This window comes from Arachis ipaensis, chromosome B4 (genome assembly GCF_059453495.1).
Source record: "Arachis ipaensis isolate K30076 ecotype BB chromosome B4, ASM5945349v1, whole genome shotgun sequence".
In the NCBI taxonomy this organism is placed as follows: domain Eukaryota; kingdom Viridiplantae; phylum Streptophyta; class Magnoliopsida; order Fabales; family Fabaceae; genus Arachis; species Arachis ipaensis.
The window spans coordinates 4,270,492-4,381,475 of NC_142439.1; the positions used below are offsets into that span (position 1 = coordinate 4,270,492).

The window sequence follows — 110,984 nt, forward strand, 5'->3', positions numbered from 1 at the left end:
TGTAACAACATCTGACTGTATTATAGTAGCATTACATTGATTTCATTTCGTTGGAGGGAAACATACACTTGGTAATATTTTTATCTAAATGACTCATACTGTATCAGGAATATGGACTTAGAGAGTTAGAGTTCTTTTTTTGCAAACTCTTCTGAAAAATTGCATTGCATGTGGGAAATAAAGTGATTTTTAATTGAATATCTGGTTGGCCCTGAAAGCCTGAGCGGTATATCTGAGCTGAGAATTTAGGTTATTGAAGTGTTTACCTTAAGTGAACTTCTGATAATTAATTTTCATTGCAGGAATGTACTCATCAAAGGTGGTGATCTTCATGCATCATTAGATGCTATTGATGTTTTCTTTGATGGTAATATTAAGTCTTTGATTCTATTTACATAACAGCCAAATAAAAACTAAACTATACAAGACTCAACAACTTGTTTCCTTTACATCTTCCTAATGTATGTTCCATCCACTTTAAAAATGAGCTCCATCTAGGTTTTGAGTTTTGCAGGTGAGGAATTTTATGAGCTGTGTTCATCGCGTGTAAAAACCTGCAATACACACGGTACTGGTTGTACTTTGGCGTCATGCATAGCAGCAGAGCTGGCTAAAGGATCGTCAATGTTGTCAGCAGTTAAGGTTTGTCCAGCTGTCTGAGTTCACATTAATAGTACCTCATTTGACAATATCCATCTATCCCTTTCTCCATTTTAGTTTCCTTTGTAGATAAAATTAAGAAGCAGAAACTGAAAATATATAAAAGAACATATAGATGACATATGCTAATATGATAAGATATCTACATATATGGATGTTGACAGGTAGCTAAACGTTTTGTTGAGACTGCCTTGGATTACAGCAAAGACTTGGTCATTGGAAATGGACCCCAAGGACCTTTTGACCCTCTTTTGGCACTTAAGAATATCAATCGAAGTTCTTATAGGCAGGAGAGATTGTTTAATCCAAATGACTTGTTAGTATATGCTGTAACGGATTCAAACATGAATAAGAAGTGGGGTCGTTCCATTGCTGAAGCCGTTAAAGCTGCTGTAGAAGGAGGTGCTACCATCATTCAATTAAGGTTTGTTTTTTCAAAATCTCCTTTGCTTGCCTTTGTATTATGATGATATGCTAAGCCAACCATACTAAAGAAATGCAAATATAATTTTTTTTTTTAATTATGAAAGTTCTTTTTGCAGTATGTTTCTTGTAATTTTTATATATTTGTTCCTTGTAATTCCTACCCATGTCTCACAATTCAATCAACATGAGGCCATCCTCTAAAGGGGAGCATTAAATATTTGCATAAGGCTATCCTCTGTGTTATTATTTATTTCCCAGTCTCCATAGTAATTCTGTCGTGGCTTCATTATATATGTGTGTAAGGTGAAATTCCAGGTCAACGATTGCTTGCCCCAATTTTTTTTTTTGGTGGTCGCTCGTGCTTGTAAATTTAGACATTTTTGTTGTGGCCTCTTCCTCTCTTTAATTAAGTGTCTTTTGATGCATAGTTGTTAGGACTTGATCATGGCCACTAATCACCTAAACCTGCCTTTACGTTTGTAATTCAGGGAAAAGGATGCTGAGACAAGGGAGTTTATTGAGTCAGCCAAAGCATGTCTTAAAATATGTCATTCCTATGGAGTACCTCTACTTATAAATGATCGCGTAGATGTGGCCCTTGCTTGTGATGCTGATGGTGTTCATGTTGGTCAATCTGATATGCCTGCACGTCTTGCTAGAAGGCTCCTAGGCCCTGAAAAGATTATCGGAGTATCATGCAAGACACCGGAGCAGGCCGAACAAGCATGGATCAATGGTGCTGATTACATTGGTTGTGGTGGTGTATATCCCACCAGCACAAAGGCAAACAACCGCACCATAGGCTTGGATGGATTGGGGGAGGTATGTAAGGCCTCTAAACTTCCTGTGGTGGCAATTGGTGGCATTGGTCTTTCAAATGCTCATGATGTCATGGAACTTGGTCTACCAAATCTTAAAGGTGTTGCTGTTGTTTCGGCTTTATTCGATAGAGAATGCATTTTAACCGAGACAAGGAACTTGCACTCAGTGGTAAGTGGGGCAGCATTGTTGGTAAAATGAAGACATACGGCATTCTATATAAAAGGATTGGTTAGAATAGGGCCCAGTTGCTTTTCACCTATAATGGAACTAAATAGCTGCAGAATCTTTATGGCTCAGCCTAAATTTGTAAATGCAGATTTCAAAAGTAATGAAATGCATTATGAAAGCATAGTGGGCCAACACAATATATATATTTGCAGGTACATTAATTGTCCTTGTTACTTGTTAGATGTCCATGCCATTATAGGTTGAATAATATTGCAGTTTTTTTGCATCGGATAATACATTTTGAAGGTATAGGGAGTAAAACAAATTTGTGGCATAAATTGCATTCTTTACTGAAAATAATTAGACAACTACTGAGAAGTAATTAGCTGCCTAACCAAATAGAAAACTATTGTTCTTTCAACAAAATAAAGAGTCATTCCGTTGCTATCTTGTCATTCCCACTTCTCCAAAGGCAGAAAGGTTAGTTGGCTTTTCCATGCTAACATTCTCATTCTATTCTTGTTATCCCCACTCTTGCCATCACTTTCACAACTCACACACACATTTTTAAAGATAAAGTAGATGCAAACACCATTGATTAGATGACTATGGGAAGCAACCTGCATGAATTGATGTGAGGAGAGCATGTTGTGTCTGAGGGGAAAATTAAGTTTAATTTTTTCACAAACCAATCGTACAACTAAAGCAGTATTTTTAAGCTAGGAGACACTTCATAACAAACAAAAAAATCTAAACACAACTTCATAGATATAACACGGTCATAATTAACAACCTTGTACAAATATTAAAAGGGGGAGGGGGAAAAGAAAGAAAGAAAGAGAAAAAGGGGGGGGGGGGGATTCTACAGCCATTATTCAACTGTGTCCTATGGTGAAAACTGAATTTTATACATATGGGCAAAAACACTTTTGTACTTAGTTGACTTAACCAAGAGCAAAGGGAACCAAGAAACTATTCTACTATCCAAGAATCAAACTGTTTACTTTTAACTAACATGAAACTCTCCACTAGCTTGTGCCTCCTTGACCCTTTTTTCATATTCGTCTTCTTCTACCTCGGCTTCTTCTTCTTCTTTTGCTTCATCTTCCTCCTCTTCTCCCCCCCATCCAAATCCTCCAACTGACCTGGAAGCTGGCGGAGGAGTTTTGGCCTCCTCGACAATTTTCATGATGTCCTCTATACTCTGAAGAGAAAAGGTCGGGTTCTCTTTTCTATAGTAGACAGCTTGAGCCATTTCTGTCAATTCCCTAGGCAAGTTCTTTAAGAACCATGGGTGTGACTTGATCTCCTTAATGGTGATTCTCTGCAGTAAATCACAATAGAATGATAACTCATTTCCCACAATCCACGAATGACGGGAGTTGGCCTAGCAGCCTTACACTCCTCAAATTGGTGCATGACTCTTATTAGTCCATGTTTGAAATTACAACAAAAAATACAACATAAAACTATGATTAAGAATCTTGTGGATTTAACAAGGCATAGCTTTAAATTCGACAAAATTAATTAAAAACATCTCGGTCAATAGATACATAAAAGAGCAAATTCGGCCTCAGATGATATTTAGCAGCAAAGTATGTACATACCCTAGCTGGATTAGCCACAAAAATGCGAGATAGAAGATGCCTACAGTCTTGAGATACGTGAACATAGTCTGGGATCATATATTGGACAGCCATAATTCGCTGCATAAGATTAAGAATATAATGAGTAAGAAGAGTCAACATTAAATCTATCAACTGGCGCCATTAAAACGAATATTACATTTATGGTTTTCCTGAAATTTTTGGGATCCTCTTGGTCCTCAAATGGGTATGCTCCAACTAGCATTACATAAAGAGTCACTCCACATGACCATACATCTGCCAACTGAACAAACACAAAATAGAATAGAATAATAAAAAAATGAACACCATTGGCATATAATGCACATAAAATTCATCAAGCAAGATTTATTCTTTATAGGGTTAAATCCTGGTGAAGTGTGGGTATATAAGGTATAGGACTTTCCAATCACAATAAATAGCTTTTGTGGTGTGACACTCTCGGTCCAATCACAATAAATAGCTTTTGTGGTGTGGCTCTCTCAAAGTTCTTTCAGTGTCGAGTGTTTTTTTCTGACTCTGACATTTGTAAAAGAGGTTACAGAGTCATTGAAGCATCCACAATAAAAATCAACAGAAGTTATACAACACTTGCTAAATATTTTATATAAACACAGCTCCAGATTTTGCCATGTAAAAGTGGGTATAGTAGGTGGCAATGTGAAATGTGTAAGCCAAAATGCAGAACAAACACAATCATGGCCCTTTCCTTGGATGGCTAAATTTTGAACAACCATTTGAAAATTAAAAGAATTCATCATAAGGCACTTGGGCTTCATAAAATTAGGACCTCGCATTCCAAACTACCCAATTCACACATTAAATTTATCCATATTATTCCACAACTGAAATATTGAAGCATCATGCCATCAAACCTGATGCACATCAAGAATTACTTGTGACTCAATTGCGAGAACCATGTTGCTTGATGGCCTTGCGCCAAGAGAACTAATTAACAACCATTTTATTTCTTATCTTTCATCTAACAAAGAGAGGCACATGTGTATTGAACCATTCCATCACAATCTGGATCTTAATCAACCAGATTACCTTTCCATCATACTCTCTTCGTTGAAGAACCTCTGGTGCAATGTAGGCAGGAGTTCCCACTGTTGATTTAGGCCTTGAATGAAGCAGAGATGACTAGAAAAAGAAAGGTTATCATAAGCAAAATTTATGCTTTTAATAATTTATCTAAAACATTTGGGTATGATATCACTGCATAATTGAACCTTGGAATAACCAAAGTCACAAATCTTCAGACGAGGGGCAGGGCTGCCATCCAGTAAGGTATTCTCCAGCTTCAAGTCTCGATGGCAAATTTGCTGCAAAAGTAATGAAGTTAAATATATAGACCCCAAAGAGGTGTCAACAAAACATTATAACACATACCAAATCAAACAACCAATTAGAATAATTATTTCATTTACCATGGAATGGCAGTAGCTAACTCCAGAGATGAGCTGCTGGAAGAAATACCGAGCCTAAAAATTTGAAAGATGCAACAAGTCAACAACAACGAGAAACAGTTCGTAGATTCTTCCCATACTTAGTGGGATTTAAAGTTGGCCAAACACCTTGATGCTCTTATCCTACACTCACTAAACAATGGTTAAAGATCAAGATTTATGACAATTGAAATATTACACTCACTAAACAATGGTTAAAGATCAAGATTTATGACAATTGAAATATGGAGCTCTGAATTTTAGAAGAGTGCAAACCTCATCTTCACTAAATCTTCCAGCATTGCAAATTCGCTCGAAGAGCTCTCCTCCAGCTGCATACTCCATCACTATTCCAAGATGTGTAGGAGTCAAAACCACCTGCAAAGTTAAAATCCACTATTAAACAACCTGAACTATGAATATTATACAATTTATGAACACTACACAATTCAATCTCACAGACCTCCTTGAACCGAATGATATTCGGGTGGCGAAGGCTTCTGTGGTTTATGATTTCCCTTGCAACATTTTCATCAATCTGCAAAAGCATCAATTTTTTTATAGTGATCTCCACAGGCACAGCAAACACACCTGACAGAATAAATCAAAGCCCAAGATACACATGCTGACATGTTTTTTCTCTCCTAGAGTAAATTTAGCTTCTTAAAATGTGAAGTACCGCTTCAAAATAATGCTAGTGGCTATTTCATGTTAAGATTTTATAATTTTTAAATAAAGAGAAGATTTTTGAGGACAAACCTTGTGACCCCTTTCAATGTATTTCATAGCAACAAGCTCCTTGGTCTCTTTGTGGCGCATAAGCCTTGCCACCCCGAAATTCCCAGATCCTATATCCTTCACCAGCTCGTACTTTTCCATACTCCTTCTCCTTCTCTCGAATCAACCAACACGCGGAGAAAGTTCACAGCTTCCGGTTCCACCGAGATAACCCCAAACGCCGAAACAAGATCTCAGAGAAGAGAGAGAAAAATCCGAAATTGGAGAAAAGAGAATGAAGCAGAGAAGAAAGAGAGTGAAGGTAGTGGGGATTTGGGAGAGTTTCCAAGGGAAGCAAAGAATCGTGTGCGCAATTCGAAGCTAAATTAGGATTTGATTTATTTAATTAATCAAATATTAGTTATTTATTACTGCTGATTATTGTTGATTTGGTTCATGGAAGAGGTGTTAAAAAGTGATGATTAAAAAATTGAACAGAACGGAGAGTGGGAACAGAAGAACGCATGTGGAAGGGAAGGGAAGAGAGAGAAAGGAATACCGTATCGAATACGTATGTATGTACGTCTATGTATCTGTGAGTGCACTCATTCTCTTCTTACAATCTTACTTGTTGTTACTTCCCTTTCAAAAAGGATAAATTAATGTAACAAGAATCTTATCAATACCATCAATCTCTGTTATTATATTATATTTTAGGAGCAAACTCTATCAGTATTACTCATCTTTTTAATTATGATTTTTTTTTTCCAATACTTTTATTCATATACTAAACATTTTTAATATTTGTATAAAAATATAGTTATTATTGATTAGTTTTATACTTAAATTTTTTAATTAATAAAACAAATAATATATATTAATTATTAATAAAATAATAATACAAAATAATATTTATTATAAAAAAGTACATGTAACGAGGTTTTTGTTTTTAAGGGATAAGATCTTTGAAAACCAGTCAACTTACCGAGTATTTTACCCTTTTTTTTGGTTAACCGCTATGATTGTATTTTAATAATATGTTGTTGCCCTTTAATTTATGGAGACTATTTGAATAAAGACATTTAAAAATATTTTTTTTTAAAGATGTTTATATATTTTATGATATTATTAGATATTTTTATTAAATCGATTAATAATTTAATTTTAATAAATCTATAATAAATTCAATTGTTCATACTATAATTATTATATCCGATTTGATTCGATCAATTTACACAATCTAAACCGAATTATGTTTAAATTTTTTGATAAAAAGATAAATATATCCTTAATTTTTTAAGAAAAAAACAAAAAAAATTATAATCTAATGAGTTATGTAAATTAGTCGGTTCGATCAGATCAGATAATAATTAAATTTATTATTACTGTTATAAAAAATCGATTTTATTCTAATTTGTTAAAAAATTAAAAAATAATCAATTTATTAATACGTTTAATAATAATACGACACATAAATATTTTTATAAATATAATAGTATCCTCCTTAATTTATAGTAGACAACTAAGGGAGTGGATTTGCATGAGCGCAAAGCACAATGTTTGATTAGTCATGACACATGAAGTCGGCAATAAATTTTTTTAATTATTAAAAAAATTAAAAGTATAAAATATAATTTTTATTTTTTATTATTTATTTATATTTATTTTTTATTTTATTTATAAAATTAATAATAAAAAAATTATACTTTATTCTCTCCATTATTAAAATAAATTGAAAAGATCTATTTCCCATGAGATGTTGACAATAGGAGGTGAAGGAAATCCAAGTATCCAACAAAGGCAATAAATAATTAATAATAATAATCATGCAATTTGATTTTTGTTTTCTTCCACATCTGCTTCTGGAATTCGCTTTTCCAATTTTATAAGCTATTTATATGATATGACATGATATTATGATTAGAGGATAGAGAATGACATTTTGAAGCGTGCTTCTTTTTCTCACCTTTCGCATTTGACTAACCCGTTTATGGCTGCCTAATCAAATTGGTCTACTACCACTTAGAAAAGGATTATTTAAAGTACAAAATTTGTAAAATAAAAAATTAATTATTATTAAATTTATAATTTTATCGTATATAAATTTCATAATTTTAATTTAAGGATAATTATTTTTTTTATTTTATTAACTCTTATAATTTTAAAAAAGTTGATCTATTAACTCATTTGAATATGACAAATAATTTAAATTTGTCTTTCCATTAATAAGTATTAGATATTCGAATTTCATTTTATACACATAATAATTTATTGACCAACTACAAAAAATTAATCTTTAACTTATTAAATTAAAAGATATTATAAAAAAAATAATTTGAATATGATGTAATTTTAGTATTTTACTTTCTGCTACCATTATTAACCGTGGTTTCATTATAATTCACTTTATCTAAAATATTGATTTGAATGAAAACAAATATATAAAAAATAAAATATTTTTATTAAATTTTAAATACGTTTGTATATATCTTTTAAAAAAAGTATTTTATTAAATAAATAATTTATTTTTTAAAAAATTAACAATACCTTAGTTTTAGAAAAAGAAAAAGCAAAAAAATATTTTTAATATTTAAAAATTTATTAAAAAATTTATCTAAATAAAAAATATTTTTTATGTATTAAAAATTATTTTTTTAAAATTATAAAAATATTAATTTTTTTAAAAGTAAATTCAGACCTAAAATCTCATTTGAAATATTATTTTTAACTAAATGTGTATAATATGGTTAGCCATCTTTATTACTGACAATAGTGAATGAGAAAATCACAAAAATACAAGTAAACCACGTTTTCTATATATATTATTAGTGTGTTAAGGATACTAGTTAAATATATTTAAAAAAAATAGTTTTTATAAAAAAATAAAATAAAAACCAATATCTTTATTTTTCTATATATTCAATCTATTGAAAAAAACTAATTTTTATAACCAATGCTTTTGTTGCGATCTTTAGCCAAATTCTATCTGTTGTAAAATAAATAAGGAAGAGATAATAAAATAAAATATAAATAGAAAAATACTACTATCAGTATTTATTAATACTATTATACTACTATAAAGATAATATTATATTAATAGTATAAGAAGAAAAAAAAGTAAAGAAGTGCTTTATTGTATAAAAAAGAGAGAGAGCGAATATTTGTTGTTAATATTGTTGTGTGTATTGTCTGGTACCATACCTCCTATTTATACATGTATAGGGTTCATATTTTCAACCTTTATTAAATGTGAATTCTTTCTTGGTAACATGAATACTGAGTCACCCATGATATTAATGGGCATCCATATCCCTTGTGTTTATCACAACACTCTCATTTGGATGACCATTTAGGATTATTGCCTCGTTAAAATTTTACTAAAGAAAAACCCAATGAAAAAAAAAAAACCTTAGTGAAGGAAAAAGAGTACAATATCCTTTGTGATGGGGACTGCCTCATTAAAAACCTTGTCAAGAAAAATTCAATGGGAAAAGAACCTGACCAAAGAAAAAAAGAGTATAGTCTTCCCCTCTTGTCGACATCATTTAATGTCTCGAAATCGGCGCATCCCAATCTCATGTACCAATCTTATTTCAGTCCCATTTCTTTTCTGTAAAGACATAATTTATCGAGATCTCGTCATTTTCACAATTTTAAGGTACCTGAACGTCTTCTGGCGTTAAAACTATATCAGAATTTTGGACAACTGCAGGTGTCTTTACTATGTCTTTTTCAACAGGAATAGTATTTACCTCTTTTCTTTTTCGAGGATTTTTGTCTTTGGAACCGACAGGCCTGCCACGCTTCTGGTGTGTATTTGCTTTGGTGGCAATTTGTCCAACTGGGACATCAATTTGAATTGGGGCATTTTTCACTGGTATATAAGATTTGGTTATCCTCTTTGTATCGAAAAATACATCAGACAATTTATTTGCTATTCTTTGAAATGTATAATCTTTTGAACTTCTAGTTCACATTGCCCTAATCGAGGATCTAAATGCATCAAGGATGATGCATTCCAATTAAGTTCCTTTTCAGGAAGCTTATTCTCTCCCTCTAATGTTGGAAATTTTGATTCATCAAAATGATAATCCGCAAACCGGGATTTAAATACATCTCCAGTTTGTATCTCAAGATACCTCACTATAGAGGGAGAATCATATCCAACATATATTCCCAATTTTCTTTGGGGTCCCATTTTGGTGCGATTAGGTGGTGCAATAGGAACATATAACGCACATCCAAATATTATTAAATGGGAAACATTTGACTGCTGGCTAAAAGCTAATTGCATAGGAGAGAACTGATGGTAACTCGTTGGCTTCAAACGAATAAGTGCTGCGGCATGTAAAATAGCATGCCCCAAACCGAGGTTGGGAGATTTGTTCTCATAAGTAAGGGTCTAGCAATTAATTGGAGGCGTTTAATAAGTGATTCTGCTAACCCATTTTGTGTGTGAACATGAGCTACTGGATGTTCAATCACTATGTTCAACACTTATTCTATTAGCCATACAATAAGCATCAAATGCTTGGGAAGTAAATTCACCAGCATTATCAAGACGAATTACTTTGATTGGATTTTCTGGAAATTGTGCTTTTAATCGAATAATTTGAGCCAGTAATCTCGCAAACGCCAGGTTGTGAGAAGACAATAAGCACACATGTGACCATCTCGAAGATGCGTCTATTAGGACAATAAAATATCTAAAAGATCCACATGGTGGATGACAATGTCCACATATATCGCCTTGAATCCTTTCTAGGAATTCAGGGGACTCAAATCCAATATTTACTAGTGATGGCCTTAAAATTAACTTTCACTGAGAACATGCAGCACAACAAAATTCAATAAATTTAAGAATCTTTTGGTTCTTTAGTGAATGTCCATGGGAGTTTTCAATAATTCTTCGCATGAGAACATGCAGCACAACAAAATTCAATAAATTTAAGAATCTTTTGGTTCTTTAGTGAATGTCCATGGGAGTTTTCAATAATTCTTCGCATCATGGTTATTTCCGGATGACCCAGTCGGTCGTGCCAAGTTATGAATTCATTTGGGTTACTAAACTTCTGGTTTACAATGACATGTGATTCAATTGCTCTAATCTTGATATAATATAACCACATGAAAGTGAGGGTAATTTTTCTAATATAACCTTTTTATTTGAATCATGAGTTGTGATACATAAATACTCATGACCTCCCTCATTCATAGTCTCAATATGATATCCATTTCGGCGAATATCTTTAAAACTCAATAAGTTCCTTAGAGACTTGGTTGACAATAGTGCATTATTTATTATGAATTTTGTTCCACCGGGAAACAAAATTATAGCTCTTCCGGAACCTTCAATCACATTGCCTGAGTCAATAATAGTATTAACATATTCTTCTTTTGGCACAAGATGGGTAAAATATATATCACTTTTGAGAATGGTGTACGAACTTGCACTATCTGCAAGGCATACATTTTCATTATATATCCTTGCCATTTTCTTCAAAGACAAATAATAATAAAATGAGTAGCATACACAGTCAAATTGAATTCTTGATTGAAATTATTTTTCTAAAAAACACTGCACATAATGTCATATACTAAAATTTTATTTTAAAATTTGGCATATTCAAAGCATAAACATTAACATTTCATTGTTTTATATACATCACATTTGAAACTTAAATACATAGAAAATAAAACTTAACAATAAGTTCTTTACATTATTTATTTACATGGATACTTAACAATCCCACATATTAAACTATTCTATCATTGATCAAATGACCAATATTTCCTTTAGGATTCTCAAAGAAGTCAGATACATCATAATGAGTGGTGAAATTTTCAGCATCATTTGAAACAAAATTTGATTCCTTTCCTTTGTCATCCTTTTTCAAAGATGCTTGGTAAAGATTGACTAGGTGCCTTGGGGTATGACACGTACGTGACCAATGGCCCTTTCTACCACAATGGAAACACTTATCTTCTGTTGATTTATTTTGCCCAATATTTCTTTCTTTATCCCACTTCTGGTGAAAGCCTCTCTTCTGAACATAATTCATTTTCCTTCCATAATTTTTCTTATTATTAAAACCTTGCCATTTATCTCTTCTGGGGTAATTTGCCGCATTTACTTTAGGAAATGGGGCGGCGCCAGCTGGGCACGTTTCATGATTTTTTAAGAGCAACTCATTGTTGCGTTCAGCAACAAGAAAGCAAGAAATTAACTCAGAATATTTTTAAAATCCTTTTTCTTAATACTGCTGCTGTAGGAACACATTCGAGACATGGAAGGTCGAGAAAGTTTTCTCTAGCATATCATTGTCAATTATCTTTTCCCTACATAATTTCATTCGTAAGGTAATTCGAAACATTGTAGAATTATATTCATTTATTGATTTAAAATCCTGCAGACGCAAGTGCGTCCATTCATATCGGACTTGAGGAAGTATCACCGTTTTTTTATGATTATACCTTTCTTCAAGGTCTTTCCAAAGATCTGCAAGATCTTTTAATGTGAGATATTCATTTTTCAATCTTTCGTCAAGATGACGACGGCAAAAAATCATGGCTTTGGCTTTATCCTTCTGGGATGCATTATTTTCAGCCTTAATGGTATCTCCAAGATCCATTGAATCAAGATGGATTTCAACATCTAATATCCATGATAAATAATTATTTCCAGATATATCAAGAACATTGAATTCAAGATGAGAGAGTTTCGACATAATGAAAATTTGTTACCTGAGTCTTCCTAAAAATTTGATTAGAGTCTCGTGCTGATAACGTGTTATAAAATAAATAAGGAAGAGGTAATAAAATAAAGTATAAATAGAAAAATACTACTATCAGTATTTACCAATATTATTATACTACTATAAAGATAATATATTAATATTATATAGTAGTATACGAAGAGAGAAAGTGAAGAAGTGTTTTATTGTATAAGAAAGAGATAAAGAGAATATTTGTTGTTAATATTGCTTTGTGTATTGTCTCGTACCATATCCCCTATTTATACATGTATAGAGTTCATATTTTCAACCGTCTTTAAATGTAAATTTTTTTTTAGTAACATAAATACTGAATCACCCATAATATTAATGGACATCCATATTCTTTGTCTTTATCACAACGCTATCATTATTTTTTTTCCCTCTGTTTTCCGGTTTTCCCACATAATTTACCTTGATTTTTGATGGGAGCTAAAAGAGGCATTCTCATCGTTACTTTTCTTTTCAGGCCCTAAGGTCGAAACAAAATAGGAAACTAAACTAAATTAGCATTCAAGTTCAAGCAGTACAAGCTTTTTGTTTGGGTTTTGGTACCTTTGTTTTTGGTCGGATTCGCTTTTGTTAGTTCTTTTTTTTTTGTCTTGGGTTTTTTTTGGATGGGGACTACTAATGTGTATGTGGTGCTGGGCTGCTATTTCTAATATTAATATTAATAATTAAGGATTAGCTTTCTCATTGAGAAATGATTAAATGTTGGTACTTTATCCGTGGCTCTCCATTGCCAGTTTGCCACGGCTTCAAATCCTTCTGAGCTAAAGCTAATAATAATAAGCTCATAAAAAATGTGTTACTACTTTGCGTAAAGAAAGGGAAATTAATGACTTTAAATTGCATTATATTACAGCATGTCATGTTAATAATATAAATTCTAAGTACTAAATGGCGAGTTTGTAATCAATTACACCAATTGAAAAAAGAGATTAAAGGAGTGTTTGGTTAGTGTTGTTTTAACATAATGATACATATATTAATATACAAAAAAAAAAAAAAACATAAAAATATACAAAATCTGTAACATGTTCGATTATGATGTAGAAGGCATAATAATTTAATTCAAAAATTATTTTTTTCTCTAAATTATTACCACCATTTTTCTATTAGAGTTACTACTATCATCATACTTTCTACAACCATCACTATTTTATTTTTAAATTTGCTGAAAATTATAAAATTTGGTTGAATGATTTATTTGTCAAACTAAAGATATTCTTTTTTTGAGACAAAATCGTATGACATGAAAATCTCATGTACAGTTTCTTTTAGAAGGGTGTGATATTACTATCTATCAGGTATGAATAGATCAACCATTTTGAATTGTTACTGATTTCACACCAAGAACTAATTTGGACAACTTAAATATCTTAATATAACAACAACAAAGTCTTATCCCATTAGGTGGGGTCGGCTACATGAATCAAACCACGTTATTGAATTTTATCATATATCATGTCTATAGAGAGACTATTTACATATAGATCTCGTTTGACCATTTCGATAATGGTCTTCTTAGGTCTTCCTCTGCCTTTCGTCCCTAGTCCATCTTCCATCTCATCCACCCTCATAACTGGGTGTTCTGTCGATCTTCTTCTCACATGTTCGAACCACTTGAAACGCGATTCTACCATTTTTTCACAATAGATGCTACTCCAACTTTCTCTCTTATATCTTCTTTCCTTATTCTATTCAATCGTGTATGACTACTCATCCATCTTAACATCTTCATCTCTGCCACACTTAGTTTATGTTCGTGCTCCCCTTTGACCGTCCAACACTCTGTACCATAAAGTATAGCCGGTCTGATAGCAGTGCGATATAATTTACCTTTAAGTTTTAAAGACACTTTTTTGTCACATATAAAATCAAACGCACTCTGCCATTTTGCCCAATCTGCTTGGATTCTATGATTTATATCATGTTCAATCTCTCCATTATCATGTATGATGCACTCAAGATACTTAAAATTATTAACTTTTGGTAGGATGTTGTCTCCAATCTTCACCTCTATATTAGGGTTTTTCCTTCGCAGACCAAACTTACATTCTATATATTCCATCTTACTACGACTTATGCGCAGACCATACACTTCTAGAGTTTCTCTCCGTAACTCCAACTTATTATTTAGGTCTTCCCTTGACTCTCCCACAAAGATGATATCATCGGCAAAAAGCATGCACCATGGTTCATACTCTTGGATATGCTCTGTGAGTACTTTCAAGACTAATGTGAAAATGTATGGACTTAAAAATGATCCCTGGTGTAATCCTATACCAATAGAGAATTTCTCTGTCACTACTCACACCACCTTGAGTCTTCACACTAGTTGTAGCCCCATCATACATGTCTTTAATTGCACGAATATATGTGATCCTTACTCTCTTTTTTTCTAAAACCTTCCATAAGACCTCCCTTGGCACCCTATTGTATGCTTTTTTCCAAATTAATAAACACCATATGTAGATCTTTTTTATTACTACGATACCTCTCTATTATCCTTCTTAACATGTATATCACTTCAGTAGTGATCTGACTGGCATAAAACCAAATTGGTTTTCTGTTACTTGTGTCTTTTGTCTCAGCCTCCGTTCTATCACCCTTTCCCATAACTTCATGGTATGGTTCATGAGCTTGATCCCTCTATAGTTTTCGCAACTTTGTATATCCCCTTTATTCTTGTAGATAAGTATCAATGAGCTCTTTCTCCACTCATCTGTCATCTTCTTAAACCTTAAAATCTCATTAAAAAACTTGGTTAACCAACTGACGCCTTTCTCTCTAAGATCCTTCCAAACTTCAATCGGGATATTATCGGGTCCTACTGCTTTGCCATTTTTCATCTGCTTTAGAGCCTTTTCTACTTTGAAGTCTCGAATCCTTCGATAGTAGTCGAAGTTTTGAAGTTCTTCCCTCGTGCATAACTGATCAAGGTTCGAAAGAGTCTTCTGTCCTTCATTAAATAACTCGTAGAAGTAACTCTTTCACCTTTTATTGATCTTCTCCTATTGAGCCAACACCTTCCCGTCTTTATCCTTTTTGCACTTAACATGATCCAAGTCTCTCGTTCTTCTTTCACGGCTCTTGACAATTCTATATATACCTTTTTCTATTTCTTTCGTGCCTAAGAACTGGTAGAGACCCTCATATGCTCTTGTTCTTATTTTGCTTACAGCCACTTTTGTGTTTTTCTTAGCCGCCTTATATTTTTTCCAATTATCTGCATTGCGATACAAAAACCGCTCTTTAAAGCACACCCTTTTAGTCTTTATCTTTTCTTGTACACTCGCATTCCAGCACCAGGACTCCTTATCTCTTGGTCCTATCCCTCTAGATTCACTAAAACTTTCTTTTGCTGTTCTTCTAATAACTTCTGCCATCTCTCTCCACATTTCTTCTGCGCTTACGTTCCCATTCCACTTTGCCTCTTCTTCTACCTGTCTTAGGAAGCTTCTTTGTTCCTCATCTTTCATCCGCCACGACCTCGCATTGGGTTCTTCGTATGATGTTTTTTTGTCAACTTTTGTTCAACTCGAAAATCCATGACAAGCATCTTATGTTGTGTTAAACTTTCTTCCGGAATAATTTTACAATTAGTGCAAAATTTTCGGTCAACTCTCTTCAACAAGAAAAAGTCGATTTGAGAGTTTGTCATGCCACTCTTGTAAGTTATAAGATGTTTATTTCTCTTTTTAAAATATATATTTGCGATGAGGAGATCAAAAGTTAAAGAAAAGTTCAAAATAATTTTACCCTTGATATTGACCATCCCAAAATTATGGTCTCTATGAATATTTTTATATCCAGTAGTAGCTGCAAATAAAATAAAAGCCATCTAAACCGTAAAAGAATAAGAGGGTCAAAGAGAGAAAGAGATGACAGAAAAAAAAGATAGACATAAAAATGATGTTGATGTAAAAAATGAGTTAATGACTATGATAATTTACAAATAAAAAATAAAAAAAGGAATAGTGTTTTGATTTAAATATTATTTCAAGGCATTTATGTAATTATATAACACATCTTTTGTAATTCATCATAGTTTATAGTTTGCATAATTTAAATTTGACAAAGTATATATTTCATAAAAAAAATCTTTATTAAAATTTAAGCAAATGCACAAATAAGATAAGTCTTACAGTTCAGGAACATACGCCAAATTTATAACTTTTTCTTTAGATCTTTGTATTATTTGTACATTAAAAAAATCTACATTGAAGAGTTCCCTTAACTGAAAATGCCCAACTTCCATGCACATTTGTGTGTGTCTACTTTCATGCATATATAATTTTTATATATTAAGTTATTAACCACCAAATACATCACTTCAATATGCTAAATAAAGTAATTTGGTTCTCTAATTCAAATATATAACTAATTCTATATCGCCATATTCAAAAACGAAGAAATCATTTACATTTTCGTTAAAAAATATTCTATTTATTTTTTGTTCTCAATGTTGGGATAAGTTTTAAAATTGTCCTTAACATTTCAATCATCCTATTTAAGTCCCTAACGTTTTAAAATTGGCTCAATATTATCCTACCGTTAGAGATCTGTTAACAGAATTGACGGTAGGACAAAATTGAGACGATTTTAAAACGTTAGAGACTTAAATAGGACAAAAACGTTGGGATAAAAACGATACATAAAAATAAATTTTAATTTTATCCTTCAATAATATCAATTTTTTAATGTATATAATATTCAATTATTTTTTAATCACATCTAAGTAAATTATATTTAATCAAACTATTTTCATTCTAAATAAATTTTTTTATATTTTTATATTAACTTATAAAAAAATAAATTTATTTAGAATGAAAATAATGTGATTAAGTGTAATTTACTTATATATGATTAAAAAATAATTGAATACTATGTACAGTAAAAAATTGATATTATTGAAGGATAAAACTAAAATTTATTTATATGTATCGTTTTTATCCCAACGTTTTCGTCCTATTTAAGTCTCTAACGTTTCAAAATCGTTTCAATTTTGTCTCGCCGTCAATTCTGTTAACAGATTCCGTTGGCAGGACAACATTGAGTCAATTTTAAAACGTTAGGAACTTAAATAGAATGATTGAAACCATTAGGAACAACTTTAAAATTTATCCCAAACGTTAAGACAAAAACAATACTTTACTCGAAAAATCAATTTCAATGGACAGACTTAAAATGCAAGCTTTTATTTTGTTTATATATATATATATATATATTATTTTTTTTTTGTAAAAATAAGAATTAAAAATAAAAAATTGGAATACAAGTAAAGGAAACATGCATTTCACTGTTTAGTTCGATTAACTGATTAAGCTTCGAGAGAGAGTTATAGTCTGAAATATTGGACGGTGTTGTGGTCTGCTTCTCTCTCTCTCTCTCTCTGCTCTTCAAGGTTCGAGATCCTGCCGTCGCCGGTGACCGCCATGTCCTTCAAATTCTCGCTCCTCTTCGTCCTCTTTCTCTTCCTCTCTGCCGTCTTCGCTTCCGAGTCAGATCACAAGGTAAGCCCTCCCTCATTTCCTGACTCTACTGTCCGATCTTTTATTTTTTTGGCTCAAATTTCGTAATAAGATCTGTTTCCTTGCTGTGGATCTATGACTCTCCATTTTGCATAGGGTTCTCTTAGTTTATGCTTTAGATTGTTGGAATTTTTGTGGCCTTAGATCTCATGCGCTTTGCTCCCTCGTCTTCGTTAGGCGCTTTTAATCGTTCAGGACTATGTGCAATGTAGATGCTTATGTGGCTATGAACTTCTGTTTCAATTTCATCCTGATGTATCATGATATTAGCTTAGGCTAGTTTTGTTTGAAAGGATTATGATCTTTAGATTGGACTTCTTCGGATAAGCTAAAATGGAGAACCTTGAGTTAACTACATATGAAACAGTGTGATTCAGTTGTAAGTTATGATGCAGCTATTCCAAACTAGGGGGTTGGCATTCACTTATGATTTACTCTCGCTTTCATTAATGTGACATGTCTATACTCTATAGTGTGATTATCTGGTTTGTTTACTTTAAGTATGGCAATTGTTTTGTTCTTTTTATGCGTCAATTGTCATTCTTACGATTTTGAAATAGGAATCCATGGATGGATGTAGATACCAGGATGTATAACTTGGCACTCGCTATAGAACGTAATACCTATTTTTAGCTCTCAGAGATAATTTCAACCTACCAATTTATTAGTAGTCATTCCTCTGTTTAGGCTGCCTATTGGCGAATCATTTTAGTTTTGTGAACAGTAAGATTTTTTATCTACTCCCTAAACTGCAGTTTGAGGGGGAAAAATAATAAAATGAAAATAAATAAGAGTTTCTGCTCTTCTCTGATATTTGAAGGGCTGGCGTGAGAGTCTACCTTTTCATTGAAACTTGCTGATTTTGGACTAAACATTAAATGGAAAGGGCTTGTGCTTGTATTGGGCTAATATCATAATTCAATCAATGTTACACATAAGTGGTATTTGTTACATGGATGTTCTTATTTAATTTCCTCAATTTACTTTTGAATACCCTTAGGCAGTTGTAAATGATTTTCTGACATCTTTATCAAAGAATCAGTCTGCCTGAGCCAGTGCTAAAGATCTAATGCATATCTTTCATTTATATCTTTTTGTCACCCATGGTTTCTGATTTAAATTGTGTATTTTCATTTAATTGCAGTATAACCAAGATGACCCAGTTACCCTTTGGGTGAACAAAGTTGGTCCTTATAATAATCCACAAGAAACATACAACTATTACAGCCTCCCATTTTGCCGACCACCTGGTCAACCTGCCCATAAATGGGGTGGTCTTGGTGAGGTCCTTGGTGGCAATGAACTTATTGATAGCCAAATTGAGATAAAGTTCCGAAGTATGCTGTCTTCTCTTGTCCTAGATGTTTCATGGAAGACCTATCAGTGGACAAAACTGATGTTATTTTGTTTTTCACCAGGAAATTTGGAGAAAACCACCTTTTGTCGTCTGGATCTCGATGAGGGGAAAGTTAAACAGTTTAAGGATGCAATAGAGAACAGTTACTGGTTTGAATTCTTCATGGGTATGTTGTGCAGTATTGATACAATGCCTATACTTTATGAGCTTTTGCTTGACATTGAATAATAATAGTGGCATAGCAATAATAGAAAACAGTTGCATGACTGAAACAATCAGAAAACACCGATTTTTTGCTTTATTTTATCTTGATTGTTTGGTGTATAACTTACATTTGACGCTGTTTCTTTCCTTGGTTTCTATAATGGTTGATCTTCAATGGGCAAAACACGAGTTCAGATGACCTACCATTATGGGGTATGCCTACAGCTGCTTCTGCTTCTTTATATTTATTTGATGACTTTGCGTTTCATTTGTGATCATTATCAAAGGTATTTTGTTCATGTTTAAGGATATGTTGGTGAGCTACATCCTGATAAGAACAGTGATAATGGCAAGCATGTCCTGTACACACACAAGAACATCATTGTTAAATTCAACAATGATCAGGTCAGAAGTGATTTAAAGATCTTCTCTATCTCATATATATATATTGGGGTACATGAAATGCCATGCTTAGGTCCATTATTTACATTCTCTTGCAGATCATTCATGTGAATCTCACTCAGGACAACCCAAAACCTTTGGAAGTAGGAAGACCTTTGGACATGACATATGCTGTCACATGGATTCCTACGAATGTCACTTTTGCACGCCGATTTGATGTCTACTTGGACTATCCATTCTTTGAGCATCAGGTTAATAAATGGTGCCAGTTTCGTTTTTTATTTTTTTTTTAGAATTTAAATTGAAAGTGGTGTATATCGTTGGTTACTTGCTACGTGCAAACTCATGTGGATCTTATCCTGGACACATAACTGAGAGAATTATCCTCTTGGACATTTTTGTAGATCCATTGGTTCTCCATTTTTAACTCTTTTATGATGGTCATCTTTCTTACTGGATTGGTCTCAATGATATTAATGCGAACTTTGAGAAATGACTATGCAAAATATGCCCGGGAAGATGATGATTTGGAAACTCTGGTAAGGCTTTCTTTAAGTTATTTTGTAGTAATTTACGGAATATATGTCCTTTCTTACGAGATAAAGCCATTATGGTTCTGATTCAATCTTTGGTGACGCTCAAATACCAGGAAAGAGATGTTAGTGAAGAATCTGGCTGGAAACTTGTGCATGGTGATGTTTTTCGGCCTCCTCGCAATTTGGTGATTCTGTCAGCTGTTGTTGGTACAGGTGCTCAGTTAGCATTACTGGTTCTTCTTGTCATCTTGTTGGCTATTGTTGGAATGTTGTATGTCGGGTAAGCACATAATGTTAAACCTGACTGGAATGTTGTTATGGATATTAAGACATTACTGTTAGTATCATTGTATAAACTATACAATTAATGCAATATTCGCATGGCAATTTCTCTTACAAGTCTCAATTTCAGCTATGATTAAGTAATTTATTCTAGTTTTTCTATTGGTTGTTCCTTTTTTTCCCTGGTCTTTTTCTCTCCCCTTTATTATGTTTAAATTTATCTAATTTGCAGGCGAGGAGCAATTGTCACAACCTTTATTGTGTGTTATGCTCTCACATCATTCATCTCTGGTTATGTGAGTGGAGGGATGTACTCACGCAATGGGGGTAAACATTTGCATTGGATGTTGCTTTATCTTGTATTTGTTTAGATTACTCTATACCAGCCATCCCCTCTCTCTCTCTCTCTCTCTCTCTCTCTCTCAATGATTACAATTAAATTTACGATTTCAGGTAAAAATTGGATTAAATCCATGATCCTTACTGCATCGCTGTTCCCGTTTATGTGCTTTGGAATCGGATTTATCTTAAACACAATTGCTATTTTCTATGGATCTCTAGCAGCAATCCCCTTTGGAACAATCGTGGTTGTCTTTGTTATTTGGGCTTTCATCTCTTTCCCTCTGGCACTTCTTGGCACAGTTGTTGGAAGAAACTGGAGCGGTGCTCCAAATAATCCCTGTCGTGTAAAGACCATTCCTCGCCCGATTCCTGAGAAAAAGTGGTACCTTACACCGTCGGTAGTTTCTATCATGGGAGGACTGCTTCCCTTTGGCAGCATATTCATTGAGATGTATTTTGTATTTACTTCCTTCTGGAATTACAAGGTGAGCTACTATGCAATTGCATGTTAGGGGAGTAAATTAACCCCCCCCCCCCCTCCCCCTCCCCCTTTTTCCTTCTTTGGTATTAGTTTGATAGAATGATCTGCGAACGATGATTAAATTGTCTCTATATGACCTCAAGGTCACAGATTAAAGAAGTAGAATCAGCCACAGTTGCACTGGGTTGCCCTTATTAGTTTGATAGTGTTTTCCTATTCTGTCAGAATAGAACCAACACTTTTCTTGAGGAAAACACTTCTGTTAACTTTTAATTCCTGTGAAAGCTGAATCAACTCATGCAGTCTTATCTTACAATCTCTTTTGTTTCTTACATTTTGTGAAAAACAGGTGTACTATGTCTATGGCTTCATGCTACTAGTTTTTCTGATTCTCCTCATTGTGACCGTATGTGTGACAATTGTGGGGACATACTTTCTGTTAAATGCCGAGAACTACCACTGGCAATGGACTTCTTTCTTTTCAGCTGCCTCAACAGCTGTTTATGTGTATTTGTACTCAGTATACTACTACTATGTGAAGACAAAGATGTCAGGGTTCTTCCAAACGAGCTTCTATTTTGGATACACTTTGATGTTTTGTCTTGGACTGGGAATTCTCTGTGGTAAGTTCTTGAATTTAATTTTAGTGTTCATTTAGAATCCATGACTATTGGCTGCACAGTTTAAATGTGATACCTTGACAATGTGCTGAATGTTTCTATTTTCTGAAATAAATGAAATGGAAGTGCTCTTATCTTCTAAAAATGGATACCTCAGTTCACAATAAATAATTATTTTCATTCAATTGGGCAGGAGCTGTGGGTTATCTTGGTTCAAATTTGTTTGTGAGGAGGATCTATAGAAACATCAAGTGTGACTAAGGATTTTCTGAAAGTTCAGACCAGAGCAGTTTCCACATATTTGCAGGAGACAATAAATTCGCAGCAGAAACCTCTGGTTGTATGTATGGACCAAACAACATTTACAGGTAGTATCACAATCACAGGGATTTTGTGAATGAGGATGTATTCTTTCTCTATATTAGGGAAGGCCCGAAAATTTTTTCCCCATGTCAGTAATTGGAAGCCTTGATTTTAGAATGTAGAGATTTGTTTTTATAATTTAGATAGCTAGCAAAATATGAGACTCTTGTGGTTACTTTTCCATCCCTTTATAAATAGGTGCCCGATTGGTATACTGATGTCTAAATTCCCCACGCGGTTTAGCTACGGAAACAATGTATGTAGAGGGGGTTAAGTCATTGGAAATGAATTTTGTGCTCCTGAATTTTGTACCAAAGATATGATTATCCTTCCTATCTGCTTCTGCCACATTGCTTGTTTAAATTTTTAAATGCTGACATGCATTTCTTCATCTCATTCCATTTTTTATGGACTTTAAATATTTATTTGTGGATGTAACTCGAGACACGGTTTTAACGAAAAGGAATATATACGTATGTGCTTCTGCATGCCTGGCCTTCTTGACCGAGCTCTGTTTTTGTCATTCTCTGCTCCTATTTTTGAATACTTAGGTACCTTAACATGCAGCATTATAAGGATAAACATTCAGCGGTTGTACTTGTGTAAAGGGATCAAATGAAAATTGAACAATTTTTCCCACAATTACTTGTGTCATTGTGTGTGTTAGCCTGTATGCTTGGAGGTATTATTTTAAAAGGCAAACTGTATTTGTGGCATTACTCGATCCTGAGTGCATTGAAAACGATTTTAGTAGAAGGACCCTCGGTATTGTATGGTCATAGCGAATTACCAAAAAATAGAGCCACGCAATGCAGGAATAGGATAGTGCCAACTAGAATAGCCAACCAATAATCTCTGGTGATAACTGGGATAGATAGATTGAGAAATAAAATGCTGCCACGTGGCAGATAGGATTGCATGCACGTTCCTGCATGTTTTATCGACACTATTTCCACAAGTTCACCTCTGTTGTCAACAACAAAAGCCACCTTCTCTGTTTCTATTCCCTACCATCTTCAACTTTCACCAAAAATACAATGGCCACCACCCCAGCTCTCTCCGGCACCATGGTGAGCACCTCCTTCATCCGGAGGCAACCGGTCACCACCAGCCTAAAGGCATTCCCCAACGTGGGCCAGGCTGTTTTTGGTGTGAAAGGTGGACGTGGTGGCCGTATAACTGCCATGGCTGCATACAAGGTGAAGCTCATCACCCCAGAGGGACCACAAGAATTTGAATGCCCCGATGACGTCTACATTCTCGACCAGGCCGAGGAGCTCGGCTTTGAGCTTCCCTACTCGTGCAGGGCTGGTTCCTGCTCTTCTTGTGCTGGCAAAGTTGTGAGTGGCACTGTGGATCAGACTGATCAAAGCTTCCTTGATGATGAACAAATAGACGGTGGATTCGTTCTCACCTGCGTTGCTTACCCTCAGTCAGATATTGTCATTGAGACCCACAAGGAGGAAGAACTCGTTGGTTAAATGTTGTAACCACAATTATTATTTATTATTATCATATTAATAGTTTTCTTGCCATTTTATATCATGTTTTTCTACTCATGTCTTTTGTGTTTAGGTTTTATTATGCCTTTTCGGGGGCATGATGATTGTTTTGTGTTTTCAGGACAATGAGTAAGTAACTTACCCTTCTTCTGTAGTAACAAACAAGTGAACTTGTCGTTTATAAGAATCCTTATTCGATATACATTTATATTATACCAAAGTAGCAAACTCTTAATGCTATAGTGCATGTCATTTGTCAACGATTCCAAATTGGCTATTAGGTGATGATTCGAGTGGAAAGAATTAGATTCACAAACCACGAGAATTAGGGATGCCAAGTTTGTGATAAAAAATATGCTACTAAACAACTTGGTGTACTTTCTTAAACTAGACTCGGTAAAAAAGTAGTAAAACATAAGAGTTTATTGGGTTCAACCTGTTTACTTATTTCTGTTTTTAAGATCTTCTATTAAATATTTAAACTATGTTTTATGTCCAAAAATTTCAACGCTACGTTGAGACTAACCCTATATATATATAACTTGATAGGCTTACAACTTAGATAAGATATTTAGTTGCATCTGTTGTACAAGCCTCTTCACACTGGACTAGCTAGTTACTATATCCATCCTTCAGAGCCTTTATGCCTGACTTTGTACATCTATATTCCCTTGTTTCAACTGGTTATGCAATGAAACTAAGAACATTAACCATAAGTTTGTCATGTTTTCTGAAACAAATCAGAAAGAGTCTCAGCTTTTGCTACGTCTTCACTGCCACCAACATGGTCCTCGCCATTATCGGGCAGTTGTGTCGAGTCAATATGTACAGAGTTGGACAAATACTCGGCCACCTTCATTGAATCTTGGTCTTTGGAGCTGTTGGAAGCTTCAAATTTGAGTTGGTCTACTGAAGTTACTGTTATCTGATTCAAAGACTCTAAGTCTAAGGAAGAGCTTCTAGTTAGAGTACCAGATACTACTGTTATCTCATCCCTCTCATCAATTGTTGATTCAAGGGAACAGACTGATCTTGCAGTATGATGCGAGTGATCATGTTTCGATTTCTGTTTTACTCTTTTACACCAACTGTGCAATGAATCTCTAACACTCTCTGTTACTAGCGCCTTCTTACACCGCGATCCCATCTATAGTGATCCATCAATTTTGAACATGTTAGGAAATATGGATAGAAGAAACATTATTTCAGTTACAGGAGAGAAGAGAGTGGGGCGGGAGACAGAATGGATGATGTTGAAATGTTTAGAAATCACTGCTAATGTTAAGCCGACCTGTGAAACTATCACATTCAGGGGCACTGTCATGTAGCTACACCAGAACTGAACAAGAACACTGCAAAGTTTGAAATAAGAAAACTGTGAGACCCCGAAGATTGAGTATTTTAGAATCTTGAGAGTGGAGAACTAAATAGCACTTTTGGAAGAGTGATGAAGCTCACCCCGATGCCAAACGAATGATGATCATGTAATGGTTCTTCATAAAGCATGATTTTTGCTCTAGTCCCCACTAAACATACAGGGGGAAAAATTTTTCAACTTAGCAAAAGTTTTGAGTAGACAGACTCATATAATAGAACACATATATACACTTGCTGGCATAGCAGCACGCATATTCTTCAAGAACTAAGAATCTTACCAATGACCAAATAAATGTTGCCATTTCAAAGGCATTCTGCATGAATAATAGAGAAAATTAAGATAAGAATTGAAAACAACCAAGCAGAATGACAGGACTACAAATTCTGGTGGTAGAAGTAGTTACCTGAAATATCACAAATTGAATCAGCCATAGGAGTATTTCTGGCTTTTTAAACCAGAAGAGATCATCACGTGGCTTTACTTGTGTCCTAGCAAGTGGACCTTGTTGTTCCATAATTTCAAGTGCTAAAGTGGATACTACATGTTGAAGTTTTGTGCCTATCAACATCACAAGCTTTTACAAGTACAGAAATTAGACATTGAAAGAACAAAGAATAACTTTTTCAAAGGACAGTTTCATTTTTATGAAGATAGTATACATACCATTGCAGGGATAAATGACAACCAGAAGTATATATTCAGACCTGCAAATTCAGGAAATTAAACTTGTGAGGAAATTAATAAGAGACACTAACAATGTACACACCCCCAACGCTGAAGAAGGAAAACTTACCATGGATGTTCACAAAGATGCAGATTATAGCATAAATCCAAAGTGGCCAGCTGAAGTTAAGGGAAAAAATTATTGAAAATTATTGCATTAGTTTACGAGCAACACTTTAATTATCTAAATGGAGAAAATCCATTTCAGACCTTATGCCTAGAATGCCATGAAATTCATCTTCCATGCTTCGAACCATATATTGATGAAAATTATATGACAGTGGCAATCTGTGCTCCTGCAAATTTATAAAACAGGTTAGGATCACATGGAATCAGCTAGTGAGGAAGGTGAAGAGTATGTTAATGATGTTAAAAATGATAGTGATTGCAAGAGAGCAGCTTAATCCACTTTGAATAACATATTTGAAAAAACAGAATTGACAGATCAAGGAACAACAATGGATGAAAGAATCTCCTATTATGAATGATTATCTCAATAAATAGAAAACTTACAGTGATGAAACCCAGACGGAGTGCAAGGTAGTCTGATTTTTTTATAGAACTCCTAAACTGGCGCAGGAAACAAAGCTGCAAATTGACACCACAAATTATCAGCCACGAGGATGAAAAAGTAAGCTTGCAAATAAAAATTAAGAATATGAAGCTATAAAGTGTTGATGATATATCACCATCCAGATGAGTATTGGATTCCTGCTCCATGGATGTGAAGCATGATGAAAAACAAAGGTTATCTGCCGCCTCATCACCTTGTTTCTTTTTCCTGTACAACAATTAACATGTAAATGTGATTGGGTAGTGTCTGACAGTTAGATTATTACAACAGAAATTTTCATTTGTTACTACATTGACAAATTAAAATTCCTGTCTTGGTTTGTGAAACCATTCTATGCTATATAGTATGCTATGCACCTTGCAGATTTCCGTCCGCTGCAACCGTGGTCTGATTTTCCCATCTGCGCCAACTATAAATCTAAAGAAGCATGGAACAAATGGAAAACAAACAATAGTACACGAAAGGCAACAATGTCAGCCCCACATAACCAGAAACATATGGACCAGACAACCAAACATGAGCCAAAGCAAAGAAGACAACAACATGTGCTTGAAACAAGCAAGTGATCCCATAATAAGCTGGAAAAGTCTATTGCCGACCAACCTTGCTCATTGCCAAACCGACTGCCAGACAACTGTATAGAACATGAGTGATCCCAAGAACAAACAAGAACCGGTGCAGCTGCTCAAGACCCTCGTATGAAACAAATGGCTCGTGCCCCTGCATTCATTCATTTATTAGTATCTTTTACTAATAAATGTAATTTCTAACTCATAACTGAAAACTTCTTACCGCAGGGCATTGATTGAATGGACCACTAATTAGTCCCTTTGGAATATCAGTTTCATCAGGGGAAAAGGATGAACCTTCGGGCATGACATTCTGGTTCGTGTCAAGGTCTTTTTCAGAACAAATATAAAACTCGCTATTGAACAGTGATGAATTTACACATATTTCAGAGATCCATCTTGCACTTTGTGCCAACAACAAAGAGATAAGACCAAGTAGCATCAACTCTAGCAGAAAGGAACAATCCAAGTCAAGTACCACGTAAAAAATCAGTAGTATCATATCATTGATTATTATTAAAGTGCTTGTTTTACCTTCCTTAATCTTTTCCAGTGATGCAAAGAGAGCCTTCCTTCTTGTCTTCTTCAACCACTGCACAGCCAAGAAAAAGAAGCTTCATACGTTCACAAGATTCAACAAATTACTTGTTAAGCACCCTTCCATTTATACACTTCACCAAGAACAGATAAATAGCAACCGTTACACCAACCCTAAGATCTGAAACCGCCTATCATCTATTTCGCAGCACATTATGCAATATGAAGTAACATTTATTACTGTAACTGAATCACTTATATCATACACGTAATCTGCAACTAAAGTTGTAGTACCTTTCCAAAGCGGTAGATGGAGCGCTCAACGACGAAGCAGACGAAGACCATAACGGTAATAACGGAAGCAACTGAATATGTTGGCGTCTCAGCCAGAGAGCGACCTCGTCGAAGCACCTCCGCCATTATTACAAACTCTAACTACTCAAATCAACACAACATGGATTGAATATAGTAGTGAGCGAGTGCCGAGTGAAGGAAGAAGGATCCAGGAAAATTCAAAATGGAAAGTGGAGAAGCATCTAATAATCCCTCGGGTTTAGCAGCTTAATTATTATTTAATTAATTATTATGAGTAGGGGGTGCATGTGGACAGTGCCTAATTGCTACTGTGCACATCATACTGAGCTTTCAATTCATTTGTTTATTGTTAATCAAATCAGACCTTCCCTCAACCATCATGCATTGGGAAATGTTTCCAAACCATGCACATGGGAGGGTCTTCCTCTGCCTCTCTCGCGGGTTAGTTGTTAACAAATTTTTAGTGGGTCCCATTGCACCTTATTTGATATATGTCTGTAAAAGGCCATCAAGATCAAAATACGTGTACTTTTATAACCTTTATTGCCAAAATCACTGTGAAGGAAAAGTAAGCAGGGTTTACAAAATTATTCCTTCTGATTCTGCTTCTAGAGTTCTAGGCTTCTAGTTCTAGCCATGAGAGTCGTGTAAGAAGTAAGAACTAAGAAGCACCATTACTCCAAAAGTACGTATCTTTATTGTATTGTATACGTATATGTAGGGGATACTCATTTAAACTTTAAATTATATTTCTAAGTTTGAACTTAAAATACTATTTTTCAACAAATTTTATATGGGGCATTTCATTTTTTCTATGATGCACGGACACTGACACGGACACGGACACTGACACGGACACGGGACACGACACGACACGACACGGAACACGGCGACACGCGAATTTTAAAATCTTACATGACACAGGACACGCATATATATAAAATATAAAGTATTTTTTAGATAAATTGTAATGATATTTTGATATTTTATTGATATTAAAATATAAATTAAATTTTTTAATTATTTTTAAAGTCTTATTTTAATTATATAAAGTATTTAAAATATCTTTTGTTTTAATAAATAATAATATATACTATATCTAAATTTATTTTAAGAATATATGTTAAGAATAAGACTGGACACGTGGACACATGATGGTATTTAGGTGTGTCCAGGCGTGTCCGGAGAAGAATTTTTTATTTTTTATTAAGACACGGTTGGACACAGCAGACACGCGTGTCGGACGAGTGTCGGTGAGTGTCGTGTCCGAAATGTGTCCGACACGCGGACACGATAATTCAGCGAAGTGTCCGTGCTTCATAGCATTTTTTTAACTAAATTTTAGGGTCTGTTTTGGAAAGCTTTAAAAATAATTTTTTTGATTTTTTTATTTTAATAATATTAATGTCTAATGTAATTTTTAAAATCAAATTGCAACTTTTTAAAAAACTATTTAAAAATTTATAGAGAAGTTAGAACTAAAAATTCGAATATAAAATAATTTATTTATAAGCTATTTTTAATATAATTATTTATTATTTAAATTATTTTTTTTTAAAAAAATTAATTAAACTGTTTATTCAAATGGGACTTTATTTAAATTCCTTAAATTATTTATATGAAATAGATTAGTTTCTCTGTCATTCAAAAAGAAAAATAACCAACATTTTATTTAGTTTTATTTATTTAACATGTATTAAAAATTTGATAAAAAATAATAAAGAGATCAATTTGTTTTACCAAATAATTTTCAAAGACTTCTAATAAATAAAAACGATAAAAAACTAATTTGAATATTTATTCATATAATTACATTACGTACAAATAAAAATGATCAAATTAACTATTCATTAAAATATAAAACATATATTAAAAAATAAATTAAATTATATATATTTATATATAAGTATATGATAATTGTTTCAAGCGCAAATTTTTGTTACTCATATTAATTAAGATAGAGATCAGGTCCAAGGCGGAGCTAGGTATTTACCACTAAACAGTACACACACAAATTGGTTAAACCCTCACTCGCACTTTTCTCTCATTTCACTCTCGTTCCATTTCCCAAAACCCTACCACTCAATCACCGCCATGGCCGCCTCCAATTCGATTCGCCTCCGTCGCACCCTCAGGGCTATCTCCTCCCTCCACCGCTCCTTCTCCTCCTCAGCCGCCACCTCTGCGCCACCAATTTCCCTCGCCATTCGCCGCGCCCTTCCCTCAGCTCCACCAGCACCAGCACCAGCACCTTGGCTGTCCCGTTCATTCAGGTCGTCGTCCATATCGCTTTGGTCGAACCGATCATCGTCGGTGTCCAACATCCCCGACGAGATTGGCCCCGACGATATACTGTTCGAGGGCTGCGACTACCACCACTGGCTCTTCGTCATGGACTTCCCCAAAGACAACAAACCCTCCCCCGAAGAAATGGTTCGCACCTACGAGGAGACTTGTGCCAAGGGTCTCGGCATCAGGTTCTCTCTCTCTCTCTCTCTCTCTGCGAGATTGTTGCGTTTCTGTGGTTCTTAAATTTGTGCTTTTTGGCTTAGTGTGGAGGAGGCAAAGCAGAAAATCTACGCCTGCAGTACCACTACCTACACTGGCTTTCAAGCTGTTATGTCTGAAGAAGAATCCAAGAAATTTGAAAGTATTTGCTTCTTACTCCAAATTTCAATTATACATGGGTTACATTAGAAACAAAATAGTAACATGATATCTCAATTTTTTGTTGTTGTAACAGATCTTCCTGGAGTCATCTTTGTGCTCCCAGATTCCTATATTGATCCTGTGAACAAGGAATATGGAGGTATCATTTCTTCTTAGCAACAATTTACTCGGGCACTGGTTTTTCTCTGATGAATTAGAATTTTTTAAGTTCCACAAAGCTCTAGGGAATAAATTTCAAACTACTTGAACCAACCTAGTGATGGTTTTACTTATGGCAAAATAAGCTGATTTTTACCATTTTGACTTAGTAGCATCATTTTATGATCATTTCGATATATTGATGCCTTTATGTGTGTAACAAGATTTCTGTAACTTTTGTTGTGTGATTTCACGATAAATAGGAGATAAGTACATCAATGGAACAATTATCCCTAGGCCTCCCCCGATACAATATGGAAGAAACACAGGAAGACGTCCTCGCCAAGATAATCAAATGTCAAACCGTCAGGGAAATCCCTCCTACAATAATAGGGGGCCTATGCAAGGGGATGGAAGGAACTATGGCCCTTCACAGAATTATTCACCCCAACAGAACTATGGTCAAGCATCACAGAATTATCCACCCCAACAGAACTATGGTCAAGCGTCACAGAACTATCCACCCCAACAGAACTATGGTCAAGCGTCACAGAACTATCCACCCCAACAGAATTCTGGTCAACCACCACAGAACTATCCTCCCCAGCAGAATTATGGTCAACCATCACAGAACTACGGCCAAGCTTCACAGAACTATGCTCCCCAACAGAACTACAGCCAAGCTCCGCAGAACTATGGCCGATCACCAGAGACTTATCCTCCCCAACAGAATTTTGGTCAAGCACCACAAAACCATCCACAGCAACAAACCTATGGTTCTGCTTCACAGCAAAGATATGGCCCTGCATCGCCACAATATCCGCAGCAGCAGAGCTATGGATCACCAGGACAAGGAGATAGTAGAAATTATGTGCCACAGCAAAACTTTGGACCACCAGGGCAAGGAGAAAGAAGAGACCAGGTGCCTCGTGATTCGGCTCCACGTAATGATACTTTTACCCCATCATACATGAAGGATTTCAAGCCAAGCTACATGCAGGAATTTGAAAATATTGAGCAGGGTAACTATCCTCCCAAAGAACAGGCTGGGTCCCAACAAAGAAATCCAACCCCTGGCCATGGCAATTTTACTGGAGAGGTATGGTAGAACAAAATAAAGGAGGATATAGTAAAGTACCAAAGTTCCTGTTTCTGGATAGGACTAGTTACTATATTGAACGGTTTTAGAATAGCTAATGCTTTTCCTTTTTTTAGAACATTTAGTTTGATATATTTTATTCTCTGAAAATTTGATTGGCAAGCGAAGCAATTCATGAAAAGATTACATTTATTATTATTTTATCTCCTTGCAGGGAAGATACTAATAGAAATCTCAGACATGGTGGCGGATTATGTTGAAGTTACCAGATGCACTCTTAGCTGATTGAATGTCGCTGCCATTGTGGTGGACAATTTAATATTTTTGATCTGTCAATGTATATCTTTGTCCAAGTTATGATCTCTGTTTTAGTGACAGTTGAATGTGGCATATAGAACTTGTAGTGGCTGGTCTTATGAGCATGGTTGAACTGAATTCCATATGTGGTTTTCTTTCTCTTGTTCATCTTCTGTCTTCCCCTTTGCTGTGATGAACAGAGTAATGGAAGTTATCATTATTTTTATAGGAGATACGCATAAATTGAGCTTCCAGAGCTAATTTAAATAGTTAACTAACTATATTGTGGTCGATTTTCAATGTTTTGCACAAAAGTTTGTACATGTATTTAATGGCACAAGTCATACACACAACCAAACAGAGGAATGCAAAAATGATCAATGGATCATCAGATTAGAATTTTATTCAAGGAGAACAAGTGTGAAATTATCAAAACAATATTCTTGGTGTTTAACTTTTATTTAATCTCAGTTTCATATTAACCTCTTATTAAATGAAGTAGATGTCAAAAGGTAATGTGATTGCAAAGCGGGAAATACTGTATAGAATATTTTAACTTGAGTAATAAGTATACAACAATTTAACGTTTATCTTAACTAGTACTAATAAAAATAATTAGAATTACCTACGTGGAAACAATTACACAAAGTAGGTGGGTATAAAATTAAATTTACTCATACTTGGGTTTTCTTGAGAAACAAGGTATTGAAGTATAATAAATTATAAATTTAAATAGGCTTTAGGCAATATAATACAAATCATTTGCACCAATCAAAACTCATTTATCAATCAAAACTCATCGGATTTCCCGCCATTTTCGGGTGAGAATGCAATTGCAAATGTAATGCAATGCAATGCGCTTTCTCTCTGTTGTCGTTCTTCTTCTCTTTCCGCTCCTGATCCACCTCCTACCGCCATGTAATCCTCATTCATAAAGAGGTGATTCTTGTATTGGATTTCGATCTTATCTCTTTCAATGTTTATGCTTATAATAATCTTACTCTTCGCTACTCGGTTGTCATATTTACGATATGAATTTGATGAATACCAGGTTTGATTGGGAACTGTTTGTTGCTTTGCGTCTGCATTAGCTTATGGAGAATCGATTCAGAATTATTAGAGAATCTGATCTCTTAATGATGGATAATGCAGCTTCAGAACCAGTTTTCTTACATGGCGACTTGGATCTCTGGATTCTTGAGGCAAAAGCTCTCCCGAATTTGGATCTTTCCACGGAGACTATGCGAAAATGCATTACCATGGGCAACAGCTGTTCCCCTCCCTTTGTGAAAGGGCTCAAGACACATTCAGGGAGACACAAAATGATTACCAGCGACCCCTATGTGTCCGTGTGCCTCTCGGGGGCTACCATTGCTCAAACTAGGATCATTCCTAACTGTGAAAACCCTTTGTGGGACGAGCATTTCTTAATTCCGGTTGCTCACCCTGCTCAGAAATTGGAGTTCCATGTCAAAGACAATGATGTTCTTGGTGCTGAGCTCATTGGAGTAGTGGATATATCTGCTAACAAGATTTTGTCCGGAGGCATCATCGACGATTGGTTTCCAATCGTTGGCCAGAATGGAAACTGCTTGAAACCCTATCCTGAGCTGCATCTGTCTATCCAATTTAGGCCAGTTGGGGCAGAAGAGACAGGTTCTCTTGGGGTTCCTGATACCTATTTTCCTCTCCGAAAAGGAGGGTCTGTCACCCTTTATCAAGATGCACATGTTCCGGATGGTAAGCTGCCTGAGATTCCACTTGAGGATGGGAAGGTCTTTCAGCATGGCAAGTGTTGGGAAGAGATTTGCCAAGCCATTTTGGAAGCTCACAACCTCATATATATTATAGGGTGGTCGGTTTACCACCCAGTGAAGCTTATCAGGGAGCCATCAAAGCCCCTGCCTTCTCAGGCAGAGCTTTCACTTGGAGAGTTACTGAAATACAAGTCGCAAGAAGGGGTCCGCGTGGTCATGCTCATTTGGGATGACAAAACCTCTCATGACAAATTTCTTTTGAAAACTGTAATTCTTATTACCTTGATGAAGAAGTTAAACATGATTTCTACGCAGAGGTTTATATTGATTTTCTCAACTTATGGGACTTGTATTTATTATTTTATTCATACATGTTCTTTACATTGAATCAGTGATCTAAAATTCCACAAGGTATTAGAAGGGAAAATGTCTGATTAAGTGAAAACTCAGGAGGTTGTTTTGGACTATTGCAGCACCCTTTAGTAACGAGAAGCTAGGCTTTTAATGTTCATAAGACATTACTTGTAACGGATGTAATTGCTATGGATTATTATAGACATATTGTTGCATGTATCCTCCAGAGAGATTGGTGTAACATTCTAATTACTGATCTGCTTTGTTGCAGGATGGTGTCATGCAAACTCACGATGAACAAACTAGGAAGTATTTTAAGAACTCCACTGTGCATTGTGTGCTAGCTCCACGTTATGCAAGCAGTAAGCTCAGTGTTTTCAAGCAACAGGCATGGAATTCCTGCACCTGAATCTAATATTATTATGTAGGATAAAACTATTTAGTTTCACTGCAACATCACCGAACACACTTCTGTTTCATCAGTGACAATACTTCCAATGGGTTGGAATTTTTTCCAGGTTGTGGGAACCCTTTTTTCTCACCATCAGAAGTGTGTGCTGGTAGACACTCAAGCTTCTGGGAATAATCGGAAAATAACTGCTTTTATTGGTGGCTTGGATCTCTGTGATGGGAGATATGATACTCCTGAGCATCGGCTTTTCGATGATCTAGATACTGTCTTTCACAATGATTTTCGTAATCCTACATTCCCGGTAAATAATTGTTGTGAAACTAACATACTCTTTACATGTTAATAATCGCATTGTGATTAAGATACTGAATAAACTAGGAACCCAGCTAGCAGGAGATGAAGAATTAGCTACAATAAGAGTGGAAAACTGGGAGCTGGAACTTAACTAATGAAGCGGACTGAGAGGAGTATTAAAAGATTTCCCTTAGAAATAAATGTAGATTTAACCAGTTTAAGTAACCTAAAAGTATGTATTTAACTTAATCTTTTTAGTCATGTAATCCTTGTGTATATATTTTGAGGTGGTTTTCATCAGATATAATTATATAAATACGCTCATATGTTCCTTCAATACTTTAGCCATTCATAAGTGATAACAACGTTCTTCCATGCATTTGTACCTCCTATGCTGTGATGATTTTCTTTACTCTTTATTAGACAAAAAAGGAAATTAAATGTGCAGGGCAGCACCAAGAGAAGAAGTAATAAATAATGTTGCATGGCAATTTTCTAAAGTAAAATGTTGAAATTATGTGCAGTCGAATTCGCGTGGGCCAAGGTTGCCATGGCACGACTTGCATTGCAAAGTCGAGGGTCCAGCTGCATATGATATATTGATCAATTTTGAACAAAGATGGAGAAAAGCAAAAAAATGGCGTGATTTTCGGCTAAAAAAGGTGACAAAGTGGCATGAGGATGCTTTACTAAGCCTAGAACGCCTTTCATGGATGCTCACTCCATCTTCGAGTCCTGATGGTGAGAAAGCTGTCTATGTAACCGATGAACATGATCCTGAGAGTTGGAATGTGCAGGTATGCAGGAAATATATTGATAAAAAGTCGATTAACATATGCAATCCTTCTTTGTAAAATCGAATATATGTTATGAAGAAACATTAAATACAGGTATTTCGGTCCATAGATTCAGGATCCGTCATGGGTTTTCCAAAGAGTGTTGAGCAAGCAAAGGCTCAGGTGAGGACAAGTTTGTACGTGATGCCTACTTGAACTGTACTCTACTGATATGGCATGTAAACCGCAGTTTCCTCTAAAAGTTTGCATGCCATATCGAACCAATTCTTTCATAGATTCTTGGCCTTTACTAAACTAATCTTGATCCCCCCCACCCCCCGTTTTTCAGAACCTTTTCTGTGGAAAAAATTTGAAAGTAGATAAAAGCATTCATGTTGCTTATGTAAAAGCAATAAGATCAGCAGAACACTTCATCTACATTGAGAATCAGTATTTCCTGGGGTCCTCGTATAATTGGCATTCACACAAAGGTGCAGGTATATAAAATATAGTTTCCAATATCGTTTATCTTTGTAATACATGAAATTGGGCTTATTGATGTTGTTCTATCATATGTTTCTTTCTATGCTCTTCTACAACTCCATGCAAATTAATTTCAGATTTTGTCAAAATATTTCAGATGTGCCCCGTAGAACTTAATTTTAATATCCAATTTGGTATACTTATAATAAAGTAATGATGTTATAAAAATGATACAAAGGACACAAGGTGTGAAGATGAGCTTTTTTTTTTTAATGATTTATTTTCTTTAAAAGGTGCAAATCACTTGATTCCCATGGAATTGGCCTTAAAAATTGCCAGCAAGATCATCGCCAACGAACGTTTTTCTGCGTATATAGTTATACCAATGTGGCCAGAGGGAGTTCCTGGTAGTGTTGCTATTCAAGAAATTCTGTTCTGGCAGGTCAGACCAATTTCTAGTTGTTGTTCCTTTTCTAAATCTAGTAACTTAGCGTTCTAGTATATCAAACTTGTGCCAAGGTTACATAGATTTGAAACGTTGGGCCAAATTCTCATCTTATTTTGGTGACCTTTTCATAACTCTTAAAAGAATAAATATGTTTTGTTTTTTAGTCCCTTTTTTTCATCCTAAAATGATTGGAGGAAAGACACTCACAAGTCAAAAATAAATACGTGGAAAAATGGATTTGTGATGTGATATTCCAAAGAATTTGATAAGTTAATACATGTCAGTAAAAATTTATCATCAGCAATTTGAATGACTACAGGGACAGACAATGTCTATGATGTACAAGATTGTTGCTGATGCTCTTAAAAAAGCAGGTCTTTCTCATCACTATCATCCTCAAGATTACCTCAATTTTTACTGTCTTGGAAAGCGTGAACCTTTGTCTTCAGATATTCCATTGCCAACTCAGACATCCGAAAATCGTGGTTTGGTATACTGAGCTAATCTCCTTCTATACTTGTAGCAAAATGTCTGCATTGCATTGCACTGCATGCAAGTGTGAACCCTGAATTCTATTTGGAGGCTTATATTCTTTTACCCCTTTTCTTAATCAGAATTCATCCAAAAAATCAAGACGTTTTATGATTTATGTTCATGCCAAAGGAATGATAGTTGATGACGAGTATGTTATCATGGGATCTGCAAATATTAACCAGAGATCCATGGATGGTTCAAGGGACACAGAAATAGCTATGGGAGCTTATCAGCCAAAATACACATGGAAAGAGAAGAATTCTCATCCACATGGCCAGGTGACAATGCCATCCCCAACACTTTGTAGTTTATTTAAAGTATGACTGCATAACTATGTTTCAGATTAGGTGAACATGAACATAGGAAACTGGAGCAGGTTGTATAGTTATGCATTTCCAACAAATTAAGGTGGTGTTGGTTTGATGCAGGTGTATGGTTACAGAATGTCACTGTGGGCTGAGCACCTTGGTAGCATTAAGGAAATATATGAAGAACCAAAGAGCCTAGAATGTGTTAGGTATGTGAACTATATAGCCAAACAAAACTGGGATGCATATGTATCAGAGGAAGGGAAGGAGCTGAGGGGACATTTGATGCAGTACCCGATTATGGTAGGCTCTGATGGAAAAGTGAGCCCGCTGCCAGATCATGAGTACTTTCCTGATGTTGGTGGTAAAGTTCTTGGATCACCCAATTCGCTTCCTGATGCACTAACCACATGACATGATATCATACACAAAGCTCCCAACCCAATTTGTATTCCTAAAATTGTATGTGAAACATTATGGAATGATTCTGAAAATATCCTTCTGCTATGTAAATTCCTGTATTTGATAAAATTCTGAAATATCATTGGTGTTTTCAATTTTTTTTCTCTATTTTTGGACCAATGGATTTTGACTATCAGAACAAATCCGGTGAATGGAATGATAGAGATATCAATTAGCATCAGACAGCCAAGTGTTTAGTGTATATTATTGTTGTTGTCTTCCCTCGAACAAGTAACAACCCTTCATTAGAGTTCAAAGACAAAGGTAAAAATTGTAAATGACATTAGTGTATTGTGATCAATCATTTTTTCATGGAGTCATATAACAAACAATACAAGAAATTAGGAAAAGCGTATTAATATTATTCTTATAAACTTCGGTCAAATAGTATTTAACTACTTGTATTAGTATCAATAAAAGATAATACGACTGAACCGGACAAAATGAATTCCATATTTTCTAGGCAAGACTTATCGCACAAGACCGCATAGCGCAGTGGATTAGCGCGTCTGACTTCGGATCAGAAGGTCGTGGGTTCGACTCCCACTGTGGTCGCTTTTTTCGTTTTGAGTTTCACATTTAAGCGAACGAACAACTGACAGTGTAGCATTAGTATATCGCATCTTTTATATTGTATCAGACTCAGTTATTGCTCTAATTTTAAACATCAGTCGCCACGCCCCAAATATAATGGCTGAATCAGATGCCAAAAAAATTGAGGAAAAGAATGAGAAGAAAGCAGATAGGTCATCCATGCACTCGTCGTTTCTCTCTTTGAAGATGTAATGATTGGAGAAATTTGTATGTTTGGAAAAACTTTGATGGGAATGTGGCAGAACTCGAGACAGAGAATGAGCAAGTTGAGAGTTAAAAGTGAAGGCCTCAAGAGAAGAGTTAAGACAGCATTTCGTCGGATTCAAGGTTCTTTGAAGCCAACATTAAGCTGAATAGTAATTTACTAATTTCATATCATCTCATCTTCCTACAGTTTCTTTTTTTTAGAAAAAGACATTTACGTTACTCCTTCATGTGTCTATATTCTATATATTAATCATTTAACGTATGAATTTGTACAAACAGACAATTAATTTAGAAAAGGGAGGGAGTAGTCACCAAAAAAACTTAACGTGAAATTGATAGCTGAGAGCCGTTAGATGATTTGACTAAATTTTCAGGGAGTGCTTTATAGTTTATTCAGTTGCACCTACATTTTCGTTTTTCATAATAAGCGACTCTCGAACCATACCATGAGAACATGATGAACTCAATTGCACCGAAATTATCAACTCCACAAGCCTAAAAAAATTTGAGTGAAATAATGGCCAAGCTTTATTCAACAAAAGAGAACTGGGTAGTTATCATCATCCTGTTGCTTTTGACAATATCGAATGAAGAACTAAGATAAATAATAAGAAACCTGTTTCCAAGTCCATATGCCGCCGAGGTTAAAGTCTCTTTCAAACCAAATAATGCTACACATATATGATATCATATATCCTATTGTATAATAAATATCGGTTCTTCAAATTGTCAAAAATCAAAATATCAATGTGCTATGGCCATAATCGGTTTAGTCTACAAATGATATTTTGCTCTCCCATAATCAATACATGTAAATGTATTCCATGGTTGGACTAAGGTATCAGGGCACAGCCTAATATTCAGAAAACATCATAAAATAAGACATCAAATTAACTATCCATCAGACTGAAACAGCTATGGATATGATGAAATTTGAAACTAACCTACAGTTGGAGAAGTAAAGCTCCTCAAAAATTTAATATGTAAAATCTAAAGCAGCAGTAGCAGGAAGAAGCTCTGCATACAGGAATCAAATATTACCTCATGTCTGGTGGGACAATGCCTATGTATCATAAGATCTAAGCCTGACAGTGCTTCCATGATTCAGTTCCAAACCAGCAGATTAAACCGCACTTTTCTTGCTCCTGAAACTCTCCTTCATCAATGCGAATTTTTTCTTGCACTGATTCACAGTCTTTCCAGGGACAGCTGTTGCGACTCGTTCCCATCGCTGGTTAGTTTCCTTTGGGAAGGCTTTTAGAGCTTGAACCAGTGCTCGTTCCTGTACTGCAGACCACACGTCTTGTTCTGAACTAGAGGAAACTCCATTTGCAGCAGCAGGAGAAGGAGCAGAACCAGATGTCTGGTTGCTATTAGAGTCTTCTGAGTTATTTGTTGTTGCAGCAGCACTATTTTCAGGCTTTGCAGGAATTGATACCCCTTCTAATTCTTCTCTGGTTGACAGTGGAGATGCAATTGATTGTGCTGCAGGTTTCCTTTTCTCAAGGAAAGCATCAAAAGCTTTGGCTGAATCTGGCTTCTGGAGGAGAACTGTTTTTGTTGCCTTCATTATTTCGTCCACTGATCTTCCAGTACCAATGTATTCGGAAATAACCTCCCATCTCCTTGAAGTTCCTTTGGGATATTTCTGCATTCCTTTCCTCAATAGATCAATCTCTTCTTTACTCCAAGGTTTCTCCTTCTTCTCAATGTTGCTTAAAGAAACACTGCCATTAACCTTCACGGCACCATTTTGTTGGATACTTCTCTCTTCTTTCTTATCAGTCTCGTCTTTCTTGCAACTCAGTGCATCTCTTAGGACTTCTGCCTGGTCCACTACCTGCTTTCCCTCCATTTTCTCACACAAACCCCTTAGCTTCTCAATATCAAATGACATGCAAAGCTTCTCAACATCGTCGTCAGAAATACCAAGTAACTGTTGTGACAATATAGGTCCAGAGAGATTCCGCAGCCGTGTTCTCTCCTTCCGCAAGAGCTTTTTCTCTTTCTCCTTCACCTTCTTCTGCTGTGAAGCAACTTCTGCAGCTCGTTTCTCTTCCTCCTCCTTTCGCCGCTTCTCCTCTTCTGCAATCCTGGCTGCTTCTTCTTCCTGCATCCTCTTTGCCATGATTTTAGCCTCTTTTTTCCTTTGCTTCTCAGCTTTCTCCTCTTCTTTTCTTCTCAATATTCTTGGGTCTCTCTTATAAGCATTATCAACAAGGGAACGTATCCGAGCATACTCTTCCTTCCTAGCTTTCTCTGAAAGTTTTGCATTCTGCCTTTCCATCCATCTCTTATGGTCACGAGATTCAGCTTGCTCAAGATCAAACTCATCAGCATGGGGAAACTCCCTCCAACTTTTAAAGGAGTACCAAAAATTGTAGAAATCATCAACTTCTTTTAGTGGAGTATTATCATCGCCTAGTGATGGAATTGGTTGACTGACTGACCACCGACCATTCCTCATAAATGCAGGACCAAACACTTTGAAGAAGTCCTGCGGAGCACAATCAGTTGGAATCTCATCATCAAACTCATCTGTCGAATCATAAATTCTTCTTTTCACGGGATCAATCAAGACCTCATACGCCTCCTGGATGGCCTTAAAGTGGCTTTCTATTTCATCTTTCTTTGCCTGCTTCGCGGTTTCGGTTTCCTCAGCAAGAAGCAGAGCAGCCTGTTTGTCGGGATGAAACCTCAAGGCAGTTTCGCGGTAGCTCTTACGAATTTGATCCTCCGAGGCAAGATATCTTAGATGACTCAGGCCCAACAATGCATAGTGATCTTGCTGCTTGTCTCCAGCTTTCTTTTTGCTCTTGCTGCTGTAGGAATCGGACGGGAGAGATGTCGGTTCCTTATCGTCAACAACCTTTTTAGAATCAGGATCTTCGTTACTCTCCCTAACACCGAGAAGTTTGAGTGCGGCAGAATGGAAGGCATGGCCAGCTGGTTCATATTTCACAGCCTTGATAGGAAGACAGTTTGAAGAAACAAAAATAGGCTGCCCATCTACAATCTCTTCTGAGTAAGCAATAAGACGATATTCCGAATGCACAGCCATTTCGGCGGCTGCCAGAAATCAACCTTCAATTCAACAAACTGCCCTCAAATTCAACTTCTAAACAACTCAACCTGCACATCCCCAATATAAGAGTAAACACCATCAACGTAAAACATCAAACAGCAAAACCGTTACTTTATTTCACATGTAATCAAAATAAATGCTGAAAATAACTAAATAACACAAAATTAGCAATCAAATCATGCCAGCAGTAAAATCAGGCAACACAAAACCAAAAGCCACAAGCGAACAAACAGAGCTGGTAGCTGTGACTAAAACGACAAGGGTTTTCGATTATATGAAAACAGAGGTCAGATACTTAGACGCGTGAACTAAAACATTGCAGGATGAAGAACGAATCGGAAGAGATCATGATCGATTGGGGGAAAATTGAAAAGCATAGGTGCGCGGAATGAAGAAGAGTATACCTGGAAAGAAGAAAAGAAGGAGGAATCGCGAATCAGAAGGAAGAAGCCGACTTGGGAGAGGAGAAGCGAAAGTTAGAGAGGTTTGGGTTTGGGGTTTTTATATGAGGCTGCTGAGGCTTCATTCTTCAACACCTTCATGCCCTATCTTTCTTCTTCACTTCGGATGAAAATAATAATTAAAATTTGTTATAATTTTATATATTTAGGATGTTTGGAAAACTTTAAAAGTAATTTTTTTTTATTTATGAAAAGTAGTAGTATTAATGTTTGGTGTAATTTTTAAAATCAAATTGTAGTTTTTTAAAAAGTTATTTAGGAGTTTATAGAAAAAAAAATGACTTCTTTCATAATACTACTATTTTTTATCACATTTCTATAAAATAAGCACTTTTAGAACTAAAAATTCAAATATAAAATAACTTATTTATAAGCTACTTTTAATATAGTCATTTATTGTTTAAACTATTTTTTTAAAAGAAACTTAATTAAGCTGTTTATCCAAATTGAATCTTAATATAACATTTATTAATATCTTAATTATTATTTTTATAATAAAATAATTTTAAATTAGTAATCATCTTTTACTCTTAATATTTAATTTAAATAAAATCATAATAAAGATTATTTTATGTTTAATTATATATTGTTACATTAGCCACTTTAATTAATTCAGAAAATATTAAATTATCTATCTACTCGTGATATTAATCAGAAGGTACTGCTTATAATCCAAATATTCAAGTTGGGGAATTAGTTGGAGATGGAATGTGATAGGATTAGTATTTAGGTAGTCCAATTAGAGAATTATACTATAAATGGAAATATGATGTAATAATATAGGATATAAATGATGTAATTAAATTTTTTTTCTTTTTATCATAATTCTAGAAATTTCTCTTTTATTCTCTCTGATTATCTCTAATCTTTCTAATTCTTAATACAAATTCGTATCAAATGGTGCTTTCATTGAAAATATCAAATTCGTATCTCTAATCTTTAATCTTTTAAGTATAATTCTTTAATTAAACTACTCCAGTATTAATCCTATCAGAATGAATCATCTTTAAATATTTATACGAGGAGTGTTAGGAGACCAATAATTTTTTTGGTTTGTAATCATCAATTAGCCATCAATAATCTTTTTAATGGTGTGAGATTATATCCAATGGTAGGAGATCACTCACTTTTCTTTAGATGGTTAAGTACTGGCCACAAAACACAAAAGTTGCTAGTTCCCTAAACTTTTCCTATTTATACCTCTAGTAGTAGTTGTTTATGACACTTTAAACGAAAATTCAAATAAAATGAGTGCGGTTATTGGTTTTTGATTTAGTGTTTACAGGTTTTAGAAAAGTATAAGTTATTGTTATAGCTTGTTGCCCAGAATATGGCGAGATCTTGTCTTAATTTGAGAGTGTGGTTATAAAGAGGTTGTTTGCGAAACAAATTATTTAAAAGCATTCAATCTCATTCATATCAACGATTTTATTATTTCTGAGCAAGTTCTGGTGAGTAAAATTATTGAAATTCTCTATTGGAACTGGCTTCATGGTAAAATATATCTTGGATAGACATCTTTATAGTGAATAGATTGATCCTATGAAAAATCTTAGAAATTTTCTCCTTTTTGATATAAAACACGATTTTTAGTCTTATTTTTTTATTTTTTATTTTTTATTTTATATTTCTCCATTAGACACAAAAAAGAAAACACTTAAATAATTAAATTTAATTAGCGGATGACTAAAATAGTTTTACATTATCAATGTATATTGATTAAATTCTTTTTTTATATAATTCTACCTGAATTTTATATGGAAAAAATGAAGTTTAAATTTTTTTTTTTTTTGCGTAAAATTAAAAATTGAAGAATGCTAGAGAATTAGGGCGAAAGCTAATGCACTCTGGGTAAAGTAGGGAGTGCAGCACTCTTTAAAAGTTAACCTGCTATCAAAAGTAATTAGGTAAATTAAATTTATTTATTATTGTTATTTTTTTTTTGTCATGGGCTGAACAAACAAACCGGCACTAACAAAACAAACTAATTCGCTCGTTTAACACAAGACTATCTTTACACCAGAAAAGTACTCAGAAAAATTTGATCGACTTCCTCCGTTATTCTGTTATTGTTGATGTGATGTCTTCAAGCATTTTCATTGTTTTGTTTGCTAGCAGGTGCTTCCACTATTGTTTTGTCTACCCACAGATTTTGACGCTCTTGAACCCACCTCATTCCACATCTACCATAAATGGACTTTCAAAGCCCGAAAAATTGCTGCCATAGAAAAGGAAGACGCTGTTGTGGCCGCTGCTGGTTGGCTAACTCCAAACGTAAAACTGATTCTGTAGAAGAATCCGGTCTCCATGAAGGTGCCATGATTCTCAGATGACAACGCAATCAAAGCATAAAATACATGACAGTTACAACAAGTCCATTATCTTTTATTTCAAATTATCCTCAACGTGTACGTAATAGAATGAAAAATTAAAATACAATTATATTTAAACAATTATTTGTATTATTTTTATTAATTTATTCAAAAAATAATTAAATTTTGAAGCTAATTGGTATAAAATATTAAATATATATATATATATATATATATATATATATATATATATAACACAAAATTTTTTAGCATTGTGTTTATATTTAATATTATAATTTTATTTCACACAAAATAAAATTTATTTAAATTTTAATATTATATACATAATATATATTTAATATTATTTTTTTTAAGATTCTAATATATCTTTTTTTCTAGATTTAGTACATGAATTTTCAACTTATTTTTTATGTATTATTTATTTTAATTCTAAAGTCTAATAATTTTTTTACAGACATGTTGTTTTTAATATTTATATACTATTTTTTTTATTTTGAACTTCAGCCCAATACCTGAGACTTACAAAAAAAAATCTAAAACTTATCAAAAAATGATTAACCTGATTAACAGGTTACCTTTTTAAATCCAGACCATTCAAATAAAATATAATAAATGAAGAGTTCAGATTTACAAATTCATAAAGTGTGCAGCACTCCATACTTAGCAAGGAGCGTTTAAGGATGAGCCGAGAATTAATAATTTTTGTGATTTATAACTATTAATTAGTTGTTATTAATATTTTTAATACTATAAAATTATATCTAATAATATAAGATTATTTATTTATTTTTTTACTAATTAAATGTTTGACCAAATTTTAATAAAAATGCTAGTCTTAAACTTTTTCTTAACAATTTTATATTTGTCCATGTAATATTTTCGGTCTCTTGTTTTGGACCAGAAGTACTAGGCGCATGATTTTTATCCCTGTCTTACATTTGCTCAATTAACGGGTGTAGTGTACAAACTACAAATAAGTGATCCTTATGGCAACATAATCCAACCCAATGGCCCATTGAACTTAAAGCGTAAACTGAATTACCCAACAGTGGATGGCAATCCTCTTAATACGTACAACAGTTTCATACTATAGATGCCATCTCCAATGCAACAGAGAATAGTGATTATTTATCAGTATATTATCTGGCATAACTAGTAGGGGTGTTCAATAAATCATGCATATCAATAATGAAAGTCACTTAAATAAACAGGTTTAAAATGTTTTTTTTTAAGATGTTTTTTGTAATTAAAATTCATTACATATAATTGATTAAATTATGTTATTTTTATTAAAATTAGATCAGATAAATTAATTTATCAAAAAAACTAGTAAATTATATCTTAAATCGATCTAAATTAATATTTTTTTATAAAAAATAATTATAATATTTTTATTATAAAAATAATTAAAATATTCTTATTATATATATATATATATATATATTTTTTTTTTTTTTGAGAACTCTAAATTCTAACTATTTTTTTTTCTGTATCGTTATAGAGTTAGGATTTAGAATTTTCAAAATTAAAATATATATATATATATAAGGAATATTTTAGTCATTTTTTATAATAGGGTTATTGTAGTTATTTTTTATAAAAAAGAATATTAATTAAGATTGGTTTAAGGTTTGGTTTACCAATTTTTTGGCTAAATCAATTTGTCTTATCTAATTTTAATAAAAATAACATATTTTAATCGATTATATGTATTAAATTTTAATTAATAAAAAGCATTTTAAAAAAAAAACGTTTTTAATATCTTTATCTGAATAACTCCCATCAATAATCCGATTACTCGTTCAACACTAATCCGAATCGATTATATTAGTTTTGGATCCGATAGGTAATCAAATACGATCGAGTTAGATATGATCAAATTCAACTTTAATTGATTCGGGTATTAATTTTGAGATTACAGAATCTAAATCAATCCGATTATCCGATTAATTTAATATAATTAAAAAAATAAATGAAATCAAATAATGTGATTTAATGGATTCTGTATGTTAAGAATAGATGACAAAGGGGTGTGTCCTTTTCATGCCTTTTTTTGTTTTGTTTTGTTTTGGGAAAGATACCATGGCTTGTAATATGTATATTATTGTGTGGACTGTGGAGTTAATTAATTATAGCCAACTTGCTTCATGAAATTGATTCCTCTCCCTCACCTTTAATTTTTTGGGATGAGGGTTGAGTTGTCTTGCATGAACCATTCAAAGTCACATTTAAAAACATATATTTTTCACTTTTTATAATATCACTCCAAAAAATATAATATTTTTAAGGATTAAGTAATTTTTTCGTTTCTAATATTGTGGGTCAAAATTAAAATCGTCTCCAACATTTTCTTTATTAATATCATCATCAATGTTATAAAATCATTTTTTTTCTAATTTTTTGACCAAAATACCCTTCATCATCATTTCTTCCCCACTATCTCCACCACATCTACTGCCGGCGAGAAGAAGAGGAAGAAGAAGGCTTCGCCGGCGAGAAAGGGCGCAACAGCAGCAGTGGCGACCTAGCAATAACAACCCCTCCCTCCTTCACATCGCCTCTCTCCCTTCTCTAATGAACTAGCGGCCACAACGACGACCCTGCAACAGGAACCCGTCTCTCTCTCTATTCACATCGCTTCTCTCTCTATTCTCCGATGAACCAGCAGCAGTAGTGGCGACCCAACAGCGGCAGCGACGACCCTGCAGTGGCAATGTCGACCCAGCAATAACAATCCCTCCCTCCTTCGTATCGCTTCTCTCTCTCTCTCTCTCTCTTCTCCGATGAACCAGCAGTGGTAGCAATTACTCTGCAGCAGCAACCCATCCCTCCCTCTGTTCGCATCGCTTCTCTCTCTTCTCTGATGAACTAGCGACGGTGACCCAGCGATAGCAACGACGACCCTGTAACAATAATGGTGACCCAATGGCAGCGGCAACCCCTCCTTTTGTTCGCATCGCTTCTCTCTCTCTATCCGATGAACCAGCGACAGTAGTGGATGGAGTTGTGGTAATGTAGATGGTAGTGAATATGGTAGAGGTGGTGGGGTGAGGAAGATGAGGAAGAAAATGATAATGACAATGAAAGGTATTTTAGTCCAAAAATTAAAGAAATGATAATTTTATAACATTTTATAAAGTTAAAAATGATATTAATTAAAAAAAAAGTTAGACACAATTTAATTTTAACCAAAAATATTAGAAATAAAAAAAGTACTTAACCCTATTTTTAAAATAGGAACAATAATACCCCTTTTTTATAGTGTATGCTTCAACTTTTTTTATACATTTATTTAATTTTCATCATAAACTTTATCATCAAATTTAGTGATGGAATCAAGTCTGTATGTTTAAGTTCTCGATTAAAATTATCATTTATTTTTTTTATAAAAATATTACTTGTATATAAAAAATAAATTATCAAATCAACATAAATTATATATTTATGTATTATTTTATACGTTATTTTAATATATAATTTATATTTTATATAAATAACTAATTTAATAATTAAATATTTTTATACACGTAACATAATTATTTATTTATATATAGTTTATTCTCTTATGGAGAATTTAGTGTAAAACTTTTTACATTCCCAAAAACTATATAAAAAATGATAATTGTGTTAAATTTTCAACAACTAATATAAAAGTTTATCTAAGTTGTAACGATATATCAATCTATCTGCAAAGACCTTCAAATATATATTTTTTTTCCTTCTTTTAAATTTATCGGTGCAATCATAGACACTATTTATGTTAGATGCAGAGTTATTAATAGTAATGATTACGATATTTAAGCAAAGATTGACCTGAGTTGAGTTGCAGGGAGAAAAGTATGATTAAGGAAGTGATCCCCGAACAATAGTTTATAATTTACCTTTTAAGGCTGATCGAGCTTGATCGATCAATTAAACTTGCGCAAACTATTTTTTTTTTTTTGTCTACGAAATTTTTTAGTCAAACAAATCAAAAACTAATCCTAGATTTTATTTAAGAATCTGCTCTCAGTCAATAAATAAATAATTTTGCTACGTTATTAACAGTATTTTTATCAACTTCTGCCAATTTTAATTTATAACAGTATTTAATGAAAATGTTTTTGTGGATATGTTTAATAAAAATATTTTTATTATGGCTGTGTTTAATAGAAGTGTTTTTATAGATGTATTTTTTGGATATGTCTCTTTATACATGTGTTTAAAATATAATAATTAATTATTGTTGGTAATAAGTTGGCAGATAATATATTGGTACTCTATATTTTTCCATAAATTAGGTAGTATTTGGTAGAGAGACAGATATTGAAATATTGATACGGAGAGACGGAGACTTAGAGACATAGACTAAAATAAATTTCAATATTCTGTTTCGTACAAAGTGGGAGACAGAAATTAAAACAAGAATGAAGCTCTAATTTAATTTGTACAAAGGGTAAAATTAGAATTAATTAATTGAAAATGAGGGTATTTTAGGTATAAAATGTTATTAAAATTTTAGTACCTGTCTCTAAAAATTCCAGTCCCCTGTGTCCCTACTTTTTGGAGATACTGAAATACTAAAATTTTGGAGACAGAGACAAAAATTTTAGTATCAGTCTCTGACCCAACAAACATAATACTGAGTCTCAATCTCTCAGTCTCTATCCTAGTACCTCAAAACAAACGCTACCTTAATGTACAAGACAGAATTTAATTTTCGATACTTCTTTAAATAGACTAGTAAGTTGACCACTAGACCAACTCAAATTAGTTACACAAACTAATAATTAACAACCACTAGTTCATTCTTTTTGTTCTTTGTCCTTGGAATGCTATAGTAGTGGTGGTCCAGCACCAGCTAAGAAATTATCTATTTTGAGTTTGAACGCGCAAGTACAAAACACTTCCAACCAGCTAACATAACCAAAAATAATATATAAAAAAATCTTTTATTAAATAAGTTATTATATATGCATATATATTTATAATTAACCACTAAATAATATATTTCAGAATAATCAAATGTATAATAAATGAACTTATTTATAATAATTTTATAAATACAAAATATATATTTAAATAGCTAAAGTTAAACATATACATAATATGATTGTAACATAACAAAAGAACCATTTCCATAGAAAACACATCAAATGTGCATGATCCTTATTCTATACAACACCACCTATTATTCAATGCCCTTTTATCCTTTTCCAATAAATAAATAAATAAATGGTCCCTCCCCCTCTTTTTTTAGTTTTTTCATTATTGAAACTCCAATGAGAATACTTCAATCTGCAGTACACACCCACTTATGCTTATGCTGTTATATATATCTCCCTTTTTATGATTTAAAAAAAAAAACAATCTGCTGCATTAATTGCTAGTGGATCTTACAAGTTGATGAAATAAATGGATCAAACTTTTCCAAAACGAAATAGTTGATAAAATAATAAAATAAAAAATTAATGACGTTTAAATTAAAATAATAAAATTTATGTATAATAAAAATTTTAAAATTAATAATGATTAATTCTTTAATTTATTAATTTTTTTATTTTTTTATTTTAGAAGATTTAAATTCGAAATAAATAATATCTAAAAAAAAGAGAAGAATGATTTAAAACTAAGTCAATTTCAAATAGACCAAGATCCCATGTAATAAATTTTTTTATAGATGTTTATGTTTGTGTTTAATCAATAAAAAATATTACGGGCTTGTGTCTAATTTTATGAAAAAATAGTAATATTTTTGAATATATTTATAAAATAGTTTTTTAATTAAAAAGTCTATTATAATCTTATGTAATAATGAATATTTACATTTCATTCTTAATTTTGATTAACCTAAATTTTAGTATGTATTTTTTAAAATTAAAATGTCTAATATAACTTTATATTAATAAATATCTATATTAATTATTAGTCGTTAGTATATTCATGTCTATTAATATTATTTTAAATAGAGTAAAGTATCGTTTTTGTCCCCAACGTTTAGGATAAGTCCCAAAGTTATCTCTAACGTTTCAATCGTCCTATTTAAGTCCCTAACGTTTTAAAATTGACTCAATGTTGTCCTGCCGTTAGGGATCCGTTAATAAAATTGACGGCAGGACAAAATTGAGAAGATTTTGAAACGTTAGGGACTTAAATAGGACGAAAACGTTAGGGACAAAAACGATACATAGAAATAAATTTTAATTTTATTCTTTAATAATATCAATTTTTTACTGTACATAGTATTCAATTATTTTTAATCACATTTACACTTAATCACATTATTTTCATTCTAAATAAATTTATTTTTTTTAATTTTAATCTTAAAGTAATGTAATTTTTTTTTATAAATAAGTAAATTTTACACTTTCATTCTAAATAAATAATTTAATGTGATTAGAATGAAAGTGTAAAATTATAAAAAAATATAAGTAATGTGATTAATTAATGAAAGTAAAATTACATTATTTATTTAGAATGAAAGTTTAAAAATTATTTATTTATAAAAAAATTATATTACTTTAAGTGTAAAATTATAAAAAAATTATTTATTTATAATGAAAGTGTAAAATTATAAAGAAATATAAATAATGTGATTAAGTAATGAAAGTAAAATTACATTATTTAGAATGAAAGTGTAAAAGTATAAAAAAATTAATTTATTTTAAATGAAAGTGTAAAATTATAAAAAAAAATTATAAGTAATGTGATTAAGTAATGAAAGTAAAATTACATTATTTAGAATGAAAGTATAAAATTTATTTATTTATAAAAAAATTACATTACTTAAGCATTAAATTATAAAAAAATTAATTTATTTAGAATGAAAGTGTAAAATTATAAAAAAAATATAAGTAATGTGATTAAGTAATGAAAGTAAAATTACATTATTTAGAATGAAAGTGTAAAAGTTATTTATTTATAAAAAAAATTACATTACTTTAAATGTAAAATTATAAAAAAAATTAATTTATTTAGAATGAAAGTGTAAAATTTATTTATTTATAAAAAAGTTACATTACTTCAAGAATAAAATTATTAAAAAATTAATTTATTTAGAATGAAAGTAATGTGATTAACTATAATTTAAAAAATAATTGAATATTATGTACAGTAAAAATTAATATTATTGAAGGAGAAAATTAAAATTTATTTCTATGTATCGTTTTTGTCCTCAACGTTTTCGTTCTATTTAAGTCCCTAACGTTTCAAAATCGTCTCAATTTTGTCCCGCCGTCAATTCTATTAATGGATCCCTAACGGCAGAATAACATTGAGTCAATTTTGAAACGTTGGGGACTTAAATAGGACGATTGAAACGTTAGAGACAACTTTGAGACTTACCCAAACATTGGGGACAAAAACGATACTTTACTCTTTTAAATATTAAAAATAAATTTTATCAAATACAATATTTATAATTTATAATGATTAAAAGTAAATTTTGTTTTAATTTATCAAATATAGCCAAAATAATTTTTAAAAAATAAAAAATTTATCAAACCTACTCTAATATATTTGGTCATTAATTATTTCTTACCACATTATTAATAACAGTAAAATGTAAATTTAAACCCTATACAAGTTTAACATAATTTGAAGATGAAAACATGTAAAATTGATTCTTAAGTGGATTATATTTTTAAAGAAGAAAAATATTTCACAGAGTAGAAAGACTGAAAGAGTATAGTATTGTATATTAAATATCACATGGAGTTGCAAAACCTTTAACAACTACCATATGCAAAAAAGGGAAGAGCTTTCTATGTTAAGGACATCCTCTGAGCTTAGGTAAAGTATGGGGAGTAGTTGTCCTTTTGTGCCCTTTGTGTGTGGATTTAGTTGTCTGCTTCATGCTTACATAGTTGCATTCTCCTTTATTTATTGAGTTTTATTTGGATGCATTATCGGTCGTACAATTATATTCGTTTTTTTATAATTATTTGTGTGACTAATATAAAAAATAATTATTTTTATTGATGTAATATTATATAATTAAATATATATATATATAATTATTTTATATTAAAATTTATTAAAATTAAATTTTAATTTATTTTTTATTTTCTCTCTCTCTCAACTTAATTATTTATTTAATTTTTATGCTAATTATTGTCAACAACTCACTCCCATTCTGCAACTTTACGTGCATATATAAACATTTTCCCGGTTGCCAATATAAAAAGACCAACAGAATCAAATAGAAATGCTCACTCAAGATTTTCCTCTCCCATGGGATCTATATAATTATAAATTATAATCAATGGTAATAATACTTCATATTAATAATGGGAGCCACTTAGATAAAGATGTCAAAAATATTTTTTTTTAAAAGATATTTTTTAAAAATTAAAATTTAACACATATAATTAATTAAATTGTATTAAAATTAGACTGGACAAATCAATTTAACAAAAAAATTAATAAATTAAATTTTTAAACCAGTATAAATTAATATTTTTTATAAAAAATTACTACAATATCTCTATTATAAAACACAACTAAAATATCTCTATTTTATATATTTATTAATTTTAAAAATTTTAAATTCTAATTCTATAACGATAGAGAAGAAAAGAGTTAGAATTTAGAATTCTCAAAATTAATATATATAATAAGAATATTTTAGTCATTTTATATAATAGGGGTATTATAGTCATTTTTTATAAAAATAATATTAATTTAGACAGATTCAAAATTTGATTCATTATTTTTCGATCAAATCAATTTGTCTAACCTAATTTTAACAAAAATAACATAATTTAAGTGATTATATATGTTAAATTTTAATTATTAAAAAATATCTTTAAAAAATGACGTTTTCTGTGTCTTTATGAGAGCATCCCCATTAATAATAGTAGGATTATTGGGAGTTACTAAACTTTCACTTTGGTAGTGTTTGGTTGGTGTCCATGTCTCATTGAGACATGGACACGGTGACACACGTCTGCTGTTTGGTTTGGTGAGACACAGATTTTCGAAGGACACGGGAAGACACAGATGGACACGGAGACATTAAATTTGTGTACCTCCAATTTGGTGAGACACTGAGACACAATTTGTGAGACACTGATTTTTTACTCTTTTACCCTTATTGAATTTTTAAAATTTGTCATCTTATCTCTCCAAATTTTTTTTTCTCTTTCTCTTTTAGATTCTATAACCAAATTTATCCTTTTATTTTTTATAAGAAAAAAAAATTGTTCATTTAATTTTTTTATTTATTTAAATTTTGATTAATCTTTAATAGATTCTGAACTTTAGTTTTTTATTTTTTTAAAGAAAATTATATATTTAATATTTGAATGATAATTTAAAATAATATTAGAAAAAATAAAAAATATTAGAAAAAAAAAATTCAATGGTGATAATATGCAGTGTTTGGAATAATGGGTATACAATGATAGTGATAAAACTTATGGTTGAATGAAGGGTAATTCAGTCTTTTTTAAATATGTGTGTCTTGTTCCTTATTTTTACCAAACACAATACATAGACACAAATATTTTATGTCTATGTCTTCAGTGTCTATGTCTTTGTGTCTATGTCTCATCATATACATCAACCAAACGGAACCAAAGGTAGTTTTAAATTGAAGAATAGAGCACTCGCTATTTCTATGGCATAGAAACTTCTTCAGCTACTATAGTTTTTTCTTTTAGGAGTTTGAGCTATTCAAATAAAATTAAAATTTGTATAAAATAATTTTTTATTATCGTTTTAAAATGTTTGTATTATTAGAACTAATATTCATTATAATGATTATTTTTTATCAATTATATTAGATGCTTTAATATTTTTTTTTTACTTTTCAGATCTATTAAGTAATTTTATAACGTTATTTTTTATAATTTTAACTATACTATTTTAATTATTGTTAAAGTTTCATAACCATCGTAACTACTATACTATATATTTAATTATTCATATATAACTTCTTTTAATAATGACAATAATAAATATAATGTGTTAAATCAAAATCAAGTTGTAACAAAGTTTCACTATAAATTCAAGAAAGCGAATTCCTACGTGGATAAGTTAGCCTCTGTTAGTCATGTTTAGATTTTAGTTGTCATGCTTATTTTTTGTTATCATTCTGTTTTTTTTTTTTTTTGTTGACTCTCACAACCACTTTAAAACTGTCTTTTTTTTAATAATTAATTTTTTATTTGGGCATCATCCCTGTTGTTCAGAAAAAAAAAATTCAAGTTAACTCAGGGATTTGATCTGTCTTAAAAGGATGAAAAAGCTTTAAAATATAGAACATATAATCCTATAAATTAGTTATACGGTAAAATAAAAATTAATTAAGCTGATGGTGCGGTAATTAGATAAGTTGGGGACAAAAATCGATTTGGATTTGTCGTCATCTCATTCCTTTGTTTAAATAAGTGTCAGAGATTTAAATTTTCTTTTGTGCATACAGCAATTTATTGGTCAACAATAAATCTTTAAACAAAGTTCAGATTCGGATTGGTTTGTAATAGGGGTGTTCAAATTCAAACCGATCCAAATTAAACCGCTCATTCAATCCGATCCAAATCGAAAACCGATTAAAACCGCACTCATTTGGATTTAATTGGATTCTATTTTTTGCAAACCGCTGGATTGGATCGGATTTCGGATTTACTTTTCATAACCGATCCAATCCAATCCAAACCGCACAATGTGTTATAATATTATTATTTTATTATTATATTTACAATTATACTTATAACATGTTCAATTTGTTATACATTTTTCTAATATTCATGTATTATTATTACTTAATAAATATTTTATGTTCAAAATGTTATTTATTTATTTATTTATTTTAACTAACCTATAATTTTATTTCTATTGTTATGTTATCGTTAGCTTTTTAAGATATTGTTAACACTTGTTATATCATTATTGATTATTTAAAATTTGATGTTGAGACTCCTTATATGTATTTAATTTTTTTTAATTTAAAAAATTGCAAATCCAAACCGATCCAAACCGCTTGTAATCGGATCGGATTTTTAAAAAATTTTCATCCAATTCAAATCGCACCGCACATAAATTGAGTGTTCGGATCGGATGATTTTTTCTCTTAAAATCGAACCAAACCGAACTAAACTGTACCACGAACACCCCTAGTTCTTAATCTGTTGGACTAAAGGATATTGTCGGGAAAAAAAAGAAAAGTTGGGGATGAAAAAGTAAAGAAAGGGGGTTGTTGGGAATAGGTGAGAAAATTGGGGGTTAAATTGCAAAATAAGAAAAGATTGAGGGAACAGTATTACTTGCTGGTTTAGAATCAAAGGCCCTTGTTACCTTATTCAGCCTCAGCTTCAACGAGAAGAGAGAGAAAGTTAGAGAGAGAAAGTTAGAGAGAGAAAGAGGTGGTTGCCATATACAAAGGAGGAGAACCCTAGGAGAGAGAGAGAGAAACTTTGCTTCCATTTCAAGCCCTTTTCGCATTGCGTTTCGGGATCTCGAATCTTCAATCTACAAAGGTGATTTTTTTTTATTGGCGGCGTTTGGTTTTTGATTTTTATGGAACGAGATTGCGTTAAACATTTTCGCTTGCAACATTTTCGTGTTCAATTCGTTCAATCAGCTCAAAATTACTAGTCCATTGATTACCGAGCCTCGCACATTGCAGCATTTCGTTTCTTCTTTGAGCACTGTTTTCCTGTTTTGCAGGATCTTCTTCTTCTTCTTCCTTTTTTCATTCCTCTGATTGCATGTTGATGCTTGTTTTGCAAATTCATCTTTTAGGGGGTAGTTCTATGTGAAGGGAAGCAATATAAAGTTTCGATCTTCGTTTTTTTAATTTTTATCAAGTCATGGGAACCTGAGCAAATGAAACAGAAAACTTAAGCTGGTTGAGATAGAGCAGCGTTTTGTTTTTCAACTTCCGTTGCAATTATTTTTTTTTTCTTTCCCCGAAGCTGAACTCTTGATTGGAATATTCGTTTCAATCTGTGCCCTGTACCTTCCCAAGTGATTTTGGATGTTCTCTTGCCAGGAAGCCAATATTTTTCAGAAAAAAAAAAATATTTTTTTTTCTTTTAATCGTTTGATTCTATCCCTGAAGTGTCTATTTATTAAACTGGTATAGATTTTTGGTAAGAGTTTAAATGAGAAGTGAGAACATATAAGCACATAAGATTTCATTGTCTTGCCTTAATTTTCACTGAAGATCCTTCAATAAGTATTCCTGTGTTTTTTTTTTTTTTTTTTGTGTTTTCTTAATTTTCCTTTTTATCTTTACCCTCTAGTGTATTACCCTGGCAAATTCTTCAGTAATTTTGATTCATAACATGTTTCTCACAGGTGTTGGTTCTGTTTTTATGGCAAATTCAAAGGGCTCCTCGGGCATCAGAAATTTGATGTATTCTGGAAAGCATGCTCTGCTTCCTCCTAAAATCCCATTCCCTAGTGTTTCCCAAGCTTATGCTGATTATATGCCGAATCCTACCGTAGGTTCAAAGGTTGCGCAGAGACCAAGAGAGGGAAATGCTTTCCACCAACGGACATCATCTGAGAGCTTTATTATAGAGGAACAACCCTCATGGCTTGATGATCTCCTTAATGAGCCAGAGACACCTGTACGAAGGGGCAGTCATCGGCGTTCATCCAGTGATTCTTTTGCCTACCTGGAAAACACTAATGTTTCTAACATCGGTTATGCAGATAAGGATGAGTTTAAATTTAGGAATTTAGGACCTATTCCTTCTTGGTCACCTCAAGACTTAAATCACAGCAAAGATGTTCGTCATATGCCCATGTATGCAGAAATGAACTCAACTAAAATAAAAAATAGGGCATGGGACTCTTGTTTGAATCCTCCCACACATCCAGGTGGTGTTCCTGCTGTCAAAGAAAATGTTGCTTTTCAGAGTTCAGGACTGTCGTGCCCGCCACATGAAGCAGATGGGATTCCATCAACGGCCAATGAAAAGCATGATGTAGTAGAATCTGGTTCACAGGATGCAAAATTATCTTCAGAAAGAAAGGATGGTTCAAATGCAAAGTCATCTGCTACTGAAACAGATTCAAAACGTGCTAAACAGTATGTCGTTATTTTGTTGAATTTCCTCTGCTGCTTTTTTCTCTACATTTATTTTGTCAAAATTTGTCAAGACAGAATCCTTAGCAGGAAATTATATTTAAAGCATGGCTTTTTAGTGACAAGTCAAGTTTAGTCTGATCTATTTACAGTATACCTGCCTTATAATGAAACTTGGAGAGAATTTTATGCTCTCAATTGATTTATGTATATGAAAATTTGCATCGACTAAAAATTTGAATAAATTGTGTTGCAGGCAATTTGCTCAACGTTCACGAGTCCGTAAACTTCAATACATAGCTGAATTAGAAAGAAATGTACAAGGTTTACAGGTAGCTTTTAGCATTAGGCAATGATATGCATCATGTTTTCTATGCTGTTTTGGAAATTTTCTTATTCTGATTTATTATTTTTTTTGTTATTTACTCTTTTATGTATGTCAATTTATAGGCAGAAGGATCTGAAGTATCTGCCGAGCTTGAATTTCTTAACCAGCAGAATCTCATCCTGAGTATGGAGAACAAAGCTCTCAAGCAACGGTTAGAAAGTTTAGCACAAGAGCAGCTTATCAAATATTGTAAGTTTCTACCATTGAACATAAGCTAATAGGTCTTATTGTAAGTTGGAATTTGGAAGTCATTTGTTTATTGGTGTACCAATCTAAATACCTGCATTTTGAGGGGGTGCTTATATATTCACTCATATACAACTAGGGAAATTCTTGGGATGTTATGCTGCATTTTGATTATCTATTTTATTTTTTTATAATATCAGATATCTTAGTAGAAAAAAAATTACTTTTTGGTTATCGAAGTTTGATGTGTTTTTATGCAATCTGAAACTCAGTGGAGCAGGAAGTACTGGAAAGAGAGATCGGAAGATTACGTGCAATGTATCGGCAGCAACAGCAGCAGCCACAGCAACCCTCTGCCAGCCATCGGCGCACAAATAGCAGAGACCTTGAATCCCAGTTTGCTAACCTTTCTCTAAAACACAAGGATGCCGGTTCAGGGCGTGACCCTGTTACTGGCGCACTTCGAATTTAGATTTGCTGTAGCTGTAGCTGTGTCTTGCATCTTCATTCAACCGGTGTTGCATCGCCTGTCACCAAATTGCACCCTCTCCCTCTGCGGGATTGTGCAGAGATTTCCAGTGTATGCCCTTCTCTCTGCCCGCATTGCTTATTTTGGCTTCGGCATCAAGTCTTTGGCTTCTGTATGCTTTAATTAATATCAATTACCACGAATTCCCCCTCCCCCAACCAAAACAGAAACAGAAAGGAAAATCATTTGATGTGCACCTGGTGGTCAGCCGAAATCCTATTCTATTTTGGTCGGTTGATCGGCCGGAGGTGGTAACAGCTTCAATTCTCTCACTGTGTGTTTCCATTCATTTCTCATGTATTTGTAAGCCCCATGTCTTGTGAACTATCATTGTAGCTGAATTCAGCCTGCAGACAGCAAAATATCTTTAGAGCTATTCGAATGTGCATTATTTGTATGGATTATGTATGTTAAGCTAATGTTTGTTATATGATTCTAATGAAAATTCATGGTTTCTTCTAAGCACTATGTTTCATATTGAACTGGGCATGTATTTGTGATTTTATTTAAAATATATTTGTGTTCTGTAAGATTTGTTTATTTAATTGTTTATTCATACAAATTTCTCCTATGTGTTTTTTTATATTGGTCATATCCTATATGGTTCCTTATGAACGACTCCATACTGATTAGAATGCTAGCCATGTATTTAGGTTTGGTTCTGCTGTGCCAACATAATGGTTCATGGAATATAACGAATCTTAATTACGTGGATTACTCATTTACTCCCATACGCATGGAAGAAGGTGGATTACTCATTTACTCCCATACGCATGGAAGAAGAACAACAACAACAATAATAATAATAATAATTGGAGTGGGGCGATAATGAATACTGAACGCAAAAAAGGAATCAGACGTGACTAATTTCTTTCTTTTAATTTTTTTTTATTATTTATTTCTGCATTAAGCTTGGTATGCTGTAGATTAAAAAAATAAAACCGAATATTAAAAAGCAAAAGAAACGTTACTCAACCCAATCCAAGTTTAATTTTGATACACACAATATAAAATATTTTAGATAATTATTTTTGGTGGTGGATTTGAAAATGTGTTGTAAAACTGCAGCGTAACTCCTACAAAATAGAAGGTTCTTCCAAGACAAGTTTAGGACATCAATTTTAAACACACTAAAAATAAACTTTAACTTTATTTTTGATAGCATGAATTCTACTAAATTTAATGCTTTATTCAATATATATATACAATATTTCAACAATACTAGATGTACATCAAAATCACTTACCAAAATCATTCGTTACTCATTAGTATAAAATATATATTGAAATACAAAATATATACTAAAACTAATTATACTATATTAATTTTGGTGGTTGATTTTAACGTGTAAATAAAATTCTTGATAATCTTTCGGAATTTCACATACTTTTAAGCGAGTACACCAAAAAATAATGTATTTATCTTGTTCCTACACAACAATGGCTGCTGCTTTTTTTTCACATGTGGCGAAGTGATGAAATGTGAAATTGTACAAGAATGACTATTGGAATCATCTAGAAGAATATAATGTAGAGAAGAAAATAGAGGGCAGTAAGTAAGAAGGAGGAGAAAGTGAGAAGATGTGCATTGTTAGGGAGGCTTGGATAGTTATCAGGAGATGGCATGACACATTCCTCCCCATTGAATGAAACTTTTCTCGGAAATGTCCATCCTTCTCTGAATGTGAACTCCTCTGTGTCTTTGTGAAGCAACATCTCTGTTTGCACATTTCCATCCTTCCCTGACAGCAACATGTCATTGTAGTACTCCAGCCCCCAAAACATCCCTGTATCGTCTGTTAAATAGTTTAGTCAAACATGTCAAATCATTTAACAGTTTTCAACTGCAGAGTAACTTACTGATATTGCCGTAAATAGGGAGGGCCTTGTAGTTGAAGCTGAAAACTTGAGTCACACTTCGCAAGTTAGGGTGTAGCACAACGATGTTCCACTGTGAGTAGTTCTTGACCAAGTTGAGATTTGTGATGGTGATCTTTACGCGCCAATACTCTTTGTAACTCTGTTTGACGTGCCAGTGGATTCGAATTGGGCACATGTGACGCGAACACCTCACCACTTCCGATGACTCTTCTTGTGGCAGTTGCAACACCGATGATGAAGAACTGCAACATTTTCAATACAATCAGATAAACAAGAAAAAAAAAAGACAAATAGGTCCCTGACATTTTGCCCTTAGACATTTTTGTCTCTGACCATTGAAAAAAACTTTTAAGTCCCTGACCTTCACAAAACTTGGACGGATCAGTCCCTGACGAAGGCATTTGGATGGATCAGTCCCTGACGGAGGTATTTGGACGGAGGGACTGATCCGTCCAAGTTTTGTGAAGGTCAAGGACTTAAAAGTATTTTTCAATGGTAAGGGACAAAAATGTCCGCGGGACAAAAGATTAGGACCTATTTGTCCTTTTCTCGATAAACAATGCAATTAAAAGTAAAAGAAAGTGTGCTTGTATATATATATAGTTATATACTCGATACAATGTGCTCCTGGTAGGCCTTTGCAATTGCAGCTGCAAACGGGGCAGGGAACGATGGTGCTGTTATAGAATGCAGATAAGGAGACGCAGCATTTCGGTGCAGGCGATGCTCGATACTGCGAGTACATACACGTCACATTCCACGTGTCTGCAGAATTTTGTTTTACAGATATATTTTAATATGTATTTTATACGAGTGACTGATCTGGTCTGATAAGAGTCAGGTACCTAATACTTGTTGCCATCGGTGTCCATCGGCGGTGAACTTTGTAGGGGGGACCTGAAAGGGTGCACTGCAGGTGTAACCGGGGACGGCGAGGGTGAAATTCTCCGGCATGGTGAAAGAAGCGGTAGTTGCATCTAGAGATGGCTTGTTGTAGTTCATTTGGAAGGAGGCGGCGGACTTGGTGATGTCTTGAGTGAGGGAAGAGAGGAGACCACCCCGGCAGCAGTTGAAGAAGCGGTGGTTGTAAGGAGCGTTTGGGGGAAGATCAATGATGAGAGGATGCTTGAGGCAACAGTGTGGTTTGTCTTGGCCTTTGAACCTGGAGCAGTTACCTTGCTCCATTGCCTCTGCTCCCCACATCGCCCAAATCACCTCGTCTCCTTTCCATGCCCATCCCAATCTCCATCCCGGCGCCTCCACGTGCCGGAACAGTTGCAGATTGTATATTGACACCTTCACCTTAAACAATGCATTCAATTTAGATGAATAATCACTTGTTTTCACGTATAATTGATAAATAATAATTTAGTTAAACATGTCAAATTTTTTAATGATTTTTAATTATTAATTTATCTTCAATTTATCACAAAATTTTAATTTGATGATTAATTTTTAAAATAATCTTTGAATTCTTTCTGTATACATGTCATTCTAACAAGGAAATATTTAAATATAAAAATAAATTACTCCGTATAAAAATCATATGACTTTTTTTAAGTTAAGGAATGAAAAAGGAGTCACAAATTTAATTGAAAAACATGGTTATTTGATAGCTGAAACTTGAAACAATTTATGTTTTTTTAATAATAAATAATAAATAAGGAAGAGGAGGAAAATTGAAAGAGAAGGAAGAAGAAAGATTCCAACAATTTTATGCATTTTGGTGAGTTAATACTCAATTTAATTTTTAAATTTTGAAGTTGTATTAATTTTTAAGCTGATTTGTATGAACGATATATTGATTTGGTAGATTAATTTGAATTTTTCACTCACAAAATCTATTAGAGTTTTTGAAAGTTTGATTCTTGTTTTTAGAATTTCAAATTTTTTAAATTGAACTTATTATTATCATTTTCATAAGAACATTGAGAAGTCGAGCTTATAAGAAGTTTAATAGATCTAAATTATATGAAATTTAGATAAAAAATCTAAATCTTAGCAAGTTAACTACAAAATCAACATGCTATTCACGAAAATCAATTCAGAGCCAATACGAATTATTATTGTAAATTTTAGAGTACATGAATCAATTGTAACTTTACGAATGAATTTGTCTTAAGTACTAGAATGCCCTCGTTACTTTGAAGGAAACAAAAATCTACTTGGGTGACGTGGTGCAAAACCATTGGAAGCATATAAGGAAGACAGAAAATTAGGACGGTGACAACAGCAAAGTGAGAACTTGAACTCAGCAACACCCCAACATAACCCTAACAAACAAATACGGCGGCCCCCATTTTTTCTTTCTTTTCCTTAACAAATCCAAACTCCGCAGACATTCTCAAAACACGTTTTTTTTTTTTTCAAGATCAGATCACTCCCAGAAAAAATGAAATATGATCAATTTGATATAATTTTTTTTTTAAAATCGGATACAAAATCAGTAGGACCAGATTGTGTAGCACTGATTGTATCACTTTTATACCTTCCCACATGGTGATGGTGGCCCCGGAAAATAAAAGATTAAAATACTTAGTTATATAAATAAATATGTAATAGAATAAAGAATTGCTTACATCAACCGTAGCCCCATTATCACTTATGAAATCCCATGTGATGGTGATGTTGCCAGAAGGATCCAACGGGTCGTATCCATCTGCATTTTCAGAATAAAGGTAATAAAAAATTAACACAAGAAAGAAGAAGAAGAAAAGGGTTTTGGCTGCTTCTTATACAAAAGGGTATATGCAAATTACGTGGAACAATTGGGAGAAAAGGTCCTTACAAGAGAGGGAGAAGGAGATGAATATAGTGATGAAGAATATTATCAAAGCCAAAATGTTGGCCATTGATCTTTGATCGATGACGGTATATATTATTTTTGATCCTCCTGAACCCAAATAAAAATAAAATAAAAGGATGTTACAAATTGATTCATTTTGATTTTTCACAATCAAATTAGAATATTAAGAGAAGAAAGAAATTAAGGCTGCATTTAATGCGAAAATACAGGATGCATAGGATATGTGTCTCTGACTCATCGTGTCATAACATTCTTAAGTTTAGCCTTCAAATTCCATACGTTCTCCTTCGGATTTCGGTAACTGAACATTGTATGTATATTTTTTCATTCTATATTTTTCATTTGTGATCCTTCCTTTTCTTTCTATTCATCAAAATGTTTATTATAGACCGACAAAAACTATGCTAAAAGATACTGGGGGAAGTAATAAGTTACATGTTACTAATAATATGTTACTATGTACTAAAATTATGAGTTTGCAATTTACTAATACACAATTATGCAAAGAAGCGAAGACATAGTGGAATGGTTGGAGAGACGACCAAAGACATTGAAGCATCTAACATTTGCGTACGGATTTGTTGTTTACTTTCGGGGCATATTTTGCATGATACATGAATTCCAAAATAATTTATATTATATATGATGAAGAACATTTATTAAAAAATAATCATTGGTCCTTTCGTTGGGCTGTTTACTTATCAGATTGAGCTAGTGAATTGGTGAACTCAATTCGAATAATTGTAATCAAACCAAAACCAAAAACCAATCCAGCGAATCCACATTGATTAAAATGGTGAATTGGTGCTAGTTTGAGCCAACGAAAAACATGAAACCTTCAGGTAAATAATAATATGTCATCTTTTATTAGTTAATATAAATTCATCATCAAACCATAATCATACATCCAATCACCAATATTGCCTCTTGTGTTTTCTAAATGGAGCTATATATATATACTTGCAATAACCAATATAATCGTGTCAATGAAAATGGTACTTGGATAAATAAAATATAGGGGAGAGCCATAGGTAAATTTCAGTCTTCATATTCTGTTTCCTCATCGTCATCATCGTTGTTTGCAGCATATCTCCAACCATCTTCAACGTTGTCACGATCCTCTTCTGTTTCTTCACTATCTTCATCGTAGACTTCTTCTTTCACTGGCCATGGCTTTTTAATCGCATTTGATGTGGCTGGAGTAGGAGCTGACCCTTTTCGTTGGGCGATTTTGGCAGGAGGCAACTTCAAGCTTGGTTTTGGTCTACTTTGCTTCTGACTTTTACCATTTGATCGTTTTCGACCATAGGCATCTTGTTCACTCGCTTCATCCATTTCATTGTCAGCATTAGCTTGTGCACGCACAGCATTTTCATCGTGGCCTGGGTGCTCCCTCTTCAAATGGAGTTTAAGCTTGTATTCATGGATGTACGCTTTTTCACACCCTTCATAAGGACATGCATAAGGGCGATCAGATGATGCAGAACCGTAAGTTCCACTAGCAGGTTTAGTTGGTTTCGCTGGCTTTTCCGATGGTGGTGTATACTTTGTCAAATCCACTGATGCATTCTGTAAAATGTGATTGAAATTGTGAATCAAAGATGCAGAGACATTACACAGATATCCTATTGAAAGGCTTCAAATGAGACGATGCAGCATCAGTGATGAGAAAAAAAACAATATATACAAGTTCCAAGAACAGGACAGATGACCCAACCTTTTCATGCTGAGACGCAATATGATTCTTTAGCTTGTATTCGTGAGCATATCTCTTTCCACAATCTGGGTATGGGCAGATATGATAGTTCTCTTGTGAATGTGTTTTCATGTGGGACCGCAGGTTGAAATCCAAGGAGAAGGCCTGGATAATAACACTAATATTTAAGCTCACCAGTGATTCAATGTAGGGAAAATTTTATTCAATACAACACAGTAGCAAGTATTAGAACAGATCATTTTAAAAGATAGATCTATCACCTTACCACAACCTTCATGAGGACACACAAAATCTCTTTCCCCTGTATGAATGAGAAAATGTCTTTTCAACTTTGAGCTGTCCAGAAATTTCTGCAATAGAAACAAAACATTCTTAGAACCCTTATATGTATCTGACATTTAAAAATAAATAAATAAAACTATGGTAGCTGTAACTTTAAAACATAACATATAAATAAAAGGCCATTATTATGAAACCGATAGGAATTAGTTGTTAAGGATCTATTTTGAACTTAGTGTATTACTGCCATGAAACATCAACTTCACACGCTTATATTGCATTATTTGGGCCTTCATCACAACTCAAGCCTTTTAGACGGGAATAGGTCCTAGATATTGTGTGCACGTATCTGAAGTAACAAGCTCACTACCTTTCCACATCCCTCATAGTGGCAAACAAATTGCCTCTCTCCATGGATGTGAGAATGCTTCCTCAAAGCACCAGCATCTATGAATGTCTTTCCACAGCCCTCATAGCTGCATAGGAAAAGTACTTCAGTAGTTGGCTCTGGTTCAGGCTCAGGTGCAGAAGGCTCTTTTTCCTTTTCTTTCAAGGCCTTTAAGGAATCCTCTGACAATAGTGAAAAAAAGGAAAATTTCAGACAGAATACAACAATCACAAAATAAAAGAGTAACATTAATTCATCACAACGTTCATAGCTCTATTCTTTTTGAAAAGACACAAGCAACATATGATACAAAGCCAAAGTTTACAATTATTCAAGATATATAAACACAAATGCATCATCATGAACAGACTGTACACCAAGTGCCAATTATGGCCCCTTGAATTCTCTACATAAGGGCGAATTCATACCTGTAGAGTTAATTTGAAGCAAATTAGAAACCATCATGAAATTATGGACATCATTAATCAACCAAGGATAACCAGAACAATCATACAGGATACAAGTATGAGTGTTCAATTTGATGGATTCAAGTTCAGTTCAGTTCATTCAGAATAAAATAGAATAGTACAAGGAGTAAGAAATTACTTAAGGTCACGTTCAAAGTTGGGAAAAACGGACAAACCTGTTACCCATCTTAGGAGCATGCACTTCCCGCCAGTAGCTACAACGTCTTGAGGAACCCTGAGAGTAAAATAATTCTCAAAATCAGCATTATATATTGCAAACTGAATCAAATTGATTACAAAAATATCATTGAATCTTCCAGATAATTCCCTTGGCTCAAAATACCAAAATTTATCGTAAGGAACAACAAATAGAGGACATAAAACTTGTTCAGTTATTTTCACACACCTAGAACAGCATAAAATAAAAAGTAACAAAAAAAGGCAGAAAATTGAAAAGAGAAAAAGTTTAGGTACCATTGTCTGACCCATTTAACGGCGGGAGCCTTGGATTTGAGGAAGGGGCGCCGCTCGAAGAGGTTGTGATTGAACTGAGTCTCCATGGTATGAGTGTGTGTCTGTGTTTGTAGCAAGTTGGAAGCAAAATCACGAAAGGAGGAATCCTAATTTGAATGTGGATAAGGGTTAGGGTTAGGGCTTCAAGGAGGAATAGCAGAAGTCAAATAAGGACGAGAAAAATAGAAGAATTGAAGGAGGGTGAAGCAGCTTCGGGTTATCGTTCTCGTCCTCGTTCTCATTCTCATTCTCGTCCGATTGAATTGCTTCATGCTTTTCTCAAAACGACCGAACATTAAACCCCACGTCACTCTCCAAGCCTGCGTTTTGCATTTTCTTTCTTTTTCCTTTTTTTTTATTTTTTTATTAATGATGGTCGTTTCATTTTAAGCCCAATTACTTTTTTGGTAATAAGCCCAATTTCCCATCTAGTGATTCATTCAGAAGCCCAGTTGTACTTCTCTTCTCTTCGGCCACCCCAATCCTAGACTCCTCAAAAGCGAGGTTTATGGGCATAAATAACACTGTTTTAGTGGTTTCTTTTTAATGTTAGTAAAAGTCATTTGAGAATGTGTTTCAACAACAAAAAAAAAATCTTAGAGCATTTTTTGGTGAGATATATTAAGGAGGAAGTGTGTTTTTTTTTAATATTTAAAAGATATAATAATAAAAAAATATTAATTAAATGATAACATGTAGTATAAATCAGGATACATTATTTGAATAACTAATTTAATTCTTTATTATTTTATCTTTTAGAGAATAACTTAATATTTCTAATTCTTTTAATGACTAAATTCACGTAGACTTGAAAATTCCTTGGCAAAGTTTATGTTCTCTTTTTTGCCAAAGAACCTTATGTAAATAAATTTTTATACATATATAACTTTACAACTATTAGTCTGCATCTTTGGAATTTTATCTTTATTTGTATGGGAAGTTGCATCAACATATTTTCATAATTTCCTATCATATTATGTATCACAATGTTTTTTGGCATATATATAATTTCATTGCATGACTACCGAATGAAATTGAGTCCTTATCATGGGATAATATTTAATTTGGTTCTTCAATTTTTATGCGAGTTTTATTTAATGTTTAAAATTTTAATTGTCTAACTTAAATTTTTAATTGTTTATATTTAGTTTTTAAACCTTACTTTTATATTTAGTTTTTAAACCTTACAAATGTGATTTATATTAGTTCTTAAGATAATTTTCGATACACAAACATTAATAGAATACTAATAAAACAGTTAAATATTACGTTATAATATGTAAAACGACGTTATTTTTGTTTTAACACTTAAATAATAAAAAAATATTATAAATAATATTTATTAAAATTTTAATTTTTTTTCTAAAACAAGTGATTCAGCATCATTTTTAAACTATTTAAATGCTAAAATTAAAATAACATCATTTTACAAATTATAATATAATATTTAGGTGTTCATATTTAGTGTTTTATTAGTGTTTTTTGGCAAAAAATTAATCCAGTTTATAAAATTTAAAAGCTAAAAAAAAATAATTTAAATTTCAGAAATTAAATTAAGATTCTCATGCAATTTCAAATTGTATTAGCATACAGAGAAAAAAATATTTAAAAACTAAGTCAAAACATAAGGTATAAATATAAAATAAATAAATAATCCACAACCATTTTTAATATAAAAATTATATAAAAAAAATATTCATAAAAATTAGTAATTAAAAGTGAAAACCTTAAATAGTCTAAATAATGAAAATATGAGCCAATGAGTTATAACTTATAACTCTTCTCATACTTAATTAACTTAATTAAGAGGTTGTGAGTTCGAATAGCCTATTTTTAATAAAAAAAAAATAATGAAATATGAAAGATTGAAATTGCAGGATTGTGCATGCAGTCAATCCCAGAGCGATAAAACTTGCTTAACGGTGATGACGGAAGACGTGTTGTGAGAAGAAGTATTGAGCAACAACTTGCTCCTCTTATTTCTCGTGAATCCCACCATGCCGGCGATGCTCCTCATTAACACGCTTCTCCAAAACGGGTACCTCACACGCTCCGCTACGTCCGTTATTCTCATAACCACCTCCCGAGCACACGGACGATCCTCTTCCTTCTCCGACACGCACCGTCCACCCAACCGCACAATCTCACCCACTCCACCTGCCATGTACGCCGGCACCGCCACCCTCCCGTCACAAATCTCTTCCACAACCTCCCTCTCAATCAACGGAACCGCCCATTCCACGATCGACGCCGGCGTTTTCGACACGTCAATGGCCTTTCTCCCGCTTATGATCTCCAACAACACAACCCCCAAGCTGAAGATGTCGTTCTTGGGACTCAGTTTTGCTGAACTCGTGTAACTCGGGTCTATGTACCCTATTGTCCCAGCGGGTTGACTCGGTGGTGACTCAACCACGGATCCAACCATAACCGCCAGTCCAAAGTCCGCCAACTTGGCGTTCATGTGAGAATCGAATAAGATGTTGGTGGACTTGATGTCCCTGTGGATCACCATAGGCTTCCCTTCGTGGAGAAACTGAACCGCGCGGGCGATCTGCATGGCGATTTCCACGCGCTTCGTCCACGACGGCGGCGGTTTTCTCGAACCGTGAAGCCAGTCGTGGAGGGAGCCATTTGGCAAGAGCTCCATCACCATGACCTTGTTCCCGAACGAATCGTGGCTCGTGCCTAAAAGGTTAAGCACGTGAGGGCTTTGACGTAGAATTGACAGCACTCGAATCTCGTTTTGGAGCTTGTTGGAGTTATCATCATGGTGGAGAGAATCTAGCGATGATGCTTTCTTCACAGCCACCGTCCGTGGTAGTAGACCTTTGTACACGATTCCATGGCTTCCTTTGCCTATCATCCTTTTAGGGTTGAAGTTCTCCGTTGCTTTCACAACCTCTTCATACTCAAACTTCTCTTCTCCTTCTCCCATGTTTTCATCTTCCATTAATGCTTATACAATATACACATATCAATGGACGCTATACCCTTGCTGGGTTTTGTGTCCTCTCTTTATTTGAAAGCTGATACCACTTATATATAGGTGGAAAGTCAAGTGTTACTCGACTTCACGTAAAGTTAATACATAAGAGTCATTAAATGATTTGATTAATTTGACTAAATTTTTAATTAACGACTTCACCTAAAGTCGATTTCACCTGAATTTTTACTATATATATTAGCGCTACCTACTAACTCTATTAATTCATTCTTTTACTTTTTTATTTAAAATTGATAACTTATTTTATTTCATACTTTAAATATTAATTTTTAGCTGATAGTTAAAAATAATAAATTTTATGATTCTTTAGTATTTATTTTTTTTATTTATTAAATATAACAAAATTAACAAAAATAAAATAAATTATGATAACAAATAATTTATAATTTAACTAAAAAGTAGTCCAATCTTTTTCATGCGTACAGCTTTGTATTCAAACTCTAGAATATTATTAATTAAAAGTGACTATTTCTTTAAAAATATTTTTATGCGAAGAAAATGTATACAATGGGCTATTGAGTTACAAAATGAATATTCCCATACTATCTAAAATAACCATCAACATTTTTCCAAAAACTTAACCTACATCTAGCACTCTAATATCATGTCATGATACCACTCATCCCAAAAACTTCAATTGATGACAAAATATAACACTAATGATTATATCTTTAATACTCTCTAAACCTCTTACATATTGTATAAATATTTTATTAGCTCCTCGTACTTTTCCTCTAATCGATTGTATTAAATTATCTAACCGTTTACAATATTATATTTACACGGAGATGTATTGGTAGCATAGTTAAAAACGAAATGAAAAATACATGTGACTCAGTCTCTAACTCGATTATATATGCGATAAGCTCCCTTTTTAGTAGGTTGAGGCATTGAAGGTTTCAATAACAGGGAGAGGTATCAAGTATGAAGTGCTACGAAGCATTGCTTTTTTGTAGTACCCAGGGAATAAAGGTGCTTTGGAGAGCTAAGAAGAATTAAAATTGGAATTATTGAGAGTGGGAAAAGCTAATAAAGGAAAAAAGGGAAAAAGCAAAAGAGTTTGTGATGAGAAGAAAAGGTGACCTCTACCTCAAAGGAAAATGTGCGATGCCCCCATCACCTGCTTATTGGGTCCCTTTTAATTTATTGCTTCTTTTTTATACTTCACTTTAACTTTTCCAAAGTTTTTCCTCTTCCCGTTCCACCCATTCTACTAAATTTTATTAATTAATCACTATCATACTGTGATTTACGTTAATCATTAACTATATGATGAACTCCCCGATACATCATAAAATTGCTTGCAAAATCATTTCATTTCGTTTGTAACATTGATGGTGTGTCAACATACAAATACGATCGGCTCACTAGTCTACTTAAGTAAATGTCAGAATTCAAATTCCGTCTTGTACATACAGCAATTTATTAGCCAGCGACAAACTCTTAAATAGAACTCGGTATCACGACAGATTAGTCCTTGGCCTGACAGATTGGGGGATACCGTGAAAAACCGAAAAAAAAAAAATACAAATACGGTGATATAGTTAAGCAATTTACAAGGTGATTATATAAGATACAACAAAAATATTATTTGTACACCAAAAATAGCCACTAAAATCAGTCACCAATGTATTTGTGTATAAATATATTTGTAATTTAATTTATTTTCAACATATATTTATATTTTAATATGTATTTTATATTAATGATTAATTTTGGTGACTGATTTTAACGTACACATAGCATAATACAAGAGACAAAGGTGTGTTGTCACATAATATATTCAAAATAATAGAATCATCAGTCAATTTCTTTATTTATTATTTTATTAGCTAATTACTAATAAAAGAGCATCTGAATTATGTATATAAATGGGCAAGAAGATTTGGTCGTTAAGAAAAGTTTCCATAGGATCCATGTGTCTTTAAAAGCTTTATCTGTATCTCTTTTGATGTTTTTTCTTCTTTGGAGTATTTGCATTTTGGCTGAAAACATTAATGGCATGTCCATGGTCCTCTCTGTCAGCACGAACCACAAACGTACCTCTGAATCATTACCTTACTCAATTGCTTCAATCCCTCCATCTGCTGCTTTTTCCATTTCTCAAATGCTACATTGATAAAAAAAAATGCATTATTTTGCTTATATTTTTATTTTTAATATTAAAAAACGGAAAATTATAAAACTTTATAGAAAAAATACTCAGTTTAGTCTCTAAAATTATACTTGAGTCTCAATTTTGTTCTTAAAATTTTAATTGTCTTAATTTAGTTCCTAAACGTTTCAATTGATTTTGTGACGAAAACTACCGCAGGGACTAACATGATTAAAATTTGAAAAGTTTAAGGACTAAATTGAGACAATTAAAATTTTAAGGACTAAATTGAGGTTCGAATGTAATTTTAAGGACTAAACTGAATATTTTCTCAAATTTATATTATATATTATAAAAAATACAAAAACTAAATAATAATGAACAAATATGTATTGTACAACTAAAACAAAGTTTAGGTAGACACTACATTTTTTCCCATTATTTATGGATATCTTGATAGATGAAATAATTGTTCAGTAATTCTAGAACTTTTAATATCATCCAAAGCAAAGTCCAAATCTTAGTTCGGTTGTTAAGAGAAAAATGTGTTACTCTATCCCACCCTAAGTTTTGATCTATGCTTCATATTCTTAACCTTTTGTTTTTTTTTCTTATACTACACAAGGGCTCGTTTGTAAAATTTTAATTTTTTTTTTTTTAGATTTTTAACTTATGAAAAATTATATTGATAGTGTTTGGTATAGTTTTTTAGATATACTTTTAACTTTATAAAAAGTTATTTAAGAATTTTTAAAAAATGTAAAAAATTTGATTTTTCTCCTACTCAAACTATTTTATCATTTCTATTTATTACACAACTTTAAAACAAGTACTTCTATAATAATTTTTTTATAACCTACTTTTATAAGTTTTTATATTTTAAATTAAAAAAAATTAATTAAATTATTGGCTGATTTTTTTTATATGGAATAAATATTGGTGTTTTTTTGGGAAATGGGATTATTTGGTATAATTACATATGGGTGGATTTTGTAGATGAAAAGTCAATACGTGGGGGGCGTGGTGTAACACGTGGGGGGCGTGTTGGACACGTGGCAGCATCCTGGCCAACATGTGGGGGGCGTGTTGGACACGTGGCAGCGTATTGGCTAGCACGTTGGGGGGCGTGGTGCAACACGTGGGGGCATGTTGAATGAATTGCACAATACTGTAATATACTTCAAATATCAATATTCAACCAAAACACCATCTCCATTTCCATATTAAAAATAATTTCTGTAAATTATTTACCCTGGCCATAAAACACAGTTACAAGTTACAACTTACAAGACACATCATTGCTATGCGTTCCTATTATCCTATATTCCTATAAACCTTGCTGCTTGTTTTGTTGCTTTGTTTGAGATTGGGCCTATTTAAAATAAAGGGCTTCATTTGAAACTTTGGGTCTATTTAGATTGCTTACTTTGACAAGAAAAAAAAAACATTTCTTACCCCAATCAGGTTTATAAAAAAACCTACCGGGCCTAAGAAGGAGAATCGTCAGCCATTCTGAATTCAAAGTAAAACATACACAACCCAATTAAGTTAGTATCACTAATCCGCTTAACTAAGTCTTATGTTTAAATCATGTTGTGCATGTAACAATTTATTGGCCACCAACAAATTAATCCTTGATTTGCTAGACTAGGAGATATATAAGGAACAAAAAAAAAAAAAACATACACCATATGATCGACAGTAGTCTGTAATCATATGAATTAATAATGTAAATAACAAGATTGAATGAAAACCACGGCATGGAAATTAAACCCAAGTTAAATAGTGATGGATCATGGATGGTGTACGTAGAATGAGAAATGTTCATGTCCATCCCATCCCTTAGCTTGCACGATATAACCTAAGCTTATGATATGATGTGAATAACTGATGGCAAAAATTAAGAGACTTATCCGTTGCACGCATGAGGACCCACCTTTATTTTGCAATGGTGACTACTTCAACTCCATAATTGGCATAACTCGTGCATGATTCGCATCCTCATCTTGCGTCTCATCATCATCAATTCTAACATTCTCATCATCACATAAAATACAATTATCTTATACACAAACAAATATATAGCGACTTATATATGTATGTGGCTGGTGGCTCTTTTTTCATATAATATATACGGTTTTGCATAAAATATATAAGATGGGTGCGCTGGAGTGTCATTCACCACCTTGCTAGTCAAGACTGTATACCACTACAAATTTACAATACATATCATAATCTTCACTTTTTTTTAAATAAAATGAGTTAATCATCAATTTAGATTATTGTATATATCTTCAATTGATTGCCACCTGAATCAGTTATCTTTGACTTCAATTAATTGCTATACTGTATGTATGTATGTATGTATGTATTATATCTTCTTTCTTGTTAATTATGCTGTTATATCGTGAATTATATGGGAAGTTCTATTGTGTCTCAATTTTAAAAGGTTAACTAATTGACGTAGTCTTGGTTGGATTAATCAGTACAAAAAGACAAGAAAATTATCATTTGAAATATGGGTGGGTCCAATAATGCATCTAGTGGTCTATATATATCTTGAAAAGGCCTCACGAAAATCCCCTTTCAACGTGGATAGTGAGATATAAGTACCTCTCTAATTACATCTGCAATAAAACACCAACCCAATAGAAAAGATAAATACAAAATACAACAGTCATAGTTAATTGTTGGAATATAATTATGATCAATTAGGATCGATTAGAATTATTTAATATATTTAAATATTTATTAGAGGAGATTACGTTTTTATTATTATAATTCTCTTAATATTTATAAATACTCTTTTAATTATATCATTCTAAACAATTTAAATAGATAACTTAAATACACTCAATAATATACAAATTCTTTCCCCAGTTTAATCTCTTGTTTCTAACAATAATCATCATGGTACAAAGGTAGCACAAAGGAAGAATTTTAAATATTTCTGGAGCACTAATATTCTAATTAATAATTTTAATTATTGATCTTAATTATAAAATAAATAAATATATAATATATATTAATAAAATTAACGATAAAATTACTAAAATACTAACCAATGTTTCAAGAGTATTCAAAATTTTTCGTAAAACATATATATATATATATATATATATATAACAAACATGATGCATAAGTAGCACAATACTTACCTTGACCTCTATACAGTTACATACTGGCGACTCATATTGTAATTACTGGAAAATTAAAGTCAAGCAAATTTCGCAGCTTTACCATTTTTATTTCTGTTCCTTTTCAGCATGGCCCTGTGTTTTGCTGTGTTTTCTCCTTATTTATTTACTTCTTTTGGTTTATAATATTTTTTTGTTTTTTGAAAGTAAGAGCTCAACATTAAAGTGGAGCATAGTAGGCAATTACAAGAGCGATAAAAACATAACAACTTCTATGTCATCTTCGACATAGCCATCAACAACATGAGTTATTTGCAACACCATTCTTTAGCACATGAGAATGATTACTTCACACAATCGCTAATCTCTGTTTTCTTACTCTGAAATATGGCATCGTTCCTGCGTAACCAGATAATCCAAATAACTGAGAAGAACCCAACTAGCCAATTCTTGCGCCTTTCTTTTCTCATTGGCATGGATCTCCAACTTTCAAAGTGCTATTTCAACGTACCAGGGACAATCCATGCCTGACCAAACGCCGAGATCCACGCACACCACACCTGCCAAGAGTACTCACATGTAATAAATAAATGTTGTATATTTTCAACATCTTTCTTGCACAGCACGCACATCACATCATTCTGTTGTAGGATTCCCAGTCTACTTAGTCTGTCCTTTGTGTTGACCCGGCCTACCAAAGCAAACCATGCAAACAGCTCCACACGAGGCGGAACTAGGCCTTTCCAAACCTCCTTGGTGAACCTGAATCTCAGCAGCTCCTCATCTAAAGTCTCTTCCTGCAAAATCTGACATAATCCTGCAATATAGCTCAATTCTTCCCACACGGCGGTCTTCTCAGCTCTATCATGCGGTCCATACACTAAGCAAATAGCACAGTGAAAGTTCTCTTTTACCACAACTCCTTTAATGCACATCCATCTATCCCCTTTATAGCAATTATACAGTTTAAAGGCCCCTTCATCCTACATGAGCAGCAACCCCCAGACATCCCAATAGAACTTACAAACTCCCAACATGTTCTGTCACTTCCCCAGATTCGCACAACATCAAATTTAGTTATTAATTCCTTTTTTGTTTCTATCAGACCCAGCATATGCAACATAAACTTATTTTTGAAAGACTTCAGCATACTAACTTTTGCAGCACCTCCCAACCCCCGTATATTTCAAGCACTAAAAATCATGTAACCAAATTATTACACACCTGTTTACGGTGTTTTGGCCGACTTCTTCGAGCTTTTTCTTTTAGCTTAGCTTGCCGACGTTTCATAGCGATAGCTTCATTCTGCTCTTGCAATATAGCCATGATATTCTCCTCATCACTGTACTGAGCTCCTGACTCTACAGCTAGTTTCCAAACCTCTTTGTTCTTGGCCATCTCCTTTTCCCAACTCGGCCTCTGTTCCTCGTGGTCTATTTCCTTGCCATCATCCACTTGATCCCCCTTCTCTGACCTATATTCTGCGCCCTTCTCCCTTTCTGTCTCCTGTCCTTTGCCACTCTGAGCCAATCCAATCGGTGAGATCTCCCCCTCCTCCAACCCCACCTTGTCTCGAAGTTGCATTCTGCCCTCCACTCGCGCATTGCAGTTCCTGGTCATACAGTCAACAGTAGCCCGGCCCGAAACTTCTGCAGTTCGCGGCCTCTTCGAATCATCTGCAGCAAAATGGGACCTGTTTACATGTTCCTGTTGAGTGCCGAAAGTTGAATCCTTCACCAAATCTCCTCGTTCCTTCTTATTCATGTGGTCTTCAGCTTCGGAATCCAACAGATCTTCAACCCCGCCAGCCACTACGGCGGTCCAATCCTCGGCGAGCCCACCAGCCACAGCCTCCGGTCCACCCTCTCCGCGTCCATACCCATGATCGACGCTGCTTCGCGAACCACTCCCTGCATCGTTCCAGCAATCGAACTCCGCAGGCGTGGTCACGTGCTTCCCTCCTTGCCAGTTTGTCTCGGCGGGCGTCCCCCTCTCCGGCAATTCGAGGCGCGCAGGTTGCTCCCCATCGTGTCTCGCCCCATCAGCTCCTTGCCCCCTTGGAGGCGACGCGTTCAACAGACCCTGGTTCAGGATCTCCAGTTCCTGCCGGGTCGTTGAAGAGACCGGGTCAGAACCAAACCGCTTAGGGAGTCCGGCAGGAGGCCTAGTACAGCAAGCCCAGTTTGCGTCCAAACATGTGCACTGCATCTTCAGCTTGTTGGGCCTTACCAGTTCCAGCCCAATTCCATACCTTGTCCCAATATGAATATTGCAACCAAATCCTTTTCCATAAATATAAGAGGTCGTTTCCTCCGAATCAGCAATTTTATTTATTTCATAGGATCCCTGAGAATCTTCTCTGTCCATTAATTTCGCGTAACTGCCTTTTTCATTCAGCGAATTTGAAATTCTGAAGTTCCATTCATTCAAATCTAGGCTTGAAATTACCATCCTGTCCTCATCTTGTTCTTTGTTCCTATGGTTCACCGTCATTAGCACCACTGCCGGATCCCAAACTACAACCCCCGGTTCAACTTCAGGGTTTGATATGCCGCCAGAACCTATTTTCTGTGTGTGTTCTATGTTTATCATGTGCCAATCTCCTGTCTCCGCCGTGCTGTGTCGAAAACATTCCTCCCTATACACCTCTCCGCCTACTTCTCTTACCATGACGTCAAATCCACTTGCCCATATTGTAACATGGATCCATTCATTGATCATATCGAATATACATGTATCAATTAGGACTTTACCCACATTGAATGAGTTACCTGCTTCCGTTAGTTTGTCGCATTCCACCACTTCACCCCAAAGCTCCCCTATTCTGCAGAAGGTATTCTTTGACCATGCATGTAAAGGAACTCCATAACACTCCAACCACACTCTTCTTGACTCACTTTTCTCAGCCTCATCCCATCTCCAGACCATATGAAACAATTTTAATAAGTCGTTCATTTTGAAGGTGTAAGCTTCTTCAACACTTGCCACCGTGTCGAACGTAATTATTGCTTTATATGGCCCCAACTCCCTTACTTGTGTTACACCTGGATAGTCCCTATAGATCTTTTGCTTCAGTGACCGAAAATCAATTGCCGATTTTGTACCCCCAACAATGTTTCTTTGTAGCCAGACGACATTCTCACTAGCTATATGTACTTCTAACCTCTTGTTCCATCTATTACGCTGTTGATCTTTGACTGGTGCATATGGCTGTTGTCTGGCTACTTTCTCTTCAGCTACTCCCCCGCTCTTTGTCTCTGGCTGGCTTCCTCCGGCATTATGTCTGGCTACCACCTCGACTGCTTTACCTTTCGTATTTTGCATCCCAGCTCCTCTTCTATATTTGGCTACACCGACAAACAATCTTTTCCTTCTCAACACCATGCCATTAATCTCTGTCACAGCCTTCAAGGCTCCTCCCTTTGTAGTGTATCGTATAAACGCAAACAGATATATTTGGCCATTTTTATTCTTACGCGACAGATATATGTCAATGATTCTACCTGTCTATTTGAACGTATTGAAAATTTCTTTTTTTGATATATCCTTCAGAAAATTGTCGACGAAAATTGAGAAAGAATCAAGCTCTAACGTTGATATTCTTCTTTGTTCCAAACCCGAGGATCTTTACCATGTTTATCCTATGTGTTTGCCCGACCCCTTGTGTTTCCCCACCTCACGCTCTCTCTACCCCTCTCTCGCATTCTTTCATCGAGTCAAGACAAATGCTGAAGTGATATTTGATTGGTTTATAATATTTATTAAGTATTATTTTTTCTATTCTTTACACATTGTTAAACACAATTTAGGATAAAATATTTAGATGTTAAATTTGTTATACTATAAAGGCAATAATACAGTAAATAATAATTTTTTGATCAGTTATTGATAAAATGCTACGTAAAAAAAATATGTATATATATATATTTTTTATTATGTGCATGTGTTTATTATCTCATATATTCTTAAAAAAATATTAATTATACATTAAAATTAATTATTACGTATTTATGTATAAATATATATATATATATTTTTTAATTTATTTTTAAAGATTTATCTATTATGTACTCTAAAGGCACATATTAAAATATAAAATAAGAGAGTTTTCATTAAAAAATATAAAAAAGGACAATTTACATAAATAAATCAATCCTGTTTTAAATTTATGCAGTTGTAACTTTTTAAAACAGGTTACAGCATTGTCTTAAATTAATTCTATGTAAACCGCTACAAGCAATTGAAATTTACCATTTATACGCAATCTGCTATAAGGTATCACGGATTACGTTAAAAAATGTACATGCATTATTCGTTGGAGGGTCTCACGAATTATGAAGAAAAACAGAAATGCATAAACCGCTAGAGGGTCTCATGGTTTATGAAGGAATATGACTAGCATAATTCGCTCCAACATGTAGCGGATTATGAATACATGGAGTCTTTATATATATAAGTGGAAGAAAATTATAAAGTAGAGTGTCAAATTCACAAAGGATAGTGAAGAGAGTTTTCTAGCTTCAGTGTATTGCTCTAGAAAAATTCAAAAAAGTAAAAGACACGGTGTTAAGTTGACCAATAGAGAAGCTCTGAGTGTCTTTATCCGATCATCAAATACCTTGTCAGATCTAAAAATCAATATATTGCAAAAGCTTGGGGTGTGTGGGACTAAGTAGGTGAAGAAGTTATTTCACAAGATCTCTATTGCAGTTGTGTCAACTCGTGTAACGTATGATACGTTTGTGATAGGGTCCGGCAAATATCTGCAGGTTTTGTTTCATTGTTGGAGAAGTTTTCCGGAAATTAGAATACACGAGTTGTATGCAAAGTTGGAAGATGGTGCCGACACTTCTGGGGTATTAGCTCTGAATCCTCAATCGACTGCATTGGGAAGTGCTTCTACTTTGATACCTGTGGTTGCAACTGCTTGTCCGTTGGTTGAATCTCCATCTTTTGCAGCTGGGATGGCTAGTGCTCCTTGTCTTATTCTTGAATCAGTAGCTAAGGGTGAACCAGATCGAGTTGAAAATGCAATGCGAGAGAATAATTCGGACGAAGAGCCTATTGACATACTTGGAGACAGTGATGAGGATACTAGGAGCAATCCACCTTTACAGCATGGCCCATCAAGTTTTGGCAACAGCAACATCCTCCACACTTCTCAACCTTGAACTTGGAAGCTATTGGCAACAACCAGATATAGATGCTACCTTTGAGGGTCAAGGATTGCATGATAGAACCGCTCCTACAAAATTTTAAATTGGCCAATCTTTTCAGAGTAAAGAGAAAGTTGTGTTGAGTGTAAAGGATTATAGCATTCATTGTGGAGTTGAGTACAGGGTATTAGAGTCAGATCATATTAAGTACCATAGGAAATGCAAGGAGTTCGGAAAAAGTTACACTTGGTTGATTCGCATCACACTTCGGCAACGAAAGAGTACATGGGAAGTTAGAAGGTACAACGGACCTCATACTTGTCTGGCTATATTGAATTCAAGGGATCACCGACAGCTTGATTATTATGTCATTTGTGCGATGATCTTTCCATTAGTTAGAGCCAAGGATATGATTACGATAAAGGTGTTGCAGCAAGCTACAAAAGCAACATATGGATTCAAACCTACTTATAGAAAAGTTTGGCTGGAAAAGCAAAAGGCAATAGCACAAATTTATAGAGATTGGCACAGACTTCCATAAACTGTTCGAGGTCAGTGAGGCAACCTCAGCTAATAAGTCACATTCTGTAGCGTGATGGTGCACTCTCCGAAAGGCATGCGGAAGGTGTGCATCTCAAGATGCCACCTCTCAATGAATGCGCTCACCATAGTCTCATCCAACCAGAACCAATGAGTGTATAGCCTAGCCAAGTGATACAAACTAGCCCTTTCTAAATAAGATATGATCTGCTCATGTAGAGACATATTCTGTTGCCTCTAAACGCTGTAAATACACCTATTTAACTGCATCATATAAAAAAATAGTGACATCCTAATTAAATTCTAAAACATACAAACCTAAACCATAAATTATTTCTAAAAATGTTATAATCAGGTGAAGAAACTACATAAACTATATACATATTATCTATCTAATCTTTTAAATATACAAACATTACATAGATCCTATGTGAGAATAAAAAACATAAAAATTCTAAAACATTAAAGCCTAAACCATAAATTATTTATAAAAAAAATCTAATCAAATTTCAAATACATGAATGCGTGTTATCTATTCAATCTTTTAAATATACAAAAATTGCAAAAGTGTTACGTAAGAAAAATATTTAATGCTACTTATATATTTAAAAGCTACAACTAATCTCTTAATACAACGACAACTCCTATAGTTAAAAAAAAGAAGAAACTAACCTCTTCATTTATGCTTCTGACAATGTGAACAACGCCGTTCAGCCGGTACAAGTGATTTTCTTTTGCCATGGTCCTACTTGAATATGGGATCTTCAAATTTCCCAAATTATCTCCGAGCCTCCTCCCTCTCTCAATCCAAAATTTTCTCTCTCAAACCAAATACTTTCTCTCTCTATAAAATGAAGAATTCGCTACTATCTATTACAGTTTTATAGCCATACAACACGTAAACTGCGGCACCCTCTCGCGGATAGCACTAGCCCCCTAAATCCTTCATAAACAGCGAGACCCTCTAGCGGTTTATGCACTTCCATTTTCTTCATAATCCATCAGACACTCCAACAAATTATGCACATGCATTCTTGAACATAATCCGCGATACCCTGTAGCGGATTACGTGTAAATGTTAAACCGTGGTTGTTTGTAGTGGTTTACATAGAGTTAATTCAAGACAATGATGTAATATATTTCAAAAGGTTACAATTGCGTAAATTTGAAACTCAATTGATTTATTTATGTAAATTGTCCTATAAAAAATTTAAGTTTTTAATACATTTTGTTTTGCATCCATTAAATAAAATTATTTAAAACTTTTCACTAGTGGTAAGTTTATCATGTGTTAGCTAAACCCTATTTTTAATGCAGTCTTGCTATATACTACATTCAAGTCTTTTTGACAACCAAGTCTAATCAAGTTAGTCCAAGTCCAACAAAAATCAGTTTCATTAGTGAGAGCGTGATTGCATGCTCCAACTCTCCACCACTAATGTGAACGTGAACGTGAACGTGAGCGTGAACGTTCATATCCTTCTTCTCCTTCTTCGCATTCCTTCTTCTTCTTCGCGTTCTTCCTTAGCTTCTTCTTTGAATTTCTCCTTCTTCTTCTTCGCTTTCTTTCTTTTTCGCGTGTTTTCTCCCCATCATCGTTCTTTTATTGCTGTGATTTTTTCTTCTTTCTTTCCTGGTAATTTTGCAGCATTATTTTTTTTATTCATCTTAAGAGAGTGAAACAAAAAGAATTATACGGAAATAAAATAAAAAGAAGATGAAGAAGAAAAAGATGGAAAAGAAGAAGCAGTAGAAGATGAGGGAGGAAGAAGAGAAAGAATTTTGAATTATGCAAAATTTATCAGAACAAACAACACCGAGATTTCTTAACAATAACATATAAATTTATTGATTTTTACACCAAAATTTTACTACAAAAGCACAAAAATGTCTTCTTTCTTTCTTTCTTTTGTTGCTCTTATTTTTTCTTTTAGGAGCATTGCTTCTCATATTAGATTTGAATAAACATGTTTGTAATGTATTGCAATCTTATTTAGTTAAATGAATATATGTTCCTCCTCTTCCTAGTGATTTTGTAGTATTATGTATTTCTTCTTTTTCTTTATTTGATTTTTTTTCTTATTTTTATTCTTATTAAGAGAGTAAAACAAAAAAAATCATGAGAAGGTAAAATGAGAAGAAAAAGATGAATAAGAAAAGAAGAAGATGATAATGATAACGAAGAATAAGAAGGAGGAGTAGTAGTTTAATTTTGAGTTATCATTAAGTAATTTTGGTGCATTCTAGATTTAAATAAGGTGCATTTTTAGTTTGAATTGAGTTTGTTTGTGTGGCGTCATCATTAAGTAATTTCGGTGCATTCTGGATTTAAATAAGGTGCACTTGGTCTGTGCTTGTTTTGAACCGAGTTTGTTCGTGTATTGTCAGTAATTTCGGTGCATTTTGTATTTAAATAAAGTGCACTTTTAGTCTGAACTTATTTTAAACTGAGTTTGTTTGTGTGTCGCCATCATTAAAGAATTTCGATGCATTTTGAATTCATATAAAAAGAAGACGACGATGATGATAATAATGATGATGGAGTAGGAGGTGGAAGAGGAAAAGGAAGGAGGGGATCAAAGAAATTCAAATGAGAAAAGAAGGAGATGGAGGTAGTGGCATGGTGGTGGTGATGACGGCAATAATAAAAGAGAAAGATGAAGAAAAGGAGGAGAAGACGATAATGATGACAATAACAATAATGATAACGATGATGATGATGATAATGACGATGATTATGAAGGAGGAGGAGGAGGAGGAGGAGGAGGAGGTGGTGGTGGTGGTGGTGGTGGTGGTGGTAACGAAAAAGAAAGATGATGAGAAAAAATGAGGAAAAGAAGAAGAAATTGTAGCAACATGGATGAAGAAAAAGCACGCGTGAATTTAAAACCTTTATAACAACTTAGTTAGCTATTTTACTTTTTTTTTTTTTTTAGCAAAGATAGGAGACTCGAACCCGCAACCTCTTAATTGAGTATGGGGAGACTATGCCATTTGAGCTATAACTCATTGGCAGTTAGCTATTTTACTTGGTTGTAGAATTTTTCTATTTTTAATGTGTATTCAATTCTAGTAACAAATTTTAGTCATTAATTTCAGTTATAGAACCATGTTAGAGGCTATTAGAATTTATTATTTTTTGCCATTACTTAAATTATTAATTTAATTTTTTTAATTTAATTTATTTAGTCTAATATTTTAATAATATATTTTATTTTATACTTTAAACATCAATAATTAAATAATAATAAAAAATAATAAATTTTAATAGTCTTATCATATTTTTCATAGTAATATCTAACACAATTCATATTTTAGTTATATCCCATGTGTATACATTTGGTTTTGCATTTTCTTTTATATTCTTTACAAGAATCCATGTGGAGAGGAAGAGCTAGGCATCTATGTTTGGCAAAATAAGGGTTAATTAGGGTAAAGATGAGACTCCAAAGAAAGCAAGTGGGAACAGAAATAAATAAAGATTGGCACTGAAATACTATTGGATAAGCCATACACACATTAAACCTACTAGCATAGGCATAGAGATAGAGTAGTAGGAGTAGTATATTTTAGCTGCGGGTCACACTTTTCTTAAATAACACACAGATACCACACTGCTTCTATTTTAATGACCCTTTTCAAATACCATTCTAAGTGGGACTCATTTTTCTTTTATTTTTTTTTTTTATTTTTTTCTGACAATCCTGTGACACCATCATTTTGGAATGTGATGTAATATATAAATAATTAATACAATCAAAACTTTTTATTACTAGGGGAAACAATAATACATCATTTTTTAATTAGTTGGAACTTGTTTTCTATTGTAGCAACTAGAAACAGATTAAGAGACAGGATTTTTTGTTTTTTTCCAAAATAAAAAAGGAAAATGAAAATGGGAAAGTCTCTTTCAAGAATCCTTCCCTTATTTATTATGAGGAAGAACCAAACAAAGAGGGGATGAGACATGCATAGTAATTTTTACTGTGCCTGTCCTTATTACTTGGCAGGCACTACAGTAAAATTCATACTGACCAGTATAATCTACCAAATATAATAATAGTAAGAGAAATATGAAAAGTCTTTTTTCTTTTAAATGAAATTTTTACATTTTTAAAAAGTTATATTATTAAATTTATAAAGTTTGACAGAAAGATGAAACATGTCCATCATATCAATATAAAACGTGAGCTATGAATATACATTTTTTAATTTAGATGTGTTTGGGAAAATGGTGTAAAATATAGTTATGGAGTGTATAGGTGCTTTACCTAATTGTGGTGTCAGGAATAAAAATCGAACCGTCCAATTTTTGGAAACACAAATCGTCCAATTTTGTTAACGTTTTAAACACAAATCGAAGGGTCCGATTACCTTTGCCAAAATTTAAATTTTCTCTTCTACATTAATCGAACAGTCCGATTAATAAGCTTAATTTTTTTTATAAAAAAATCGAATGATCCGAATTTTTTATCTCTTGTTTTAAAAAAAAAAAACTGTCCTATATCCATATCTAGTACCTACATTCTCTACAACAACGCATAACACACACATACTTCTCATATAAAAAAAATGAGCCATGTCGCTATAGTTATTTAGAAGCTTAACTAATACATTTTCTAGCTTCAAAAACTTATAAATTCATTATAAAGAAATTCCAAAACCTTATTTATTTTATTAGTCTAATAGTAAGTCATGAGGAGATTTATTATTACGAAATATAGAATGTAAATTCTATTTAAACAAAATTTATATTAAGTAACTAAATTGTTTAAATAAATATTAAAAATTTAAACCAACCAAATATAACTTAAATGACATAATATCTCTATCTTTATTTAAAAATTTTGGATTCGAATCTCACTTTTAACTTAAAAAAAAGTTAAAAATTTAAATATGATATGTATATACAACAAATCTTTAGATGCCAATGTCACTTTCTGTTTTAGTTTTTGGTGAATATATGTGTATTAGTTACAGGTTGAATTACTTTTATGACCCTTCATCAGCATAGTGGAACAGTAATTATTGGTTCATTAGTTTATGTGTTTTTATAATCGTGATCTACATGATAATGGCGATTGATTTGTGGAATTTAATATTGTTAACAGGTTAGAGATAAAGATGAAGGTTGGGTTTGTGTGGTTAGTACTTAATTAGTATGTTTAATTATATCTGATGAATGATGATTATCTGTTCAAACTGAAACAATATAATAAAGCAAGTGGGTCCAGATTGGATCTCTTGGCTGGTTTCAATTTTCTTTTGTTTCCTGAGTTGGCTGATCAGACTTTTTTTTTATAAAAATAATATATAAATCAGGGAAAAGTATATGGAACCAACTAATAATCAGCCAAGAATAGAACAACATAATTAATTATAATTAGTTTTATTAATTTATAATTTAATTTATTTGTTAAATTATTGTTGACCACGTTCAAAACATGAGGGAAGATACGATAGTGTTAGAAGAGAATCACGGAACAGATGCTTTGATCATTCATTAGTTGGTTCCATATAATTAATTATGTTTTATTAATGCGTAACACATAAAACATAGAAATCATATCTAAAACCATCCAATTTACAAGAAAAAGAAACATCTGTGTATCTATCAGTAGCAACATCCGGTTAAAGTCACCAATGTCTCTGGTTTACCAGTTGGCTGATTCTTGGCTTATATAGAGTTGTTCCCTAGCATTGTTGATAAATCAGTCCTGTTAAATAATTAACGAGATCTAACTAATAATAATAAGTCAATAAATATTTTTAAATTATATTTTATATTAATTAATTATTATTAAATAATAATTATTTAAATTTTATTTTAAAAAATTATAAAATTAATGATTATTAATTATAATTATTTAAAATTAATTAATTAAAAATTATTTACTTATAATTTTTTATATAAATATATTTAATATAGATGAATATAATAATATAATAGATACATATCTACTCTTCCAGGTATGGTCAACATTAATATATAGTGATGATGACAGACAAAATTGTACACTAATGCAACCAAGAAATGCAGAGGGTGCAGATCTTCAATATTCTGCACCATATAACTCGTGCAAAGACTGAAAAATGAAATTCAACCTTTCCTAACATTAATAAAAAAAAATCAATTAAGGAAGAAATAAATATTTGTTTACATACACACACCTTAGTTTTAGTCAGCAAAAAGGCCTTGTTCACATTTTTGTTTTCTTCTCTTTTTAGCAGAGTTGAATTATAAATATATAAATATATTTATGTATATTATATTGATGAGAATTAGCTAGGTGTTGAAATATAAAGGAATGCTTAACATCAATATATATATTTACGTTCCTCAAATCTATGAACATCTAAATGAGATGTATGGATGGATTTCTTGGAATTTTTAATATATACTCTGAATCCAAAGTCCGAACATTCGGATGAGTCAATGGCGGTCTTAACATGCATGCAGCACGTGATTTTCACGTTGCTTTAAAATGAATCTGAATAAGTGTAGGAAAAAAAAACATTACCACGTAATATTTGAAAATGTAATACTTTATTAGAAGTGTTAAAAATAATAAAATATGTATTTTTTTATTAGTTTTAATTTTTTTTAAAATTTATAAAATAATATTAAAATATTTATGATATAAAATGTGATAATCTATCTATTCTTATCTATAGATTTTAGGTTCAAATCTCATTCTTAATTAAAAAAAAATACTAAAATTTAATCTTTTAAAGGACGGATTTGATAATTTATTAAATTCGAATCGATGCCAAGTTGACTAAAATCGTGTTATAGTTGATCTTCTCTGATTGCTATATATTTTTGTTAAACCGTATCAAATTGAATTGGTTAAGTGAATTAAACTACCTGTGCCTTCCTTTATCGAGAATATGTATCTTGAGTAGCAGAAATTTTCTTCCATTTATTTTTAATTATGATACATAAACCAAAACTTTGCTTAAAAAAAAAAACATATAAATAGCACTTAAACCAGGAAAAATGGATAATCTTCAATGAAAAAAAAAATACTTGAGAGAATAAAGTATAATCTTTTACTTTTAATTTTTTAAGTAGGATCAAAATTAAATAAAAAAAATAATAAAAAATTAGATTAAACACTGGACAGTATTCAATTTTTTTTTTAGTGGAAAGGATCCACTCCCGTTAAACCAGCTCGTCTGGCACTGAATGCTGATGATAATAAGAGCGTTTGAATTAGTTAGTGGGAGTGGTTGGTGCAAAAATTGACGGTCTCCTTTTGTTTAGACAGCAATTTGTTTGGTTGAAATAGAAAAGCGAGGGAAGAGGGCTTTGTACATGCATAGCAAACTTTAGTAGGTGATGCAGTCGAATATGCAACCACTAGCTGGTTGAATAAAATATATGGAAGGGTAGTTTTGTCATTTGATGGAAAAATGAGGTGTGGTGGTGTATTAGATGCCTTTTGTGTTGTGGTGTGTGAAGAAGAAGAATTAAACTTTTACGAGACCCCACGAGTGGCCTTGTTTTCCCTTTTTTTACTTACTGCCCTTCCTCCTTAGTCCAAAGGTTGAAGATGGGTTGAGGGTGATGAATACGAAGATAGAATAATCAGAGAAGAGAAAAAAACAAAAGAGAGAGAGAGAAGAGAGAGAGAGGGGTAAATGAAATGGAAGTATCAGATTTGCAAAACAAGAAGAAGAAGCAGCAGAGCGGCAACAACAACAATAACAGCAGCCTTGTGGTCCCCTTTGATGGCGCCACCACCGCCACCGGAAGGCCCTTCATCATGGGGGGGTCCATCTCTTCTTCATCTTCGTCGTCTTCTTCTTCCTCCAATTCAACTTCTTCTTCCACCACCATCGACGCCAACCTGGCCATCGCCACCAGATCTGACGACAACCAGCTCCAGACTGCACCCAAGAGGTCCACCAAGGACAGGCATACGAAGGTCGACGGTCGAGGCCGCAGAATCCGAATGCCCGCCACATGCGCCGCTAGGGTTTTCCAGTTGACCAGAGAATTGGGACACAAGTCAGACGGAGAGACCATCGAGTGGCTTCTCCAGCAGGCTGAGCCTGCTATCATCGCCGCCACCGGCACCGGCACCATCCCCGCTAATTTCTCCACCCTCAACGTCTCTCTAAGAAGCAGCGGCTCCACGCTCTCCGCTCCGCCGTCCAAGTCCGCACCTCACACTTTCCACGCTGCAGCGTTGGCACTCGCTCACCACCATCCTTCTTACGAGGAAGCGTTTCACCCGCACACGGCGTTGCTAGGGTTTCACCCTCACCACGCGCAGCACCAGCACCTTATGACTGCTGACCAAATCGCAGAAGCGCTTCCCGGCGGCGCCGCCGACTCCAGCGAGAACTATATGAGGAAACGCTTCAGAGAAGACCTGTTCAAAGATGAGAGCAATCATCAGTCGGAGTCGCAGAACAATGAAAGTGGTGGTACAGGTGCAGTTGCTGCCGATGGTTCTTCGCCAAAGCCGTTCAAAACCAACCTACAAATGCAGCTGCAACAACAGCAACCTCAACCAGAAGGAGGAGGAGCGGGTGGTGGTGGTGGTTCTTCTGGACATGGACTTCTTCGCCAATCCAATTTGGTACCTGCCACTGCCATGTGGGCGGTAGCGCCGGCACCCGCCACCGCCGGTGCACCAGGCAGCACAATCTGGATGCTTCCAGTGACTGCTGGAGGTGCAGGTGGTGTAGCCACCGGTGCTGCAGCCTCGGAGGCGCAGATGTGGCCGTTTGCTCATCAGGGAGGTAGTGGCGGTGGCGGTGGCGGTGGTAACAACACGTTGCAAGGTCCACTACACTTGATGCCGAGGTTCAACCTTTCCCCCAGTGGCGGCGTTGAATTCCAGCAAGAGGGACGCGGTGGTCTTCAGTTGGGTTCGATGGTAATGCCGGCGGCGCAGCAACAGCAGCAGCCGCCGTCTCAGCATCTTGGATTGACGATGTCAGAATCCAACTTGGGAATGCTGGCTGCTTTGAATGCTTACACAAGAGCTGGTTTGAACATGAACATGAATATGAACATCAATTCTTCTTCTTCTCATCATCATCATCATCATCATCATCAGCCTCCTCCTCCTCCTCCTCAGGCTGCAGACAGCGGGGAAGATGGTCCTAACAGCTCCCAATGACTCCCCGGTCACTCTTAGTAATTACTAATCTCTGCATAAATTCATTCCCATCAATTTCATTGCAATACACAGTTTTATACTTATTATGCCTTTATAATTTTTTGTAGATTCTCAAAACTCATGATCCATGATGATGAGTTCTTTGAAAATTCTGCTGCTACTGCCTCCTCAGATGATACTGTGAACTTTTTAGTTAATTCTTCTCTTTATGTTGATTTGATTTCATACTACTTTCCTATTGCCATTTACACTTTGATTTTGGTCCAAAGGGACGAGTGTTTATGTATAGGAGGAACAAATTTCTCTTTGCTATTGCCTTGTATTTATTTTCACTTATGTATGAAAAATAGGATTAATTAAAACTCAAAAAAAGTATTTAAATGGAAAATTTTCAATAGCTAATACTCTATCTTCAGTTATTTTATTTCTTTCATCTTTTAATTTATCTCTATTTATTTCTCTACAATTATTTTAGTATAAGAGTGGATGATTGATTATAATATCCAACTAGCTAGCCAAATTATTGGGATCATTGCCAGGTAAGGAGTGAGAGAGAGACCAAAATTATTTATAATTTTATATACAATATGAATTTCATCCAAGAAGGCATTCATTTCCACCATTCTAGTTCTCTCTATATTATACTCTATTCTTTCTTTTTTCTTCTTAATAAAATTAAACATTGTTTCACAGCTAACGATTTAAGATGAGACATGATTTATCAGAAAGAAAGTATATATGTATGTACGCGATCCCAATAATTTTTTAAAATGAAACATTATTGAGCAACGATAGTCAATTATTACTTTATAATACCTATCATATTCATTGATTATGTGTATATTTAGCATGATAGCCTTCTTTGACATTGACAACACTATAGTGTATATAAATGGATTATTCTTGTGAGTTGAAATATCTCATGTGTTTGATGTTATATTGGCCATATATATTTTACACTTTTCTCCATACGTATATAATTAACAAAATAATAATAATGTTAATCGGAAGATAAGTCAAAAGGAATTTGAAAATAGGTAGGGAAGTATTGAATTGTGATGGGCAATAAAAGACAAAAAGAAAAGGAAGAAAATCAAAATGAGGTAGGGTTCATAACTAAAGGACGGTAACGTTGTGTATAAGCCAAGGCGGCAAGGATAATGACTTTGGTGTTTGACTTGAACAGTCAATTTCATATCACTCTCCCTTTTCATTGCCCAATCATTCTTGTTATTTTTTTTTTAACCATTTAACCTTATTTGCTATATTTATATATATAGGGAACATTATTGATGCTTTGGATTCCCAATTGTTTTATACTGCCAAAGCAGTTTCCACTAGCTGGATTTGAATTTCAAGTGTAATGATATGTACATTTAAAAGTGCACGCCGCTGGTATAACAATTCTATATAAGGTTTATCTTTTTCGCAATTTTCTCCTAAGAGTTGGAAACAAGTTCATTTGAGCTAAACAAGTAGTGAACAGGGATATTTATTTTGTTGCTTGTAAAAATCTATACTATAAACGGATTCTGTACAAATTAAATTGGATCTTCAATTTGAGGTATAGTCATCTCACAATTGGAGCTATATACCTGCATTTGTTTTATTTGTTTTAGCTTAGTAACATTTTAGCAGAGGTATGAAGAGTCATGGACCACAACTATAATTGGAACTTGGAAGCCAGTTCATGTCCACAGTAAAATATTTATTTCTAACACCAATCAAACAAGATATTTTGGTCATATACTAATAATATGTGGATATCATATAATTAATCCACCATAGGATACCCTATAGTTTCTGGTTTATTATTAGCTGACAAAACTAAACTTTCACCCACTTTACAAGAAAAATTACATCTTAATTAAAATAATGGGAAGAAGAAAAGCATATTCACACACTGGGTTCCCCTTTTATCCCTTGCCATTGTTTGGATCGGAGATTAATTAGCTTTCGTCGCACCAAATAAACCGCAAATCCCGCGATGAAAAGCTAAGCTAAAAAATTTTGATATAGAAGCAAAATTAGTGATATATTTTAACATGATAATTTTTGGTGTTTAAAAAGTTGAAAAAAATTTAGATCCCTCCGATTTGTGTTAAAAATTAAAAAAACTCAGAGTACACAAATCAGACCATGCGAGTTGTTTGATTTTAAAATTTTGTTTAAGAAATCGCATGATCCGACTTGTGGTTGAGCAAATATAAATTTTGGAAATTAGAAAACGGACCTCCGAATTGTTTGTTGTTGTCAATTTTTTTATGAAAAACGCAATTCGAACTGTCTGTTTACTGATGGAGAACTCGCATGGTCGGAATTCTATTCCACTAATACCACATGACTGTGAAGCACCAGTATTCCCCATATTCGAGTCTAACACCACTTTTGCTTCCTTATTCAAATTAAAAAGTGGAAAAGCTAATTACCTTAAATTTAATTTGTATAGTTTAGAAGAGAGCGTGATGATCAGGGTTGTTGATCTGGTAAATAAAACGGACGGTGAGGATGAGTGGTGAACAGTGATGCATGATGTAGATGAACTACAAGTAGCAATAACCGCAAGCTTGGGACCACTTCACTTTCACTGAATGAGTGAGTGAATAAAGCACCACGCGCTTCACGTGCTCCAATCACAAGGCTGCCAGGTGAGAGTGTGAGTTCACGAGGGTGCCGCGCGTGGGCATAGAACTTTAGGGGACAATGATTCTCTTCTTCCCGCTTCAGATCTCTGTCTCTCTTTAACTGTTTGCCTCCTTTTCTCACAATTAGGATAAACTCTCTCAACTAGCTTCAATTCTTTTGCCAACACGTATTGCAAAGCAAAACAATTTAAACACCAACTTTAACTTCAGTTAACTTTATTTTACTATTTAATTATAGAGTTTAATTTCGTTTAGTATTGTTTAAATCCTCAAACAATGGTATTTAGTATCTTTTTTAAGAAAATGGATCTTCTCTATTTTTTTTTATTGGAGAGAATAAAGTGTAATTTCTCACATTTAATTTTATAAGTGGGACTAGAAATTAATAAAAGAGAACAATGAATGGTGAGATCAAACACTGGATACTATCCAGTTTTTTTTCTACTGGAGAGGATCCACTCCCCTTTTTTAATGCCAAAATATGTATGACGTAGTCTTAATAAGTAAAACAAGACCAGATTTGAGCCACATCATTAACAGCATCGAACTTCGATAATAAAAAATATACTAGAGACTATATTAGTATATTTTTTTGAATTTGGAGACCAAATTATTGAAACTCACCAATTTTAAAGACTAAAGTAAAATTAACTTGCACGTAATCGTATATTCGTTTTTTTATATGACCATTCACGTAGAGTATAAAAAATAATTACGTAGATACACGTGTAAAATTAATTTCTACTACAAATGCATCAAATTAAAATTCTTAATTATAATAAATTTTTTTATTGTTAACATTCCTATAATGTTATTAAACATAACAAAAATAAGAGAATTTAATTTGTAGAAACATGGATACCTAATTATCAATAGTGAAGTGGGTGCTCTCCGCCGTGGCCGGTGGTAATAGTGACTGCAGAAGCTACCATCCAAGGCCAAACAAAGCCGGTGTGAGCACTGGGCAACACAAGAACCTTGCCAGACACACACAACAGAAAGTTACATATAAATGCGAGAAAATATTGGTTGAGTTAGTAAAAGGTTCAATGGGCATGAAGGTACCTCCTGATTTCTCTGAATTAGTTAAGACGGAATCAACCTAAAACTTTTTCAAAGAAAAAAAAAATAATAAAAGAGAGTAAAAAAAAAAAGATAAAGTTACGTACAAAATAATTACCATTCCATTCAATAAGTTCGTTTTCATCATGATGTCTTGTCGTTTTATTAAACTATTCCTTTTATCATTGTATTCAAACACATAGCATGAACAAATTCTGATTAGTACAGGAAACAGATTTAGACTTTGGAGAGAATAGTAAGAAATTTCCTATACTTTATCAAAGCACGAAGGAATCTCTTAATTCTAGGCTATATTTTAAGGCAAAAAGGTAAACTTACGTGCTTATTTTACGTGTAGTTACTGCATAGACTGTAGGCTTTAGAAGTAAAATAATGAGCCTATCTATAATTCGATGGTTAATAATTTAAAGTGAGTAGTCATAATCTTTGGGTATATTTTATTACTAGAGTTTTTGTTCGATATAATATTTCGAGAATGTAATTTTTAGGAATATAAATTTTTTAAAAATATGTCGATTTTGTTCTAACATTATAAATTATAATACAAAAAATTTATAGAATTAAATTATTTTTATAAAAAGGTCGTAAGAGACAAAAGTCTGATCCTCATCGACCGAGAAGATCAGGATTTTTGTAGATAAAAAAAATTAAATAATAAATTTTTTTAGTTATTATTTTTATGTAAAAGAGTTTAATTTTTTAATTAATAATTAATTTTAATATTTATTATTTAAACTTAAAAGAATTTAATGTGTATATTTTTATATTTGATTAGGTGTTAAGTCTATTGTACAAATAAAAATAATTAATTTTTATGCTTGTGATTTAAAAATAATATTTTTTCTCTATATATAAAAATATAATTAGATATTAGTATAAAAAGTTATATTAATAGTTATAAAGGGTAAAGTACTAAATTGGTCCCCTAGGTTTGGGCGTAATTCTGTTTTGGTCCTTAAGGTTTAAAGTGTTCTATTTGAATCCAAAAAAGTTTCATTTAGCATCAATTTAGTCCCACAATGAGGTCAAAATTAAATAATTAACAAAATGTTCTACATAACAACAGTTCAAGAATAAAATCGATAATTTGAAGAACAAGTACAAGCTCCAGAGGCACAAAATCAAACATTGATGCATCAATACATTTATTTATCATTTTCTTTAGTTTTATAGAAAATATTTTATTTATATTATAAAAGAATAATAAATAAATGTATTGATGTATCAATGATTGATTTTATGCCTCTGGAGCTTGTACTTGTTCTCCAGATTATCGATTTTGTTCTTGTACTGTTGTTATGTACGACATTTTGTTAATTATTTAATTTTGACCTCACTGTGGGACTAAATTGATGCTAAATGAAACTTTTTTGGATTCAAATAGAACACTTTAAACCTTAAGAATCAAAACAGAATTACGCCCAAACCTAGGGGACCAATTTAGTACTTTACCCTAGTTATAAAATTAACTCAATTTTTTTTGAAACAATTGAATCTTTGATTCTAATTATTAATCACAACATTAGTATTCTCTTAAAATTATATGTAATAAATATTTGAAGGAAGAGCGAGATAGATAATGGGAGAGAAAAGAGAGAGAAAGATAAAGAAGAAGGAAAAAAAGTGTTTGTTAAGAGTGGAGAAAATTATTTTATATTAATTGTAATGAAAAAATATCTCATGACATATTTTAATTTGTCAAATTAGTAATATAAAATATAAATTATAAGTTATATATAAAGTGGAAAGAATAGAAAGAAATAGAGAAAGAAATAGAAGTAGATAAGAGGATGGAAAAAAAAGAATTTATTAATTTTGAAAAGAAATATTTAATTTTAATTTTAATAAGAAAATGTCATGTGATACATTTAGTTGTTAAATTAATAATATAATATGCTTATATTCGAATTTTAATATTTTAATTTAAACTTTAATTTAATTTTAATTATAATTAAAAATATTATGTTATATATTTTAATTGTCAAATTTATAATTAGTTATTAATAATAATATATAAGAGAAATAGAATAAATTAAAAAATAAGAGACAGAGAGAGAAGAAAATAACCTTTTAATTTTGAAATTAATGATTTAATTTTAATTATAATAAAAAATAACATGTATATTTTAATTATAAAATTAATAATATATAATAGATAAATATAATAGAATAATAGATGTAATAATCTCGAATACTCCGCCGTCAACCTTATTTGTTTCACAGTGAGGATCACATGCTGCAATCCCATTTTTCTCCTAGTGCGGTAAGGCTTTTTCAGAACAGCAAGATAAGATCTCAGCCTTATTAGTTAAAATTTAGTCTTTGTTTTATTTCTATTTTCTGGCTCCAAAATTTTCTAAGAAATTCATCTGTACATTATTCGGATGAGAAACAGAACGAGTTTCAAAGAATTGTATTCCATCGCAGTATCAAGACTTTCAATGCAATCAAGGGAGGTAATATGAATACGTTAGAACAATGCAACTGTACATATGATAATCAAGGTTGTTCTTATGCACAAAGATTTACGAAGCATGTACACTAAATTCATCATATAATCTCATCTCTACAATGTTTTGGGTAGAGGGACTCCCACCAAAATGCAAACCTGTGATCCGTCTCCAATGTGGTTCACTTTGGTGATTTTGTTTGGCTCTGGTTCAATGTTGTTAGTAGCTTTAACTTCAAGTATGTAGTCCACTGCATCATTTACCACGGATGCGCGCGCACGCACATATCAAACAAAACCAATTAAGCAACCTTTTAGAACAGACAAGTGGTGGGAACAAGGAAGTTTATATGAAACATTAAATGCTGGACAAAATCAGGAGTTTGTATCATTACCAGCAATAAGTTATGACAACGGAACAATGTTATTGTGCTTTTCTATCTTGCATCTGGTCCCGTTTCTCCAGGGGTAAAAGAGACAACATCCACATTCTGCACAAAAGCCAATCAAAGTACATGGGCAAAAATCATAATAACCAAAGTCTACCAGTAATGAAGAGCTTGCAAGCCCATTATTGGTCAGGTTTACACATTTTAGTGATCTAATCATGGATACTAAGCAGGGGGAAGGAAGTATTTCATGACAAGGATCTAGCTGCAGTTTGTAGCAGTGCTGTATCAACGTGGAGCTCGGAACCTTATCTCTAAGGCCATTATTTTACCACACGAGTGCTCTTTAATTTCGGGTCATTTGCCTAATAGGTATGCTCAGTAATGCTATGTCTCTAGAGCAAAAAGATTAGCGATGGGGAGCTTACGACACATTGTCAGCAATATAAAATATTGGAAGCTTTTCCACTCCTGCAGGTCTCCATTTGTGCTTTTCAAATGAGATTGCTTGCTCAGCTCTTGACGCAGTTGCAGTTAACACAAACTGAAATATAAATCTGTTACTATCATATTCATTCACAATAACATAACATGTTATTTTGGTTTGAACCAAAAAAAAAATGAAAAAAGGAAAGGATTCTAAAAGTCAAATTCAATATAGGAGTAATAAAGAAGAAATAGAAGCAGAACATCTGAGATAGTTTGCACATACCAGTGGGTAAAGAATAGCCATAATCCCGTAACTCACGAGAGGTGAGAAAAAGAATATCGCCAAAACACAAGGACTTCCTGTGAGGATATAAACAAAACTCTTAATCTATAATATGGAGTGAATCAGAGGATAAATAATCGAACATGATATATTAATTTTTATCAATAGTTCAATGTTCTTCCATAGGAAAATATTAATGGACTGAATTCTAACAAAGGCGACACCATATGGAAATACAGGTACAGCATATCCTTCAAAATCTCCACACTTGACAAAGTTGAAAATCCCCAATCCTCATGCCACAGTTATATATGAGACTAATTAATGTTATATTCCTTATTAGCAACAGACAGAAAAGTTGACCTGTTCTTCCTAAGTTCAGTATAGTAGGTTGTTCATATAAATAATGAAACAGTCAAAGAATAGCCACATGATCCAAGCATAAGAATATTCTCTAGGCTAACAAGTACATATGATTAATAAAGAAAACGTAAATGAGTTCTTAAATAAAACCTTACCGAAACCAGCAAAAAATGGCCAGTAAGATTGAAAATAGTCCAGCCTTTTATCAAGAGGCACTTCATTGAAATTCCATTTATACCTAACCAAAGTTAAAATTTCAAAGAAAGAAATACAGAAGTTAAACAATACCCAATTGTTAAGAACACTAAGGCTTTTACCCTAATAATGAAAGGAGAACACTAGATACATACTCGAAGCAGTAATATGCATACATCCAGGCGAGGAGCAAGAAATTGAGTACCTTCCCTATGTATGGTATAAATCCGGTTGCATAGACCTGCATATAAAATCAGAACTTGCTTGTAAGTTGAGTAGTAACGGTAAAATGAAGCAGAACTGAGTTTATTACATATCAAGGTAGATCTCTATATAGTATTTGACCAACAATGAATAAAGAAATTACAATGAATTTATTACCTCAAGAAAGAAAACACTCAGAAGGAGTATTGAGTACACCTGCTCTCCTATTCCAATCATGACCCTGAGTGAAGTAAACAACGTAGCTGAATCTTTTTACCATGGATTAATCCAGTAATAATTAACACCAACTAGAAAAGGACAAAGAAACTAAGAATTTGAACCTTACCCTCCCAAGCCAGCTGGTTTTTTTACATGACTAGCATTTTGTGAAGTTGGAGAATTGCTTTGGCTCGAGTCTTTCTCTCCTGGGAACTTGGATCGTCCCATTGCAGCATACCCAAACTTGGCAATGTCATTATACCTGACAACATTATTTGAAAGTCTAATTTTTAAGACAAACTCAAACATGACTTGAAGCACCTTCCTATGGAACCAAGCAAAGACTAGGGCATTATCAATGTACTTAATTTACAGCAGTGTGAATGCTCATCAACAATGAAGATTCTAACATCAGAAGATGATTAGAAAGAGAATGTTACCAGATTGTGCTTAGAACTATGCTAAAGACATATAGCGGGTAAAACCAAAGCAGCTGCAGGGAAGAATCAGAAAATATGAGATACGGAGCAAGCATATAACAGTGGAAGGAAGAGTAATTGAATTGATACTCACGTAAAAGCACTGAACGAGAAGAACACGCAAGATTGAATAGAATATGAGAGTGCCACGTAAGGGACAGAGTTGATGAGAAAGAAGGAGCGAGCATTGATCAGGGAGAATCCACCACAAGGCAGGGATGACAACAGAGTTCAGAACGAATATACTGCACAAATTGAAAGGAAGTCAGACAAGGGAGGAATTGAAATGAAAGGGGAGAGGGCGGAACCAACCTTCCTAAGAAGATGAAGCCGTTGAAGAGGAAGCACTGGCCGGTACGGCGGAGGAGGGGGCGGGAGCGGAGACAGAGGAGGAGGACGCGGTGGAGGCAGCAGGCCTCTCCGAAACCCTGAAGCCAGAGAGAAAGAACAGCTGCAGCCTTGGCTTTCGCCGCTCCGTCGCCGTCCATTGCGAACAACACGACACAGCGTTTTAGTTTGACTTCATCGCTCAACGCTCACGATTCTCTTTCACTCTCTTATGCCTAATCCCCCTACGCTTTTCTACAAGGTTACGCTATCTATGCATCTTTACTCTTCATTTTTATTTTTAATTTAATTTTACAGGGGTATAAAATTACTTAATGTCTAGACATTAGACAACAAAAAGAACTTCTCTTTTTCATGTGATATAGGATTTGTTTAGGTGAGTTTTTTTTAAAAAAAAATATTTTTTAATTATTTTTTATAAAAAATTTTATAAAAAAGTAAAAATAATTTTATATTTAAATATTTTATATAAAAAGATCGTTTTATTTATTAATTATATTTGGGTATAACGATATAAAAATATTTATTTATTTATTTATTACATAAAAAATATCTTTTTTTTAAGAAAAAAATCTTTTAAAAAAAGATGTAAATTACAGTTTCTCAAAAAAAATGTTTTTTTTTATTTTTCTAATATTTTTATTTTTACTATTAGAAATTTGCCAAACACGCTAAAAAATTAAAAAAAATTCATTAAAAAAATATCTTTTTTTTTATCAAAATAATAGCGCCCAAACAAGCACATAGTCTTCTCGTGCTCATTTAAAGATCGCGAATTCGAATCTCACTCCTAACTTTGTAAAAAAACTGCTCTTTTGCTATGACGAGGTAAATAATTATTTAAAATATTTTATATTATCAGTTCATTAAAACTAAATTCTTAATCTTTACTAAATTACAACCATTTCATGTTATGGTAATGCTAAAGAAATGACAACTCAAAGTTATTTTATTTAATTATTTTATGATATTTAAAAAATACAAAATAAAAACACTTGACACAATAAAATGACTTTGAATTATGTTGGACTGATTTTTTTTATTTTAAAATATTTTTGTTCATTTTAAATTTATAACAACTAACAAATTAAATATCTCTAGCTACGATTTTAAACTTTACTGCACTTTAGATACAGGCTTCACTAATTTTCACTTGTTTATGTTACTACACAATTTTTTATGTTGCTACACAATTTTTTAAGTTGCTTTCTGACCAAACATATTTATTAATAGTAAATTAGTGATTGTGGAGTTCTAACAGAGGTTAGTACAGACTCGACCCTTGAAAATTATATTACTAATATATATGCAGGCGACGGTCATGAAAGACCTTAAAAATTGCAAATAAATCCTTGTAAATCTTGCGTAATATAGTCCCCTGATAAAAGCAGCTTCCATTAAATTACAGCGTTAGTCGAACCAACTCCAGAAAAGATTACAAGTTATGAAGTTCCCTCGTCACCGAGGCATGTATACACAAACCATTTGTCCTGTTATGTGATTGGCTGATTGCCACATTTTGCACTGACAAGTGGAGAGACCGATTTTGTTCAGCTCAGTTCAAACAGCAGATAGTGATAATAACATTGCTAGGCTATCCAGTTCAAAATTTGATGGAGAATACTCTGATTTAACTGAGAGATACACTATATATAATCAGTGTGCAGAAAATTACATTGGCCGTTTGTCTTCCGTGTGTAGAGGGAAGAGGTAGGGAGGGAAGAGTATACAATGCAAGTGCAAGATCCGATACCATAATCACCAGGACCCCGAAAACAATGACATGAAAAACTTATCCTTCCACTCCAACTGTATCACAAAAAAATAATACGATGGGGAAGGAAATAATCAGTAAAATACACAATGACCTTGGCAAAGTCCCTCCCCCAGCGACTCAAGCTTGTCAGATGTGCAAGATGCGACGCTACACAAAGAATGTATCACGGTGATCTCATGGATTCTTGCCGTCTCAGAGGGATGCCCTCGCCCCCATCCTCTTCTGAGTGCTTAGGAAGTCTAATAGATAAAGATGATTGTAAACCTGCAGACCATGATACTAATCACATTAATAAATCATGTTTGAACACTTTCAAGACCTTACACCAGAGAGTTCTTGTGAGCACCAGAAAGCATACCATCAGACAAATCCTTAGTTTTGTGAAGGAGAAAAGTTCCTGAAAGTATTGTCACAAACCCACATATTTCCGTGACAACTTGTGTTGGACTTTGCCCATCCCAGTCCTGATATCAAATTCAGTTCTCAATCATCAATCGATGGACAGACACTTAATGTGAAACAATAAAATTAATGGCTCTCGCACAGTAATCTTCTCTCTCACACACGATACGCAAGCAGTTCATTAAGATGGTCTATGTAGGGACCCACTAAAATTGACATAGACACAGTTCAAGGAACAAAAACAACCAGCAAGTCCGTCAGGGTCACCCAAGAGAACTAGTAAGAGTATAATTAAAATTAGATTTCATCCATATTGCTCTTTCTTTTAAGGAATTCAGAAACAATTTTGTTCTTCCATTTAAAATCTTGAGAACTAGGGGGGAAAAGTTCTCCACTATTTTCATTTTTGTTTTCCCTAGATCTTTTAAAATGCAGTGAAAGAATGAGCATCCTTCTTGGGGAAAACAAGACAAACCTAGCACAGATCTACCAGAATGCATCCAATTTTCAAGGAGTAATTAATGAAGCAAATATGAAGCAGCAAGTAGAAAACAAAAACACAAACTTCTCTTCCTGAATGGCTAGTGCAGCTGTGCCGTTAAACTCAGTACTATATGGTTCATTAAGAAAATACTCAAGCCTAAATACAGTTGATGGAGGCGCTTTCGAAAAGACAAATGATAGAATATGCAGTCACTTCTGATTATTTCAAGTTAACCTACAGAACTGTAAAAGTATAGCAATGACGTCACATCAGTATTAGTTAGGCAAGAATAGTTACCTTAAACATGATGACGCTAGCCACAATGGTTAATGTTGTGAACATAACATAGTATATGGGAGATACCACTGCTGTATTAAATGTGTCCAGTGCCTGATTGCAGAAAAACAATTATTATAATGTCAATCATGAAGTAGAAAGCACTAGCAATCAAAGCACAAATGGATAAAAGGTGAAAAGAAGTAAGTTCCCCAAGTTAATAAATCAGTTCTTTATATTAATTGTTAAATCAGGGTGCAAAATTCTCGATCTATAACTTCGCTTAAAGAGCGAGAGATCACATGCAGCGTAATATCCTTGAAGGTTTTCCCAAAGGAAAAGATTTTGGTTCAAGAAAGATATCACATACATGCCACAGAAGATAAATAACACTTGTACAATTTTATATTCTTGTCAACACAAGCCTTTATGAATAACACTACATTAAACATGACACCTCGCAACAGGTTTTACAGAATCTTCTGATGGAAAATCCTATTAAACCAGTTTCAATTACATGATGCTTGTTAAGAAAAAGAAGTGTATCAGTGCTTGTTTGATATTGACATAAAGTAGATGATAGTACATCAAAATTCAAACAAATGTAACCTTTAAGGGAATAACAATAAAAATTACTATACCTTATTCAAATAATTCATTTGGGTAAGAACACAAACAGCTACAACTAGAGTGAATGCCCAAGTCTGAGGGTAAATTAGTTGATTCATCCCCGACAGAGTTAACTTTATAGCAATTCCAAGAGCCTTAACACTCATAACCTGTCAAAGGAAAACTTGCAACTAAAATACAGAAAAATATTATACAACAAAGAGAGCAAAGACAACTCATCAACAACGAAAAGATTGCATACCGATAAAGAGCCCACAAGGGAACAGACACCAATATAAACCATTATGTGTGTCTGGCCATATTGAGGAATGAAGTGGAAGATAAGAATAAAGGCAGCAGTTATGACCAACGCTGCATAGAAGAGAAATGCTGCAGAAGAAATGTTGTATCTTCCAGTTAGTAATCTTATAGTATAGTTTGAGTAAAGGAAATTACATTTCAGGCAGGGGAGCTTAACTACCTGGATCCATAGCAAGATTCCATACATCTCTTACTGACTCAATTTCCCGTTCTTGAGGAGCATGTAGAACAATGGTTGTAGACCCCACAACACACAATACGCAGCCAAGAATTCCAAATATATGCAGCCTCTCCCTTAAAATAATATGAGCAAGAGCAGCACTGCAAGACAGCAGCTCAACTCAGAATTTACCAACAGAAAGTTGAGGATCAATCTGAAGCAAAACCTTTATCATACCTTATAATAATGCTGAGAGCACCAAGTGGGGTGACCAATATAGCTGGGGCAAATGCATATGCTGCGAAATTGGCAATCTCACCAACCACCACTGTTCCAATAAGATGTGTTAGAAGAAAAAATTGATCAGCATATTAATATCATAACCACAAGGAACCCAGATCAATATGAAGTTAAGTATAGTATTAGGAAGGCTTTTGGTCTGTATAGAAATATTCCCCTGGACAATGTGATGACAAATTGGTCAAATCTAAGGATAGCTTATGTTGATGGGGAAATATTTCCTTGTATAACATGCAGAGAAAAATGATTGAATTTAGATGAAATGTACAAGCCTAAGCAATGTGCTTTTCAAAAAAGATAAAATGTCAGATAAATATACCAAAAAGTAGTAACTTTCTTCTTAAAGTTTGTAATTCATGCAGGAGAGGAGGAGTAAAAACTGGAAAGCATACTAGAAGAAACTACATCATAAATTGCCCACTTAAAGTCTTAAAAAAAGCTAGAAACTGGCCAAAGCAAATGCTGCAGCAGGTATCAACTCCCAGGAAAAGAATAATTCAATTGTACAAGTCAACAATGTCACTCAATCAATAATTATTTGCATCATAACTGTTGATGAGAAAAAGTCCAGCATTCAATTAAATAATCATTCAGGACAAAACAGATGATGTATAACTCACTTGTTATCATCCCCACCCACCAAAGTGGCTCGTACAAGTAAGAATAACCTCCATTTCCTGTCAAAGAGATTTATTAGGGAAGTCAGTTAGTATTGCCGATGATCCATTGTCCAAACTGATGAGTAGCAACAACATGAACGTATCTATATTTGAAACTAATGGCAGGATCAGGTCACATCAAACTCCATTTTCTGTTAAATACTCGAAACAATTGTAGATGTACTATTTTGAAATACGATTTACACCAAACAACACTAGCAATCATAGTACCTATTGAAATGAAATTGACTTATGTTAATGCACAATTCATTCGAAGTTAATTGGGTATATAAAATGTACGTTACTAGTCATGCTGAGAATATTGATCGCTCAATCACTCCATAGCAGGGAGCACAAAAAAGCACAATAAGTTCCGTGAACTTGATGAGAAGCCGATCTACCTATTCTACAAGTATCTGAGTTCCAAAATGCCATGTGAACAGAAAAGATACCCTAGCAATGGAAAAAAAAAATCCACACTAAACTTAAAATTTCACTCAGTTGAAACTGGCTTAACTTAAAATTACCCAGATCCTTAAGTAATACAACATCTAATTTTTTCACAGACACTAAACCAAACTTCTAAAACGAACTCTTGGCAAGTAATCAAAGTTAAGGAGCTAACTTCAGAGCTTCATATGAGGCATATCACTCTAGAATTCCCTTACCCAGCTCCCAGTTCAATGGGATCCGTGTAGACCCCTAAAACCAGAACAAATCTGGAACTGCAAGACACCATTAAACCCCCACATTCAGAACTTTGAGCAGCGAATTGCAGAGAATGAACAAGGCTCTTACGAAAAAAGAGGAATAATACCTGCCCTAATTCCACTAGCACCAGCTTTCTTCAAGCCCTTCTTTTTGACAATGAAGCTGGCGCCGATGAAGAAGCTGGAGGAGAGAGCGAGGCAGAGCCCCTTGACGTTATCGGCGGACATCCCCTCGCGCCAGCTGGAACCCGAAGAAGCCGCCATGGCTGAGGAGCGCAACGCGCAAAACCAGGAACCAAAAACCCAAACCCTACGATTGCAGAAACAGCGGTGGAAAACACCGGCTAGGGAAGTGGGATCTTGCGGCAGCAGCGAAATCTGAAAGGGATTTCGCGTTTGCTGGTGGATACAGCTGTCACTACTGTCTCTGGCACTGAGGTGATGTTCCTCGATCGCAAATTCAATTCCAATTGGGTTCCATATAGAGAGAGAAAAAGCGATACACAAAAATAAAAAAAAAAAAAGGGGGAAAAAAACTTTAAAAAGTAAAGAAAAGAAAACCTAGATTTTTTTATTTTTAATTTTTTTTACAGTGTGGTGCCACCGCTACGAAGGTCGATGAGTTCTACACTCCATTCTTGTTTCTCTGCTAATCAGTCATAATAATTGTCATTATTATTACGCCAAATCTCAAAACCCTCTCTTCTTCTTCCTTCCTCATTTCCTTTTTAAAAAAAAAAAAAAAAAAAACTTGTGTGTATATTTATTTGTTTATTATTAATCTGTCATGTGATTCATGTCCATTATTTATTCATATTCTAACAAGTAACAATTATGTAACTATTATTGTGGTTGGTTGCCCAGTCATCCCTCACATAACCAATGTCATTAATTTGAGATAACACTCGATTCGGGTTCACGTTAGTTTCTAAACTGATTTTTGACAACGCGCTAATATAAATAATTAAATATTATGTTAGATTTTGTAAAATGATGTTATTTTTGTTTTGTTTAAAAAAGATCATAAATAATATTTATTAACATTTTTTTTTCTTAAAACAAATAATCCAACATCATTTTTGGATTATTTAAACACCAAAATTATAATGCTGTAGTTTTACAAATTTTAGCATGGTATTTAATTATGGTTTAATTATTTTGTTAGTCCTTATAGTTTTATGAAATTTTCAATTAGGTCTTTATACATTTTTTTTAAATTAGGTCTCTACACTAATTTTTTTTCAATTAAGTCCATCTTAATAGTAATTGACTTAATTTTATAGGGACCTAACTAAAAAAAAATTGGTATAAGAACTTAAATAAAAGAAAAAAAATATAGAGACCTAATTAAAAAAAATTGGTACAAAAACTCAATTAAAAAAAAATATAAAGACCTAATTAAAAATTTTACAAAATTATAAGGACTAACAAAATAATTAAACATTTAATTATCAATATTAGTATTTTATTAATATTTTTATACTGAAAATTATTTTATAGACTAATATAAATCACGTTTGTAGAATTTAAAAACTAAAAAAAAATAATTAAAATTTTATGGACTAAATTAAAATTTAAGTTAGTGACTCCATTAATTTTTGTTCACTAACTTACGTGGTCAAATTGTTCGGAATTTGAATCATATTATGAAAAATAAAATAATATGATAAATTATTTTTTAGTTTATCACACTAATGATCAATAAAAATTTGATTTTGTTTTTTTTATCGGTACACCGTCTTTTGTTTCGAATTTTTAATTAGCACGAGCAGATAAAGTTAACACTTAACAGATTCGGAGTTGATATTGATCACAAATTTTCTTCTTCTTTTTTTTTCCCCCAAATTATGTTGGAAATTTGAAAAGGCTAAAAACAAGGACCAGCTGGTGGAGGCAACATGGCTCAGGAAGGTTTTGCCGTCGCTATCTTTACTTATTTATTTTAGGCTCCACAATTGGCGATGAAATCTATGATTTTTTCTTAAATTCTTTTTGAGGGTAGTATTATATATATATATATATATATATATATATATATATATATATATATATATATATATATATATATTTTCAACTAATTGATCATGGTGCTGAATTGAAGTAGACTTTTGACTTAAATGAGTAAGCAAAAGGCTACAACAACTGTATAACAATTTTTTGTGTCAACAAAATTTATTCTGATCCACTTAATAATTTCCACAAAATACTAGGTGAAATTAATAATTCTTATTTATATATACTTTATATAAATAATTAACTTAGCTACTGATTTTTATATGCATATAATGTAGTTGCAGTTTCAATTATGATAAATTGGGTTGCTCTGTTTCTTTCATTAAGTTGAAGGGAAGTAACATCCATTGTTACTCCTCGCACCAATATCGTGTGTATTGAGTATTCGGTGGCAACATAAATTACTACCCAAAACTTAAAATTGTATAATAATTCACAATCTAAAACATTCTTGAAATTTTTATTGGAGTTTAATTTTGATGTACTGATATTATAATATATTTATACAGTTGTATAATTATATTTATTTTTTAATATAACTATTTATGCAGTTAATATAAAAAATAGTTATTTTTGTTGATGTGATATTACATTATTCGATATACGTATAAAACTACTTTAATACATTAAAATTAAATTCTTTCTACTAATGTTTGCTCTATTCAAGTGTGAATTTGACTTTTTTAAATATCGAATTTTTTTAAAAGAATAAAATATTATTTTTATAATTTATTTTATAAATAAGATTAAAAAAACGTAAAAAATAAAATATTTTAAAATAAAAAATTTTATTTTATTTTTTTTAAATAAAAATTTAAAAATTAGAGGATTTAAATTCATCAAGTATAGTGTCACGTTAGCATCATTCTTGGTGACTTTTGTGACAGCTATAATAAATAATGCAATGTAATACTCTTATTTCTTATGTTCCTATTAAGTCCACACATCCTTAGCCATTGTCGATCAGTATTTATAGCATCATTTAAAGTTACAGTTTGGATAAATTCCACTTTTGGCCATGAAGGGACCGACACTATAAATTATCAATAAAGTAATATTAAATTCATGTGTTCCATATTATATTTTTTATTTTTATCTTTATTCTTATATTTTTTTTTCTTTTCTTTTGAGCATGATATTCCCATTTTATGCAACAAATTATTCAAGTGTCATTGCAACTAACACATTGAGTGCCTAACCATTTGTACCACATAACATAGGATTCAATATTCATGATGGTGGAGTGGCGTATATAGTATGAAATTTCGGTAGAGAAGTTCATTTTCTTGTCTCATATATTTAGTGCCATTAATTGAAGAAGTGAAATTGTTTTCAATTTATTGTCACCAGACATATACAAATTGCCAATGGGCATAAGTACGTAGCAATTTCTATATCATATGATACATGGATTATAATCTCATTCTTGCAACCCTAATTGTTGGAATATGAAATTGGCTTTGTATTGTTGATTCACATCGAATTTTTAGGATCTAAATCGCAGCCCAATTCTGCTAAACCAAGTTTATAATATTGTAGAAAGCTCCCTGTCCAAAAAAAAAAAAATCCCATGTAGAAAGCTTATAAAATAAATTAGTGGGACAATCTTTTATTAATAATATTTACTTAACATATTAAAATTTGGTTTTTTCCCTAACTAATAAAAGTGAAGTGTTAATTTTTCATAAATTTTTTTTCTCTCCTAAATAAAAATACTATTCTCTCTTCTAAATTTATTTTAGAAAAATATCCTTATTATAATTATATTACAATTAATATTTAATGAATAATGCATGATTATAATAATTTAAGAAAATATCTTTATTATAATTATATAAAATCAAAGGAGAGTGTTGAATTATTTTTTAGTAGGTTTAAATTATTTATTGTTTATTGGAAAATTTTGTACGTTAGAATTTTTTAATAATTTGCTGTTCATTTTGAGCTGATTTTAATATGTCATTATTCAACGGTATAACAACATATAAAAATTTATTGGTGGGTCTAAGTATTACTAAGTTATTTATGGCCACACTGAGTATATATATTTAATTTATTGAAAAAAGTATATTACTAAAATCGATTAATAATTATTTTAAAATTAATACACTTAACACTGGATTAAGAAAAAACAAACATTACATAATATGTTACCTTTTTATTATCAAATTATTATAATTTAAATTAATCTTAAACAATGCATAACTCGAGTCACCCGACCCAATTCGATGAAGATATATATTCCAAAATTATTGTTTTATATTTAAGAAGTATAAGACTTTAGACTAATACAAAATATTTTGTATTAATTATATGTGACTTACATATTTGATATTATTAGTATTTATTCATGATTATGGTTTAATTTTAGAATGTGGTTAATATTTATTATATTTTTTTAAGTGAATTTCATGGTATGAAATAATTGTTAGAAATTTGGAGTTTCTCCCATACTAGCATTTAAGAAGATAATAGATTTTATTTTGAACTTGTATTTTCTAATTAATATTGTGTAATATTAATTATTAATTAATCTATTTATTTTTAATAAAAATAATTGTAAAACTAAGAAAGAGACATAAAGATGTATAGAATTATGATTAAAAGTCTTATTTTTATCCGATTTTTACCTAATTTTTATCTGATATAATTATGACTCGGATATATATAGATTTCATTAGGTTTAAGATTAGGGGTGAGCACGGGTTGGTTTGGTTTGGGTTTATGGTAAAATTAAAACCGAACCGATTAAAATGTAATTGGTTCGGATTTGCATTTTTTTATACATGTACCCGAACCAAACCAAATGATTAAGAACGGATTGGTTCAGTTCGGGTAATTGGATACCCGATGACTTTGAAATTCATAAAAAAAAAAAAAAACCAAATTTTTATCTTAAAAATTCAACAAGTACAATAAACATGTAACATCAATAGAAATAATCCAAACATGTTAAACACCAAATACATTAAAAACTAAATTCATTAAAATCCAAACATATTAATAATGAATAATCATCAGTGACAGATCCAGAAAATTTTAGTAGTGGGGGCAAAATTTATATAACATGATAATGATTTTTATAATAAAAATAATATGTGTATATAAAAAATTAAATATTAAATTATTTATTAACTACTATATATCTATGTATAAATACATGTATTGTTTAACTTATTTTTAAGGTGTATTTTATATTTTAATATATATTTTATACAGATAATTATTTTTTATGTACATATATCATAATTATTGTTATGATTATATTTTGTTATTGTAAAATATAATTAGCCTTCAAAATATCTAATATACAAATTAAAACACTAAAATAGTAATTTAAATAATAATATATAATTAAAATTCTATTCTTTTAGGTTTATATTTTTAAAAAATTAAGTAATTTTTCTCTTTCCATATATATTATTAAACAATTATTTAAAAATTTACTTCCCAATACAATTAAAAGCCGACTCTTATTGATATTCATAGTTAAAAAAGTTCTTTCAATTAACCTAGTTGCTACGCAAAAATTAAAGCTAATTTGAAAAGAAGATAAATAACATTCTTTTGAGTTGATTTTTAAAAAAGAATACTAATTTCGTTTAAATTTGAGAATTGATCATTATAACGAATATCTAATATAAAATTTTTAAATTGACGATTAAGTACCAAAAATTGAGTAAAAATTTATTGTGGGGTCAAATTTAATAATCTAATGGGGGCAAATAAATATTATTATCATATATTACTTAAAAAAATTCCAGATTGTAGTGGGGCGCTTGCCCCCACACCACTGCACTTAGATCCGTCCCTGATAATCATTGTCTAATAGAAAAGCCATATATATATATATATATATGATCGGATTCGC

At 33.0% G+C, this 110,984-nt stretch overlaps 15 protein-coding genes and 1 non-coding gene across 22 annotated transcripts in view; 8 read left to right on the plus strand and 8 right to left on the minus strand.

Annotated features, from left to right (window-relative positions):
• TH1 (thiamine biosynthesis protein) overlaps nucleotides 1-2,254 on the plus strand; it is a 4,459-nt gene extending 2,205 nt beyond the window's left edge. For all 6 annotated transcript variants that reach the window (XM_088485633.1, XM_088485637.1, XM_088485636.1 and 3 more), the window contains 4 exons: nucleotides 303-367; nucleotides 515-642; nucleotides 825-1,084; nucleotides 1,575-2,254. In XM_088485633.1, coding sequence (XP_088341759.1) covers nucleotides 303-367; nucleotides 515-642; nucleotides 825-1,084; nucleotides 1,575-2,106 — 985 coding nt within the window. In that variant the 3' untranslated portion in view covers nucleotides 2,107-2,254. The remainder of the gene's footprint in view (nucleotides 1-302; nucleotides 368-514; nucleotides 643-824; nucleotides 1,085-1,574) is intronic.
• Nucleotides 2,255-2,810: 556 nt separating this feature from the next.
• Nucleotides 2,811-6,535, minus strand: LOC107638476 (serine/threonine-protein kinase SRK2A). Its single transcript, XM_016341776.3, has 9 exons — nucleotides 5,909-6,535; nucleotides 5,613-5,687; nucleotides 5,426-5,527; nucleotides 5,132-5,185; nucleotides 4,934-5,026; nucleotides 4,752-4,844; nucleotides 3,862-3,966; nucleotides 3,684-3,782; nucleotides 2,811-3,400 (listed from the first exon to the last, which is right to left on the minus strand). The coding sequence occupies exons 1-9, from the start codon at nucleotides 6,026-6,028 to the stop codon at nucleotides 3,083-3,085; spliced, it is 1,059 nt and encodes a 352-aa protein (XP_016197262.1). The 5' UTR covers nucleotides 6,029-6,535; the 3' UTR covers nucleotides 2,811-3,082.
• An 11,384-nt stretch (nucleotides 6,536-17,919) lies between these two features.
• Nucleotides 17,920-23,111, plus strand: LOC107638478 (transmembrane 9 superfamily member 1). 2 transcript variants are annotated; one of them, XM_088483641.1, is made up of 12 exons: nucleotides 17,939-18,158; nucleotides 19,321-19,513; nucleotides 19,595-19,699; nucleotides 19,933-19,950; nucleotides 20,045-20,142; nucleotides 20,238-20,390; nucleotides 20,544-20,678; nucleotides 20,789-20,955; nucleotides 21,190-21,284; nucleotides 21,411-21,784; nucleotides 22,130-22,403; nucleotides 22,594-23,111. In XM_088483641.1, exons 1-12 carry the CDS (start codon nucleotides 18,081-18,083, stop codon nucleotides 22,659-22,661), a joined length of 1,758 nt encoding a protein of 585 aa, XP_088339767.1. In that variant the 5' UTR covers nucleotides 17,939-18,080; the 3' UTR covers nucleotides 22,662-23,111. The 2 variants fall into 2 exon arrangements, with proteins under 2 accessions (XP_088339768.1, XP_088339767.1); XM_088483642.1 differs by lacking the exon at nucleotides 19,933-19,950 and having other exon boundaries at nucleotides 17,920-18,158; nucleotides 19,595-19,711.
• A 563-nt stretch (nucleotides 23,112-23,674) lies between these two features.
• On the plus strand, nucleotides 23,675-24,485 carry LOC107638480 (ferredoxin). Its single transcript, XM_016341780.3, has one exon. It carries the CDS (start codon nucleotides 23,696-23,698, stop codon nucleotides 24,242-24,244), a length of 549 nt encoding a protein of 182 aa, XP_016197266.3. The 5' UTR covers nucleotides 23,675-23,695; the 3' UTR covers nucleotides 24,245-24,485.
• Nucleotides 24,486-24,780: 295 nt separating this feature from the next.
• Nucleotides 24,781-28,859, minus strand: MLO4 (Seven transmembrane MLO family protein). The gene is made up of 15 exons (XM_016341779.3): nucleotides 28,341-28,859; nucleotides 28,044-28,101; nucleotides 27,733-27,956; nucleotides 27,544-27,660; nucleotides 27,297-27,357; nucleotides 27,056-27,147; nucleotides 26,880-26,954; nucleotides 26,577-26,662; nucleotides 26,437-26,486; nucleotides 26,307-26,347; nucleotides 26,047-26,217; nucleotides 25,921-25,956; nucleotides 25,724-25,791; nucleotides 25,557-25,617; nucleotides 24,781-25,412 (listed from the first exon to the last, which is right to left on the minus strand). Exons 1-15 carry the CDS (start codon nucleotides 28,464-28,466, stop codon nucleotides 24,987-24,989), a joined length of 1,692 nt encoding a protein of 563 aa, XP_016197265.1. The 5' UTR covers nucleotides 28,467-28,859; the 3' UTR covers nucleotides 24,781-24,986.
• A 1,421-nt stretch (nucleotides 28,860-30,280) lies between these two features.
• Nucleotides 30,281-32,791, plus strand: LOC107638481 (uncharacterized). The gene is made up of 5 exons (XM_016341781.3): nucleotides 30,281-30,838; nucleotides 30,914-31,011; nucleotides 31,105-31,170; nucleotides 31,433-32,268; nucleotides 32,483-32,791. Exons 1-5 carry the CDS (start codon nucleotides 30,456-30,458, stop codon nucleotides 32,492-32,494), a joined length of 1,395 nt encoding a protein of 464 aa, XP_016197267.1. The 5' UTR covers nucleotides 30,281-30,455; the 3' UTR covers nucleotides 32,495-32,791.
• Nucleotides 32,792-33,372: 581 nt separating this feature from the next.
• Nucleotides 33,373-38,501, plus strand: LOC107637512 (phospholipase D delta-like). Its single transcript, XM_021120493.2, has 11 exons — nucleotides 33,373-33,504; nucleotides 33,617-34,589; nucleotides 34,948-35,064; nucleotides 35,195-35,389; nucleotides 35,907-36,179; nucleotides 36,273-36,341; nucleotides 36,508-36,655; nucleotides 36,935-37,083; nucleotides 37,409-37,579; nucleotides 37,704-37,901; nucleotides 38,052-38,501. The coding sequence occupies exons 2-11, from the start codon at nucleotides 33,660-33,662 to the stop codon at nucleotides 38,343-38,345; spliced, it is 2,544 nt and encodes an 847-aa protein (XP_020976152.1). The 5' UTR covers nucleotides 33,373-33,504; nucleotides 33,617-33,659; the 3' UTR covers nucleotides 38,346-38,501.
• A 373-nt stretch (nucleotides 38,502-38,874) lies between these two features.
• Nucleotides 38,875-38,948, plus strand: TRNAR-UCG (transfer RNA arginine (anticodon UCG)). Its single transcript has one exon. It is a non-coding gene; the product is annotated as a tRNA-Arg (tRNA).
• Nucleotides 38,949-39,920: 972 nt separating this feature from the next.
• On the minus strand, nucleotides 39,921-42,847 carry LOC107638482 (DnaJ and Myb-like DNA-binding domain-containing protein). Its single transcript, XM_016341782.3, has 2 exons — nucleotides 42,684-42,847; nucleotides 39,921-42,326 (listed from the first exon to the last, which is right to left on the minus strand). Exon 2 carries the CDS (start codon nucleotides 42,253-42,255, stop codon nucleotides 40,318-40,320), a length of 1,938 nt encoding a protein of 645 aa, XP_016197268.1. The 5' UTR covers nucleotides 42,256-42,326; nucleotides 42,684-42,847; the 3' UTR covers nucleotides 39,921-40,317.
• A 13,473-nt stretch (nucleotides 42,848-56,320) lies between these two features.
• LOC107638485 (Basic-leucine zipper (bZIP) transcription factor family protein) lies at nucleotides 56,321-59,656 on the plus strand. Its single transcript, XM_088485768.1, has 5 exons — nucleotides 56,321-56,532; nucleotides 57,356-58,094; nucleotides 58,348-58,423; nucleotides 58,542-58,668; nucleotides 58,938-59,656. The coding sequence occupies exons 2-5, from the start codon at nucleotides 57,373-57,375 to the stop codon at nucleotides 59,135-59,137; spliced, it is 1,125 nt and encodes a 374-aa protein (XP_088341894.1). The 5' UTR covers nucleotides 56,321-56,532; nucleotides 57,356-57,372; the 3' UTR covers nucleotides 59,138-59,656.
• Nucleotides 59,657-60,592: 936 nt separating this feature from the next.
• Nucleotides 60,593-64,000, minus strand: LOC107635859 (COBRA-like protein 6). The gene is made up of 6 exons (XM_021120494.2): nucleotides 63,863-64,000; nucleotides 63,654-63,733; nucleotides 61,920-62,376; nucleotides 61,686-61,839; nucleotides 61,054-61,316; nucleotides 60,593-60,989 (listed from the first exon to the last, which is right to left on the minus strand). The coding sequence occupies exons 1-6, from the start codon at nucleotides 63,924-63,926 to the stop codon at nucleotides 60,709-60,711; spliced, it is 1,299 nt and encodes a 432-aa protein (XP_020976153.1). The 5' UTR covers nucleotides 63,927-64,000; the 3' UTR covers nucleotides 60,593-60,708.
• Nucleotides 64,001-64,723: 723 nt separating this feature from the next.
• Nucleotides 64,724-67,569, minus strand: YY1 (zinc finger (C2H2 type) family protein). Its single transcript, XM_016341784.3, has 6 exons — nucleotides 67,206-67,569; nucleotides 66,908-66,966; nucleotides 66,247-66,446; nucleotides 65,858-65,947; nucleotides 65,598-65,741; nucleotides 64,724-65,449 (listed from the first exon to the last, which is right to left on the minus strand). Exons 1-6 carry the CDS (start codon nucleotides 67,289-67,291, stop codon nucleotides 64,919-64,921), a joined length of 1,110 nt encoding a protein of 369 aa, XP_016197270.1. The 5' UTR covers nucleotides 67,292-67,569; the 3' UTR covers nucleotides 64,724-64,918.
• Nucleotides 67,570-68,908: 1,339 nt separating this feature from the next.
• Nucleotides 68,909-70,251, minus strand: LOC107637513 (Protein kinase superfamily protein). Its single transcript, XM_016340921.3, has one exon. The coding sequence runs from the start codon at nucleotides 70,195-70,197 to the stop codon at nucleotides 69,136-69,138; it is 1,062 nt and encodes a 353-aa protein (XP_016196407.1). The 5' UTR covers nucleotides 70,198-70,251; the 3' UTR covers nucleotides 68,909-69,135.
• An 18,392-nt stretch (nucleotides 70,252-88,643) lies between these two features.
• On the plus strand, nucleotides 88,644-90,718 carry TCP8 (TCP family transcription factor). The gene is made up of 2 exons (XM_016341785.3): nucleotides 88,644-90,333; nucleotides 90,424-90,718. Exon 1 carries the CDS (start codon nucleotides 88,829-88,831, stop codon nucleotides 90,314-90,316), a length of 1,488 nt encoding a protein of 495 aa, XP_016197271.1. The 5' UTR covers nucleotides 88,644-88,828; the 3' UTR covers nucleotides 90,317-90,333; nucleotides 90,424-90,718.
• A 5,762-nt stretch (nucleotides 90,719-96,480) lies between these two features.
• On the minus strand, nucleotides 96,481-99,650 carry LOC107638488 (etoposide-induced protein). Its single transcript, XM_016341789.3, has 11 exons — nucleotides 99,367-99,650; nucleotides 99,149-99,299; nucleotides 99,016-99,068; nucleotides 98,703-98,837; nucleotides 98,534-98,597; nucleotides 98,308-98,393; nucleotides 98,113-98,195; nucleotides 97,595-97,671; nucleotides 97,311-97,426; nucleotides 96,889-96,984; nucleotides 96,481-96,744 (listed from the first exon to the last, which is right to left on the minus strand). Exons 1-10 carry the CDS (start codon nucleotides 99,540-99,542, stop codon nucleotides 96,918-96,920), a joined length of 1,008 nt encoding a protein of 335 aa, XP_016197275.1. The 5' UTR covers nucleotides 99,543-99,650; the 3' UTR covers nucleotides 96,481-96,744; nucleotides 96,889-96,917.
• A 1,376-nt stretch (nucleotides 99,651-101,026) lies between these two features.
• Nucleotides 101,027-105,913, minus strand: LOC107638489 (putative magnesium transporter NIPA4). Its single transcript, XM_016341791.3, has 9 exons — nucleotides 105,208-105,913; nucleotides 104,352-104,408; nucleotides 103,669-103,759; nucleotides 103,432-103,592; nucleotides 103,213-103,340; nucleotides 102,983-103,120; nucleotides 102,363-102,455; nucleotides 101,538-101,643; nucleotides 101,027-101,443 (listed from the first exon to the last, which is right to left on the minus strand). Exons 1-9 carry the CDS (start codon nucleotides 105,362-105,364, stop codon nucleotides 101,343-101,345), a joined length of 1,032 nt encoding a protein of 343 aa, XP_016197277.1. The 5' UTR covers nucleotides 105,365-105,913; the 3' UTR covers nucleotides 101,027-101,342.
• Nucleotides 105,914-110,984: the final 5,071 nt, after the last annotated feature.

Excerpts from the sequence above, each read along its gene's own strand:
- MLO4 (XM_016341779.3), bottom strand. The coding sequence starts at position 28,466 with ATGGCGGAGGTGCTTCGACGAGGTCGCTCTCTGGCTGAGACGCCAACA. Across the intron at positions 26,348-26,436 it reads CATCTTTGTGAACATCCATG|GTCTGAATATATACTTCTGG; the intron begins GTAAGTTTTCCT and ends CTGAATTTGCAG. Across the intron at positions 26,218-26,306 it reads TGTCATTTATCCCTGCAATG|CTTGTGATGTTGATAGGCAC; the intron begins GTATGTATACTA and ends TACTTGTAAAAG.
- LOC107638481 (XM_016341781.3), top strand. The coding sequence starts at position 30,456 with ATGGCCGCCTCCAATTCGATTCGCCTCCGTCGCACCCTCAGGGCTATC. Across the intron at positions 30,839-30,913 it reads GCCAAGGGTCTCGGCATCAG|TGTGGAGGAGGCAAAGCAGA; the intron begins GTTCTCTCTCTC and ends TTTTTGGCTTAG. Across the intron at positions 31,171-31,432 it reads TGTGAACAAGGAATATGGAG|GAGATAAGTACATCAATGGA; the intron begins GTATCATTTCTT and ends CACGATAAATAG.
- LOC107638488 (XM_016341789.3), bottom strand. The coding sequence starts at position 99,542 with ATGGACGGCGACGGAGCGGCGAAAGCCAAGGCTGCAGCTGTTCTTTCT. Across the intron at positions 99,300-99,366 it reads GGCTTCATCTTCTTAGGAAG|TATATTCGTTCTGAACTCTG; the intron begins GTTGGTTCCGCC and ends CAATTTGTGCAG. Across the intron at positions 98,838-99,015 it reads ATAGTTCTAAGCACAATCTG|GTATAATGACATTGCCAAGT; the intron begins GTAACATTCTCT and ends TAATGTTGTCAG.
- LOC107638485 (XM_088485768.1), top strand. The coding sequence starts at position 57,373 with ATGGCAAATTCAAAGGGCTCCTCGGGCATCAGAAATTTGATGTATTCT. Across the intron at positions 58,095-58,347 it reads GATTCAAAACGTGCTAAACA|GCAATTTGCTCAACGTTCAC; the intron begins GTATGTCGTTAT and ends ATTGTGTTGCAG. Across the intron at positions 58,424-58,541 it reads GAAATGTACAAGGTTTACAG|GCAGAAGGATCTGAAGTATC; the intron begins GTAGCTTTTAGC and ends GTCAATTTATAG.
- LOC107637512 (XM_021120493.2), top strand. The coding sequence starts at position 33,660 with ATGGAGAATCGATTCAGAATTATTAGAGAATCTGATCTCTTAATGATG. Across the intron at positions 36,342-36,507 it reads TTGAGCAAGCAAAGGCTCAG|AACCTTTTCTGTGGAAAAAA; the intron begins GTGAGGACAAGT and ends CCCGTTTTTCAG. Across the intron at positions 36,656-36,934 it reads GCATTCACACAAAGGTGCAG|GTGCAAATCACTTGATTCCC; the intron begins GTATATAAAATA and ends TTTCTTTAAAAG.
- LOC107638478 (XM_088483641.1), top strand. The coding sequence starts at position 18,081 with ATGTCCTTCAAATTCTCGCTCCTCTTCGTCCTCTTTCTCTTCCTCTCT. Across the intron at positions 18,159-19,320 it reads CTTCCGAGTCAGATCACAAG|TATAACCAAGATGACCCAGT; the intron begins GTAAGCCCTCCC and ends ATTTAATTGCAG. Across the intron at positions 20,956-21,189 it reads GTTGGAATGTTGTATGTCGG|GCGAGGAGCAATTGTCACAA; the intron begins GTAAGCACATAA and ends TCTAATTTGCAG.
- YY1 (XM_016341784.3), bottom strand. The coding sequence starts at position 67,291 with ATGGAGACTCAGTTCAATCACAACCTCTTCGAGCGGCGCCCCTTCCTC. Across the intron at positions 66,447-66,907 it reads GCTCCTAAGATGGGTAACAG|AGGATTCCTTAAAGGCCTTG; the intron begins GTTTGTCCGTTT and ends CACTATTGTCAG. Across the intron at positions 65,450-65,597 it reads TTGCGTCTCAGCATGAAAAG|AATGCATCAGTGGATTTGAC; the intron begins GTTGGGTCATCT and ends CACATTTTACAG.
- LOC107638482 (XM_016341782.3), bottom strand. The coding sequence starts at position 42,255 with ATGGCTGTGCATTCGGAATATCGTCTTATTGCTTACTCAGAAGAGATT.
- LOC107638476 (XM_016341776.3), bottom strand. The coding sequence starts at position 6,028 with ATGGAAAAGTACGAGCTGGTGAAGGATATAGGATCTGGGAATTTCGGG. Across the intron at positions 5,688-5,908 it reads ACATTGAAAGGGGTCACAAG|ATTGATGAAAATGTTGCAAG; the intron begins GTTTGTCCTCAA and ends ATGCTTTTGCAG. Across the intron at positions 3,401-3,683 it reads TTGTGGCTAATCCAGCTAGG|AGAATCACCATTAAGGAGAT; the intron begins GTATGTACATAC and ends GATTTACTGCAG.
- LOC107635859 (XM_021120494.2), bottom strand. The coding sequence starts at position 63,926 with ATGGCCAACATTTTGGCTTTGATAATATTCTTCATCACTATATTCATC. Across the intron at positions 63,734-63,862 it reads CATCTCCTTCTCCCTCTCTT|ATGGATACGACCCGTTGGAT; the intron begins GTAAGGACCTTT and ends CTGAAAATGCAG. Across the intron at positions 61,317-61,685 it reads CCAGGAGCACATTGTATCGA|TTCTTCATCATCGGTGTTGC; the intron begins GTATATAACTAT and ends AAAATGTTGCAG.
- LOC107638489 (XM_016341791.3), bottom strand. The coding sequence starts at position 105,364 with ATGGCGGCTTCTTCGGGTTCCAGCTGGCGCGAGGGGATGTCCGCCGAT. Across the intron at positions 104,409-105,207 it reads TGCTAGTGGAATTAGGGCAG|GAAATGGAGGTTATTCTTAC; the intron begins GTATTATTCCTC and ends TCTCTTTGACAG. Across the intron at positions 103,593-103,668 it reads GCTCTCAGCATTATTATAAG|TGCTGCTCTTGCTCATATTA; the intron begins GTATGATAAAGG and ends GCTGTCTTGCAG.
- TCP8 (XM_016341785.3), top strand. The coding sequence starts at position 88,829 with ATGGAAGTATCAGATTTGCAAAACAAGAAGAAGAAGCAGCAGAGCGGC.
- LOC107637513 (XM_016340921.3), bottom strand. The coding sequence starts at position 70,197 with ATGGAAGATGAAAACATGGGAGAAGGAGAAGAGAAGTTTGAGTATGAA.
- LOC107638480 (XM_016341780.3), top strand. The coding sequence starts at position 23,696 with ATGTTTTATCGACACTATTTCCACAAGTTCACCTCTGTTGTCAACAAC.